This window comes from Nyctereutes procyonoides, unplaced genomic scaffold, assembly GCF_905146905.1.
Source record: "Nyctereutes procyonoides isolate TBG_1078 unplaced genomic scaffold, NYPRO_anot_genome, whole genome shotgun sequence".
In the NCBI taxonomy this organism is placed as follows: Eukaryota; Metazoa; Chordata; class Mammalia; order Carnivora; family Canidae; genus Nyctereutes; species Nyctereutes procyonoides.
The window spans coordinates 80,218,142-80,330,824 of NW_026575146.1; the positions used below are offsets into that span (position 1 = coordinate 80,218,142).

Consider the following 112,683-nt stretch of genomic DNA (forward strand, 5'->3'; position numbering starts at 1 on the left):
AACAGCTGCTTTGGAAGGCAATCTGACAGTTCTTCAAGAAGTTAAACACAGAATTACCAGATGACCTGGCAATTTCATTCCTACATATATACCAAGGGGCCTTGAGAGCACGTATATGGGCGCCTGGGTGGCTCAGTCGGTTAAGCATCTGCCTTCGGCTCAGGTCACGATCCCGGGGTCCTGGGATCGAGCCCTGCATCAGGGTCCCTGCTCAGTGGGAAGCCTGCTTCTCCCTCTGCCTCTGCCTTCCATTCCACCTGCATGTGCGCTCTGTCTTTGTCAAATAAACAAAATAAAAATAAAATCTTTAAAACAAGAGAAAGAAAACGTGTTGGAACAAAAACTTACACATGAATGTTCAGAGCAGCATTATTCCTAACAGCCAACTAGAAGTAACCTAAATGTGTATCAACTGATGAATGGATAAACAAAATGAAAGACATCTGTACAATGGAATATTATTCAGCCAGCAAAAGGATCGGAGGTGGGGAGGAACGGGATACTGAGCCACACTACAACATGAGCGCACCCTGAAAAGCTTATGCTCAGTGAAAGAAAGCAATATATGATATGATTCCATTTCTATGAACTGCCCAGAATAGGCAAATCCACAGGGATGGACAACAGACTAGTGGTTGCCAGGGGATGAGTAGAGGGGGCGAGGGAAGGTGGCTACTTAGCGGCAGTTTCTCTATGGAAAGATGATATGTTCTGGAACTACATGGTGAAGATGGTTGTACAACACTGTGGATGTACTTAAAGCCACTGAGGTGCACATTTTTTTTAAAGATTATTTATTTATTTATTTATTTATTTATTTATTTATTTATTTATTTATTAGAGAGGATGAACATGAACAGGGGTGTGGAGCAGAGGGAGAGGGAGAAGCAGATTCCCCGCTGAGCAGGGAGCCCACAGGACTTGATCCCAGGACCCTGAGATCATGACCCGAGCCGAAGGTAGATGCTCAACCAAGTCACCCAGGCGCCCCTTGAATTGCATATTTTTAAATGGCTAACGTGGAATAAAGTATATCGTGTGGATTTTATCTCAATTTTTTTAAAGTAGTTTTTTTTGGGGGGTGGGGGGGAGGATGTAAGGTTATGATTACCAAATGAGCCACACTGATTTTGGAGCAAAAACTGGAAAACCACAAACTTGGCACCTGGGGAGGCCCCAGAATCAGGGGAGAGACTTTAGTGATCTGAATCTTCCAGAACTTCTCCCAGAAGCCAAGCACTGCTGTCCTCCCCAGCAGGAAAAATCAGAGGAATGTCTGCGGCTGCCTTTCTAAGCTGTTGGACTGCTTCGAATTCAAACTCTGATCTTAGATGTCCATGTGTCCCCTGGTCACAGCTGACAGAGCCAAGGAGGCGACAGCAGGAGGTGGCCCCGGCCCTGAAATCGTCCACCTGCCATCCGTGCCCATGAGGTGGACGAACTGGTGCCCGGAAGAGTCAAGTGTTTGGAATCGCCTGCTTCGGGGATCCCCTCTGGGAGCAGGGCCAGAACCGAACCATCTGGACTGGCCTGGCAAGCCTGGGGTGGCAAGGCCCACGGCGGAGGCCACACGGGGGCCCCTGTAAACCTGTCCTGCCTGACCAGGGCAGGGGTGTCCTCATTCCTATAAAGTCTTTGCTTCTAGGGGTCCCACCTGGGCCCTCTGGGACTGATCTTGTACATGTTATGCCCCGATACCACCTCAGCCCGGGACGTCCTTCCAGTCATCTTCAACCTGGTGATCAGAATATGCTGGGTGCCTGGGTGGCTCAGTGGTTCAGTGCCTGCCTTCGGGCCAGGGCATGATCCTGGGGTCCCAGGATCAAGTCCCACATCGGGCTCCCTGCATGAAGCCTGCTTCTCCCTCTCCCTGTGTCTCTGCCTCTCTGTGTGTGTCTCTCATAAATAAATAATAATAAATAAATAAATAAATAAATAAATAAATAAATAAATAAATCTTTAAAAAAAAAAAAGTCTAGGCTGGCCCTAAGCTGATGTCTCAGGCCAGACACAAAGATTCCTCCAGAAACTTGGCTTTCTAGGACAGATCTTTGTGGTTGCTCTAATTGGCGGGGTCCAGGACCCTGGGGTCATAACCGAGGCCAGTGCTGCAGTTTGGTCTTACCAGGGTCCTCCTGCTAATAATTTGGCTCCAAGGTTGCCTTGGCCAGAGGTTGATGGCATGGACTGCGGAGAAGAGTAAGCCCAGCAGGCCCGAGATAGCTATCTTTAGAAAGACCTGCTCACAAGGTTGGCCGTTGGCTGGCACCTGGGAGTTTGGCACCCAGGGTGCTCCCATCATTCCCTGAGTGAGGAGGGTTGTTCCCTGAGCTGGGACCATGCAAATGCGTGGTTTACGCCAAGCACTTGCCTTCCTTCTTGGAGGTGGGAATGTTGGTACATGCCAAGCAGAGGCTGCCTATGCGACTGGCCCCAGTGAACACCTCGGATGCTGAAATTCTAGTGTGCGTCCTCGGGCAAAAACATCACACGTATGTTGTTACATTTTTGTCGTGCTCTGGGACCCCTCTTGGGAGGGAAGGCGCAGAAGGAAGCTCCCCTGTGCCTTTGCCCCATGTGACCTGGCTGGGTATCCTTAGTACATTGCTATAGTAAGTCTTAGCTGAGTACAACCGTACGCCGAATCCCATGAACCCTTCTAGAAAATCTCCAAACACAGTGGCCAGACTCAGGGACTCCCAACACCATTCTTGGAATTGTTAGATTCCATTCAAGTTTGCCGAATGCCCTGATAGTTTTTTGCAGCAAAAGGATCTAGGTCAAGATCATATGCAATGGGGGGGCGGGGGGTGTGCACCTGAAGGGCTCAGTTGGTTGAGTGTCTGACTCTTGATTTCGGCTCAGGTCATGTTCTCAGGGTCGCAGATCGAGCCCTGCAACAAGCTCTGTGCGTAGTGGGGAATCTGCTTGAGGATTCTCTCTCCCTCTCCTTCTGTCTCTCTCTGTCTCTCTGTCTCTCTGTCTCTCTCTAATTATTTTTTAAAGGTTTTATTTTATTTTTTAAGATTTTATTTATTTATTCATAGACACAGAGAGAGAGAGGCAGAGACACAGGCAGAGGGAGAAGCAGGCTCCATGCAGGGAGCCCGATGTGGGACTCGATCCCGGGCCTCCAGGATCACACCCCAGGCTGCAGGCGGCGCCAAACCACTGCGCCACCAGGGCTGCCCCCCCCCCCTCTCTCTCTCTAATTAAAAAAAAAAAAGTCACACGCAACAGCTCCTAGCTGCACGGCCCTATAGATTCCTCCCATCTGGAACTGTCCCTCTATCTCTTTTGTACTTTCATGAGCTTGACAGTTTTGAACCTTATTAAGCCAGTTTTGCTTTATAGAATGTCCCTCAGTTTGGTTTTGTCTGATGTTTCCTTCTAGATTCAGATGAAGCGTCTTTGGCAAGAATATCACAGAAGGGACTTTGTCCCCGTTGCATCCCCTCGGGTGGCGCATGACTTCACCTTGCCCTATCATTGATGAGGCTCGCCTTGAGCACTTGATTGAAGGTGGTGTCTGCCAACCTTCACTGCCAAGCTACTCTTTCCTCTATTTTTTTTTTTTTTTAGGTTTTATTTATTTGAGAGAAAGAGAGAGAGAGAACACAAGCAGAGGGAGCAGCAGAGGCGGGAAGAAGCAGAGGGATCTGAGCCAAAGGCAGACGCTTAACCAACAGAGCCACCCGGGCACCCCCTCTTTTCTCTTTCTAAGCAGTGTGTTGTGGGTAGCACCTTTAAAAGGCCTGTGTGCAAGGCTGGCCCTTGGCTGCTATCTGAAATCTTGGATTTGGGGAGTGAGAAGGCACTGAGAAGGGTGATTCACTGGGCCTGGATTGTGTGAACAATATGGTTTATGTTACTCCTGGAATTTTGCTACGTGCTAGGAATTAGGTACAGGCTACTTCAGCATGAGCCACGTTGTTCACACACTCCGGCCACAGTAAAACACCCTATCCATCAGGGGGTGGTGGGGACACCTCCAAAAGCCAAATTTCCAGATGCCAGTCAAGGGCCAACCTTGCAAGCAGGCCCTTCTAAACACAGAAACCTCGGGGTGCCTAGGGTGGCTCAGTGGGTTAAGCGTTTGACTCTTGGTTTCAGCTCGGGTCATGGTCTCAGGGTCATGAGATCGAGCCCTGCGTCTGGCTCCACGCTCAGCTCAACACGGAGTCTGCTCCAGATCCTTTCCCCTCTCTCTCCCTCCCCCTCTGCCCCACCCTCTGCCCCTGCTTGCACTCTCTCACTCTCTCTCAAATAAACAATATCTATAAAATCTGTAAAAATAAATAGATAAAGACCGAAGCCTCAGGCCGACTATGTTGTTGATGCATTTCTTCAGAGTGCCCCACTCAGGTTCTTTGTGAATGTGGACACATCCCCGAACCTCTTTTAGTTACTGTTCTAAAATATGCAGAACCTCCTTTTTTTTATCGATCTGACTCAACAGCCCAACCCTCTGTCCCCCGCTGAAAGGCTGCAACCTTGATGCCACCTGAATCAGTAATCCGGTGCAAGGCCGACGACTCCCATGTGAGGTTCGCAGTGGGGCAGCCTTCCACTATCTCATGGAGATGTTGTGCAACAGCTTCTGAGAGGCCATCTGAATGGCAGGAGCACGCGGTGTTCGCTTTTTCTAACTCTTCCGGGTGGCCAGTGTCTGGAGTCTAGTTATTTTAGATCACAGGCCGCAGGCAGAGAAGAATCCCTTAGCAGACTTATTTGGGGTGAGGGGTAGGGAGAGCACAGGTAGTGGGAAAGGGCAGAGGGGGAGAGAGAGAGACAGACTTCCTGCTGAGCAGAGAGCCAGACTGGGCTCTGGGCTCGATCCCTGGACTCCAGGATCATGACCTGAGCCGAAATCAGACGCCTAACGGCCTGAGCCACCCAGGCGCCCCATTAAAATTTCCATTTTAACTTTTTCTTTTCTTTAGTAATCTATACACCTAACATGGAGCTCAAACTTAAAACCATAAAATCAAGAGTCATGTGCTCTACTGACTGAGCCAGCCAGGCACCCCTTAACCGTTTATTTTATTTATTTATTTATTTATTTATTTATTTATTTATTTATTTATTTATTTGAGAAACAGAGGGGATCCCTGGGTGGCTCAGTGGTTTCACACCTGCCTTTGGCCCAGTGTGCGATCCTGGAGTCCCAGGATCGAGTCCCACGTCGGGCTCCCTGCATGGAGCCTGCTTCTCCCTCTGCCTGTGTCTCTGCCTCTCTCTCTCTCTATGTCTATCATAAATAAATAAAAATAAATCTTTTTTTTTTTTTTTTTTTTTTTAGGTGAGAAATTCTTTTATCATATTTAGAATCAAAATATCCCTTAAAATATTTACATTTTACAGTAAAAAGGATAGCAAAACACAAGATCATGTACAAGCTTAAGTATTCAAGTTTCCAAAGAGCCAAAAATGAAAAGGAAAAAAATGGCCTACCACAAAGTTGTAGTATATGGTAATAAATGCCTTCAATGAATGCAGATTAAAGCAATAAATGTACTCCTTGGGCATCTGATTCTTGGTCAAAACTGCTGAACTAAATGATTAATATAATCTGATTATGAAGTTGCTTGGCTTTCTGTTGCTCCTCTACAGTTTCTTTAAAAACAGTGCAATTTAAAACAAACTTACAGAGCACACATTACTCTCAAATTAGTCATTATATAAAGGACATTCACTAGAGGCAGTAAATATATTCCATAGTTAACCGTATTTACCAAGTAAGGAATAAAACTAAAATTTCTAAGCCTTTATTGCATATTAATAAAACAAATCTTTGAATATACAGCAATGTAAAACTTTTAAAAATATTAAATTCCTATAACTAGGGACAGTCGGTGTGAAAGGGACAATGAAAATAAATCTTTTTAAAAAATATATTATTTGAGAAAGAGAGAGCGCACAGACAATAAGCAGGGGGAGGGGCAGAGGGAGAAGCAGACCCCCCAGCTGAGCAGGGAGCCCGGCGTGAGTCTCGATCCCAGGACCCCAGGATCACGACCCGAGCTGAAGGCAGAGACACTGACCCGACTGAGCCACCCAGGTGCCCCTTAACCATTTTGAAGCGCACAGTTCAGTGGCACTAAGTACATTCACAATGTTGTAGCGCCACCACTATCCATTTCCAGCACTTTTTCATCATCCTAAACATTTCAATTTAATTAATTATTTCAATGTACCCCTTAAACAAGAACTCCCCCCACCTCTCCCCAGACCCACCCCCACTCTAGCTTCTGTGTCTACAGATTTGCCTGTTCTAGGCTCTTCATATAAGTGGAATCTTGGCAATAGCTGTCCTTTCGCGTCTGCTCTAATTCACTCACCTTAACTACGCTGTGACAGTATCTGTCTCCTTGCTCCGGTCACCTCCATCATCCTTTAATTAAGTCTCATCATTTATTTCAAAAGGAGCTCGGACATCTTTTCTTGGCATTTAGGCTCTGCACCTTACTTTTTTTGTTGTTGTATAAGAGAATGGAATCTTTTCTTACAAATTATACTTCCTAATTGGTGGTTGCTTTCATTATCTGAGCGCTATTGATTTTTTTGCCTGTTGGTCTCACACCCAGCAGACTTGCCAAGATTTCCTCTCGGTGCTTTACAGGGAATTTTCCTAATTAACTTAGGTATTTGTTACAGGCAGGCTCCTTAAATCAGGTGGAAGATTCCCTTTTATCTCTGGTTGGTTTTATTATATAAAAGTTTTATTACAAATGAGTGTTGAATCCCATCCAATGTTTTTTCTTCTGTAATTTGTTAATATGGCGCATTACAGTAATAGATTTTCTTTTTTGTTGTCATTGCCTTTTTGTTTTTAAGATTTTATTTATTTACTTGACAGAGAGAGAGAGCACAAGCTGGGGGCGGGGGAGTGGGAAAGGGAGAAGCAGGCTCCCCACTGAGCAGGGAGCCAATGTGGGGCTCGATCCCGGGACCCGGGGATCATGACCTGAGCTGAAGGCAGATGCTTAACCAACTGGCCACCCAGGTGCCCTAGATTTTCTTTTAAATTTTTATTGTAGAGGAGCACCTGGCTGGCTCAGTCAGTAGAGCACTGACTCTTGATCTCGGAGTTGTAAGTTCAAGCCCCATGTTGGGTGTAGAATTTATGTTTTTTTTTTTTTTTTTAAAAAAAGCTCTTTTAAAATTTTTCTTATGGAATTGTCATAGGGAGAAAAGTAGAGTGGGTGCACTAACATGCCACCCCGATCTCTTCTTCAGGATGGAAGCATTCTCTCCACCGGCTGCCAGGAGTGCTGGTGGCTCATGGCTTACAGCTGAGCCTTTGTCTGGGCAAGACCCTGGATCAAGCTTGCACTTCTCTCCAAGGGGCAGCCCACATTCTCCATCTGGTCAATAAGAGGGACAAAAGCCTGGCTCCGTGCCTCAGAAACAACCCAGAAGGGCCATCCCACTTCACGTTCCCCATAGGATGGACCAGGCCCTTGTGGCGACTATCAGTCTCCCAGCACCCAGCCTGCCGCCTCTCTAACTCACATGTGAGTCCCAGAGAGCGCTCCCCACCAACCATCCCCTCCTGCTGCAGATCCCAGCTCACAATCCGTCTCCCAGGAAACCCTCCCTGTCCACGACTGGACTGCGTGGATGTATGTATGTTGACTTCTAAAGAAAAATAAGGGTTGTCTGGGTGGCTCTGTCATTAAGCATCTGCCTTCGGCTCAGGTCATGATCTCAGGGTCCTGGGATCGAGCCCTACATTAGGCTCCCTGCTCAGTGGGGAGTCTGCTTCTCTCTCTCCCTCTGTCTCTGCTCTCTCTCTCTCAAATAAATAAAATAAAATAAAATAAAATAAAATAAAATAAAATAAAATAAAATAAAAGCTTCTGTGTCCACCAACTAAGTTCTGTAACAGGACATTACTGGTCCCTTAGAAGCCGGCTGTGGGTCTTTCCCTATCCATCCCCTTCCATCCTACTGAGAGAAAATTGCTCTCCTGATTTTTGGTAACTTTTTGTGTTTTTTTCCCCCCAGTGTTTTGCATCCATGTACATATCCATCTACTTCATCTCTATGGCTTTGTCTGCATTTGAAGTTTACATAAACGAAGAATACAACACGCATCCTTCTGTGGCCTGCTTCTTTCATTCAACGTTGATGCGAGATTCACCCATTTAGACAAAGATAGCCCGTGTTGGTTAATTCTGTCCATTACATGGAAAAAAAAAACTATATGTCTGTTCCACTCTTACAACATTTTTTCCCAAAAAATTTATTTATTTATTTGAGAGAGAGAGAGCACAAGCAAGGGAGCAGCAGAGGGAGAGGGAGAAGCAGGCTCCCCACTGAGCAGGGAGCCCAACGCGGGGCTCGATCCCAGGACCCTGAGATCATGAACTGAGCTGAAGGCAGACACCTAACGGCCTGAGCCACCCAGGCGCCCCAGGACCCTGATATTTGTCAGTGCAGCAATGCACCAGCCTCAGGAGAGGAACTAGAGTCCACCAGCCTTGGTGGCTCACCTGTTCTCCTCTGCCCGATGCTTGTTCTCGAAAACTCCTGTGCAGAAAAAGTGGCCACGTGGCCAGTTCTGGGCAAGGGAGCTCTGCTGAGTGGCCTTGCCTTCCTGCTCCGTCCTGCCCCTGTGTCATTACGGTACGTGCAGCTGAGGCTGTCATCCTGGAGGGTAAAGCCAACAAGCTAAAGATGATGGAGGGGAAAGAGAAACAGCCAGGCTCCTGCACGACCCTAATCCAGCTGTGGAACCCCTGGGACTGCGGGGCAGGAGGCAGGTGCTCACTCACACCCGGCACAGGGCAGATCCCAGGGGCCCCAGGGCCGGCTCTCCACCACGTGTCCTTTCTATCCTGTGACAGATCCAGGCCGCTGCAGGAGTGGGGTCGGAGAGATGCCTGCCCGGACCCCCCTGCAGCTTCCTCCTCAGCCCTGCCCAACACTCACGCAGCCTGCTGCCCCGCGGGGCCTGTCCCTGCCACCTCCCACACTGGCTCAGCAGCCCTGCCTTTGAAACCCCCCCTAAGGGCATCATCATGCCTAGAGGGGTCCTTGGGAGCCTCTGCTTCCACCTCCCAGCTCCCCCTGGCCTCCCCCCTCCACTCACTCTGGCCTAGGCTCCCGGCCTTCTCCAGGGTAGTAATAAGCCAAAGCTTCTAGACCTCATTACAGTGTTTGCCAATTTTTTTGGGGGCCCCCCAAAATCATTTGATAAAAATCATTTATCATTTGATAAAATCACAATCAGTACTTTTAAAAAACTAAATACAAAAAAAAAAAACTGATTTGTCAAGATGCCTGGGTGCCTCATGGTTGAGTATCTGCCTTTGGCTCAAGTCATGATCCCGGGGTTCCAGGATCTAGTCCCACATTGGGCTCCCCTCGGGGAGCCTGCTTCTCCCTCTGCCTGTGTCTCTGCCTCTGTGTGTGTGTGTGTCTCATGAATGAATAAGTAAACTCTTAAAAAAAAAAAAAAGAAATTCTGTGTACTCATATAGATACTGATTGTTAAGGAAAATGTATTTCTTGGGCAGCCCGGGGGGGTTGGGGGGGGGTGGGGGGGTGGCTCAGCGGTTTAGCGCCACCTTCAGCCCAGGGCATGATCCTGGAGACCTGGGATGGAGTCCCACGTCGGGCTTCCTGCCTGGAGCTTGCTTCTGCCTCTGCCTGTGTCTCTGCCCCTCTCTCCCTCTCATGAATAAATAAATAAAATCTTAAAAAAATAATAAAATGGATTTCATACTGAGATTATGGTTACCACATTTAGAGAAACGTGCTCCGTGAAGTTCCCAGCACACGCCCAGAAAAAACTGGTGTTGGGCCCCTGCTCTTGCCCCCCTCCCCACCTCTGCCTCACATCCTCTTCAGGAAAAGACCCCTGTGTTCAACCAGCTGCTCGGATCCAAGCCCCTGGCCTGGTGCTGGACTTCTCTGTCTCCCCTTCTCCCACGGCCACGTCCACATTCAATCCAACGGCAAATTTCCCATTTCTTTCTTTCAAGATATACACAGAATCTGGCCCACGTGTGGGGCCACAGGGCTCTGGGCCACAGGGCAGCCTCACCTCTCACCTTGATCAGGACTCATCTAGCTAGCTCCGGGACAGCGGGACCCAGGCAAAGCACCCCGCGTATAGTAGGTGCTGCGCCCAGTAGGTGCTCATCCCCAGACTGACTGCGCTGCCTCCCCAGGCCCCTCTCTGTGTGGGTGAAAGGGGCAGGGCTGGGCTTTGAAGTCACTTGGCCAGCCTCCTTCCACTGTCCTCTTCCAGCACACCCCTCCACCCCCACCCCAGGCAGCCTGTTATCTGATCTCCCCCATGTGGGCCCCTTGCATCCCCTCCTCCAGGCGACAGGGCCTCTGGAGTTTTTAAGAAGTTGAGCCCAGCAGCTCCACGCCCTGCCGCCAACTCCCCCCCTTCCAAGGCTGGTCAATGCCAGGCTGGTGGCACCCTCCCCGCATTCCACGGACAGAGCCGTGAGAGCTGATTCATCCCAGGGACAATCTCCAGATCCCAGATCTCCAGTCCCCAAGGGACCCTCCGGGACCTCTCTGTTCACTTCTGGGGTCACGACCCTCACTTCAGCCTGGCCGGGGCACAGCCAGGCTAAGGGGTGATGAGTGATGCCTTCGACACACTGGAGGTCATTTCACTAGCCTCCAGGGGTTGTGGCCGGGCCAGACAGCAAGCCTCCTCGGGGTTTGGGAAAGAATGCAGCAGGGAGCTGGGCAGCAGACAGACCAGCTGACGCCAATCCAGCTGTGAGCAAGCCGGTAGCAGAGCAGATTTCCTCTGATTTCGCCGAGTGTGAAATTGCACACATATGAGGTCATGGTACGCCCTGACCTGGGATGCAGGCCCGAGGACCCCCACTTTACAGCTCAGGAGCCCCTTTGTTATCGTAACTATTTTAAAAGGGCTCAGCATTCTGGGGCCTTTTTCTGGGGTTTTTTTTTGTTGTTGTTGTTAATTTTTTTTTCATAGCTAGAAAGTTGTAGCTCCAATCCAGTCCCAAACCTCTGGCCAAGAATTAACCTCACCTTGCCAGTAAAATTTTCCTTATAAGTGTCTTTTAATGTCCAATTGTAAGCAAGGCTGAAAATGAAAAAGCAATCTTGGGCGCCTGGCTGGCTCATCAGTAGAGCACGACTCTTGATCTCAAGGTTGTGAGTTCAAGCCCGCGTGGGGAGTGGAGCCTACTTAAAAAAATAAATAAAAGAAGAAAGTCAGTTGAGGCCACAGAATTAATACTCCTGTGTTATGTTTAAGAATCATCCGGGATATTCGGTATTTAAAGTTATTTAAATGCTTAAGTAATGCTTAAGAGAATTTGGCATAAGCAAAAACATGACACATTTATCCTGTAGATGCGAGTCTTCCGACGGAAAGTGCGTAATTGAGCAATCCATTATTATACACTAGTGATTTTTCACTGAAATGTAAAAGAGAATTTTTTTGGTGAGTAAACGGTACTGGAATGTTTAAAAGATCTTGATACTTTTATAATTTATTATAAGAGTTAAGCACCTGGGAAGCTTTTATTTCTTAGGCGATTCTGTTGAGCTTCCAAGAAAATCGAACAGTTTAAAATTGTGAAAGCAGAACGTTTAAGGGAAATTAATTAACTAAGATTCTAAATGGGCTACGAAGCGGTTGAAACTGGCAGGGGTTGAACATTAATCAAAGACCTCCCCCAAAGGTGACTGGTAAAATTTACTAGATTTAAAATAGAATAATATTTGGAAATAGAACTTTGAAGCTTAAGGAAAATAATGTTGTTTTTTTTTTGTTTTGTTTTTTTTTTTTTTTTTACTGGTAGTTCTTTTAGTTTTTGGTGTCTTTTAAGTAGGCTCTGTGCCCAGTAAGGGGCTTGAACTCATGACCCTGATATGGAGAATCACATGAACCAGTCAGGCATCCCCCCCACCATCTTTTTTTTTAAGTATATTGGTAGTTTTAATACATAGAAGATTAACTTAAAACAGTCATCAGGGGCACCTGGGTGGCTCAGTCGGTTAAACATCCAACTCTTGATTTTGGCTCAGGTCATGATCTTAGGGTGGAGAGATCAAGCCCCAAGTAGGGCTCCATGCTCAGCTTATTGGGGTGGGGGGGTGTCTGCTTAAGATTCTCTCTCTCCCTCTGCCCCCACCCCACCTCCCCTAAAATAAATAAGTAGAAAAAAAAACAGTAATGAGTCTTTTCTGTCCACAAATGTCTCCCCTAATGATACCAGAATGCTCGCATGGATGCTCTGTCCTCTGTTGCTGTCTAGAAGCCATTTCCCTCACCAGGATGAGTTACTGACTTTCCTTTAGAGAAATGGGGCTGGACACAGCTGATTAACCCCCAAATCTACCTCCCCTTAGTCCACTGTTGTGGGAGGCACCCGTGAGATGGCCCCCAGTGATCCCGCCTCCGGTGTCCCTGCCCTGCACAGTCCCCTCCTCTGGAGGATGGGCTGGACCTAGTGCCTCGCTTCTAGCAAATAGAACATGGGGAAGTGGCGGGATGTCGCTTCTGAGATTAGGTTGACGGTGGACAGAGGCTCCCAGCTTGCTTGCACTGCTCTCTTGCTTAGTGGGAAGCCATGCTGCGCGCTGCCCTGTGGAGAGGTCCACATGGCAAGGAATTGATGTCTCTGGCCAACAGCCAGCAAGGGCCTGAGGCCTACCAACAAGCATGCCAGTAAAGCACCTCCCGTGGTTGGTTTGCGATGACCATAGCCCTGGCCAGCACCTTACTACTAATTTTGTCTGTTGTTTTAAGTCACTAAGTTGTGTGTGGGGGGGTAGTTTGTTACACAGCAGTAGCTAACTAACACAATAGTAATAGAATCTTGGGGCACCTGGGTGGCTCAGTGGTTGAGGTTGTGATCCCGGGATCCTGGGATCGAATCCTGCATCCTTTCTCCCTCTGCCTATGTCTCTGCCTGTGTCTCTCTCTGTGTCTCTCATGAATAAATAAATTAAATCTTAAAAAAAAAAAGTAATACAATCTTATTAGGCATAAGACACCCTCATCCCAAAAGAAAACTTAAATTTCCCACACTCCCTTGCAGCCGACATGGTCGATGTGGAGTGTGGTAGTCCTGACAAGCCCCATCTGACCATGTAGACAAGACCAACGCCCAGAAGGAACCAAGATCCCTGACTGATTTCATGGAGCAGAGCCATTTTTATCAGCCTAGAAAGAAATAGGGAGAGCAAAATAAACTTCTGACTTGCATCTCTGTTAGAAGAGCTAAATCTGGGCAGCCCGGGTGGCTCAGTGGTGTAGTGCTGCCTTGGGCCTAGGGTGTGATCCTGGAGACCCAAGATCGAGTCCCACGTCGGGCTCCCTGCATGGAGCCTCTTCTCCCTCTGCCCGTGTCTCTGCCTCTCTCTCTCTCTGTGTCTGTCATGAATACATAAATAAAATTAAAAAAAAAAAGAAGAGCTAAATCTCAGCTTTTCCAAAACCCAAAGATACTCTGTATAATCTTTTAATCAACAACCCCCCCTCACTTTTTTGTAAATGAGCCTCATTCTTTTTTTTTTTTTGACCGAACAGGCCAGGGCCCCCCAGCCTCATTCTTATCAATGATAAAATGATAACCAAGATCTCATAGCTTGGTGTACTTAGTACATGCCTTTGGTTCCCCAAAAACATATTATAATTGTTAATAAATAGATATTCCCTCATATAAATCATAGGGCGGGGATCCCTGGGTGGCTCAGAGGTTTAGTACCTGCCTTCGGCCCAGGGCGTATTCCTGGGGTCCCAGGATCGAGTTCCGCATTGGGCTCCCTGCATGGAGCCTGCTCCTCCCTCTGCCTGTGTTTCTGCCTCTCTTTCTCTCTGTGTCTTTCATGAATAAATAAAATCTTAAAAAAAAAATCATAGGGCACCCCGCTGCTAGCACACAGGCCATCAGTCATATAAACATGGCTCTTCTTTCCTTTCCCCAGGGAAGTATTGTTTCTCAAGGCTAGATTCATACATTTCTTTTCAAATCCTCTTCTCACGGGCCAGCAGAACCTCTGGCAACCCACTGGCTCCCAGTACCTCAGCTGGCCAGCTTGATTAAAGCTACTGGCTGCCTTTCTTTCTAAGCCTGAGTCTTCAAAGGAGAGCCAGGTTACAGACACTTGGTATTTGGCCAGTGCTGCCTTAGAGAAAACTTTGCACAGCATTCCCCCGGAAGTATGATTTGCGTGGGCAGGACCCAAGCCCACAGTTTTCAGAGAGGCCCTGTGGTGAGCAAGCACCAACGGGTGACCCCAAGGTCTTAGCTCTCTGATTCAGCGGGGCCTCTCCTGCTGGGGTGGCCAACCTCATAAAGTGATGGCAGGGGGAGTTCACAGACAGCCAACGCCTCAATGGATCCATTTACAAGATTCAACACACACAAAGCCTTAGGAAAGCCTCTGCCGGGGGAAGGGGGCATCTGAGGGTAATAGTGGTTCTTTTGCTTGTAGATGGGTCAGCCCAGGATAGCAGCTGCAGGCTCCCGGGTCGGACCCCTGGCTGCTCCCCTTCTGGAGTTGGCTTGGCCTGTACCTTCAGGATAGCAGTGGAACCTGCATCAGAGGGGTGCTGGGAGCCTTACATGGGACAACACACCTAGGGCCCTTGGCCTCACACTTGACATTCTGATTTCGGAGCCAACAAATAGAGGAATTGCTATGTAATAACTAGGAGGGTGGACACTACTCTGATCATAAAAGAACTATGGTCTGTGGTAAGCTGAATAATGACCCCCATCATCTAGGTCCTAATCCCCAGAACTTGTAAATGTCACCTTATATGGCACAAGGGACTTGAAAGGGTCTGAGAGGGGGAGATGCTCCTCAATCACCCAAGTGGGCCCTCAGTGAAATCATGCACATCCTTATGAAGGGGCCGAGGGAGAGGAGGGGAGCCCAGGCTAGAGCGCTGTGGCCATAAGCCAGGAGTGCCCGCCACCCCTGGAAGAATCTGGAAAAGGTGGCAAACAGATTCTGCTGAAGAGCCTCTTCCAGAAGGAATGCTGCCCCGATACCTTGACTCCAGCCCAGTAAAATCCAATTTGGATTTCTGACCTCCAGAACTATAGGAGAATACATATGTGACATTTTAAACCACTAAATCTGGGGCCTTTTGTTGTAGCAGCAACACTAAGACATGACCGGCCAGCTCTGCTTTTGAGAGTCTTTTTCTCTTCTCAGGGCTCAAGGCCCAGCTGAAGCCCAAGTGCTTTGAAAGGATTGTCCTGGCAATGTGTGGAAAGCAAAAGAAAAATTAAATCTCCTTACTTCCTACAGCCCACTGACAAGCCCTGGAAATAGGCAGAGTGACCTTCCTCTAGGAGCTCAGCTGCCTCGACGTTAATACTTTGCTAAGAGCAAAAGTCAACCTAAGCCTGACCCCCAGGATCTTTTAAGTTTCCTTTAATATATAAAAATTCCTTTGGAAACTTCCTTTATCTCTACCCTCCAAGATACATGTTGACGATCATCTCCCAAGCACATGGCCCACCCATATACATCTGAAGGGTCTCATGACTCATGTTTTTATTGGACAGTAATAAATGACCTTTTCCCAACAATAGCTAGTCCCTCAAGGTCCTGGAAACCTTGCTTCCAAATTAGTTAGAGACTTACATAATCCCTAACCCCCTCCCAACATGAAAGTACAGAATGGGCCACTCCTCATGACCCCAGTGTAGCCCTTTCTCCCCACGGATCCTGTCCCTGTGCTTTCATAAAACCACATTTTTGCACCAAAGACCTCTCAAGAATTCTTTCTTGGCCATCAGCTCCAAACCCCAACATCTTTCCTACATCACCAGGAGCTATCACCACACATGCTCACAGGGCCAGGCCTGCATTTTGACAGGTGATGGGCCCATGCATACCACAGCTCGGGGCGGAGACCGTGATGTGAAAGAGAATGTACCCGATAGATAGAGTGTACCTCCTCCAGCCACTCCCCACCATCTGAGAACCTGGGCCACGCTGCTGGGCCTTTCCACTGCCAAGGGGTGCTGGAAAATTAGACTTTTAGGTGACATCACTCCTGTGGTTTTTCACTGTTTGCAACCAACAGACCTCTTCTTATTTATTTATTTATTTATTTATTTATTTATTTAGAGAGAGATTGAGCCCAAGTGGGGGTGAAGGTGCAGGGGAAGGGCACAGAAAGAGAGAGACATTGAGTGAGAGAATCCCAAGCAGGCCCCACACCCAGCATGGAGCCCAACTCAGGGCGATCCCACAACCCTGAGATCATGACCTGAGCTAACCAAGAGTCAGACAGTTAACCAACTGAGTCACCCAGGAGCCCCCTAATAGACAAGTTTTATTTTCTTTTTTTAATTTTTAAAAAGATGTTATTTATTTATTGGTGAGAGACAGAGAGGGAGAGGCAGAGACACAGGCAGAGGGAGAAGCAGGTTCTCTGCAGGAGCCCGATGTGGGGACTCGATCCCGGGTCCTGGGATCACGCCCTGAGTAAAAGGCAGACGCTCAACCGCTGAGTCACCCAGGCGTCCCACTAATAGACAAGTTTTAAAACATAGCATGTGACCAGTAATCACCGCAAAGTGGGCAAAGGTTAATTCACAGACAAATCATGGGAAAAGAAATGCTAAACATCCTTAAACACAAGAAAAGATGATCAGCCTCCTTATCATGGGAGAAATGCAAAGTAAGACCATAACGAGTTCCCAGTTTTTCACTTCTCAGGCCCAAATTTAGAACGTTTGCTAACACACTGAATCGGCAAACTGGTAGGGGCTTGATATCTCAGGTCCTTATGTGTAAATGATGTTCAGTATTTCATTTTTAAAAATGCTTTTAATTGAAGTACAGTTGACATTCACTTCAGGCGTACAACATAGCGATTGGACAATTGATATCTCACATCTTAATGGTTGGTGGGAAAATAAATTGGGGTTGTTGACAACACTTCACATCTAACAGAAGGGCTATCATAGAACAAAAACGGGGAGGGGCCCAACCGAGTCAGTCAGTTGACCCACCGACTCTTGATTTCAGCTCAGGTCATGATCTCAGGGTCATGGGATCGAGCTCCACATTGGGCTCCGTGCTGGGTGTGGAACCTTCGTAAGATTTTCTCACTCCTTCTGCCCCTCCCACCACTCACACTCGCACATGTGTGCTTTCTCTCTCAGAAAAAAAAATAATAATAATAAAAAGGGGAAACAAGCGTCGGTGAGGATGTGGAGAAATCAGAGCCCTCATTCGTCGCTGATGAAGGTATAAAATAGTGCAGCCGCTGTGGAACACAGTTTGGTTGGTCCTCAAGAAGATAAACATGGAGCTACCATATGACCCAGCCATGTGGTCTAGGTATCTTCCTGGAAAAACTGAATACAGGGCTGAAGCAGGTCCTTGCAGGTGAATGTCCGTACCAGCTTTATGCCTAGTAGCCAAGAGGTGGACAGACACCAGACATCCATCAACTGATGAACGGATTAACACAATATAGCACATCCAGACCATGGAATATTACCCCTCCGTAAGAAGGAAGGAAGCGTGTGATCCACGCGACCACACGGATGAACCTGGGAAGCGTTATGCTAAGCAAAAGAAGCCAGACACAAGAGAACAAATATCCTATGATTCCATTTACATGAAATATCTAGAATAGGCCAATTCAATAGACACAAAAAGTAGCTTAGACGTTGCCAGGGGCTATGGGGAGGAGGGAGTGAGGAATTATTGCTTAATGGGTACAGTGTTATGGTTTGAAGTGATGGAAAATTGGAGAAACAGAATAGGAATGGTTGCCAAGCATTAAGAACACAAGCTAATGCCCCTGCATCGCGCACTTAAAAAGGGCTAAATTGACAAATCTGGTGTTACTTTTTTTTTTTTTTATCACAATAAATATGGTTGGGGTTTTATTAAGCTGCACCAACGAAAGGCCTTGGGTTTACCTGGATAGAAACAGGTCCTGCTCAGGACAAAACACCGCAGAGTCCACCCCGCCAGCCTCAACTATGAGACAAGGTGCTCAGAAGACATGAGACTCTGAGGGGAAAGCCTGACCCGGGCCCTGACCCAAACCCATGTGCTTGTTCAGAGCCAAACCCGCAGACGGTCCCTGAGCAACCATCACGTCAGAGGAGGGCTCCTGGGGTGGGTGCTCCCCGGTCTCATCTCTGATCCTGAATCACTGGTCATCCTGAAACCGGATCCACCTACACCAGAACCTCAGCAGCCCTGAGGCGGTAACCCTGACTCTTCATGGTGGGTGAGTACAAGCAAACTCCCTTGGGAAAGAAGAATACAAATTGGAATGGCAATAATAAAGGAACAAATTTAAAGGGCAGCCCGGGTGGCTCAGCGGTTTAGGGCCGCCTTCAGCCCAGGGCCTGGTCCTGCAGACCCGGGATCGGGTTCCCAGTCGGGCTCCCTGCATGGAGCCTGCTTCTCTCTCTGCCTCTCTCTCTCTCTCTCTGTGTGTGTCTCTCATTAATAAATAAATAAATAAATAATTTTTAAAAAAAGAAACAAATTTGAAGCCACGGTGTCAGCACATTCGTGACATGTGTCAGCACAAGTAATTAGTTTTATAATCATTATTAGATCACACGCCAGCTTTGTCTGCTCGCTGGCTCCTTTACAACATCATTTGCAGGCGTCTGATACTAGAACGGCGAAGAGTTGAAGGGGATCGCATTTGGCAGGGGTGTTCAAGTGGTTAGGGAAATCTGGTTGAGAGGAATAAGTGTTTAATGATTTTTTTTTTTCAGAGCACAGAGATGAGTTAGTATTCCTGCCTGTACACAAGGCCCATGGATGGTAGAGAATCTAGAAGCATGGCAAGATGGCTGCTTGCACGCATTATTGGTGAATAATGGGCAGTTTTGCAGTAGCTAACATAATTACATGCACATACTTTAAGTATCGCTTTTTTATGGAGATAGAATTCACAGAACAATAATATTAATCATTTAAAAGTGTTTGACTCAGTGGTTTCTAGTATACTGACAACATGTGTAGTTATCATCACTAATTCTAGAACATTCTATCACTTCATTCCCGGCAATCCCTGCAGCCCCTGGCAACCACTAATCTAGTTTCTGTTTTTACGAATTGGCCTATTCTGGTCATTCCACATAAAAAGAATCAGTACAACACGTGGTCTTTTGTGTCTGGCTCCTTTAACTTGTCACACGCTTTCAAGGTTCATCCATGTTGTAGCATGGATCAGTACTGCCTCCTTTTTATGGCCAAATAAGCCATTCTGATCATTCTACTGTATTATATTTACTCATTAGTTCATGGACATTTTGGTCTTTCCTTCCTTGGGCTATTATGCATAATCTCGTTATGAACATTTGTGGGCAGCCCTGGTGGCTCAGAGGTTTAGTGGCGCCTTCAGCCCAGGGCCTGATCCTGGAGACCCGGGATCGAGTCCCACGTCGGGCTCCCTACATGGAGCCTGCTTCTCCCTCTGCCTGTGTCTCTGCCTCTCTCTCTCTCTCTCTCTCTCTCTCTCTCTCTCTGTCTCTCATGAATAAATAAATAAAATCTTTAAAAAAACATTTGTGTGCATGTTTTTATGTGGACTTATGCTTTTTCATTTCTCTTCAGTATACCTCAGAGTGGAATTGTGGGTCATGTGGTAGTTCTATGTTCAACTTTTGGAGGAACTGGCAGAATACACCATTTTTACATTTCCACCAGCATTCGTGTATGAGGGTTTCAATTTGTCCACCACCTCAGCAACACCATTATTGTCTTTTTAAATTTATTTATTATTTAATTTTTTTTGTTCTTGTGCCTAAAAATTATGGCCACACACATATCTCTTGACCCAGCAGTTCTATTCTAGAAATGTATACTGTGTGATATAGTCCACATCAGTAATAAATACAGTAGGGGCACCTGGGTGGCTTGGTTGGTTAAGTGTCCGACTCTTGGTTTCAGCTCAGGTCCTATTTCATGGGTTGTGAGATGGACCCCGGGTCTGGCTCCCCACTCAGTGGGAGTCTGTTTGGATATTCTCTCCTTCTCCCCTTTCCCCTGCTCATTCTCACTCTCTTCTCTCTCTCTTAAATAAATTTTTCTCTTTTTTTTCAAATAAATTTTTCAAAAGGGCCTTCTTCCTTTAAAATATTTTTTTAAATAATAAGTATGCTAGATGACTCACATTGTATTTGGTAGCCGTGTTTGTAATAGCAAAATATTGGAAATACCCTACATCTCTGTCAGTAAAGGACAAGAGAAAAATAGGTATGTACACACAATGGAGATCTATGTGGCTGTAGAAGAAAAAAAAAGGAAACTCTCTATGTTGTATTAGGGCAAAAGGATGAAACTATATTTTTTTAAATATTTTATTTATTTATTCATGAGAGACACACAGAGTCAGAGACACAGGCAGAGGGAGAAGCAGGCTCCACGCAGGGAGCCCGATGTGGGACTCGAACCCGGGACCCTGGGATCACGCCCTGGGCTGAAGGCAGACGCTCAACTGCTGAGCCACTCAGGCATCCCTAGGATGAAACTATATTAAATAATAACTCAGAGTGTCAAACAGAGGTTGTATGGTATGTTATTGTTTGTTTAGAGTGTGTATTATGTGAAAATTCTTGTATATGTATAGAAAAGCTCTGCAAGAACATGTCACAATCCAGAGCAAAACTGGGAGCAGCTGAGGGCAGAGGCAGAAGAGAGATCAGCACTGGAAACCTCTTTGATACTTTTCAAATTTTATATAATACATGATATGATCCTGATAAAATAAATACAATGAGAAAGCTTTAAAACACTGGAAACTAGGGGCGCCCGTGTGGCTCAGTCGGTTAAGTATCTGTCTTTGGCTCAGGTCATGATCTCAGGGTCCCAGGATCGAGCCCTGCATTGGGCTCCCGGCTTGGTGGGGAGTCTGCTTCTCCCTCTCCCTCTGTCCCTCCCCTTGCTCATGCTTTCTCTCTCTCTCACACACACACACATAAGTAAATAAAATCTTAAAAAAAAAAAAAAAACATCGGCAGCTAAGTAAAACTTGCATGTAGACCTGATGTAACCCGGAGGCTGCCAGCCTATGACATCTGGCTTGTCCATTCCGACCCTCATTCATAGGGAACTGACAACACAGTGAGACCGCTAGGGGACTTCCTCTGATCACTCAGGAATCATCAGGAGATGCTTCTGCACCCTCACTGGTATAAAGTGAGAGAAGAAAAAGATAAATCAACCGACAATGGCCAAGGGCTTGGGAAGGGAGCTGAATTCATTTCCTGTTGCTGCTGCAACAAATTACCATAGCCTTAGTGGCTTAAAACTACTGAATTTCTTCTGGTACAGTTCTGGAGGTTAGAGCCCCAAGTGACTTTCACTGCGCTAAAGTCAAGGTGTTATCAGGGCTGGTTCCTTCTGGAGACACTGAGTGGAGAGCCCAGTGTCCTCGCATCTCTCGAGCTTCTAGTGGCCACCTTTACTCCTGGGCTTTTTTTTTTTTTATTGGAGTTATTAGATTTGCCAACATATAGTGTAACACCCAGTGCTCATCCCATCAAGTGCCCCCCTCAGTGCCTGTCACCCAGTCACCCCGTCTCCCCACCCACCTCCCCTTCCACTACCCCTTGTTCCTTTCCCAGAGTTAGGAGTCTTTACTCCCAGCCAGATAATCTCCCCCATCTCAAGATCCTTAACTCAATGACATCTGCAAAAGCCCTTTTGCCATGGAAGGTAATATTCCCAAATTTCAAGGTCATTATTCGGCCACCGTGGAGACCATCCACACACCAGAGATTCTGACACATTTCTGGGAGACAGACCAGGTAAAGGCTTGATCCAGAGTGAAGAGGTCATTGCATTCAGGAAAGGGCTGCAGGGAAGAGGGAGCCCGGTATGACCAGAGTTGCAGGGAGTAGATGAGAGTGAGAAAAGACAGCCAAGGGGGGCTCAGATGTTAGTCTGTACCTCAGCCTCCCCTCTTCCCCAGGCCACCCAACATTCACATACAGGAAAATAAGAACCAGAGGGCAGTTCCTTAAAGAGATCCAGCTCTCCGATAGCATCTCAGGGTGGGTGCTGGCTTCTGAAAAAAGCCATTCCTAGGGATCCCTGGGTGGCGCAGCGGTTTGGCGCCTGCCTTTGGCCCAGGGCGCGATCCTGGAGACCTGGGGTCGAATCCCACTTCGGGTTCCTGGTGCATGGAGCCTGCTTCTCCCTCTGCCTATGTCTCTGCCTCTCTCTCTCTCTCTCTCTCTCTCTCTGTGACTATCATAAATTAAAAAAAAAAAAAGCCAGTCCTAGTCTGGCACTGGTGGAGGCGGGGAGGGCAGCGCCAAGCGGGGCTCTTGGCCTCTCACCCACCCACATGTGAGGCCAGCCTGAAGGCAAGCCCCACACCCAGACACAAAGCTGCCATTCATGCTCCAGCTCAGGCCAGAGGCCCGAAGGGAAACAGTCCAGCATTTGTAACAGGAAGCACAGCCCCATCGCCTACAGACACTAGCCTTGTCGTCATCTGAGTTTGGCAAGGAGCAGGCAAGGATCACCACCACACAGGACCCAGTCGAGGTGGGCATGCTGTATTGACATGGACTTTTCTGAAAAGTACTGGCCAGTTACCTGGCATATATCCCCTGATTATTTATATATATACAATTATATATAAGTATATGTTATATATACATTATATAATTATAAATTATATATTATATATGGTAATTATTATATTATATATTTTATATATTATATATATGTATTTTCAATGTCTGATTGTTTCCTGGTAATTAAATGTTAACTTTTTTCCCCCTACAAGAATTCTGCATTCTGCATGGTAATTTTATGTGCTTTCTCTAGTGTCACATCAAGAGATCCTTGACATCATGCTGTCCATCTATTGGGGATATTGTTTGATCATTTGGTTAAGAGGGTGTCACCCTCCTCACTAGGTAGGTACATTTTTCCCGTTAGCAATGAATAAGTCATCAGCTGGATAATAATTCTGGACTGTTCTCCAACATTTTACCAATGGTTTTAGCATCCTTTGATGATCCAATTTTTTTAAAGATTTTATTTATTTATCCATGAGAGACAGAGAGAGAGACAGAGGCAGAGACACAGCCAGAGGGAGAAGCAGGCTCCAAGCAGGGAGCCGGATGTGGGACTCGATCCTGGATCTCCAGGATCATGCCCTGGGCTGAAGGCAGCGCTAAACCACTGAGCCACCCGGGCTGCCCTGATGATCCAATTATTTTACTGGGGACCCTCTGTGAGTTTTCCCCCTAATTTATCTGTAATAAACCGCATTACTTGATGAAATAAATTGTTTAGCGCCTGTAAACTTGCATAAACTATGTAATCCGCACCTGGTCCACAGTAGGTGGTTAATAATGGTATCAGTTTTAAAAATAATCGCCGCGATTTATTACGCACAAACCGACCTGCTTCATTAATTAGGCCCCCAAACTCTCCAAGCAGTAAGACACGACTAAAATGACATCAGGTTATTTATAACTTCTATTCCATTAAGTGTGTAGTCCTCTATATGCGCTTTGAAACAGAAGTACCACGTGGTGGTGGAGTACTGTCTGTACCCTGCTGGGAATACTGCAGAACCCGTATATGGTATAATCGTTCCACAGCCTTCTAAAATTAAAAAAAAAAAATCCGCACTCCAAACCATAGAGTTCTAAGTCTCTCAGGTAAAGGACGGTGTGTGGATCTGTACTAAAAATACGACCAATAATACCAGAGTTTTACAACCCACAGTAGAAAATGCTTCTTAAGGCGGTTGGTATCAAGGAGAGGTCACGTTCATTCGGCGCTGCACGCGCAGGACCTCGCTCCATCCTCACGGTGGCGCTGCGGCGCCTCGCTGGGTCTCCCCGCAGAGGGGACCTGGGGAACCCACGCTCCAAGCCTGGCCTGCCCTGTGACCCCCCCCCCCCCAAACAAGAGACTTGCAATGCGTGCAAAGGCCACGTAACTCCAGGCCTCAGTGTCTCGTGAGCGTCGTCCTCGGGGTCACGCATATACAGCCTTCATTTAGCTCGGGGCCTGCCACGGACTGGGACTGGCCGGGGAGGCCTGGCCTTCAGAGGGGTGGCTCTGGGATGCCCCCAGGTCAGTCCCTGGAGGTCCCCTGGGCGATCGAGGGCAATCGCAAGGAGCTGGGACGGGCCCCCATCCCTTACTGGTAGCTGAACCTCGGGTTAGTTCATAGGCCTACAGTTGAGGGGAGCGGGCGGGTTTCGAAAGCAGGGGCGCAAGGGTTGTGGCTGCCGCAGAGAAGTGTGTGTGCGGCAGGGAGGTTCCACTCAAGAACAGACCCGGGTCCTGAGACTCCACGCTGGGGACACGGCGTGAACGCGCGAGAATCCCTGCGGATGGGCACTTGACCCCGCGCCCCAACCGGGCCCGGGGTCGCAGGCACGGCTAAGCCGTCCCCGGCGCGGGCCCGATGGGGGGAGAGACGTTTGAACGGCGGAGGCGGCTGCAGGCAGGAGGCAGGAGGCCGGCATGAGAAGGGACCAGAACCGGGGGGAGGAGGCAGCTGGAACCGGGCCCACCGGGGAGGCTCTCGGGGAGGTGGCCCTCGCCCCGCGGAGGTGGCTGCGGTGGGCACCGGGTGTCAGGCCGCACGGCGCCCGCAGCAGGTCCCCACGTGGGCCACGTGCGGGCGCTCCAAGGGGCGGGCCCCGGGTCCCCGAGCGCGGGGGCTGCGTCCCCTCCCCGCCGGCCTCCGGCAGCTGCGCCCTCCCCCGGCGCCTGCAGCCTCCCGGATCCCGCCCCTGCCTCGCGCCCGCCCGCCGCAGCCGCCCGCCCGCCCGCCCGCCGATCTCCGAGCCGCCGGCCCCCGCGCCCGCCGCCCGGCGTCCTCCCCCCGCCCCCGCAGAGGGCCGACCGCCCAGACCGCGGGTCCCGGGGCTCCCTGGGCGGGGCCGACCCCAGGGAGCCCCCTGACTGCCTCCCAGAGCCGGGTAGGGAAAGGGATCCTAGCCCGCCGCCGCCTCCGAGCTGGCCGCCAGGTGAGCGCCGGGACAGGTAGGGACGCAGGTCGGGCCCCGTGTCCCGTCCGCACGCCCAGCTGGGGGAGCCCGGGGAAGGACTTCAGCCCCAGACCCGGCCGGCAGGGGCGGGTCCCCGGGAGTCCCGTTCCCCAGCGCCCCCTGCCCGGGCCCCGCCCGGGTCCCCGGCCGCGTCCCCGGCCGCGCCAGCCAACTGCGCCCCAGTGAGTCCAGAGTCAGGTTTCAAAGGCCCCAGGTCGTACGGAAAGGAAAGGGCTTTGCTTTTAAAACGGGTCTCCTGACGCCCCCGCCGTCCACTCCGCTGCTCCCCAGCCGAGGCCACCCTGGGACAACCCTCCCCCCCCCCAAAAAAAAAGTACCGGATCAACACGTGTACGCGGCAGCCCGCGAAAGGCCAGACCACTTTTCTGATTTCTCTCCTCGCTGGCAGCCCCTTCGCCAAATCGGTGAATCAGAAGCCTCCGAGCACCGGTTCTTGATTTAGCAAGTTTGTTTTTAGCTGCGGCCGCGCTTCCCAATTTAAGATTCGTTCTTCTGAGTTAACTTTTGCAGCGTTGAGTAATATTTTGTAGCGCTCCGTATCTTGTTCCTGTCGATCGGGAGCCTCCAGCCTCGGAGAGCATCCAGTAGCCTAACACTTTGGAAAGAGCGCAATATTAGGAACCTACTTGTAAAAGAAATGCTTTCTGAAGGCCCCCAGTAGGACCCGAGAACCAAAGAGCAGTAAGGCCCACAAAGCTCTGCATCGAACCCAGCCCTTTAAACAGCAGCCCCGCAGTCCGCTACAATTGTGTGTAATTAAATAACTTTTTCAGATATGGCAACAGTAACTCGTGATCTGTGGTGTTTCGGCTTAAATTTTTGCTCCTTTTTGTTCCTCTGGTAGTTACTTACAGACCTTTAAAGCAAACCCTGGGATTATTTCTTATTTTGTCAACTTTTAGACAATGTCCAGTAATCCCTTGCTAAAAATAGATGGAGACAGCGTTCCTGGTCTCCGAGTCTCTCTCCTCCCCGTGTAATCCCACATTACTTGTGACTTCTCTATTGGCTGCCTTTGTAACATCAAAAAAGAAGAAAAAAAGTTTTTGTTTTTGTTTTTAACGTGTTTCTTTTTCCATGAAATATTTATAGGATCTGTTGACTCTCCATTTAGTGAGGTCTGGCAGAGGAATCTGCCTTAATATTTTTTTAAATATGTTTTTATATTTATTTAAATAGTATTTTTTTTCATCCAATCAAGTCATATTATGTGGTTTGTAAATCAAATAGAAATGAGTCTACCTTTTTTTCCCCCTATTATAGAAGCACTGTCTCTACGAAAATAGAAGGAGGGGTAGTGTTTTAGACTCAAAGGGATTAGGGGGACATGACCACCCCCAGCTCTGTGTGAGTCCCCAGTATTGTCAGAAATCCCTACAAAAGTCCATGGAAACAATGGGGAAAATCATTCATGGAATGAATATTAGATAGAATGGATGTCTCTTAAGAAATGGTGTTCAGGGATTCCTGGGTGGCGCAGTGGTTTAGCGCCGGTCTTTGGCCCAGGGCGCGATCCTGGAGACCCGGGATCGAATCCCACGTCAGGCTCCCGGTGCATGGAGCCTGCTTCTCCCTCTGCCTGTGTCTCTGCCTCTCTCTCTCTCTCTCTCTCTCTCTGTGACTGTCATAAAAAAAAAAAAAAAAAAAAGAAATGGTGTTCAGTGGTAGTGTAGACCTATAGTGCCCCCTTATTCTGTCTTTTTTTAATCTTTCTTTCTTTCATTTCTTTCTTTCTTTTTAAAGATTTTATTTATTTATTCATGAAAGACACACAGAGAGAGGCAGAGACACAGGCAGAGGGAAAAGCAGGCTCCATACAGGGAGCCTGATGCAGGACTAGATCCCGGGACTCTGGGATCAGGCCCTGAGCCAAAGGCAGACACTCAACCAGTGAGCCACCCAGGCATCCCTCTTTTTTCTTTTTTTTTTTTTAATTCAATTTAAGTAACATATAGTGTATTATTAGTTTCAGGGGTAGAATTTAGTGATTTACCAGTTGCATATAACACCCAGGGCTCATTACCCCTTACTCTCTCTTAGAAGATGCACATCAAAGTGTTTAAGAATTCACAAAAGATAGAAAGCAAATATGGCAAAACATGGGACATAATAGAGATGTGCATTTTACTCTCCATTCAACTTTTCCATGAAACTTTTATGATAAAATTGGGGGGAAATAAAGTAAGACAAAGTAGAAACTAAGGAGATCAAGACATATTTACGTACGGTGGCACAAACTCTGGAGTCCTCCACACCCAGGTTCAAATCCCAGCTCTGCCCCTTGCATGTCAGGTGACCTCCGTCCATGGCTCCACTTCTCCAGCCTGTTTCCCCAGCTCAAAACTGGACCTGTTTGTGAGACATCTGTGAAATTGTGTAAAGCCCTGGCCCCTTGTGAAGAGCAGTTGTTGCAGTTAACTGTAGCTATTAGTTGTGAAGGATTTTTCTTAACTATCATAGTGTGCTATGCTAACATCATAACCACAGTTGGGTCCTTCCTTCTACTCTTTTTTTCTAGAGATAGGTTTTTTTAAAGATTTTATTTATTTATTCATGAGAGACACACAGAGAGAGGCAGAGACACAGGCAGAGGGAGAATCAGGCTCCCTGCAGAGAGCCTGGTGTGGCACTTGATCCCAGGACCCTGGAATCACACCCTGAGCCAAAAGCAGACGCTCAACCATGAAGCCACTTAGGCGCCCCAAGATAGATTTTTTTAAGTAGGCTCCACACCCAACTCTGGACTTGAACTCACAACCCTGAAATCGAGACCTGAGATCAAGAGTCAGCTCGCTACCAGCTGAGCCACCCAGGCACCCTCAGATAGATTTTGAACTTGGCATTTTCTTTTTCTGTTTTAAAATTCACCCAATGGCTCTGATCTTGCCATTGGTCTTTTTTTTTTTTTTTTTTTTTTTTTTTGCCCTGCTGTGTTTGGTCCTGACTTCCTAGGCACTGGTCCCCTGAGCACCCCCTTCCTGTGGTGAGGTTTCAACGACGGCATGATGCTGACACGGAGGTGAGGTGGGTGCTCTAATCCCACCTCACCTCTGTGACATCCAGGGCCAGGCCTGGATCTCACTTAATTTTCCCGTAACCACAAAGAGTTGGGAATTATTAGAAGTTCACAGTGTCTTATCTAAAACTTTGGGGCCCAGATGAGTTGGGGAAGTCAGACTTTCTGAAGGTGAGGCAAGTCATGGGGAACCCATTCTGAACATTACAGAAGACCCATGGGGGTGCCGGGGAGCACCGTGTAATCAAACACACAGGTATGGCTTCGGTGAAATGCGTGTTCATACTCGGTGGGATAATCAAACCTCATATCAGTTTGGCTCATTTTTGCCACCAAATGGGTCTGGGAAAGACTTCCAGTTTTCAGAGCTTTTTTGGATTTGGGGACTGGAGAGAGGATTCTAAGTGTACCTGCATTTCTCATTTTACAGAGAGGAAATTCCACTCAGAGAGGGAAGGTCTGATCTCCCCAAGGTCATGAGCAAGAGTTCGGGGTGGGGCTGAGCAAGGGGTGACTGACCACAGAGAACCTGCCAACATTCACCTCCACCCCAACCCCCTCCTCTGAGGCCTGTCACCAGCAATTCCCCAAAGCAATGTCCTTTGCCTGCCTTGTGATGCCTTCTCGCCCAGAAATATCATTGCTGCCTCCTGGGAATGAGATGATGTGCAGAAAGAATTTTCCGGAGTGCCTTACACAAAGAAAGCACTCGGCAAATGTGAATTATAATTTGTGCTAAGATGCGATGAGACCATTTCCTTCTGGGGTTCGATAATATCAGTGGTGTTTATCGAATAGCATTAGTAGTTTTTAAATTATGAAATATAACATCCACACACGAGAGCTTTCCTGTGTGCATCGGGTTAGCAGCCTTCTCCCTCCCGCAGGGGGACCACCACCCTGACTTTTATGATACTCATTTTCCTAGTTTGCTCTTCTTTATATGATTTTAAGACCTATGTGTTCATCTATAAACAATATTGGATTAGGTTAGCCTGTTTGTGAACTTTCTGAGAGCAGCACCCTTGGTGTGAGTAGACAATTTAGCATCCAAGCCAGGAAATTTTGGAAGCACTAGGGGGTGGCTAATTACCCTAGTTACCCTGGGACTGTAGGTATTGTAGACCAGGACGCCCCAGGCAACTCAGGCTGTCTGGTTGTCCTAGGACTCACACTCTTGGTGCCCTGTGTGTCTGGCTGTCTTTAACCCCAAATTAAGCTTTTGAGGTTCATCCAGGTCGGTGTGGATGCTTGTTAATTCCTATTTATCACTACCCAGCGTACCATTCTGTGACTACCTTAATTTACTTATACATCCTACAGTGGATGGGCATCTGGGTCATTTCCAGACTGGAGCTATTAGAAACAGTCATGTCATGAATATTCTAGTATGTGTTTCCTGGCTCTGGGGTCAAATTGCTGGGTCAGGGGACAGGCATATTTTCAACTTCAGTGAAAAATGCCCATCTAAGGGTGCCTGGGTGGCTCAGTCGGTTAAGCATCTGCCTTTGGCTCAGGTCCTGGGGTCCTGGGATCGAGCCCCGCATCAGGCTCCCTGCTCAGCGGGAAGCCTGCTTCTCCCTCTCCCCCCAACTCACGCCTGCACCCATGTTTGCTCTTTCTCTCAACTAAATAATTTTTAAGAAATTTTAAGAAAAAAAAATGTCCATCTCCTCTCCAAAGTGGTTAGACCAATTTATACTCCCATCAGGACTATATGTGTGTTCTCACTGATAGCATTTTAAGTAAATGATGGTGATGATTTGCACTGCTTGGTTGATTGGTTCGTTGGTTTAAAAAGAAGCATGTTCTTTATTATGTACCACGTTCATTGCACTCAAGTTAAAATACAGCAAAACGAGAAAAAAAAAAATACAGCAAAAAGCCGAAGGAACTTTACCTCCCATGTCACCCACACCGTGGCCCAGAGGGCACGTGGGTCACTGAGGGGGGTAATAATGAAATGACAGAGAAATAGAGAGTGGGATCCAGAATTAGCTGTTACCACATGCATGAGAGACTGTACTTAGCCTGCTGTATGCATTCCCCTGCTCCCCCCCTCCACCAATTTTTAATAACTGTACTTTTTAAAGGTTATGTGCTATTGACCTTTGTAACTTCAGATTTTCTTTTTCTGTTTTAAAACACTTCTTATTTTTCGTTTTGGCAACTTGTGATTCCCATGATGGGAAGTAGCTGAGCCAAGCGTCCTGGTCTCCCCTCCCCCCCGACCTTCGTTTTCCCATCTTTTGTTACTTGTACATTTATTTTCAGTGTCAAGGTTGATAACGTCTACAGTCTGTTCCGTTACCATATTTAAGTCTTAGAGGCTTTCACTGTAGAGTTTCCAGGGTTTTTGTGACAGCTTTAGTGAGATGTAATTTACATACCATAAAAGTCAGCCCTTTAAAGTATACAATTCAGTGATTTTTAGTGAATTGACAGAGTTGTGCAACCATCACCAGTTTTAGAGCGTTTCTGTCACCTCCAAAATATCCCTTGTGCCTATTTGTGGTCACTTCCCTGTTCTCAAGCCCAGCCCCAGGCGACTACTAATCTTTCTGTAACTTTAGATATGTCATTTTTGGACATTTCGTATATATATACATCATACAATATGTGGCTTTTTTTGTGTGTCGGGCTTTTTTCACTCAGCATGCTGTTTGGGGGGTTCATTCATATTGTAGTTTGTACCCATACTTCATTCTTATTGCTGAACAGTGGTCCATTGTATGGATAATCCACATTTTGTTTATCCAATCATCAGTTAATGGACATTTGGGTTATTTCCAAATAGATAATGCTGTGAACACGCTTTTGCCTGGACACATGTTTTTATTTCTCCTGGGTAGACAGTCTAGTGATAGAATTGCTGGGTTTCATGGAATGCTTATGTTTAACTTTTTTTTTTTTTTAATGTTCACCCTTTGAAGAAACTGCGTATTTTCTTTTTTCTTTTTTCTTTTTTTTGAAACTGCGTATTTTCCAAAGTGGCTGTACCACTTTACATTCCCACCAGTCAACACGTGGTGGTTCCAGTTTCTCCAGGTTTCTCCAGGTACTTGCCAATTTTTTGAACAATAGCCATTCTGGTGGGCATGAGATGGTGTGTCCTTGTGATTTTAATCTGCATTTCCTTAATGACTAATGATGTTGAGCATCTTTTCATGCGCTTGTTAGTCATATGTATATCTTCTTTGGCAAAATGTCTCTTCAAGTTTTTTGTCTATTTTTAAATTGGTTTGTTTGTCTCACTGTTGAATTTTAAGTGTTCTTTATATATTCTGGATATGAGTCTTTTATCATATAGATGATTTGTAGGTATATACTGCCAATCTATAGCTTCTCTTTTCATTTTCTCAGTGGTATCTTTTGAAGTGCAAAAGTTCTCAATTTTGATGATGTTGATGATGATTTTGATGATAAAAAAAATCAGGTTTTTTTCCTTATATGAATCACACTTTTGGTGTTACATCTAAGAAGTCTTTACTTAACCCAAGATCATGAGATTTTTCTTCCCATTTTCTTCTAAAAATTTTATGGTTTTAAGTCTTGCATTTTGGAGTGTGGCTTATTTTGAGTTGATATTTGTATATGGTATGAGGTAAAGGCCTAAACTCATCTTTTTGCATGTAGATTTCCCATTACCATATGTTGAGAAGACAATCTTTGTGCTAAGAGACCAGATCTTAAATGTTCTCATCACAAAAAAGAAATGATAATTAAGTGACGTGATTAGAGGTGTTAGCTAATGCTAAAGTGGTAATCATACTGCAATATTTAAATGTATCAAATCAACACATTCACTTTAAATTTATACAAAGTTATATGTCAGGTATATATACATAGATATAACCTTTTTCTTCTGAAAACTGATAAACAGATCTAAGGAGAATGCCACTAGCCTCCAGATCAAATGGATTCCTTTTTCTTGAATTTTGTTAAATGGACATAACATGGATACAGTTAGGGTATATCATAGCTGGACCATGACTTTCCTAAGCTGTTTTTTGTTTTTCCTGCAGTTTGTCATAGCTTTAATTCCCCCCTGCCTTTTTTTAAAAGTTGTTTTTTTTTTTTTTTAAGTAATCTCTATACCTGGGGCTCAAACTTACAACTCCAAGATGAAGAGTCACATGCTCTATGGACTGAGTCGACCAGGCACCCCTTTAATTTTTCCCTTTTGAGAAAATTATTTTTCTGTTTCTAATTTATCCAATCTATTTTTGGGAATTTTTTTTTCTTCTAGAAGACAGTCTTCCTTTTATAATATCTTGTTCTTGCTGTGTTTTGGATATCCTCTCTAATCTACATTACCCAGGGCCAACTACATAATTTTCAGGGCCCAATACAAAATGCATATGCAGGCCTCTTGTTTAAAAATGATTGAAAAAAAAAATGATTGAAAATCTGGGGATCCCTGGGTGGCTTGGCGATTTGGTGCCTGCCTTCAGCCCGGAGTGTGATCCTGGAGTCCCGGGATTGAGTCCCACGTCAGGCTCCCTGCATGGAGCCTGCTTCTCCCTCTGCCTGTGTCTCTGCCTCTCTCTCTCTCTCTGTGTCTCTCATGAATAAATAAAATCTTAAAAAATATATATATATTTTTAAAATGATTGAAAATCTCTGGTTTGTAATAACAGCATTACAACAAGCATGGAGCCCCTGCAGGTCACATCCCCATGAAGCCTAAAGCTAGCCTTGTGTACTAATTTCCTTTTTTTTTTTTTTTAGATTCATTTATTTATTCATGAGGGACACAGAGAAAGAGGCAGAGACATAGGCAGAGGGAGAAGCAGGCTCCATGCAGGGAGCCCAATGTGGGACTTGATCCCGGGACCCCTGGACCACGACCTGAGCCAAAGGCAGATGCTCAACCACTGAGCCACCCCAGCATCCCATTGTGTACTAATTTCCTTATGTGTTCACTTGGCCCTCTGAAGAGTTCTGTTTCCTCTGGGGTCAGTTCACTGTAATTCTGCCTATTTACCTTAATACTCTTCTTTCAGGCTACTAGTTTTCTTCAAGCATCTGGTGATCCTTGCTTGTCCAATCACATTTTCAGACAAACAAGGGGCTGGGTGCCTGGCTGTCTCAGTTAGTAAAGCATGTGACTCTTGATCTTGGGGTCATAAGTTCGAGCAATGTGGATTGCGTGTAGAAATTACTTAACAAAATAAGATTTTTTCAAAAAAGTAACTGGTATGAAATTTGGGGCTATTATAAATACAGTCCTGCTTTCCCACTGGCTTCTTTGTGCAGTCGAAGGGATGACTGAGAACTCTGTGTTTTGAGACAACACTTATTAGTGTCACCATGGAGCAAGCCAGTCTTTGCTGGGAGCTCACTCTCAATTGCCAGAATGGGAAGGGCTACTTTCAGGGACACCAGCAGCCTAGGCACTTCCCTGAGCTTCATGCAGTTCCTTTAGAGAACAGTCATCCCGTATGGTTTTGTTTTTCCTGTGTGTGAATGTTGGGCAGCCTGAGGTCTGTGCAGCAACACATGAGAGGGGTGGAGGGGGAGCAGGGAGCCCATAGCATGGTTTTTTCAAAGATGGGCAACCTCTGTCCTCACTCTGCCCTCTCACTCCTGACTCGCACTCCTACCCCAGCCTGGGCTCCCCCATCTTTGGACTCCTGACTGTAGGTCCCTTACCCCACTTTGAGTTCAGTCCTGGCCCCTACACTTTGTCTGCTTTATGTCTTTCTGAAATCTAGTGACATTTCTTTTTGGTGATGGGCTTCTTTCTGTTCACTTTCCTTTTTCATTCTTTTGCTGTCCCTAGAGAGGATCCCTTTGAGAAGATCAGACTGCCCAGGTTCCAATCCCCACTCCACTTCTGACTGCTCTGTGACCTCATGTGAATCATTTTGCCTTCCTGGGCCTCAGTTTCCTCATGGTGTGAAAATTAGCTGGAATAGTACAGAAGTCACAGAATGGCCACACTCATTCAGCTCCTGGGTCTGCAGATCTGTCCGATCTAGCCCATACTGTGCTTTAATTGTTGTTGTTGTTGTTGTTGTTGTTGTTGTTGTTTTTTAATGCATTGCTAACACTTAAAAATTGGGTGATTTTACATAAAAACTGGGATTTCTAGTTTCTTTTGGAAAGCTGGAAGATGTGGCCAAAGTGGGCCCATCTTCCTACGTGGTAGTAAATTAGCCAGAGCAAGTATTGGCACAGCCTTCAGGCTAGCTGTACCCTCTGGCTTGCCAGTCTCCACTACTCCCTGTCTGCTTCTCCCAGCGGCCTCACTTAGGATACTGCCTGTCTGTTGTAGGCATTTGAACTTGGTATTCCTGGAATACTATTTCCAGGATATACTATATCCATAGATATACTATATCCATAGATACACGATATCTAGCACAGGACCAGGAGGCAACAGTGTGAATAGGGGCTCAAATCCAGCCCTTGTTCTGATTGCTAGGCCACCAACCCCAGGGCTGCATTCACCCAGAAGGGATGCCCTTTAAAAAAAATCTATCCAAGATTTTTACTCAGGGGGCACCTGGGTGGATCAGTCAGTTGAGTGCCTGACTCTTGGTTTCAGCTCAGGTCATGATCTCAGGGTTGTGAGACTGAGCCCCAGACTCTTGGTTTTGGCTCAGGGTTGTGCGATTGAGCCCCAGACTCTTGGTTTCAGCTCAGGTCATGATCTAGGGGTTATGGGATCTAACCCCTCATCCAGCTCCATGCTCAGTGGGGAGTCTGCCACCACTCTCCCTCTCCCTCTGTCCCTCCCGCTGCTTATCCTCCCCCTGCACACTCTCTCCCTCTGAAATGAATAAATTAATTTTTAAAAATCTACCCAAGACTAATAAAAGCTAGTATAGGCCCTGGTTATCAATAGCTCAGTCTGCCTTCTTCAAGAGGAAGCCACACTAAATCTTTGAACATGCAAACAATTCTAAAGAGCAAAGAATTTTGATCTTGTCTTACTGCTGATTCTTATGTAACCCATATGTTGCAGTTAGAAACAACGTCAGCACTATAGTTCAAGAGCAAAGGCTTAAAATTAATAAGGGAAAATGTCAGGTAGAGGAAACTCTCCCGAAGGCATGATAAACAAGCCATTCTGTCGAAAATTAAAAAGACAATTGACAATACCAGGTGCTGGCAACCGCTGCTGTCTTACGTTGTTGATGGGAATGCAAATGGCACAACTGTGCTGAAAGAAATTATTGGGTGTTTTCTGGTAAAGTGAAATAAACACTTACTATATGCTCCAAGGATTTCACTCCTAGGTATTTAGCCACGAAAAATGAAAACGTATGTCCACACAAACCCTTGTACGTGAGTGTTCATTGCAGCCTTATTCAGAATAACCCCAAACTAGGAAACAACCCACTGTCCCTCATGCTGAGTAGGGATAAACAGATTGTGGTTTACCTGTTCAGTGGAATAGTACTCAGCAATAAAAAGGCTCGAACTCCTGATTGATACGTGCAACAATGTGCATGGATCACATAGATGTTACCCTGAAGGAAAGAAGACACGAGGAGCCTATACTGTCTGTATCAGAGTCCAGTCGGGAGACTGAAACCACACAGTAATTAGACGGGAGAATGTTTAATATGCAGAATTATTCATTATGGCATGGAAATAGCTACTAAGAAATCAAGAGAATGCTAAAGAATATAGAAATAAGAGACATAAGGAGCACCCACTGCCTCTATGATCCAAGATAGCTTGAGAAAGGTGACAGTCCCAGACCCTGGTCTCATTCCAGAACTCTTGCAGGAGCCTCACAAAGTGCAAAGGAGTCCCTGTGGTGCTTACGCCTTGAACGTGATGGAAATCCATCCTCTGGAACTTGCCAGAAGTCTGTCCCCCTGGGATGTTGGGGAAGGCACTTCCCAAGGAAGTGCCTCATTCCAGGCACTAGGAAACTGCCTGAGGTGGGTGCCAGGGCAAGGTTGGCTTGCACTCTGTAGTAGGAGGGGCCTGAGAAGAGGCCTGCCCTGGGGGAACCAAGACTGGAAGCTGGAACCAAAAAAAAAAAGCTTCTTTCTGTAATGTTCCTTTGGCTCCCTCTACTGGAGAAACTCAACACGTCAGCCGGCACAGGAGCACAGGAAAAGTATTTTTGTTGGTTTTTTTTTTTTTTTTTTAGGAAAAAAGATTTATTAATTCTTTTAAAAGATTTTATTTATTTATTAATAAGAGACACACAGAGAGAGAGAGAGAGAGAGAGAGGCAGAGACACAGGCAGAGAGAGAAGCAGGCTCCATGCAGGGAGCCTGACGTGGGACTTGATCCCAGGTCTCCAGGATCACATCATGCCCTGGGCCTACAGCAGGTGCTGAACCACCGAGCCACCCAGGGATTCCAGGAAAAAAGATTTAAATTGGTCAAATTCCACAGTCTGGCAACTTGGAGTTGGAAGGCAATTGATAACCAGCACATTATATGATTCCATTTATTCCACATTCCATTTATTCTAGAAAAGAATGGTGACACTGACAGAAAGACTAGCGGCGGCCCTGGGCTGGAAGCGATGGTGGAGGATTGGGTGTGTGATGGAAACGTTCCATATCCCGCTTGCGGGCACGGCTACACGGTCATATACAGTCACAACTGAAATTGTACACTGGAAATGTGTGCACTGCATTGGATGGAAGTTATACATCAGTAAAGATTATTTTTTAAAGAGATCCCTTCTGGGAAACATAGGGCTGGTGCACAAATAGAAATAGACACGCACACGTGTGCAAAAGCAGAGCAGAGATGCACCCCAAGTCCCCCCGCCGAGGTAGCCCAGCTTGCACTGTGCTGCATATCTCTCCGTGAGGAATCATTGGAGGTAGCACCATGGGCATTGGCTTGGTGCCTTGCTCACTTATTCTCTCTGAGGAGTTCACGTCCAATGGGGGTGGCATGGGGAATTGGCAGGCTTTAGAGGGGGCAGTGAGCTTCACATGTGCCACTCATCTTCGGTCCTAACTCTTTCAGGTTATCAAATCCTCATTCTTAGAACAAAACTTCTTAGTTGCTTCATTACCTTTGGGTCTTATTCCTTGAGTCCCAAGCCTGGCTTCGGGATATTATTGCTCATAGCAACCCTGTTGGGAGGTAAAAGCAGTAGTTATCCCCATATCACAGACAAGAAAACTGAGGCTCAGAGGTCAGCAGCCTACCTCCGAGATGCCCAGGAAGAGGCAAAATCAGGATTTGATGCCAGATTACCTGCTTCCGGTGGGAGCTCCTGATTACCACCTGTGCTGCTGGGGGCAGCTGCCCCAGGTCCTGAAAACCCTTGGAGGCCCCTTGCCCTCCACAGATGGCTCCTAACAGGCTTTATGGGTACTGAGTCTTCGACAGTTGGGTCTTTTCTCTCCCCATGACTGTATAATGAAAAATTTCAAGCATACAGGAAAGTTGAAATAATTATACAGGGAATAAACACTGACTCCTAAGGAGAGATAGTGACGATAACCCACATATTGTTTAGCCTGATCCTGAAGTATCACTCCTCCTAGTAATGCTTTGGTCAGTCTTCCATATTCATGAAACAAAACAAGTCAGTGAAATGACATCTCAAGTACAAAAATGGATAAAGGGGCACCTGGGGGTGCTCAGTGGTTGAGCATCTGCCTTTGGCTCAGGCTGTGATCCCCGAGTCCTGAGATTGAGTCCCATGTCAGGCTCCCCACTGGGAACCTGCTTCTCCCTCTGTCTATGTCTCTGCCTCTCTCTGTGTGTCTCTCATGAATAAATAAATAAATAATCTTTTAAAAAATAAGGAAGGAGCTAAATTTTTTAAAATGTGGATAAATATCACAGCAAGAAAAAGTGTTGATAAATGTATAAGGGTTACCCATAATTTATTTTAGTATATTATTAGCTGATAAAATCGCTTTTCTAAATCAACTAAAAACTGCTAAAATTAAGAAAGATAGAAATCCATACAAATTAAGTACTAAGGGATGCCTGGGTGGCTCAGCGGTTGAGCATTTGCCTTTGTCTCAGGGCATGATCCTGGAGTCCTGGGATCGAGTCCCGCCCTGGGCTCCCTGCATGGAGCCTGCTTCTCCCTCTGCCTGTGTCTCTGCCTCTCTCTCTCTCTCTCTCTCTCTCTCTCTCTCTGTGACTATCATAAATAAATTTAAAAATTTAAAAAAATTTAAATAAAATGAAGACCATTTAATGAATCGGAAGCCTTGAAGATGACATTCTACTAGCTGGTCTTTGTCAGAAGTATGCAGTAGCTGGAGAGGCCCCATGGAGAGAGGGAAAAGCCTGTGGGCAGGAGTACCCAGCTCTGCAGCCCCCCAGCTGAGTCTCCCCATCCCAGGCGCTGGGAGCGGGACCCAATATGCCCTGAGATGACCTGGCCCCACCACTGCCTGACGCCAAGGGCACTCAAGCCCCTGAGAACTGCTGACCCATGCCCGGGCATTTCCCAGCTCCAGAAAAGAAAAGAATCTTAAAATAATGGTTATTGTGAGTGTATTCCAGCAAACACACCATGTCAATGGTATCATCACTGAGTCATAGAGATATTTTGGGGCAAAACTTTCCAGTCACTGTAAAAAGGTGTCTGGCCCTACACAATTTGAGGAAGTGCTGAGGAGAGATAAGCTAGCTCACTCATTTCCAGGGGTGCCTTTATTTTGAATATTTACTTGAGAGAGTGGGAGAGGGCACGAGAGGGAGAGGGAGAAGCAGACTCCCCGCTGAGCAGGGAGCCCAACCTGGGACTGGGACCCTGGGATCATGACCTGAGTCAAAGGCAAATGTTTAACCGACTGAGCCACCCAGGCGCCCTGGGCCTGGTTAGAATTTTTAATGCTGCCTGAAATTCTCTTGGCAGAGAATTTTTTTTAAGCTTTTATTTTTAAGTTATCTCTACACCCAACTCGGGGCTTGAACTCACAACCCTGAGATCCAAAGTTGCAAGCTCCACCGACTGGGCCAGCCAGGCTCCTCAACTGGCAGAGAATGTGTTGTTGCTCAGCACATGTAGGCACCAGGACACGAGTCATCGAGTCATTGACCACAATCTCAAGATGCGAAAGATTCCAGAGATTTAAATAAAGCAAAATAAAGGTATTACATCAACAAAAATACCTGTAGTCAGAACAACTAAAACGGGGCAGCCCGGGTGGCTCAGCGGTTTAGCGCCACCTTCAGCCCAGGGTGTGATCCTGGAGACCCGGGATCGAGTCCCACGTCAGGCTCCCTGCATGGAGCCTGCTTCTCCCTATGCCTGTGTCTCTGCCTCTGTGTGTGTGTGTGTCTCTCATAAATAAATAAATATTTAAAAAAAAAAAACAACCAAAACGTGGAAGCAACCCATGTCCATCAGCAGATAAACGGATAAGCAAGATGGAATATTATTTAGCCTCAAAAAGGAAGGGAATTCTGACATAGGCTACAACATGGAAGAAACTTCAGGCCATTATGTTAAGTGAAGAGGCCAATCTGTATGATCATTTCTCTTATGTGAGTTACATAGAATAGTCAAATCCCACAGTCAGACAGTAGGAGAGTCGTTAGCAGGAGGGGTAGGGGTGGGGAGTGACTGTTTTACTAGGTGAAAAGTTTTAGAGATGGTTGGTGGTGATGGTAGCACATGAATATGTTTAATATCACCAAACTGTCACTACTTACAACTGGTCAAGATTGGCATATTGTGGGTGATGTGAATTTTACTACCAAAAAATGGAGAAAAAGAATTAGCCTCATGGAACAGGCAACAAATGAAAATAAAGTAGATTTCTGAATTTTAAAATAATAACAGACCAGCAGTCAGGACTTAAAAACAGCGTGATTTTATTTTTTTAAGATTTTATTTATTCATTTGACAGAGGGAGAGAGAGAAAGCACAAGCAGGAGGGGCTGCAGGCAGAGGGAGAAGGAGAACCAGGCTCCCCACAGAGGGCTCGATCCCAGGACCCTGAGATCATGACCTGAGCCTAAGGCAGATGCTTCACCGACTTAGCCCCCCGACCAGGCACCCCAAAACATGATTTTAAAACAAAAAATCAAAGAAACGGTTTCCTGAATTACATACTACACTCAAAGCAGATACGTATGCTTCATAGGCAGGAAGTGGGCAGTCAGGGTTTGAACCCTGGTCTGTGTCTGCCACCAGCACACCCTGACTGCTTCTCATCGGGGGCTCTTTTGGCATCTGGGGCAGGACAGGTCACGAGCCTCGTCCCCTTTAGCTGGGGCCGCATACCAGTCTACTCACAACGCAGCGGCCTAAAACCTTGATCTTATTATTTCATGGCTCTGGGGATGGGCTGGGCTCGGCTGCACGCATCTCAGGGGCTCCCTTGCAGGGCCGTGGGACAGTGGCAGGGTCTGGGTCATCGGAAGCTTGTCCAGCCCTAGGCCTAGCATCTGGAATGAGACTCCAACAGCTGGGGCTCCCCAGGCCTTTCTCTGCCTTCACGGGGTCTCTTCAGGGCAGCCAGGCCTCAGGGGTGACTCGGGCTGTGGTGGGTGTGGTGTGCGCCTTGCTCTGGCTTGTGAGAGCCGATTGTGGGCCGTTCTGCAAACTGCACAGTCCAGGGACTTCGCGTTGGTAGCTCACGATCTGCCACAGTTGGTGTGTTTTCACAGACATCAGCAGCTGCTACGAACCCAAACTCTTTTCTTCTCCTAGAGAGCTCGTTGGTAAGCACTTAGGAGCACTCCACACCAGACTCGGGGTGCCCACAGCCCGTGTCCCGAGAGAGCCAGGCGGTGGCTGCATCTTCTTTTACGACCCGGCCTTGGAAATCACTTAGCAGTGTCACGTCTGAAAGTTGAAGCAGTCACAAAGGCCTGCTCATGTAAAGGAGAGGGGTGTGGACTCCAGTTATTTCTTTTCTTTTTAAGATTTTATTTATTTATTCATGAAAGAGAGAGAGAAGCAGAGACATAGGCAGAGGGAGAAGCAGGCAGAGAAGGCAGAGACATAGGCAGAGGGAGAAGCAGGCTGTGGGGAGCCCAATGTGGGACTCGATCCCCAGACCCCGGGATCACACCCTGAGCCAAAGGCAGATGTTTAACCACTGAGCCACCCAGGTGTCCCTAAATGCCAGCTGATTATTAGCTATTCTTTTCCCAAGAACCATTTGGGAAAAATCACAACCTCTGTCTTAAAACCTGTCTTATAACCAGTCACTCTGTATCAGGGTGAAGGGGGGTGTTTGGCATTTTGCCATGTCCATGGATCTCAAGCCTGATACAAGCTTCTTTCTTTCTTCCTTCCTTCCTTCCTTTCTTTTTTAAGATTCATTCATTTATTTGAGAGAGAGAGAGAGTGCGCATGCACAACAGCCGGGAGGGGCAGAGGGAGAGAGAGAATCTCAAGCAGAGATTGAGTGCAGTAGACTCACGCTGAGTGCAGAACCCAGCACGGGGCTCGATCTCACGACCCTGAGATCATGACCTGAGCCGAAACCAAGAGTCAGACGCTTAACTGATTGTGCCACCCAGGCACCCCTTAACAAAACCATAATCAGCTTATTTAAAAAATAATAACAACTGTCATGAGTTGAGCACTTACAGACATTAGACAACATGACAAGCATTAGATCATTGAAGCCTCTTAACCCAGGGCAAGCTCCAATGATCGTTTTGCCCATTAAACAAGATGATGGGATTCCGGGAGATGACCCAGCTCCAGTGCTTAGCACAGGGGCTTCATAAAGGCCCAATAACTGTCACCAGTGAAGAAATTGTAGCTAAATGATTGTCATTCTTTCATGATGTGTAATAATAGCAACTAACATAATTTAGTGTTCAATATTAATTGAATCCCAGTCTTATTTCTGAGACACCAGCAATCTTTCTTAAGTGCTTTACAAATATTAACCTGTTTCATCCTACAACAACCCTGTGCAGTATGTTATGCAGGATGTTAACACATCCTCGTTCTCAGAGCACAAAGAGATTCAGGGACATGGCCTTGGTCATGGTCCCTCTAGGCAGGGCCGGAACTGGTCCAACCCGGCTGTTTGGATCCAGGCAGGAGGTGTTCATTGATAGGCTACTCTGCCCTGATGGAGAAGATGAAATGACTTTCTCACCAGGTCTGAGCCTAGTCACTGAGTTCTTTTTTTTTTTTTTTAAGATTTTATTTATTTATTCATGAGACACACAGAGAGAGAGGCAGAGACACAGGCAGAGGGAGAAGTAGGCTCCCTGTGGGGAGCCCAATGTGGGACTCAATCCCAGGACCTCAGGATCACTCCCTGAGCCAAAGGCAGATGCTCAACCTCTGAGCCACCCAGGCATCCCTAGTCACTGAGTTCTTGTTAAATAAAGGTGTTTCACCTTCCTGTGCCTCAGTTTCCTCATCTGTGGAGTGGGTTTCCGACATGATGATTCATTTGTTCGTACACTTAACATCTTTTCATTGCACATTTATTATGTGTCAGGCACTGGTACGGACACCATGGTATCCAGTATGCAAAAGAAGGAACAGATCTGCCCCCATGGTAAAAAAGGTATTAAGTAGGGGGACCTGGCTGGCTCAGTCGTTAGAGCGTTCACCTCTTGATCTTGGGGCTGTAAGCTCGAGCCCAATGTTGGGTGTGGAGAGTACTTAAAATCTTTTTTTTGGGATCCCTGGGTGGCGCAGCGGTTTGGTGCCTGCCTTTGGCCCAGGGTGCGATCCTGGAGATCCGGGATCAAGTCCCATGTCGGGCTCCCGGTGCATGGAGCCTGCTTCTCCCTCTGCCTGTCTCTCTCTCTCTCTCTCTCTCTCTCTCTCTCTCTCTGTGACTATCATAAAAAAATTTTTTTTAAATCTTTTTTTTTAAAGCATTAAGTAAATTACATATATTTAGATGTGTGGTGTGTTAAGAGGTGACAAGAACTTTAGAGAAGTATAAGGGAAGGGGGAGTAGGTGGTGGTCATAAGGCCTTGAAATAAGGTAGCCAAGGATGGTCTCATGGACAAGCTGACATTTGGGCAAAGACTTCATGTGTGGAGACAAGCATAGCAATCCTCTGGATCCAGGTGGAGGGAAGAGCATGTGCAAAGGGCCTGAGGTGTCCAGGCTGGTGTGGCTGGGCAGACTGGGTGAGGGGAAGGTGAGGGTAAGCAGGTGATGGGACAGACTGTGTGGGGCCTCTGAGCCACAGTGAGGATGCTGCCTTTATCCTGAGTGAGGTGGAACCCCAGGGGGTTTCTGAGCAAGGCAGGGACAGGACCTGACTCAGGTGCTCCCCACAGCCGACCTGGCTACTAGTGAGGAACAGACGACTGGGGAAAGAAGCAGAGAGAGACAGTGATGGGCCAGGTGGGAGGTGTGTGAAGAAGCGAGATCCCCAAGGGAGTGAGTCGTGATGGAGACTACAGGAGGGTCTCTGACATTGCCAGATCAGGAGGATGAACAGCCCAAGAGCCTCACTAGGAGCCACCAGGCCAAGGGGAGGAGTCCAGGGGGTGTGGTGGCTTGGAGCCAAGTGAAGGGAGAGTCACCTCAGTGCCAGGTGCTGCTAACAGGTCAAGCAAAGTGAAGACTGAACCTTGACTTTGAGTTAGCACCAAGATGACCTTGACATTTCAGGGCAGGGGGAGCGTTGCAAAGCCTGATTAAAGAAGGTTTAAGAGAGAATAGAAGTAGAAAATTTGGAGGCAGACACTGGAGACACCTTTTTTGAGAAGTTTAACCATAAAGAGGAGCAAAGAAATGGGGCCATAGCTGGAAGGGGAGATGAAGTCAAGAGAGGGTTTGTTTTCAGACGAGAGGGATGACACCGCGTGGGCTGCTGAGAATGATCCAGTGCAGAGGGGTATCCAAGGTGCAGCAGACAGCAAGAACTGTGAGACTGTGGCCTGAAGTGGGCGGGAGGGGTGGGAGGAGGCCACCCAGAGGGCTGACGTTTGTAGGGCAGTCACGGGTGGGGGGCTGGTGGGAGCACAGAGGCCACAGGGCAGGTGGTAGACAGGGTGGCGGGCACCTGGCAAGTTGACTTATCACTTGTAATTTTTTCTGCAAAGTAAGAAGCAAAGGGGAAATGAAGAGGTGGAGGGAGGTGTGATGAGCTAGGGGCTGGGGGAGAATGTGTGAAGAGTTCTCTATAGAGAGGAGGAGCCCGTGGGTGACAAACGTTATTCTGATTGCCAGGCAGCATTCCCAGCTTGAGGGTCAAGTTCACAACCTTGGAGTGAGACCAGCCAGTGGAGTTGTGCGTTCTTCGGCCACCTTAAACTGGATACAGCCATAGGGGGGCAGAGGGCTGGATTGCACCAGGGACATGTGTTGGAGGAGCCAGCGACAAGGATGTGTGCAAAGAATGTTTTTAATGATTAAGCAATTTCAGCGGGATAAGGAAGAAATGAAGCCTCGAGGGGATGAGGGTTAGTGCAAAGGAGGTAAATGCAAAGGATGGGGGATCACAGCGGGCTAGAAGAATCAGGGAGGGGGTGTCTGGGGCGGCTAGAAGGAAAGAGCTGGAGCCTGAAGGGGTTAGGGGTGGAGAGTGAGCTCCCTGAGATTGAAGATCTGAAGACGGTGGTTACTGAGACGAGGTCTAAGTGTGACCATGGAAGGGAGAGGCTGAGGGGAGAGCAGGTCAGGGAACAGAGGCGGGTGGCCCAAGGAAGGATCATCTACCTGGACGTGGAAATCACCAGGAATGTTGAGAAGAGCAGCCTGAGTGGCAGTGAGCCTGGAGCTAAAATCATGAAGTGAGCAGTGATCTGGATCAGCAGATGACGCACACGGCAGGGTAGCGAACCATCTACTCTGATGGGAATCTTGCTGGGCAGTTTGGGGGAAGATGGGAGAATGGTTTGGAGGCAGCACCAGGAGCAAGATTTACCCGCTTGAAAGGGCCACAGCGGAGCTGGGTTTTGGTTAGCGAGGTGACAAGAATGTTCAGGGGAGAGACTGAGGAAATAGGTTTTGCTGAAGGCAGTTCCTGAGTTCCAAGGGCGGGAAGAGCTGGGGCAGGTTGGGGTACGGGGTGGAGACGGTTCCCTCCTCGGTGGTTTTTTCTGTTGCTCATGGTCATACATGAAAACTGCTTAGCCTGACGCAAGTGCCCCGGCCGGATATGGTTAGCGGTCCTGGGGGAGCCCTGCTCACACCAGGGGTCTTCTGCTCGAGGGGGTCAGGGTGAGAAGCCCATCGCCTGAGCCAGTTGGCAGTAACTAGGCGCCCGGTTTGCACGGCCGTGGCAGTCACCCCCACCCTGCAGTCCCGGTCCCCCACGGGAGCTGATGGGGTCATGGTCAAGCCGCAGGGACTTTGTGTCCGGGGAGAGATGTAGGGAGACCGAACGTCCCTGATCTGCTGACCCCTCTCAACCCGCAGGACTCCGGCGGCCGGAGATGGGCGCCCGGCCCTCGCGGCGGCAGCTGCCCGCGGAGCCGCCCATCGCCTTGGACGCGCTGCCCCCGGAGCTGCTCGTGCAGGTGCTGAGCCACGTGCCTCCGCGCGCGCTCGTGACCCGCTGCCGCGCAGTGTGCCGCGCCTGGCGCGACGTGGTGGACGGACCCACCGTGTGGCTGCTGCAGCTGGCCCGCGACCGCAGCGCCGAGGGCCGCGCGCTCTACGCGGTGGCCCAGCGCTGCCCGCCCCACGGCGAGGACGAGGAGTTCCCGCTCTGCGCCTTGGCCCGCTACTGCCTGCGCGCGCCCCTCGGCCGCAACCTCATCTTCAACTCCTGCGGCGAGCGTGCGTGCCGGGGGCGGGGCCAACTGGACGGGGCGGGGCCCGGGCGGGCGCCAGGGGGCGTGGCCGCGGGAAGAGGCGGGGCTGGGAGAGGCACGGGGTGGGAGGGGCCGGGTGCTGCGGACCGCGGAGGGAGACAAACTGGATGGGCGAGAAAGCGCGGGGAGCGGCGCGCGCTAGGACTGTAGACTCGGTGGGCGGGGCCAAGGAGGGAGGAGCCAAGGAGGGGAGAGCCGGGAGAAAGCTGATTGGTGCTGGCGGGGGCGGAGCTTGCGTAGAACTGAGAAGCCTTGACACTGAGCCAGTAGGCGGAGCCGGAAGCCTGCGGTAGGAGGGGGCGGGGCCGGGAGAAGCCGAGTAGACGCGGGGGCTGAAGGGAGACGGGGCTGGGGGCGGGGCGCGCGGCCGGGGAGTCCCCGTCTAAAACCCCGCTGTGTCCCACAGAGGGCTTCAGAGGCTGGGAGGTGGAGCACGGCGGGAATGGCTGGGCCGTGGAAAAGAACCTAACGCTGGTGCCGGGGGCTCCTTCCCAGACCTGCTTCGTGACTTCTTTCCAGTGAGTGGCCCGTGACCCCTGGGGCACGGCCCCGAGGAAGGAGGGGGACCAACCCCTCGGTCCTCATCCTCACTCACCTTCACCCTCTCCTTCCCTCGTTCGCTCATTCAAATACTTGTGGAGGGCCCGCCAGGCACGGTTTTATAAGCCAGAGATACGGGGAACATTCAGAAAGGGGGCGGGGGAGACATTAAACACAGACATAATGACAACAAAATAACAGATCTTTGGAGAATTTGCTCGGTGCCAGATGCTTCACATATTAACCCTTTGAATCCTGACAACCACTCTGTGACATACATAGCATTATCTCCACTTTATAATAGGAAACGGGCGCAAAGGGTCGTCGTCATCTAATACATGGTGGAGCTGGGATTTGAATCCAGGTAATCTGGCTTCCGAGCTTCTGACGGAGATAAATTCTACGAAGACATCAGAACAGCTGACTGGTTGATGCTCTTTATTCTCATGCCCCAGACCCATCGTCCTCGCTGCCTCCCCCCATATTCATTCTCTGAAGGCCTTATCCAACCGTCTAGTAGCTGCCAGTATATAGGGGTTAAGTGATGTCTTGATGTTTTAATTTGCATGTTTTGATTTACTAACAATTCATCTCTTCACGTGCTTGTCAGTTTTTTGGATTCCCTCTTTTGGAAATTGCCTATTCACATTTTCTCTTAGGGTTGATGTCTTATTCCTGTTGATATACAAGAACTCCTTGCGGGCAGCCCGGGTGGCTCAGTGGTTTAGGGCCGCCTTCAGCCCATGGCCTGATCCTGGAGACCTGGGATCAAGTCCCCCGTCAGTCTCCCCGCATGGAGCCTGCTTCTCCCTCTGCCAGTGTCTCTGCCTCTATCTCTCTCTCTCTCTCTCTCTCTCTCTCTCGGTCATGAATAAACAAATAAAAAATCTTAAAAAAAAAAAACAAAACAAAACAAGAACTCCTTGCATCTTTTAAATGTTAGCCCCTTGTCCATCCTGGACGTTGTGGGAATCTCTCACTCTACCATTGCTATTAACTGTATCTGTTCATGGTGTTCTGTTATTTTCATATAATCAAATTCATCTCTCCTTTGCTTTAGAATCTTTTTGAAATTTTGTGTAAAAAATCCCTCCCTACCCCTAGATCCTAACAGTATTCTCTCATAATCTCTTCCAGTGACTTCAGTTTTATACTTCATATTTATTATTTTTTATTTTTTTAAAGGTTTTATTTTATTTTTTAAGATTTTATTTATTCATAGACAGAGAGAGAGAGAGGCAGAGACACAGGCAGAGGGAGAAGCAGGCTCCATGCAGGGAGCCCGATGTGGGACTTGATCCCAGGTCTCCAGGATCACACCCCAGGCTGCAGGCGGCGCCAAACCACTGCATCACCAGGGCTGCCCCATTTATTTTTTTTTTTTAAGATTTTATTTATTTAATCATGGGAGACACAGAGAGAGGCAGAGACACAGGCAGAGGGAGAAGCAGGCTCCATGCAGGGAGCCCGATGTGGGACTCGATCCCAGGTACCCAGGATCACGCCCTGGGCCGAAGGCAGGCGCTAAACTGCCAAGCCACCCAGGGATCCCCTATCCTTCACATTTAGATCTTTAATCCACCTTTGAATGTGGTGTGCTGCGTCTATCACTTACAGTTTCCGTATATACCTAGGTCTGTCCCTGAGCCCTCTGTTCTCTTCCACTGGTCAGCTTATCAGCTCTTCCACCAGGACTACACTATTTCTATGACGATGGCATATTCAAATTAGGGGAGATGGACTGTTTACAAAGGTGTAGGCAGACACAAGGGATAGGACATGAACCCCGGGCTGGTAACAGGGAAAGGGTCATTACCAGCCCTAAGCCTGACAAGGGTAAGGGGAGGAAGCAGTTCCTGAGCCGTAAGAGAGGGAAGGCTGTGAGGAGAGGGCCCTGTGGAGCTGTGCCCTTCCATGGAGAGACACAGCAGTCCCTCAGTGATCCCTTTGGAGGGAGCCAGGAGGCTAAATAACCTGATTTTACTCTCTTCTCCTCCTTCCCTCTCCTGCTAGAGCTTCCCATTGGCTGACCCAGCAGAAAGGGGAGGGTAAGGGAGGCCTATCCATATAGGCAGTGCAACCTCAGACCCTAGGGCTCTGCACTTTAAGAGGCTCCAGAATTCCCTGCTCAATGTGGGCCTCCATGTGTCCTCATGTTCTAGTCCCCACAGTTCTAGGGACATACAGGGACATACAGGTCAGCCTCCTGGAGCCCAGAGCATGGTGGAGCATGGTGGAGGGGATGTGGGAATGCCCAGCCCATCATACATCTTGTCTAGTAGAGCGAACCCCACGGGCCTGCTTCACACAGGGGTGTTGGGAGGCTTCTTGGAGGAGGTCATTTCTGGGCTGTGACTTTCTGCCTCACCCCTACACCATCTCCCCTTCCCAGATGGTGCTTCAAGAGGCAGCTGGTAGACTTGGTGATGGAGGGAGTGTGGCAGGAGCTGCTGGACAGTGCCCAGATCGAGATCTGTGTGGCCGACTGGTGAGTAAAAAATGGCAACCTGCTCTGAGCACCCTCAGGGCTGGCAGCAGTTCTGCTGAAAGGGTTCCCTGTGCACCTATCAGCCCCCTGGCCTGGCCATGCTACTGTGCGCCCTTCATAGTGAGGGTGAGAGGGGAAAGGATGCTCTCATGTTTCAGAGGCGGCGGTGGGGGGGGGGGGGGCAGAGTCCTGAGGAGCCCAAAGCCCCCACCCCCTGCATGCTTCCCTGTCCCTCTTCAGGGGGCCCCAGGTTGACAAGGGGGCCACTGACTGGCTTGGCCTAAAATAAACGCCCCATCTCACCCACTCCACCCTCATTGCCCACACTCAGCACAAACCCTAAGGGCCTGTGGATACCCAAGGCCTCAGAAAGGTTCAGAGCACTGTGTCCTGAGAACTGAGACTTAGAGGGGCAAAGTTGGCAGGGGGCACTGGTTCCAGAGCACCCCGGTTCCTTCACAAAGCACTCAGGCTCTTCCTTCAAGCTCTTGCTCCTCCACAAAGTCTAGTTTCTTCCCCCTGGCTCTGGCTCCTCCCCAGAAATACCCAGGCTCCTCCTCCCCTCCTTGGGGTCAGGGAGCCAAGGGGTTGTGGTTCCATCCCAGACATCATACTCCTTCCCCCTACACACACACACACACACACACACACAGGGGCATGCACACATCCAACGCAAAGCCTCTAGAATCCACCCCAAGAGCACCCAGGATCCTCCCAGCAAATTCCCAGGCCCTGACTTCTCTGTATGTGGTGTGGGTATGTGCGCCCCTCACTGGGGTGCAGGGAGGCTTAACCTTCAGCCTCCCTCTCCCCATCCTGGAGACCAGGTGGGTGGCGGGGGCATCAAGGCTCACCACCACCTGGCAGGTGGGGTGCAAGAGAGAACTGTGGCTGCATCTACCGGCTCCGGGTCCGCCTCCTGGACACGTACGAAAACGAAGTGGTCAAGTTCTCGGCCTCACCCAACCCAGTTCTTCAGTGGACTGAGAGAGGCTGCCGACAGGTGGGTCCAGACTGCCTTCCACACCACCCTGGCCTGCGCAAAGACACACCCCACCGCCTGCCTGCTCAGCTTCCCTTCTCAGCCCTCACCACGACCGAATGTCTCTCACAATAACCACGAACAATCACCGAGCCCTTACTTCATCCTGGACGCTCTTCCAAGAGTTTTGCCAACCGATTCATTTTATTAGCAGAGCACCTGCGGTGTGCTGGGCACTGCTCTAGATGCTTGGGATGCGGGGGTGGGGGGGGCGCGCAAATCAAAGTCCTTCCTCTATCCCCATTCTAGAGCATGGAAAGTTAAGTGACTGGCCCCGAGTCACACTAAAGCATGCAGGGCTCCATGCACACCCAGGCAGACTCCCAAACTTGTTCATGGAGTCATCACATCTGTTACCAAAGTAACTTTTATGGGGCGCCTGTGGGGCCCAGTCGGTTAAGCATCTGACTCTTGATTTCAACTTGGGTCGTGATGTCAGGGTCGTGAGACTGAGCGCTGTGTCGGAGCCTGCTTATGATTCTCTCTCTCTTTCTGCCCCTCCGCCCCCCACCCCCAGCTTGGGCATGCTCTCTCTGAAAAAAAAAAAAAATCAAAGTAACTTTTGAGGTGGCCTTGTTTCCTCTCCTGATCTCCTCCTCCCCACCCAACACAGATCCAGAAAGAGCCCATTTAAAAGTGAGTCAGATCACAAGTCTTTCCTCTGAGGGCTGCATCTCAGAGGAAAAGCCCAAGTTTTATCATGCAGCTATAAAAGGGGATGAAGTGTGGATCCATGCTACAGCATGGATGAACCCTGGCAGTGGGATGCTAGGGGGATGCTAGGGAGAGGCCAGGCACAGAAGGCCGCATATTGTAGGATTGCATTTATACAAAATGTCCAGAGGCAGCAAAGCTCATAGAAAGAGAAAGCAGATAGGTTGGCTAGGAGGAGGAATTGGAAGTGACAGCTAATGGATATGAGGCTTTTTTCTGGGGTGATGGAAATGTTCCAGAATTAGATAGTGGTCATAGTTGCAGAACATTGTGAATATACTAAAAACCATGAAATTGTAGTTTTAAATGGAGCATTTTGTTAAGTGAATATTACCTCAACAAAAAAAATCTTCACAAGATAAGAAAAGCCAGAAGCCAAAGTCCTGCCATGGCCCACAAGGTCCCTCATGATCAGCCCGTTACCCCCAACGCCACCTCCTGTTCTCCTCTCACTCTGCTCCAGACACAATTCTACCTCAGGGCCTTTGCGCTGACCGTTCCTCTGTTTGGAACACTCTTTGTCCTGATCCCCACATGGCTCCTTCCCCGCTTCAGGTCTCTGCTAAATACTGCCTTAGTGGTGCCTCGGCTCACTCACTTAACCTCACGCCCCTGCCCCTTACCTGCAGCTGTCTTCAGGGTCTGACTCTCCCTCTAGATTGTCAGCTTTGGGCAGTCCCAGTGGCTCAGCGGTTTAGCGCCACCTTTGGCCAGAGGCGTGATCCTGGAGACCCAAGATCGAGTCCCACGTCAGGCTCCCTGCATGGAGCCTGCTTCTCCCTCTGCCTGTGCCTGCCTCTTGCTCCTTCTGTGTCTCTCATGAATGAATGAATGAATGAATGAATGAATGAATGAATAAATAATCTTAAAAAAAAAAAAAAGATTGTCAGCTTTACCAGGGAAGGGCCTTTTTGTTTTCTTCACTGCAATATCCCCAGCACCTAGAGCAGGGCCTGGTACCTCACCAGTCCTTGGGGAGTGCCTGTTGAGGAGGTGGAGGAAGAGAAGGCCCCACAGGTCCTCACTTTCTCGCTCTCCTTCCCCATGCAGGTGTCTCATGTCTTCACCAACTTCGGCAAGGGCATCCGCTACGTGTCTTTTGAGCAGTATGGGAGAGACACGCGTTCCTGGGTCGGGCACTATGGTGCCCTGGTGACCCACTCCAGCGTGAGGGTTAGGATCCGCCTGTCCTAGCCAACCAGGGTGACCCAGCCTTCCAGAATGTGTACTGCCATCTGCCGGACATCATCATTGGTCAAGAGCAGCTTTGCAGCCGGGAGCCAGAAGCCTGTAGACAGTGGGGGTCCCATGTGGCCCATTCCCGGCAGACCTCCAGTGAACCCCACTTGCTACTGCTTCAGCATGGTGGCCCACATGCTGTGCAAGAAACTGGAATCCAACCAGGCTGCTCACACTGCCCCAGCTTCCTGGGGTGGGGGAAGTCACTCAAAGTGACTCAGAGATGTTTACTTTGCTTGCAAATTGTTTTCTTACATGCGTGGATGTCGGTCAGTAGACTCAGTCAACACACAAAGGCCAAACCAGGATTTGGAATAGTAGGGGAAAGCTGCTGACAACCTGGGACAATGACTGGGAGGGATCCCAGCTGCTAGCAGGGAGCAGAGGTTAGGCGGGGGTCTATCCTTGAGGTCACTAACAGGAGCATCAAAGGGGACCCTCTCTGCAGTCTTGGGGAGTCTCTGGGATTCGGATGTGGAGCCTGTGCAACCTCCTCCAGCACCACCTATCAGCACCTGCCCATTGGGCCTGGCTGGTGCAGTTTCTTTCAGAATTCTGGAGTCCCTGCTGATCCCCAAACCATGTCCCCCACCCTACCTCCTGCCCCTACCTCAGGACAGCTCCCCTCCTACTGGGCAACAGACTGCTTTTCTCTACTCTCTGGTGTACAGACTCCAGGAGCAAGGCATGCCACAAGGGAAAGAGCGCCTGCCTGCCTCCCTGGTGTCTCCTGCTATCTCCCCAGCTGGGCCCAGCCAACAAACTAGCTCAATAAAATTGGTGCTAAATGTGAAATGACAGGGGACTTTTGTCTATAATCAATGCACTGTCCACCCCCAGCCCTGATCCTAAAAGGCCTTGTGGGATGTTTCCAACCATGAGAACTTTAGGTGTACAAAGCTCCATGCAGTAAATGGAAGGCAGGCGCTGTTATTTGGTCCAGGAGGAAACAGGCTCAGAGTTTAAATGGCCTGCCCAAGGTCACCCGGTAGGTAAGCAGGGGAAGCAGGACCTGCACCAAGCCCAATGATAGGACAGCTCCCAAATGGTAAAATCTAACATGGCCAAGCACGTGGTCAGGTGAGGTCAGTATTACTCTTGGTGCCACTTCTTAAGGGAGGAACAAACATATCCAAAGTCACAGAACAAAGAGGGAGAGCCAGGATTCAGACCCAGGTGCGTGTGAGTCTGAAAATAACCCAGAACAGCTCCCAGGCAGGCAGCAGTGCATCCCATCCAATCCTTTCAATACCCCTTCCACAGATAGGAAGCTGAAGGACCTGTCGTCTGTCCTTGCCCAGATCCTGGGCCTGCAGGAAAGGGAAATGGACCTTGGTGCTGCCTACCTGACTCCAAAACTCCCAAGAGAGTAGCCACCTGCATGTCATGTACTCAGAGCAACAAATTTAATCTTCACCAAACCCAACAAGGAGGATACTATGGGTAGAGCTATTTTCTGGAGAAAACTGAAGCCCATAAGGGACGTCAGTGGCTAATACCACGCAGCGGGCAAATATTGTGCAAAAGGGTTCACATTACAACCATGGGGGTGTGTATGTCTGTATTTATTGCAACCCCTTCCCAGAGACGGCAGTACAGGGCCTTCCTTATCTCAGCAGAAGAGGTCCCGAGTCAATGCACTACACAAGGAAGGCAAGGGTGTAGACAGAGGGGTGCTTTTCCTAACTCACATCCAGAACCCCTATGGGCAAGCAGTGTTCCAGATGGAAGAGGCGAAGCCAGGACTTGAACCCAGGACCAGGTGCTTCCAGAACTGGAATAGCTTCCCAAGAATACTGCAGGCCTCCAGAGAGGAAGATCCTGTTCTGGGTGAACCCCAGCCTGCTGCGGCCTGGACAGTCACTTCTTCTTCTGCACATGGCCACAGTCATACTTGCCACGCACAACAGTGAGCTTCACACCAGGCAGGTCCTGGGTGCGGCCACCCTGCACGAGCACGACGTGGTGCTCCTGCAGGCTGTGACCCTCTCCGGGGATGAAGCATACAGCCTCTCGGCCTGTGCTGAGCCGCACACGGCAGCACTTGCGGTTGGCCGAGTTGGGTTTCTTGGGCTTTCGGATGAATGTGCGCAAAACCACTCCCTTCAGCTGCGGCCGGCCAGCCGTGGGGCCCAAAGGTGGAGGCGGCCACTTCGGAAGCCCCCGGCGATGCATCTGGTTCAGGGTGGCCATGGTGCGGGTGGTCCACAGCTGGGAGGCCAGGGCTTGGCCTGGAGACACACAACCGGGGACAATAGGGGGTGGTTATTATCCCAGTAAAGGGGTAAGAGTTCTGGGCACTGTTCCAAGCACTTTACAAGGATGTGTTTACGTCTAGGGGCGGTCACAAATAGGAGTAGTGTCAGGTTCTGTTTTAAACATTTAATGTGGATTAACTCATTTTATGCTGCAAGGAAGGTACTGACTTTAATCCTGCTTAAAAATAATAATAAAAGCGAACAGATTGACACCATGTCAGGGACTATTCTGTGCACTGTACCCACCTTGACTCACGCCATCTCCAGAGCAACCCAACGGGATATTTTGGGGAGGGGTCCCTCCTCCTCCCTGTCATACTCACTTCCAGCCCCCATAAGTAGATGATGTCAGCTGAACTTTCATATAGACCCCTTCCTCTCTCCACTGCATCGCCTCTGGGCCTGTCCAGGCTCGTCTCTTGATCCCTACTCCTCCCTCCTCCTACACTCTAGTCCCCACATGCAGCTGGAGGGACCCTGTGGACACCTGGGCCATGTCCCTCCCCTGCTCAGAGCCCTCTGACTTAGGGAAGAGCCAAAGTCCTTCCCATGGCCCATGAGGCCCCAGTTGATCTGCCCCCATTACTTCCCTGACCTTCATCTCTCCTACTAGCCCCCTTGCTCATCCTGCTCCAGCCAGTGTCCCTAGACACACCAACAGAAAGACCAGTCGGGCAGCCTGGGTGGCTCAGCGGTTTAGCACCACCTTCGGTCCGGGTTGTGATCCCAGGGTCCCAGGATCGAGTCCCACATTGGGGTCCCCACAGGGAGCCTGCTTCTCCCTCTGCCTGTGTCTGTCTCTCTGTCTCTCATGAATAAATAAATAAAATCTTAAAAAAAAAAAAAAAAAGGAAGAAAGACCAGTGTGGCTGCAGCCTACTAAGAAGACTGAGGGTGGGGGGAGCAGAGCTATATATTTCCAAGGCAGACTGATGGGACTTGCTTATGGATAGGATGTAGGATGTAGGATGTCAGAAGATACGACCATAACTGCATCCTCTTCAGCATTCATTGAGCACCCTGTCTTGGCCCCAATCCTGGAGGCACTGTGGTGACAGAGACAGCCCTTGGCACACCCTCTTGGGGCTCCCAGTTCAGGGCTTTAGGTTATCCTTTTCCTGTAACTAGCATGGATGCCTTTTGGCACCCAAACTTTACAGTCCCTCCATATCCAGGGCCAGTCCTGGCCCTATGTCTATTTCCATGTCTCCTTACGTGTCAAATTACAGCAAAATCCTTAAAAGGGATGAGACATTCCCCTTCTTCCTCTTGGTGATAGCCTCTTCCAAGTGGTATGCCTTAAGCAAGACTCTGCCCCTCCATGTCCTCACTGTGTCACAGGCACCATAATCACACCTACCCCCCGCCCCCCGAGTACATGTATGAGGGGCTACCCTGAGAGACACATGTCAAGCCAGCCCAGAGTTGGGACACCTGGATGGCTCAGTGGTTGAGCACCTGCCTTTAGCTCAGCTTGTGATCCTGAGATCGAATCCCGCATCAGGCTCCCCGCAGGGAGCCTGCTTCTCCCTCTACCTGCGTCTCTACCCCTCTGTAGGTCTCTCATGGGTAAATAAAATCTTAAAAAAATAAAAATTAAAAAAAATCTACCCTAGTTCCCTGGCAGGGTGTGGCAACCAGAAAGTGCTTAATAAATATCTGCAAAGAGTGAATAAGTGACTGAAATACCTCGTAAAGGGCATGGCCAGGAGAAGGATGTGATGTCCCTAGAGCCAGTAAGGACGTAAATTAAGCATCCCCCTCCGTACCTGGCACACACTAGGATCTTGAAAAATACCAGCTGGACGAATGAGTTAAACGCTTTGCTTGGATGTCTCACCCACCCGGGGGGGGGGGGGTGGTATTTAATAAGTATTTGCTGAAGAAATCAATAATTGACCCAACCGACCCGACGACGCCCCCAATGCAACGACTTCCCCCGTCACCCCTGCAGCGCGAGCTCTGCTAACACCCACCACGCATCCCTAGTTTTAAACCGCGATTCCCCGGGGGCTGCGGCAGAGGCACCCAAGTCCCAGCGCGGAAAACCCTCGTCCGGCTGCGTCTCTGCAGCTCGAGATCCCAACTTACCATAACTTAGGGACGCGCGGAGGCCACGGAGAAGGCCGGACCAGGACATCCCGCCGTCTGCAGGTTCCCTGCGATGGAGGATAAGAGAATCAGGAAGGAAAAGTGGACTGGCCGTAGCCCGGGCAGGGCCCAAATCCTCCCCATCCCGTCCTCAGAGCCTTCGGATTTAAATCCGAGGAATTTCCTGACAGTCTAACCCCTCACGCTGCTGACACAAATTCCCTCCGTCAATTTTTCTTTCGCTCTGAGTAGACTCCGGGCACCCAGCAACCTCTCCCCACCCCCCACCCCCCGCACACAGAAGGGAAACTGAGGAGAGACCCGGGAGGTCCTGAGAAGCAGGGGCTCCATCACCCACCCTAGCAAGGTCCGCAGGCGCGAGGAAGCGACCTCTAGCCCCGCCCGGAGGCCACCCTGCCAGGGATTGGCTGGATCTGCCTGTCGTGTACGCTGAGGGGGCGGGGCGTAGACCACGATTGGTCAGCGAGAGAGTCAATCTCGGTCAGTTTTTTCTGCCGACCTGCGTCGCAGACGGGAGCGGCGCTCACCGCCTTCCCGGGTCGCAGCTGCTTTGCAATTGGTCTAAACGCGGAGTGGGCGGGGCAAAGGGTGCGCGACTCCTTGTCCCCTGTCCAAGATGGCTGCGTCCATGGCGCGCCGCTTGTGGCCTTTGGTGGCTGGTCGGGGTCTTCGGCCCCGGAGAGGCTGCGTCCGCAGCCATAGCCCGAGGAGAATTTTCGCCACGGAGAGACGAGACCGGAACCTCCTGTACGAGCACGCGCGCGAGGGCTACAGCGCGCTCCCTGAGCTGGACATGGAGCGCCTGTGCGCATGCCCGGAAGAGGCCGCGCGCGCCCTGCAGCTCCGCAAGGGGGAGCTGCGGCCGGAAGACCTGCCCGCGATCGTGAGTGCGCTTGCGCCGGCCGTCAGCCGCGGGGCCGCGCTGGGCTTGCAGGAGACCCTCCGGCAGGGGGCGAACCTATCGCAGGAATGTTAGTTCTTTCCCAGGTTTAGCCAACACGTGCTTGGCACCCACGTCTGTGCCAGTTATGCACGGAGTGCCAGGGTCCTCGTGTCTACACGCCCATGATGCGTCTGTTTCGTAAAGCGTGCTGAATACCTGCTTTGCGCTTAGGAACTTCCCACATGCCAGGCTTAAGACCACAAAAAAATGGGGGAAAGGGGCAAAAAATGAAGGGGTGGGGTGTAAATCAGAAGGTGGAGGGATCTGCCTTTGGAGAGTAAGAGGTAGAGTCCTGCCCCTGCCCCACAGGTAGCAGGCAGCCAAATATTTAATGAATGAATCGTTCTACCTGCAGCTATTTCAGCAGCATCTACTATGTCCCAGCATCTACTATGTGTTGAGGATAAGGGGGTAAATAATATAATACTACCTGCCACGGAACGAGAAGCAGAGTCACCATATTGCTAGACCTTGCTGGGGTGCTAAGGATGGTCCTGTTCTAAGGGCTCTGTACATTTTTGCCTCATTTCAGTTTCACAACCACCCTATGGTGCCATGATGGCCCTCATTAGAGGAGAAACTAAGGCCCAGAAAAATTACTTAAAAAGTGTGGCTGTTCCTCAAGAAATTAAACATGGAATTACCATATTATCCAGCAATCCCACTTCCGGGTATATTCCCCAAAGAAGTCAAAGCAGGCACTTGAACAGGTATTTGCGTACCCATGTTCATAGCAGGATTATTTACAGGAGCCGAAAGATGGAAGCGACCCAAGTGCCCATGGATGGCTGAATAGATACACAAAATGTGGTACATGCGTTACAGTGGGATATGATTCAGTAAAAAGGGAAGGACATTGTGACACGTGCTACAACATGAAAGAACCTTGAGGACGTTATGCTAAGTGAAATAAGGCTATCACAAAAAGACAAAACTGTATGATTCCATTCATACATGGTACCTAGAGTAGTCAAATTCACAGAGACGGAAAATAGAGTGGTGGTTGCCAGGGGCTGGGGAGAGCGGGGAATGGGAAGTTGGTGTAGAGTTTCAGCTTGGGAAGATAAAGTTCCAGAGGTGGCTGGTGGAGAGGGCTGCTTAGCGTTGCAAATGTAGTTAATGCCACTGAACTATACACTTAAAAATGGTTAAAATGGCAAATTTTATGTATATTTTACTTACCATAGCCATTTCTTTATTTATTTAAAGATCTTTTTAAAAAATTTATTCGTAAAAAAAAAAATTTATTCGTGAAAGACATACACAGATAGAGGCAGAGACATAGGCAGAAGGAGAAGCAGGCTTCCTGCACGGAGCCCAGTGCAGGACTCAATCCCAGGACGCCGGGATCACGTCCTGAGCCGAAGGCAGATGCTCAACCACTGAGACACCCTGGCATCCCTATTTTTTTTTTTAAGATTTTATTTATTTATGAGAGAGAGAGAGAGTGAGTGCATGAACGTAGCAGGGGAGCAGAGGGAGAGGTAGAAGCAATCTGCCTGTTGAGTGCAGAGCCTGACACAGGGCTGGATCTAGGACCCTGCAATCATGACCTGAGCCAAAGTTAGACACTTGACCAACTGAGCCACCTAGGCACCCCTACCATAGCCTTCTAAAGTGCTGGTTTAGAGATCCTAAATTATTCATAACCTACTAATGGATCACATCCTAAAGCTTGCAAAACTTCTTTAGGGCATGAAGTTTGAAGAAAAATATGGCATGTGGCTTTATGGGCAATAAGAAGGCATGTGAATTGTTCCTAGGAACCCTGGGGAGCTATGGGTGCTTTCAGGCAGGAGAGGGATTGTGTAGGAACTCTGGCTGGAGGAGGTGAGCCTGCAGGCTGAGAGGCTGGCACAGGGGTCCTCATGGGAGAGGACAGGATCTAGATTGGGGCAGGAGTTAAGGGATGGGAGGAGGACAGACCTGATGGATGTTCCTGAGGCAGAAAGGTCAGGACATGGTACCTGGCCACAGAGCTGGGGTGGCATCCAGCAGGAGGCTCAGGGCTCTGGGGTGGGGGATGGGAGTTTGTGGGCCAGATCTGGGGGAGAGATGCTTTTCCTCAAGGCACTCTTACACGTAGTGAGTGGTGAAGTGTTCAGGGGACATCCGGGGGAGCCACCCAATGGGTAGCCAACCACTTTGTGGCCTGCTCTCCCCTTCTGGCTTCCAGCCCCAGAGGGTAGGGCTGTGCTGTTTGCCCCATTTTGTCAAAGGGAGAACTGCAGCCAGAGAGGTCAATGGGGTTTGCCCAGGGATGTGGGCTCACAGAAGGACCTCACAGCAGACAGCAGTAGGGGTGCCCATGAACGAGAGCTGAGCCTGCATGTGGAGGGGACAGGTTTAGCACACACCGTAGGACAGAGGCTGCTTCGCATCTGTGAGACTCAGAGGTGAGTGCTGGCAGGGCCTCAGCTCATGCCCTTCAGCATGGAGGGTCCTTTCATCTTCTTGCTCCGCATCCCTTAGGATGCTACCCGGTTTGACCCTCCTCAGAGTCCATCATCCAGTCCAAGGGAGTGAGAGACAGAAAGTCCAGCATGGGGACTTATCTTTAAGGAGGTGACCCAAGACTCACATGCCCACTCATGTCCATTGGTTGGTCTTGGACCCAGGAGCACACGCAGCTGCAAGGGAGGCTGGGAAATGTATCTAAATTCTGGGCAGCCACATGCCTTACACCAGGGAGCTCTAGCATGGGAGGGCAGGAGGGGAGATGGGCCACTGGGGTCCAGGTGGCCAGAGGGCCAGGCTCCAGCGAGAAGGGGCAGGAGACAGAGACCACTTCACACCTTTCCCTCTGTGTCCACCCCCAGATCTCAACATGGCAGGAGCTGAGGCAGCTGCAGGAGCAGATCCGGAGTCTGGAGGAAGAGAAGGGGACTGTGGCTGAGGCAGTACGGGCCCTGCTGGTGAGCATGGGGGTCCTAGGTGGGGGGGGCTTCACTGTGCTGATTCGACCTCAGTTTCCCCTCTCGCAGTCCACGATGGCTGGCGTAGTACCGCGGTACCGCGTCTCTTTGCATGACTTTGCCAAAGGCAGAAAGCAGGACTTCGGTGGCTCACATGTCCTTTTTCAAGAGCAGGGAGGCCTTTCCTGAAGCATCCAGCAGGGTCCCTTCATGCCTCATGGGCCCAGACACCCGACACCCACACCTGTCATCAGTAGGAGGGATGGAGTTACTACAGTGGCCTTAGGACTCCTTGAGAGGCAGCCCCTGGCTTAGCCCATGTTCCCTGAACTACAGGGTGCCCAGGGAGGGTAAACTGAGTCAGGTGTCTGTGGGATTGGAGAAGGAAGGGCAGATAGTCTTGGGTTAGATGGCCAATAACGTCTGCCATGGGGGCAGAAAAGTAATCCTAAAATTAACAGCAGACATTTATATAGCAATCACTGCGTGCCAGGCACTGTTCTGGGTGCGACCCTCACGAGTCTGTGACACAGGAACAGCACAGACCCAATTTACAACTGACACAGCCGGGGCCCCAGGATGTTAAAATGTGCCTCAGTGTCACAGCCAGAAAGAAGTGGCAGAGGCAGGGTTCGCACCCAAGCATTCGGGCTGCTTTCCACCCACCCCTCCCCTCGAAGGCCAATTGCAAGACTCATTACATCTCCCTGTGACACTGGGACCTGCGCACCAGGCCCCGGGCTACATGCGTCACAGGCCGGCAGCCAGTGCAGACAACAAAAGTGACCACAGTTAAATGTTCAGTGAGTGCTAACTCATCTCACGGAAGCCATGCAGCAGCCCTGCTGGGGACGTCCGATTAGCCCATTTCACAGATGGGAATCCCGAGGCTCGGAGGAGGGACGAGATTTGCCCGAGGACACGCATCCGGGAGACACCTCACGTTCAGACCCAGGTCTGCCTGATTCCGTCTGCTGCTCGGGGTCGTAGGAAGTCGCACGTTCACAGACTTTACGTCTCCAAGTCTCGGTTTTGTCATTTACCGATGCCCACATCATGGAGTAGGTTATGGAGAGACAGGACCACATGAGAGGCCTCTGCAGAGACAGGTGTGACATGGCTCTCAGTCAACGGAGCGGCAGGTGTGATTACTGTCAGTTGTCTTGCCTCCTCCCAGCTTTCCTGATAGAGAAACTGAGGCACAGAGCAGAGGAAGGTCTGTCCGGCCAGGCTCCTGCAGAGCAAGGAATTCAGAACCCCTTCCACACACCTACCCCTGACCCCCTGCCCCTGTTTGACCTTACACCCCTTGTTTTTTTCCCCTTCTTCCGGGCCCACGAACCTAATCACCGCCTCCGCCTCTCTTCTACCAGGTAAACCAGGACAACAGTCAAGTGCAGCAGGTACTACAGGGGGCTGATGTCCCATCCCTGGGGGGAGCGGGCAGGTGCCAAGTGAGTCCCGATTCCTACATTGTAACAGAAGACAACAGGATTGTCCATCCAGGTGAATCTGTTCGTTCATGAAACAAGAGGCTGGCTCCAGGGCCTGGCTCCATACTTGGTTCTACTTCCCTCTCGTTCCCAGACCAACTTTCTCCCCTCAGAGGAAAGGGGAGGCTGGCTGGGGCGCCAAGGGGACCACTTCCCCCCCATAGCCGCACCCATAGTCCTGGCGCTTGGGTCACGTGCCTGTCTTTGAGCCAATCACTGTGGCCAAGGCAGTGGAATGTTCTGGTAGGCCGGGCCTGAGTCCATGACCCACTGGATATACCACGTGGTGGTGAAGTGAGGTGAGGGAATTTCCCAGAAGGAAATTCAGGACGTTGGGCCAAAGAGACAATGGGTGTCCACCACAGAGGCTCTCCCAGCAAGGTCGAGGCTCTGCTCGAGGTCAGAGTGGTTGAGGGACCCTGCCCCTTCCTGAGCTGACGCCGCCTGCCCCGCCCCCAGGACCCCCAGTATCAGAGTCTGCGGGCACATGGCCGGGAGATCCGCAAGCAGCTCACGGTCCTGTACCCCAAGGAGACCCAGCTCAAGGAGCAGTTCTACCTACAGGCGCTGAAGCTGCCCAACCGGACCCACCCGGATGTGGTGAGCGGAGATGGGCCGTGGGGGAGCCCCGGGGCCCGCCTGGGACCACCTTCCTCAGGACCCCCCGCTGTCTCTCTGCAGCCCACCGGGGACGAGAGCCAGGCCCGAGTGCTCCACGTGGTCGGAGACAAGCCAGGTGGGGGGCCCCGGGGTCGGATGCGGCTGGAGCCTGTAGAGTCCCGGTGCTCCCCTCCTCTGCCCTGTCTCCTCTGGGTGTCCCGTCTCACTCGGGCCCCTGATTCCCTTGGGTTTTCCTGCCTGACTCCCCTCTGGCTCTGGCTTTGGCTCTGGCTCTCTTTCGACCTCCCTCTTTCTTCTTCCTAATGTTCTCTCCCCCTTACCCTCTCGCCCCTTTTCTCTCTCTGCTTTGTGTCTCTCTCCATCGCTCTCTATGCTTGCCAGTCCCGTCTCTGCCACCATCTCCCCTCCCTTCCTCTCCTCTCTCCCCGTGTCTCTCTCTCTCGCTGCCGCTCCTCCCCACCGTCTCTCTAATCCAGCTTTTCATCCCGATCCAGCTTTCTCCTTCCAACCCCGGGGCCACCTGGAAATCGCAGAGAAACTCGACATCCTCCGGCAGAAGTGAGCCCGCCCGCTCGCGGCCCTCCCCGCCCCCCCCCCCCCCCCCCCGCCCCAGCAGCTGGCTCAGCACCAGGTGTGCAGCCACCAGGGCCTCACCCCGCATGAATGTTTGATGCCTGGTCCCCCGCCTGGCAGCTGGCCTCTGCCCTGGGGTGCAGAAGAGCCGCCCTTGCCCCCCACCAGCCCCAGCCCACACGCACCCGCCTGTCCGCCCATCTGTCTCCCAGGCGCCTGTCCCATGTGTCCGGCCACCGCTCCTATTACCTGCGTGGGGCTGGTGCCCTCCTGCAGCACGGCCTGGTCAACTTCACACTCAACAAGCTCATCCACCGGGTATGGGCCAGGATGGGCGGGCTGCCTGGAGGGGGTGACACTGACACAGACTCAAAGGCTCAAGGTGGGGAGGTGGGGGGTAACCTCTGCTCCAGTCACTGGTTACAGAGCTTTAGGTGTATTCTTTTTTTAAGGTTTTATTTATTGATTGATGAGAGACACAGAGAGGCAGAGGGAGAAGCAGGCTCCATGTAGGGAACCTGATGCGGGACTCGATCCCAGGACCCCAGGTCACGACCTAAGCCGAAGGCAGATGCTCATCCACTGAGCCACCCAGGCTCCCACTTTAGGCGTGTTAAGACGTTTAATTCTTAAAGCAAGGTTAGGTGTAGGTGCTATTATTACCTCCACTTCAGAGATGGAGAAATTAAGGCCTCCAGGGGGCGCAACTAGTCCAGGATCTGATGGCCGCTGCCTGGAGCTGGCCCCAGATCTGTGTGACCTCAGTGCCTGCCCGCAGCATAGAGGGGGTGTCGGTGTCGGGAAACGTGCTGCTGAAACAGGAGCTGGAGGCGTGGGGTGTAGGCGGCGGCAAGGGACTCGGGCATTTCCGGAGGGCACTGGGGAGCCACAGAAAGCTTTCGCCACCTCTCACTACCCTGGGCGGGATGAACTGAGCGAGGAAACCATGAAGCGCCAGCAGAGAGGGGGCCCAGGGACGGCTCCAAGCCCCCCCACTCGGGCCTTCCTCGGTTTCCTCTGAGGCGGGACGGGTTTTAGAAGGACAGGTGGGAGCTATGGACCTGCTCTGCAGTGTCGCTTCTTCAGGTCTGAGCTTGGGGCCTGGTGAGGGTCCAGGCCGTGCGCCTCAGCCAGCCCCTTCCTCTTCACAGGGCTTCACCCCCATGACGGTGCCAGACCTCCTCCGAGGAGCTGTGTTTGTGAGTGCTCCCCACGCCCGGCTGTGTGCCAGGCCCTGTTCTGGGGACCCCGCTCATAAAGAACAGCCTGTCTCCCCGGCAGAGGCCACCCTGGGACTGGGTTGAGGGTCCAGGGCAATTCTAGAAGCTTCCGGGGAAGGACCAGGGGTTGTGACTGCAACATGGAGGCCGAGGTCATCTGTCCCCTGACCTCAATGGCTTGGCCTCCCCAGGAAGGCTGTGGGATGACGCCAAATGCCAACCCATCCCAGATTTACAACATCGACCCCTCCCGCTTTGAAGACCTCAACCTGGCTGGGACAGCAGAGGTGGGGCTTGCAGGTAAGCACCTGCCTGGAGGCAACAGCAGGGGTGAGGATGTCTCCAGAGATTGCAGGGGGACAACCAGGGCCATCCTAGGGGTGATGACCACCTGCCTAGGACGTCTCAGTGACCCCAGGGCCAACACGTACAGTTGTGTAGGTCGTTTACTGCACAACAGCGCAGTAAGGATCCAGCCACATACCAGAGGGGACACCTTTTCTAATTCTCCCAGAGGTTTCCTGAGTGGGTGGTGCCCTGGCTGACCCATCCTGTCCCCCTCTCTCCCTAGGCTACTTCATGGACCACTCCGTGGCCTTCAGGGATCTGCCGATCAGGTGATGCCTGGTTCCTGTAGAACATGTCCCCACCTGTGACGTTCCTTCTCCCCTCCCTGACTCCACCTCCCTGGCTCCCCCAGGATGGTTTGTTCTAGTACCTGCTACCGGGCCGAGACAGACACAGGGAAGGAGCCACGGGGACTGTATCGAGTACACCACTTCACCAAGGTTGGTGTAGCCGGGACCGGGGAGGAGGGCCTCCGCAATGACCCAGGGCCTCCTGACCCGTGTGCCCACTGCACTGCCCCAGGTGGAGATGTTTGGGGTGACAGGCCCTGGTCTGGAGCAGAGCTCACAGCTGCTGGATGAGTTCCTGTCCCTGCAGATGGAGATCTTGACAGAGCTGGGCCTGCACTTCCGGTGCGGAGAAGGGCAGGGGTGAGGGAGGAGGGACGGGCTGGCTAGTGCTCCCTCACCGTGAACACCCTCACACCCCCTCCCTCCGGCCCCTTTTCCCATAGTAGGAATATATACAGGGTGTGTGTCAGTCTAAAATCCCGTGTAGGCCACAGGACGGAGACGGCAGCCAAGGCAGCGCGGGGCGCTCCGGGGTGGAGACCCGGGCCCCTTCCATCTCATGGCTCCCATCCCTAGGTGCTGCCCCATCTGCGCTGCACCCCAGGGGCTCCTCACTGCCCCTTCCCTTTTGGGCAGGACCTGGCAGGCAGCCCCGCGCCCTCCTGCCTCATCTGTCAGGCTTCCAGAGAGGCTGGGGGATGTGGGCTTTCTCCTTGGTTACCTGTTACAAACCCAGGGTGCTAAGAGTGGCACCTTTCGCTCCATCTGCTCCACTCCTGCCCCCTGACACCGTGCCGCCTCCTACCACCTCCTCCACCACCCGTGCCTCCCCTCCTTATCCTCTGACCTTCACCACAACTGTCTCTTGGGCTGCAGCGTCCTGGACATGCCCACCCAGGAACTGGGCCTTCCCGCCTACCGCAAGTTTGATATCGAGGCCTGGATGCCAGGCCGCGGCCGCTTTGGCGAGGTGAGCCCCCACTATGGTGGGGACACGCAGTGGGGACAGGGAACGGGATCCCCCACAGCTGACCCTCTTGGCCCACCCCCTTACCCAGGTCACCAGCGCCTCCAACTGCACGGACTTCCAGAGCCGCCGGCTGCACATCATGTTCCAGAAGGAGGCCGGGGAACTGCAGTTCGCCCACACGGTGAGCACCCGCACCCCCCTGCCCACCGTCCCCACAGCCTCCCTTCTTAGGCCTCAGCCTCTCCCGGGCTGGTAGAGGTCATCACATGGACGTGAGCATAACTCTCTCCCAGGTGAACGCCACGGCCTGTGCTGTCCCTCGCCTCCTCATCGCCCTCCTGGAGAGCAACCAGCAAGAGGTGAGGGGTGGAAGGATCGCCCTCAGGGAGGCAGAGGGGGGGAGGCCTGGGGCACTGGCAGCGTCCTGAGGCCTGCTCTGTCCCCAGGATGGCTCCGTCCTCGTGCCCCCTGCCCTCCAGCCCTACCTTGGCACCGATCGGATCACCGTCCCCACTCACGTGCCTCTCCAGTACATCGGCCCCAACCAGCCCCAGAAGTCCAGGCTCCCTGGCCAGCCTGTTCCGAGCTGAGAGCTCACTCTCATCAGTCAGCAGGGCTGTCGCTGCTTCCTGGAGCCCAGGGGACTCTGGAAACCCAGGACCTATTTTCCTGAGCCTGTCCTGACATCTGCATTCCTCGTGTCAGCTCCGTGCCTGGGCCCCTTCCCTTCTTCCCTGATTTCCTCAGAACCAGCCAGTGACCCTGTCATCAGGTCAGCCCAACCCTGCACCAGAAAGCAGGACATCTGGGGACTTGACGGTTGTAAGGACAGGGAAGGAGAGGAAGAGTCCCCAGCCCTCCTTCCTTCCCTCCCTCAGGATGTAGCAGAAAGTCCCCAATAAATGGTCAGAACCAAGGCCTTTGTGGATCTGTGGGCAAAGGACCCTGGCCGACTAGCTGGGGATGCTGGGCAGCTGGGCAGAGGTGCCAGACCGCCCCAGGGTCTGTGGCTGCGGGGACCGTGGCCAGGAACCCCCAGCAACCCCCAGAGCACAGGGAGGGCAACTTAGAGGCCACCGCCAGAACTGAGAGGCCAAGTCCTCTCCCCTGACTCTAGGACAGGAGGCACCTTGCACTGACCCCAGTTTCAGCCTCACCCCTCCATTCCCAGTGGCAGGGAAGGGTCCAGTAGGCAACACAGACTCAGTGAAGCTGGAACTCGCCCTGGCCCGGGACCAGCTCCCCTCACGCCGATGTCAGTCCTTCCTTCAGCAGACCCTGGCAGCTCCTTCTTCACAATATTTCCAGAAACCACCCTTCCTCTCTCCTTCCTGGTCCCTCCCTGGGCCCGTCCGCTGTGACTCAGAGGCACAGCAGCCACTTCACTGCCCTGCTCCCTGGGCCCCACACAAAGCCAGAGCAGACCCTGTGGGACCCCTGTGTTGGGTCACGCCCCTCCCCTGCCCAGAGCCCTCATGTTGCTCCATCTCACTCAGGGGAAAGGACACTTGTCCCCGTGATCCACAAAGCCCCACCTGATCTGCCCCCTGCCTTCCACTTCAGCCCACTTCTTGTTGTGCTCTGGTCTGGCCTTTCTAACTCTGCAGAATTGTTCCTGACTCAGACCCGTGCACTTGGCAGTGCCTCCGCTGGCTACTCTTTCCCTCAATCTTGTGCGAATGCCTCCATTTGATCACTCAGGCCTTGGCCCAAATATCCTCCTCAAAGAGGACTTCCCTGACCAGCCAAAGTAAATCCCCTAGCACTCGTGATGCAGGAGTCTGCGGCCATTTCCTCCTTCCTTAGGCTGTTTGAGTGTTGTGTCTGCTCCACAAGCACAGGGAGCTTGGCCAGTTTGTTCACTGCTGGAGCCCCCAGCTTTGGAAGAGGGCTGGGCATATAGTAGGTGCTCAATAAAAAGCACTGACCTGAAGGTGCTGGGCGCTGTCTAAATTACCTTACGCACTCCTCACCTCCTGCCAAGCCTCACCTGGAGGAGGGGGGTCACCAGGCCAATTTCACAAAGGATGCAACCAATCCTAGAGAGGTTGGGCGGTTCTCCCAGGGCCACGCAGCTGGTAGTCGTGGAGCAGGGATTCAGGCAGAGTCCAGCCACCACCTCAGAGGAAGTAGGTTTACAAGGCCCAGGTTTGCAGATGAGGAAGCGGCCAAAGAAGAGGAATTGCCTGAGTCTACCTGTTAAGCGGCGCCGCTGGATTCGAACCCAAGTCAGCCTCCCAGTGCAGCCTTAAGCCCATCAGACCGTGTCTGCCTGGTGGACACACCCTCCCTCCCTGCTGGCACTAAGGGGCCATTATCTGGAGCGGAGCGGGTGCAGGACGTGGGTCCCCATGAATAATTGAGGGTCTTGTGCAGGTGGCCGCCCTGCAGCTGTCACCCTGCCACAGGCAGGGAAGGGGCAGTGGTGACGTCACTTCCTCCCCTGCGGGGCCACAGGCCTGGGTTATAAGCAGCTGCCCTACCGTCCAGCACAGCACCGAGCACCGAGGTCCGGACGCCCCACCATGCAACGCCGCGGGCCCACCTCCGTGCTGCTCCCGCTGCCACTGCCCCTGCTGCTGGCGCTGCTGCTGGGGGCAGGTAAGTGCCAGAAACTGGAGAGGGCACTTCTGAGACCTGTCAAGGACGAGGGACTCAGGGAACCGGTGGGGGGGGGGACGGGGCACCCATTGGGGTCGGACCAGAGACTTCATGGGCTGAGCTTCCAGGTGGGGAGGGAACACCTGGCAGGTAGGCTACAGGGGAGTAATAGGATGCATCTTGGAGCTGAGATCAGCACCGAGGACAGCGCCCGGGGGTCCCAGCCCAGCACCCATCTCCTTCCTCCACAGCCACCGCTGCTCCATTGGCGCCAAGACCCTCCAAGGAAGAGGTGAGTGCAGACCCCTTGCCCTGCCTCATCTCCCCCACACCCTGGCCCACCCTGACCAACTTCCATGATCATCTCCCCTCCAAACCTCCTGCTGCTCTCATTACCCCCATCTGCCCTGCCCTCAACCTCCCCTTTGACCCTTCACCCCCAGCTGACCCGCTGTCTGGCAGAGGTGGTCACAGAAGTGCTGACACTGGGCCAGGCCCAGAGAAGCCCCTGCACAGCTCTCCTCCACAAAGGTAAGGGGGGCCCAGGCCCCAGTTCCTCTTGGGAAGTCCCCACCCCACCCAGGGTTTGGGCCAGAGCTTCCTGGAGGAAGGGGTGTCTCATCCCAGAGTCCGCTTGCCTGGACTGGCATAGCACTGCGCAGTGTCCAGCCTGGCCTCCAGACCCACCCTCGGGGATCCCTGCAGTGGTGCAGGATGGGGGCAGAGAGTGTGGCCCAGACCTGACCCTCCTCTCCCAGTTTTGGGCAGCCCCACTGTGGGACTTTGGGCAGACCCCAGAACCCCTCCAGGTCTCAGTTCCCCCAATTTGCTGCACAGAGAGCACCCTCTCTTCCACCAGAGATGTGTGAGACAGAGCCCTATGGCTGTGTGTCCAGCAAAGAGAAAGCACTACTGGTTGAGGATTTCAAGAAGCAAGAGGCTGGGAAGACGAGGTCCAGCCAGGAGATGAGGGATGAGGAAGAGGAGGCCGCAGAAAGGGCCCACAAGTCCGAGGTGCGGGAACAGACCATCCATGAGCAGCTTCAGAGCCGGCTCCGCCAGGAAGAGGACAACGAGGAAGAGGAAGAGGAGGAGGAGGAGGAGAAAAGGAAGAAGAGGGGGCACACGGAATCCTTTGAAGGCCTGTGGAAGCAGCGCCTAGAGGGCAGAGGGGGCCCCCAAAAGCGAGTGGCAGAGCAGGCCAGTGACGAGGAGACAGCCCAGTTTGAGGCAGAAGAGAAGGGCCTGCAGGTGCTAGGCGGGGGCCGCAGTCTGTGGCAGGGGGCTGAGGCGGGTGGAGAGATGCACGAGGACTCGCCGCACCACCACCACCTCCACCAGCCGGAAGCTGAGCCCAAGCAGGAGAAGGAAGAGGCTTCGGAAAAGGAGGTGAGTGGAGGCGGCGATGGGCAAGTGGGGTGGACCCAACAGCCAGTGGATTGCTACCAACCCCGTACCAGTGTTGGGCCATGACCACTACCCACCACAAATGGATTGTAGTGACCAGGACTGACACCAGGACTAGGCAGCAAGAGCCGAGCGAGGCCTCTGCTTGACCGAGATGGCTTCCATGCTGACATCACTTCCCAGATGGCCACCATTGCTGGGTCACGGAAAATAGGATGTCCCCATGATTGGTGGCAGTAGCCCAAATGGCCAGCACCTCACAGAAGGGTCACGGCATCCAAGTTTACTTGTCCTATCCGTTGCCGTTGGCTAGACAGTCCACACGCACACGAACCGCGCTGCTGGGCACGTTGGCCAACGTAACTCTTCCGCCAAGGTCCCCATCGTGGTCCACAGTGACCAGGATGATCACTGTTGTGCAAACTGACATGGCTCACATTCAGGGGTGACTACTGAGGTGGCCCGCCCTTGGAGGTGGGTGCTGATCAATCCATTTCTGATCCCACCAGGAGCATGACATGGAGCGGCTGGAGCATGTGAGAGACGAGCTCAAGAAGGCAACTGAGATTCTGGGGGAGGAGATCAGGAGGGAGGGATGACCCCCGACTTCATGGCCTCCTTCCTGGCCCACCCTATGGCCTAGGACTATGGACCCCCAAAGTTCACCTACCAGCCCACTCCATGCCCATGGGGAGAAGGGTGTGCCATGCAAGTGGGCTCAAGGGGCCGAGTCTAAGCTGGGGAGAGCGGCTGGCCTCATGCTGACTCAGGACATACCCGGCCACCCATGTAACCCACTCCAACCCTTCTGTGTGGATAAAGCACAAAGAAAACCACTGAGGCTTGTGTGGCACTTGATTTTGGAGGGACGGGGACCCGGGAATAAACCGGAGGACCGCGACGGCGACAGTCAGTCTAGTCTCGGGTTGTCAGAACTGGGATTTTATTAAACTGGAGATTCTATTAACAATTAGGTCAGACGGGGTCATCGGGGAGAGGTTTTGAGGCTGGGGTGGGAGGGAGCCGGCTTTGGCTCCGGCCACTGTGAACCACGATGTCGTCGTATTCATCCTGGGGGCAGAGGGGGCAGGCACAGGGGCTCAGGCGGCTGTCACCACACCGGCTGTCCAGCTTCTTCCACCCGCCCCGACAACTGGGTCTTCTGGTGACACCCAAGTTCCCCCACGCAAATTCCCCACTCCTGGTTTTCCAACCGCCACATTCAAGGTCATCTGCTTTCTCCCACCACCTGCCACTGCTTGGGCTCCTGCTTGGGCTCCGGCCCTGCTGCTTCGTGGCGTCTTCGGCAGCCACAGCCACTGGGGTCTCCTTCCTCTGCCCCCTCCATCTGCTTCTACCCAGATTCCTCACCCTCCTCACCCCCCCCCCACTACCCAGCCTCATCCCCTGCCCAACACAGCATCTCTGCCGCCTGGCTTCCCCCACACAGCCTCCTCCCTGCTGGCGAAGGTCCTTCCCCACTGCTGCCAGCGTCGGAACCACTGCTGCCCGAGGTCACCTTCCCACAGCCTCAGTCCTCCATCTCTTGCTCCGGGAAGTCACTCCCAACACTCTCAGCCACCGCTGCTGCTCACTGCCATCACGGGTCCCTCGGACCGTGGTCTCATTCTCTAACTCTGCCTGCCTGAGTTCTCCCTCCGCCGTTGCTCAAGCCATGGCTCCCCACATTCTCCCCACCACCCCGTCCAGGTCACCCCGGACTTCTGCCTGCATTCTCTGATCACAGCGGCCCAAGGTCGGTCTCAGTACACTGCCTAACTTCTCTTTTCACCCCTGCCCACCCACTTGTTTACCCTGACCCCCCTGCTGAGCCACCCGGTCTTTCCTCCTGACTCACGCCCTCGTCCCCGCTGTCACTGTCGCTACTGCTGCTGCTGCTGCTGCTGCAGGGGCCAGGCCTGTCGTCCTCGTCCTCAGGCTCAGGGGCTCCATGTGCACGGAGAAGACGGGCGAGGATGGGGTTGGGCCGGAGCGTGGCACTGCCCAGTGGGGTGCGGCCACCGTACATGCGGGCAGCAGGGTCGGCACCGGCCCTCAGGAGAAGCTCCAGCACATCGGCTGCTTGGGCCTCCACTGCCAAGTGCAGGGGGCTCCGGCCACACGTGGGCTCCTGCAAGGGGCAGCGGAGAGGTCAAGGGGGCCCTGCCCCACTCCGGAGCACAACCCTCCCAGCCACACCCTCTCCCTAGGGCTGCTCACCGGTTTATTGAGGTCCGCTCCAGCCTCCCGGAGCAGCCGCACCATCTCTGCATCTTTGTGGATGACGGCCACGTGAAGTGGGGTATGGCCTGTGGACGGAGTGGTATCACGTGATGTGGGTCAGGGGCCTGGGCCCCAAATGCCAAGCTCCCAGAGGAGAACACCATGGCCTGAGGGGACTGAGTCTGGGGTCCAGCCCCTGAATTCCTGGGTATGTCAAAGAGGCAAATGCACCCCAATGCCTAAGTCTTGGTGTTCTGGAACCTGCTGGCAGTGTAAAGCCTGGCTTGTGGAAAGTCTGGGGCTTATGGGTGAAGAACCTAGGGGCTTTGGACAGGAAGCCTGGATCTTGGGACCAGGAGACTGAGTCTCTGATCTTTATCTCACAAAAGATCTAGACCCCAAATTCCTGGGTCCTGAGTAGTTCAAGGGCCTGTGTGTGACTTTAGAGGAAGGAGTAGGCCTTGAACACTGGGTCCTGGGTGATCTCAGGAAGGGACCTGGTGCAGGTAGTTGGGCCTAGAGGTGGGGGAGCTAAGATTCAGATGCCAAGGCCCCAGGTAGATGGGCCGAGGGCTGTCCCTGAACCTAGTGTCAATCTCTGGGAATCTGAGCCTTAAGATCCCTCATCCTGGGTAGGCTAGGACCTGTGGTTGGTGGGAGGGGGCGAGATCCAGAGTGAGCTGTGCCTTCCAGCTGGGGAACCTGAACCCAACAACTAGATCTTAGTAGTTCTAGGCCTGCAGGTGACAGGACTGGGTCCCAAGTGATCTGGGGCCTGAGTCCCATGTGACTGATTCTCAGTAATCTGGGGCCTCAGAGGGGACGTGTTCTCCAGTGCCTGGGTCCCTGGAGCCTCAGTATTATTTCCCAAGGGCCTGGGTCTTGACTCAGGAGAATTGAGCCTAGAGCCCAGTGCTCTCTCTCTGCCCGGGCATCCAAGCCCTGCCCAGTGACCAGAAGCCCTCACCCTCGTAGTTTTCAGCCTCTAACTGTAGCTTCCAATCCTCCTCACTCTCTTCATCTTCCTTCTCCGAGTCAGGTTCAGGGTACGAGGCAACAGGCGGGTGGTCGGTGTCAGAGGTACGGTCAGGGCCCTGAGCGAGGTAGGTGTTGGGGGTTCCCCTGGAGCACCGGGGACGGGGCTGGAGTAGCACACGAGCACAGGCATGTGCCCTCATGCGGCAGGCCAGGTGCAGCGCTGTGTGGCCCCCACGCTCCGCTATGTGCAACCCGGCACCCGCCGCATACAACTTTTCCACTGCGGAGGCCTCCCCCAGGATGGCTGCCAGGTGAAGGGCTGTCTGCAGGAGCAGAGGGCAGGGATTAGGGGTTGCACTGAGAACCTAGTCCCAAGCCCTGTACTGTCCCCAGGTGGCTCACCTGGCCCAGGTCATTCTGCAGGTCCAGGTACTCAGTGCCAGCCGCGAAGCCTAGGAGGAAATCCAGGAAGGGCTCATGCTGATGAATCACTGCTAAGTGCAGTGCCCTGAAGACAAAGACAGGAGCAGAGGTCAGAGGTCAAGTACTCCTGGAATGCCTAGGTGGTTCAGTGGGTTAAGCATCTGACTCTTAGTTTCGGCTCAGGTCATGATCTCAGGGTCATTGCGATCAAGCCCCACGTCAAGCTCTGTGCTCAACACAGTGTCTGCTTGAGATTCTCTCTCACTCTTCCTCTGCCCCTCCCACTCATGGCGCGCTCCCTCTCCATAAAATAAATCAATAAATCTTTTAAAAAGAAAAAAAAAGTAGTCATCAAGTACTCCTATATTCCTTCATTCAACAAACTTGGAGCACCTCCTGTGTGCTAAGCCCTATGACCACAATCCTGCAACCAACTGTCAAGAATCTAGGAGGGTCAGGTCGGAATTAATTCAGCACATTTGATTAATTGGTGTTTATTAAGTGGGACTTCTACTTCCTCCCAAGATGAAATAGCAGGGACCAGATTTCCCTCCCCTCTGAATCAATAACAACAACAACAAAAAAACAGACAAACTGCTGTGTAGGAAGCAACAGTTTTCCAGACACTGGTCCTCATGCAATGAATGACAGTGATCCTTAAGACACAGGACACAAAGTGAGGTGAGACCTGTGACAGATTGCCACATTTCTTATCTTGAGAGAAGACATGGCATAGAGAGGGCAAACCCAGGCAGGGTTCTGGCCATCTGCATATGAATGAGATGGAGCTGGGTCTGGGGACAGCAAGGCAGGGGGAGTCAAACGACAGAGAACCTAAGAGGAGAGACCTGAACAGGGAAAGACGCTGGAGATTTGCAGAGGGACCTCTAGAGGATTTAGGAGAAGACTGATCAGTGCACCGATATGGAGAAACTACCCCTGTCTGGGGAAGAAACCATATAAACAAATTAGGGAAATGTGCCCATTGCTCACAGGGGTTCAGGAATAGTGCCTGTTGCCACCAGTGAGACTAGGAAAAACCCCTAAAATACAGGACATTGGGTAGAAGGCTCTAGAAGGTCTTACCTCAGTAGTGGGTAGTAATAAACCCTAGATAGAGCACTGCTCAGACCCACCTAACAAATCACAAGAGCAAAACCCAGAAGGATCAAACTACTTAAAAGTAGTTTAACTGCATCCCAAAGCAACATTCAAGAATATTTATAGGAACATAGGGGCACCTGGGTGGCTCAGTGATTCAGCATCTGCCTTCGACTCAGGTTGTGATCCCAGGTCCTGGGATCGAGTCCCGCATCACAGTCCCCGCAGGGAGCCTGCTTCTCCCTCTGCCTATGTCTCTGCCTCTCTCTGTGTCTCTCATGAATAAATAAAATCTGAAAGAAAGAAAGAAAGAAAGAAAGAAAGAAAGAAAGAAAGAAAGAAAGAAAGAAAGAAAGATAGATACACAACTGGCCAGACTAACAAGGTAAAGTTCACAATGTTTGGCATCTATTCAAAGATTACAAGGTAGGAAAAGAAGCAGAAAAACATGATCCACAATGAGAATAATCAATCAGTTGAAACTGACCCAGAAATGACCCAGGTGTTTGAATCCGCAAACAAGACCATTAAAAGAGTTCATTGTAAGTGACTCTCATACATTCCAAAAGTTAAGTAGAGACATGGGTGATAGGAGCCAAAGACTCAAATCAAACTCCTAGAGATGAAAACTAGAGCATCTGAAACGAAAAATACACTGGACAGGATTAGCAGATATTAAACAATGCAGAAGAGGGAAGGCCTAGGTGGCGCTGTGGTTGATCAGGTGGTGATCCTGGGGTCACAAGATTGAATCCCACAACAGGCTCCCCACAGGGAGCTTGCTTCTGTCTCTGCCTATGTCTCTGTGTCTCTCATGAATAAATAAAAAAATATAAAAAAATAAATAATATAGGGATCCCTGGGTGGCGCAGCGGTTTAGCGCCTGCCTTTGGCCCAGGGCGCGATCCTGGAGACCTGGGATCGAATCCCACATCGGGCTCCCGGTGCATGGAGCCTGCTTCTCCCTCAGCCTGTGTCTCCGCCCCTCTCTCTCTCTCTGTGTGTGACTATCATAAATAAATAAAAATTTTTATAAATAAATAAATAAATAAATAAATAAATAAATAAATAAAATAGAAGAAAAAATTACCGAATGACTTTGTGATAGGAACTATCTAAAATGAAACACAAAGAGAATTTTTTAAATTTCTTTTTTATGTTTAAGTCATCTCTACACTCAACATGGGGCTTGAACTCACGACCCCAAGATCAAGAGTCTCACACTCCAATGACTGAGCCAGCTGGGCACCCTCAAAAGAGACTATTTTAAAATGAAAGGAACATCAGTGAGCTATGGAACAACTTCAAGCAGCCTAACAATATTTGAAACTTTTTTCCTTTTAAGATTTTATTTCTTTATTCTTTAGAGAACAGAGAGAGGCAGAGACACAGGCAGAGGGAGAAGCAGGCTCCCTACAGGGACCCTGATTCGGAACTTGATCCCGGGACTCCAGGATCACGCCCTGAGCTGAAGGGAGACACTCAACCACTCAACCCTGAGCCACACAGGAGTCCCTAATATTTGAAACTAAGTCCCTAAATGATGTGGGGGATAGAAAAAATATTTGAAGAAATAATGTCTAGAAAATTTTCCAAACTTATGAAACTATAAACTCACAGATCCAAGAAGCTCAATGACTCCCAAGAACAAGAAATATTAGGAAAACTATACCAAAGCCCAACATAAAAATCTGGTTCAAAACCCCAACGGTAAAGATAAAAATCTCAGTGGTGCCGGGGTGGCTCAGTTGGTTAAGGGTCCAACTCTTGGTTTCACCTTAGGTTATGAGATCAAGCCCCACTTGGGCCCCACAATCAGCATGGAGTCTGCTTGGGATTCTCTGCCTCTCTCTTTGCCCCTCCCTCGCACTTATGTACTCACTTGCTCTTTCTCTAAAATAAATAAATCTTTTTAAATAATTTTTTTTAATATAAAAATATCAAAAGCAGCTGGAGAGAAAAAGATACTTTATAGAAAAATAAAAATAAGGATGACAGTGGATGTCATATAGGAAATTAGACAGGGGAACAGATTGAGGCAATACCTTTCAAGTATTCAAAGACACTCAACCTAGGATTTGTTTTTTGTTTTTTGTTTTTTTTAAGTAGGCTCCATGCTGGGCATGGAGCCCAACACAGGGCTTACACTCAATCCTGAGATCAAGACCTGAGCTGAGATCAAGAGTCAGATGCTTCACTGCCTGAGCCACCCAGACATCCCTCAACCTAGATTTTTTTTAAAGATTTTACTTGAGAGAAAGAGAGAGAGAGAGTGAGTGAGTGAGAGAGTAGGAAGAGGGTTAGAAGGAGGAGAAGCAAACTCCTCCATGCTGAGCAGGGAGCCTGATCTGGGGCTCAATCCCAGGGTCCTGAACAGGAGGCAGATGCTTAACCAAGGGAGCCACCCAAGTGCCCCCAACCTAGAAGTCCTTAACCCAGCAAAAATATCTTTCAAAAACAAAGACAAAATAATGATGTTTTCAGATATACAAAAGCCGAAGGAACTTATCGCCAGCAGACGATAAGTTGTCGCCAAAGAAAGGTTAAAGGAAACCTGCAAGCAAAATGAAAATGACATCCCACAGCAATATGGGCCTATACACATAAATAGCAAACATTGAAAATAACAACTATGTGGGTAAATCTGGAAGATTTTTTCTCGTTATGTCTCTTTTTTTTTTATACAAGTCTCTTTAGAAGGTAATTTGAAAAAAAATAGTTGAGTGTTTGTTTAAACAAAACTACTAACAATGTATGGTGGAGTTTATAACACACGTGAAACTAAACTGTATGACAACAATAACATAAAGGCCAGGAGGGAACAAATGGAAATATATTATTCTAAGGTTCTTTTATCTTTTACCCTATGCGAAATGACACCCATCATAAGTTGAAGCTGTACAGTATAAGCTATAAAGCAGAGGTCAGCAAACTTTTTCTGTAAATGGCCAGATAAAGATTTTACGCTTTGTGGATTCTAGTGTCTCTTTTACCTACTCAGCTCTCCTGTTATGGTTGATATAAAAGCAGCCACCAGCTATATGTAAATGAATGAGCAAAGCAGTATTCCAGCAGAACTTCATCTGTGGGGTCTGAAATGTGACTCTCATAATAATTTTCACTTGCCACAAAATAGTCTTTTGATTTTTTTCGACCGTTTAAAAATGTAAATACCATTCATAGCTTACAGCCATACAAAAGCAGATGGCTGGCTAGATTTTTCCTGGAGGCCAGTTTGCCAACCACTTAATCAACAGAAGTGTTAAAGCTAATAAACCAGGGACTTTTGGCTGGCTCAGTCAGTAGAGCGTGCGACTCTTGATCTTTGGGTTATGAGCTCGAGCCCCATGTTAGGTGCAGAGATTACTTAAAAACACCTTAAGGGGCGCCTGGGTAGCTTAGTTAAGTGTCTGACTCTTGATTTTGGATCAGGTCATGATCTCAGGGTTGTGAGATCATGCCCTGCATGGGATTCCATACTGGGAGTCGGCTTGAGATTCTCTCTCCCTTTCCCACTGACCCTCCCCCACAAAATAAAAAAATTTAAAAATAAAATCTTTAAATACATAAAGCTAATGAACCAACAAAATAATACAATGGGGGATCCCTGGGTGGTTCAGTGGTTTAGTGCCTGCCTTCAGCCCAGGGCGTGATCCTGGAGTCCCCGGATCGAGTCCCACGTCGGGCTCCCTGCATGGAGCCAGCTTCTCCCTCTGCCTATGTCTCTGCCTCTCTCTCTCTCTCTCTCTCTCTCTCTCTCTCTCTCTCTCCGTGTCTCTCATGAATAAATAAATAAAATCTTTAAAAAAAAAAGAATACAACGGGACAAAGTTTACAGGTTCCAAAAGAAGGCAGAAAAAGAAGAAAAGGTAAACAAAGGAGACATGTTAAGTAGAAAATTAGCAAAAGGATGATAAACATAACTGTATCAATAACTAAATGTAAATGGTCTAAACATTCCAGTTAAAAGGCAGAAATTGTCAGACTGAACAAAAAAGTAAAACCCAACTATATATGCTCCCTACAAGTAATACCCTTTAAATATAAGTATTAAAAGATAGGTTAAAATAAAAGGGTGGAAAAAGATATACCGTGCTAACACCAGTCAGTCAAAAGAAAGCAGGAGTGAGTTGTGTTTTTTTAAGATTTTATTTATTTATTCATGACAGACTCACAGAGAGAGAGAGAGAGAGGCAGAGACACAGGCAGAGGGAGACGCACACTCCATGCAGGGAACCTGATGTGGGACTCGATCCCGGATCTCCAGGATCATGCCCTGGCTGAAGGCAGTGCTAAACCGCTGGGCCACCGGGGCTGCCCAGGAGTATATTAATATCATACTAGACTTTAGAGCAAGAAATATTACCAAGTATCGAGAAGGTTATTTTGTAATGATTAAGAGGTCAACTAAGCAAAAGAACATAATAATTCTACATATCCGTGCCCTAATAACAGAGCATCAAATTACACAAAGCAAAACCTGATAGAACAAGAGACAAATGACTCTTGGACAAATGACCACAATGACTGCTGGAGATTTCAATGCCCCCTCCTCAATAATTGATAGAACAAGGAGACAGAAACCATTAGTAAGGATATATAAAACGATAAACCAATAGGACCGCTAATTGACTTTTAGAGAACCCTACACCCAACAACAGCAGAATATTCACTCTTTCCAAGTGCACGCATAATGTGTGGCACCATAAAACAATTCTCAATAAATTTACGAGGATCCAAGTCATACAAAGTATGTTCTCAGTCTACAAGGGAATTAAATTAAAAATCAATAAAAGAGAGACATTTGGAAAACTTTCCAAATATCTGGAAACTAAATAACATATTTCTTTTCTTTAAAAGATTTATTTAGGGGCATCAGGGTGGCACAGTGGGTTGGATGACCAACTCTTGGTTTCAGCTCAGGCCCTGATCTCACACCCTGCATTAGGCTCCCAACAGAGCCTGCTTGGGTTTCTCTCTCCCTCTCCCTCTGCCCCCTACCCCTGCATTAGGCTCCCAACAGAGCCTGCTTGGGTTTCTCTCTCCCTCTCCCTCTGCCCCCTACCCCTGCATTAGGCTCCCAACAGAGCCTGCTTGGGTTTCTCTCTCCCTCTCCCTCTGCCCCCTACCCCTTTTTAAAAGATTTATTTATTTATTTTAGAGAGAGTATAAGCAGGAAGGGCAGAGGGAGAGGGAGAGAGAATTCCAAGCAGATGCCACACTGAGCACAGAGCCCAACGGGGAGGCTCATCCCAGGATCCTGAGAACACAACCTGAGCTCAACCAACTGAGCCACCCAGGCGCCCCTAAATAACATATTTTTAAATAATCCACTGGCCAAAGAAGAAATCAAAAGGGAAATTACAAAGTATCTTGAATTAAATGAACATGAAAACACAACATATCAGAATTTGTGAGAGACTGCTAAAGTACTGCTGTGGGAGATTTATAGCATGAAACACCAATATTAGAGAAGAAAGGTCTCAAATGAATGATCTCAGCTGCCGCCTTAAGAAACTTTAAAAAAGAGAGAGAGAAAGAAAGAAAAAAAAATTAGACCCAAAGTAAGCAGAAGAGGGCAATAATGAAAATCAAAACAGAGATCAATGAAATAGAAAGCAAAAAACCAATAAAGAAAACTAATGAGGGATCCCTGGGTGGTGCAGTGGTTTGGCGCCTGCCTTTGGCCCAGGGCGTGATCCTGGAGACCCGGGATCGAATCCCACGTCGGGCTCCCGGTGCATGGAACCTGCTTCTCCCTCTGCCTATGTCTCTGCCTCTCTCTCTCTCTCACTGTGTGCCTATCATAAATAAATAAAAAAAAATTTAAAAAAAAAAAAAGAAAGAAAACTAATGAAACCTCAGCAGGGGCTTTGGAAAGAACAATATTTCCTGCACGCCTCTTATGGGTCAAGCCCTGTTTAGTCACCATGACTGGATGAGTAGACACAAATACACAAAAAAACCCCAGGACAATCCCTCACGGCCCTTTACGACTCTGGTTCCTTCTGCCTGGAGAGTTCTCCCCCAGATACTCTACGGGCCTCGTCTTCCTGCTTTATTTTTCCCCCAAAGAACTTACTACCTTCAGATACACCATTTTTCTGCCTTTCCTTTAAACTGTTTTTCGTTTTTCTTTGTTTCTTCTTTTCCTTTCTCTTCTTTCTCACTTTGCGTCTTAGTTTCTTTTGTTCCTTCTCTCTCCTCTTTCCCTCCCTCCCTTCCTTCCTGTCTTTCTGTCAGCCTGTCTGTCCTTTTGTCTGTCTACATACGCACCTTAGAATGTAAACTCCACAAGAGCGGAAATTTTTGTCTGTTTTCCTCACTGCTTTATCGCAGCACCTAAACCAGTGCCTGGAACGTGGTGGTGTTCAACAAATACTTAACAGGCATCAATCCCTGCTATCATGGAGCTTACGTTTTCCCTTTGGATGTAAGATCTGAAGATCGGTGCTCAGAAGGTAGAATCTTAAGAGTCAAGGTCATGTATTAATTTTGGAAATCTAAGTTCAAGGCGCATCCATCAGGAGGCTAAGGATCAAGGATCCTATTTGGAGGCAGGAGGTGAGGAGGAGCCTGTCTGGACCACAACTCTAACAAAGGTCTCCGGACTTGGGTCCGGAAGATCAAACCCAGTTTGGGGATCAATGGATAGGGATGTGGAGCAATATGAAGCAGAGCTCAAGAAAGGAAAGTCGGAGAAATTAAGGAGTTAGGGTCAAAGTTGGCTAGGAAATTGGTTTTACTAAAGGTTAGGAGTTAGAAATCAGAAAGTCGAGCATCAGAAGTTAGATTTAAGAGTGAAAGGTTAGGGAGCCGGGATAGGAGACTAATAGGGAATCAGAGGTGGGATCCTAGGGCCCCGTTAGGCAGCCTAAGGTTCACTCACGTGTCCCCATCCTCAGTGACGTAGCCAAAGACCAGGGGCGCCCACGACAACCCCGGGCCCAGCTCGGCGCCCAGCCCCGGTCCTCCGGGGGCTGCTGCGTCGGGGCCCAGAGAGCCCAGGCCGCTGTCGCACCATTCGTCGGCCTCCGCAGCTTTCCCCAAGCACGCGACCCCGGCCATGGCCCCCGAAGCCTCAGGGGCCCCAGCGGTCGCCCGCCTGTAGCTGGCTTTGCCTGAAGCCCCTGCGCTTCCGCCCTGCGGGGAATTCCCCAACACTCCCCCTTGGCTCACCCAATCAGAATGACCTAAAGAGCACACGCCCCGCCCCCTTACCACACAGTGACCATTCAGAGTATTCAGACGGACTGCGGCTCTCTACCCATTCCCACAGTTTCCGGCCGCCCTTGACCAACATGGCTGCCTGCGCGGAGCCCTCTGGGACTCGTAGTCCAGCCGTCCGTGTCTTCCTAGCCCGAGAGCGGCAGGCGCCGCTGTACGAAGAGCCGGTATGCATCCTCGATGACTGCTGGGAGTCGTAGTTCTCTGCCCTGTCTCTGCCCCTCCTGTTTCCGGTGCCGTCACGGGACAGAGCAGTCGGTGACAGCCCCGAGGGCCCCCGCCCCGCGCCCATGGCCGAGCCGGACCGTGAGTCGGGGGCCCCGGTGGGAGGGTCGGGTCGCACCGGGGCCTGGCTGAGGGCTGCAGGCCCCGGGGCCCGAGGACCGGCGTGGTGGGGCTGGAGACGGGGGCTGCATGGCGGGCAGTGGGAATCGGGGCGGGGGTGGGGGGTCGTTGCTAAGTGATCCATCTTGCCAGGCTGGTGGGTTTCTGGGTCGCGAGATTGTAAGGGTCCGTTTGCTACGTCCCCCAAGTTACTAATGACCGCGTGTTTCTCGCACCTCGGTTGCTGAGGACCCTCGTTGCTAAGGACTTAGGTTGCCGCGGCCCCGGTTGCTAAGGGTACCTGGTTGTTAGGGGGAACTGTAGGATGCTCGGGGACCCCTGGCGCCCCCTCCTGTCTCGTCCCTCTAGTTCCTGTGCCCCTCCTAAACGTGCTGTCCCCACTGCACCTCCTTTCCTAAACCTGTCTCTGCTAAGAGTATTTTATTTCCTCTCTTCATTTTTTAAACTTCCCTCTGTTTGTAAACCCTAACCCTCCCTGCACACGCACGTGCTCACACACACACTCACTACTGTTTACTTCCTCACTTCTAAGTCTTCCTCCCTGCCTGTATGCTTTACTTTCTCCTCCCTCTCCCTCTCCCAAACCTTCCTGCCCCAGCCTCTGTCTGTCACTAACCACTTCTCCAGACAGCACTGTCTATCCTGGTAAGATCTGCTTTTCCCCATCCCCTCCCTCCCTCTGCTCAGCTTTTACCACCACCTCCCACCCCAGTATAATTAGGTTGGTGGGTCTTCTTGCCCCCTGCCCCTCTGCTTTGAAGCCCTTCATCCCCACTTAACTGTGCCCCCCACTGTAACCACGTCTGCTCCCCCTCCTCCCCCAGCCTCTGACCCTCTGGAGACCCAGGCAGGGAAGGTGCAGGAGGCTCAGGTGAGATTTGGGGAAGGGTGGAGGGAAGGAGAGAAATGGACGTGTTCCCACACCCCACACTCTGGGGGGGTGGAGGTGGCAGAGGGGAGACGGTTACCCCAGGGCCCTCAGGGCATCACCCCAGCCCCTTGCCCCCACTCCTGGTTCGGCCCCCTGGGAATGGTGGATTCCGGGGACTGGCAGAAAAAGCTGTGCACCCTCAACTCCAGACCTGCCCTCCCTGACTTTTCTGTTTCCTTGCTCCCTACCCTTAACCTTTCTGAACCTCATTTATGCTGGGCATGGAAGAGACAGGCATCCAAGCTGGTCCTTGAACACCCAGATCCCACGGACAAGTGACTAGAAATGACCCTCCAGGGTGATTATGAAAGTAGCTCAAGGCAGAGTAAACTTTGTGAGGGTCAACAGTTTCCAGCCGGTCCATTCCCAGGGCAAATCCACAGGCCGGTCCAGGAGCCAGACTGAGGTACAGACACATGACAGTAAGTGAAGAGTGACTTAGAATTTTCTTAGGCACAGTGAGAAATGGTGCTCCACGCAGAGTGTACAGCTTGTACCAGGACTGGGAGGGGGGCACGAAGGGTGTGATGTGGTCAGTGGTCTGGTAGCTGTGGGTGGTTAGCTAATTATATTTGAGGTTAGCATTTATTGAGCCGGGTACTCCACCCAGTGCTCTGTGTACATCATAGCATTTCACCTTCCCAGAATCCCTGGGGGGGGGGGCAGTGCAAGGCCTACTGGGGCCATTTCACAGATGAGGAATCTGCAGCAGAGCTGTTCTGTAACTTGTCCTCTGGCCCCCCAGCTAGAAGAGCAGGGACTGCTTTGCAACCCACGGCACCCAGCACGTTGCCTTCCAGACGCTTCAGGAAGAGGTAGCCAGGCCACCTCACGAAGACTTGAAGGCCCCAACCAGCACCTCCAGCTCCCCCTTAGGCCCAAGTCGCTCCCACATGCTGGGCAGGGCCCTCGAGTCCTTCCACAGAGACTCACTGTCTGCAGCCTGAAAGAATGCCAACCCCCCACAGACGCGAGCTCGCCGTTCAGATGTAGGGCACACAGAAGCTGTGATGAAGGCACCTGACAGATGCACAGAGGGCCACACTGAGGGTCTGAAAGCTTCCTGTCAGGCCAGGGCTTCTCCCTCGCCTGGCTCCTGGGGCTCAACCGCTGTCACAGAAAGTTTTAATGTTAAAAAGGGATCCTCAGTCCCAGCAAGAGAGATCCGAGGATATAAATTGCAGCATTGTCTGCGATGGGGCAACCCTGGAAACAGCCCAAGTGGCTGTCAGTAGGCGGGTTAAATGAACTATGGCTCATCCCTACAATCCAACACTATGTAGCTTTTTTAAAGAATGAGGTGGATCTATGGTATATTGTTCTGCGGAAGATGCAAGGTGCAGCATTGTACTGTGGCATGACCCATTTCTGGAAAAATAACCAGTTTTATATGCAGAGAAAAAAATCTAGAGTAATTACCACTGTACTGTTAATAGTGGTTATGGTGACTGCGGTGGGAACGGGAGGCGTGTGCCTCAAGTCATACATCGTCTAGTGGTCAAAGCTTTCGCAAAGTTTATAGAAAATTTTAAATACATTTGCAAGGGCGGTTCCTGTTCAAAAAAGACTTGAAAAAAAAAAGGAAAAAAAAAAGGCTTGAAGCCGGAGCGGAGAATGATGGGGGATGGGGTCGGTGGAAGGGTTTTAATCAGGGGAGTGCGTTGGTCAGAATTGTGATTTTGTGAGGTCCGTGGCAGGGCCCAGCCCTGGTGTAGCGCACAGCAAGTATCCATTCGATCAGTGGTGGATAGTTCTGGAGCTCCTGCCAGGGGCCAGACCCCATTCTCGGTGCTGGGCATCCACTGGTGAACATGAAAAATCCCTGCCATCCTGGAGCTGACATCTGGGCGGACTCCATACATGTTGATGATCGGATGGTCAGACTGGAGAAGCCAGCGAGAGGGGTGCTTGGGGCGGAGGGGGTGGGCTGACACAGCCAGGCCATCACCTGGAGGGCAGTAGAGTCAATCAGAGGTAGGGACTGAGGCTGGGAGCTTAGGGAGGAGGCCAAGACCGGGCCCCCAGAGAGAGGACAGGCTGGGCCAGGGAGAGCCTTAGGGAGGGGACCCATGATGGTGGGAGGGCAGGAGAGGGAGACAAAGACTGGGGGACAGAAGCCACACTGAGTTGGGGGCTGGGAGGAGGCACAGGTTTAGGAGAGATGCCAAGGCCAGTCTGAGATGTGGTGGGAGAGAGAGGCCAGGGGTCACTTAGGGGGAGGCATCCAGGGGGCTGTGGGAACCTCGGATCTGGGGACTAAGAGGTGGCATGATCAGTGCCTAGGCCAAGACCTTGGGCACAGATGAGGCAGCTAGCCCTCGAAAGGTGGAGTGAGGACAGAGGGAGGGCCCAGGACCGTCTCAGACCTGCCATCTGGGAGCCTGACTCAGGAGAAGTTAGATAATGACATGGAGGAGATGGCAAGGCGGTGCCCGGGGCTTCCAGCAGGAGGGCTGAGGACCCCAGGGTGAGGACTGAGGCCTTTCCACTGGCATCATTCACAGGAGTGACTTTGGTGAGGAGGGCAGCGGGCCCACGCCACGGGGGACAAGCAGGGAGGCAAGGCGAGGACGTGGACACCGGGCCATGTCTGCACGCACTTCCTGAGCTCTTACCCCACCGGGTGCTGCCCTGAGCGCCTCCGTGGGTTGACTCGGTTCATCTCAGCCCCTCAGGCTGTGCCCTTGCCTCTGAGCTCCATTTCCCAGATGAGGAGCATCAGACTCAGAGCAGCAAAAAACTTACGCTCCTCAGGAGTCGCAGGACCAGGTTTCCAACCCAGGCAGCCCAACCCAGAGCCAACACACACTGGCTCCCCCACCGCCTCTCACTTCCTTGGACCCACTCCCAGCCAGAGCCAAACCCGGGTGCCACCCTCCCTTCTCCTCCTTCCCTAACCCCGCTTCTGGGGCCTGGTCACCCCACCCCCACCTCTTCCAGGACTCAGATTCAGATACTGAGGGAGGAGCCGCTGGCAGAGAAGCAGAGAGTAAGTATCCTCCTTGGGAGAGGGGTTCTGGGGGAGCGGTTTAGGGCAAGGATATAGTTGTTACCTGTCACCTCCACTGTGGTTGATATTCAAAGTATGCAATACTAGGTGCAATGCCAGCGCCTAGAGGTCCCTGGTTGCGGGAGGGTGGGGGATCCCAGGGCTGGGGCAGGGGGCACTCGCGGCCCCTGTGCACCATGACTGAACACCCACCCTGATGTTCTTTCTCTGCTTTTTGGCCAGTGGACTTCCTGCGGAATTTCTTCTCCCAGACACTGGGCCTGGGCACCCAGAAGGAGCGTCTGCTGGACGACCTCACCCTGGAGGGGGTGACCCGCTACATGCAGAGCGAACGCTGTAAGTCACGGCCCTGCTTCGTGCCACTTTCCCCGCTCCTGGCCCCAAGTGGCTTCTCAGCCACCACCACCTGACCCATCACACCTTTTGCTTCCAAGTAACAAGCCCAACTCAAAAATAGCTTATGCCCAAAAAGGAGTATCGATCCTGTAACTGAAATCCAGCATTAAGCATGGCTGGATTCAGAGGCTTCCACATTGTCGAAAATCTTAACCTTGTCTGGCGCTGCTTTCTGTGTTGAGGTGGAGGGGGCTCCTGGCAGTGCCGAATGCCAGTTCCACCAGCCGAGCACCTCCTTCCAGTGGTTCAAGCAAAAGAGCCAAGATTGGTTCCAGTTGGGCCAGGTTGCGTCACACTCCTACCTTAAACCAATCACCGGGTTTCTGCTTGGCCGGACCCGGGTCACACTCCCATTGCTGACTGGCCAGGCCTGCTGGACAGAATGAAGCCAATACCAGTAGTAATCACCCCATGGGACTCTTAGGGGTGCCACCCGTGATTATAAACGTAAATGCCCCAAAAAAGGCCCGGAGCAGAGCAAGAGCCACATGCCCTGCGACGACTATCACAGGAAGCGTGTTTCAGGGGTGGGATGTAGGTGCCTCTCCACTAGGTCACCACGTCATTTCTATTTCTTGCTGCAAGTTGAGGTCATCAGAGTCTGAGAAACCGGGCCTCGGCAGTCCTTAACTAGAACAATCGACCCTTTGAGGGTCCTGAACGGCCTTTTGTTGAGGACGTCTTCTCCCGTTTCCCTGTCCTCCAGCTGCTGCCGGCTCCCTGCTCAGGCGTCCAGGCTTGCTGCCCTGAGCCCCCCTCTCCCGTGCCAGGCCAGGCAGCCATCTGCAGACATCTCCTCCCCTAAGAGGACACAGGCAGTGGCCACAAAGCTCTTGTTCCTTCTGTCCTCCTGCACTTGGGTTTGGGAGCAGTTTGGGGGCAGTTGGTTAACAGGAGTTAACTGAGCCCTCACCATTTGCCAGGCTCCAGGCTAAGCACTGGATAGGCATCCTCTCCTTTGATCTTCACACTGTTCCTTTGAGGTCATTATAGGAATGATCTGGACAGAGGAAGGAGTGGAGGCACAGAGAGGTTGTGAGTTGCTGCTGGGTCACACAGCTGTCAGGATTACACCCCCCCAATCTCCCCTATATCCAGAGCATGCTCCCTCCCACATGGCCCCTGCTAGGTCCAGCTGGGCCTGGTCCGATGGCATCCTTAAGACAAAGCCAAGGCCTTCATCACCCTTGCTGTCCTCTTCACACAGGACACCCCAGAGGCACCCGGTTCAGGGACCCCACACTTGCGCCTGTCCATCAGCTGACGGGCAGATGCCAGCGTACCGCGTGGCAGGCCTGCCCGCCAGCAGCTGACGAGGCAACAGGGCTATTTCTGCACAGCCCCGTGTGTTTGTGAAATGATTCGACTCCTACCACACCTTCCCATCTTTTTTTCTGAAAGCCAGGGGAAAATGGGGGAACGAAATGCTTCTACGCGTACAAACCCTGGGTGTCAAGAAGTACAATTGGCTCAAAGAATAATAGCAGACACACAAATAGTGTGTGCTCAGTGCCAGGTACTGATCTAAGCTTCACGCGAATGAATTCATTCTCTCGACAGCCCCGTGAAGGCGGTACTGTAATTGTGCCCATCTTACAGAGCAGGAAGCTGAAGCCCCGAGGGGAGATCTGAGCTAAGACCCCAGTCCCCCCCATTACCCCCCACTGGTGAGCAGGAGAGCCAGCATCTAAAGCCCCCTTATCTACCTGCTTGCTGTTCATCGGGTGAGGGCCGAGAATGGCAAATCTTTAGTCTTCACCTGGAAATTCTCAGACTCCTGGTGGCTGCTGTGTGTTTGATCATAGAGGAAAGGAATATGCTAAAGGAACATGCTAGAAATAGATGGTCATTCAAGATTGTGTCCAAAAGGGCACCTGGGTGGCTCAGCAGTTAAGCATCTGCCCTTGGCTCAGGGCGTGATCCCGGGGTCCTGGGATCGAGTCCTGCAATGGGCTCCCCAAGGGGAGCCTGCTTCTCCTTCTGCCTGTGTCTCTGCCTCTCTCTGTGTGTCTCTCATGAATAAATAAATGAATTTTTTTTATTTTTTTTAATAAATTAATTTTTTAAAAAAAGATTGTGTCTGAAAGGTGTGGCGAGGCCACAGATTTTTACAATAACCTGTAGCTCTTCCAGGGTTGGGGTACCCCCTCCCCCAGTCCTCTCACCAAGAGCACCAAGTGTTTTTGTCTAGATCTAGTTAGGAGGAGAAACTACTCTCCAAGTGGTCTTTTCTCGAATCTGTCCATGTTGGTATAATTTGAAACGGGGGATTCCTCATCCCCACGCTGGCTCTTCCACCAGTGGATTGTGCCTCTACCTGAGCCTCAGTTTCCTCATCTGTAAAATGACGGTGTTAACACCACCCGCCTCAAGATACTGGGGAAGACCTTTCATGCATCTGAAACGTCGGCCGTGGGGCCTGGCACTGAGTCAGGGGTGTCAGGGGCTGTGATGGGAGGCATTAACTTGGGCCTGAGCGTACGGTCATGTGACGCCTACCCTCCTCTTCTCCAGGTCGCCGGGTCATCTGTTTGGTGGGAGCTGGGATCTCCACGTGTAAGTGCCAGCCCTCCCCCCACCAGATGCCCCCACATTGGGGGGCCCTCTTCCAGGGACTGGAGGGAGCTGTGCCTGGGCCCTTGACAGGGGGTTTGAGGGGCTATCGATGGGGCCAAGGCCGCTGACCCATCGCTCCCCACCTCTGTCCCCTCCCGCCCCCACCAGCTGCCGGCATCCCTGACTTCCGCTCCCCATCCACGGGCCTCTACGCCAACCTAGAGAAGTACCACCTTCCCTACCCAGAGGCCATCTTTGAGATTGGCTACTTCAAGGTACGTGCCCCCCAGGCCCGGATGTCTAATGGTGGGGGCCACAGGTTCACCTGGCTCTGAGTGCCCACCTGCCCTCCGGTTCTCTCTCCCACAGAAACACCCAGAACCTTTCTTTGCTCTCGCCAAGGAACTCTATCCTGGCCAGTTCAAGGTGAGCTCTTTTTTGCCCAGGTGATGGGAAAGCCCTCCTTTCCCATTTTGTGACCTGGCACCTCAGTGTTCCCGTCTGTGAAATGGGGATAGGGATGCTCCCAAGGCCAACAGGATGGTTCTGTGACATAAAACAACAACGTGGCGACATGTGGCAAACGTGCCCCATCATGCTCAGCATTGTCCTGCTTGCTCCCCTCCAGCCAACTGTGTGTCACTACTTCATCCGGCTGCTGAAGGAGAAGGGGCTGCTGCTGCGATGCTACACACAGGTAGGCGGCCGTGGACATCCCCGGGAGGAGCAGGGCTGGCCGCAGGTGTCCTGGCCCCTTGGGGCCCAAGGGCCCGGGCTGCTGATTCCTCACCATGTGACCCACAGTGAGCCCCTTACCCAGCTCAGCCTCAATTTCCCCTTCTGGAAAGCAGAGACCAGAACAGCTTTGCCCTTTGGTACATAGTGACATGGCAGTGAGCTCCTCCCGGGGCCATCCTGTGGAAAGTGAGAAAGGGCCTCACGTTGGAGAGGCCACCGCTGGCGAGGTGGGTTTCATGTTTGGTGAGGGTTTGCAGCAGACAGGCACAGAGTCAGTGGGTCTAACGAAATCAGGACACTGTGACCATGTTCCCACCGGTAGATATGGTCTTAAGGAAGGGGCATCTTTTGATAATTTGCACAAAGGCCTGATATGGGCCATGGGCCATGGCTCATCTATGTCAGGTGCTGAGCCAAGGGCCTTGTCCCGGGCTCTCCGGCAAGAATGGCTCACATTGTTGGCTTCTGGACTAATCAGTAAGATATTTTCGGGGACTCGCACCGAAACTAACTGTAAACAGTGCGCCTCTACCTTTGTTTTATGAATCATGTGTTTTGTGAACAAGCACTGAAATTATATAGTGGGGACGATGACAGCAATGCTGATCCCTCGGGGGTGCCCGGGTGGCTCAGTCGGTGGAGCATCCGACCCTTGATTTCAGCTCAGGTCATGGTCTCGGGGTTGTGGGATAGAGACCCGCATCAGGCTCCACACTCAGCAGAGAGTCTGCTTAAGATTCTCTCTCTCCATCAGCCTCCCCTCTTTGTGCTCATTTTCTCTCAATAAATAAATTAAATAAATAAATAAATAAATAAATAAATAAATAATCTTTTTTAAAAATGATACCTTAGAACCCAAAATTATAAAAGACAGGGAATCCTTGGATATAAATGGGCGTTCTAATATTTTCTTCCTGCACCTGGCAATTTGGAGCCTGCCAGCCTGGGAAGCTGCCACCAGGGGGAGGATGAATTTGTTTTAAGTCCCAGATTTCTCAAACCGGAACAGGAGCTCCTGCCCAGGGCTTGCAGTGGTGGTGGCCTGGGCAGGGACAGCCTCTCCTTCCAGGAGGACCCCCACTCAGGATAAACCTGATCTTTCTCCCCAGAGTCCGTTTTATCCACGTGGCTCAGACATGGTACAAACAGCTCACTCCAAGCCGAGGGCCCCCTGTGCACGATTTCATGACCTCAGCCCCACGGCCCTGTGTTGTCATCTTCCGTCATGAGTGTTTACTGAGCGCAAACCCCATGCCAGGCCCTGCTGGCAGCAACATCCCTGCCCTCCTAGAGCTGATAGTCTAATGAGGGGAGAGAGACAATGGACAAGACGGGGTTGGTAGCACGTCCAGTGTGCCACGATGTCTGTGGAGCACCATTAAGTGGGAAAGGGGAACTGGAAGTGCTGGGGTGGGGTTGGGGGTGCCATTGTCAACAGGTATCAGAGAAGGCCTCACGGAGAAGGGGACATTTAGACAAAGACCTGTAGGAAGGGAAGGAGGGTGACACGGAATCATCTGGCTGGGAGAGTGTGTTCCAAGCAAAGGGAACAGCCAGGGCAAAGGCCCTGAGGTGAGACTATTTGGCGTGTTCGAGAAGCTGGATCCGGGTGAGCAGAGAGGAGAGCAGGAGAGAATAGAGGAGGCGAGCTCAAGGAGGGGGACAGGGGCTGATCTTGTGGGATCCTGGGGCCACAGGAAGGGCTGAGTGAGATAGAGCCACGGGAGGGCTCTATGTGGGGTGGGACAGGGTGACCTGAGCCAGGCATCCCTCTCTGGCTGCAAGTAGGGGGCTGATGGGGAGGGCGGGGTGAGGAAGGGGATGCTGTGATGTCCAAGTAGAAGAGGCTGGAGGCAGGGGCCAATGAGGGGAGAAGTGTGCGGGTCATGAATCTGCTTCAAAGGTGGAGCCATGTGAGGCCGAAGCCTCCGCCCCAGCACAGAAGCACACCGACGGCGGGCTACCTTCTCGTGAAATCCAGCATCAGTGCACTCTGGGGGCCGTGGGAAAGGTGCAGGCGTCTGTCCCCTCCCGGCAATAATTAATGCATGCATTTAGCTACCCATACGTCATCAAAACGTATGTTTTGAGGCCTATTACAGAAAACAGAGGCAAAAGTGGAAAAAAAGTTCCACTCCCATGTTTCAAGAAACCATTTTGTTGTTTTGTTTTGTTTTGTTTTTTCAAACTTGTCACCCTCTCCGTCAACCTCAGCCACTTTTTGAGTCACTGACCCAGTTTTCTGGAACACACTGTCTTCACTTCTTTCCGAATTGTGATGATGTGGCACTTCTGAAGCTATGTACGATAGCTATTTTTATCTCCAGATACAAGTCTCCATTCAAACATGAGAACAGTTGCCCTGTTCGTTCAAGCCCCTGTGATCTCCACAGCAAAGCAGCTTATCGTCCTTTTAAATATCTGCATGGCCTTTACCCGACACATAGGGCTTTCTCTCACTTAACTTCCTGTGTGGAAGACCCTTCCATATCCACACCCACATAGCAGCTTCCTGCTTGCTCTTTTCTTTTCTTTCTTTCTTCCTTTTTTAGGATTTTTTAAAAATATTTTATTCATTTATTAATGAGAGACACACAAAGAGAGAGGCAGAGACACAGACAGAGGGAGAAGCAGGCTCCATGCAGGGAGCCTGATGTGGGCCTCGATCCTGGGTCCCCAGGATCCCACCCCAGGCCAAAGGCAGCGCTAAACCGCTGAGCCACCTGGGCTGCCCAGGATTTTATTTTTAAGTAATCTCTCCACCCAACGTGGGACTTGAACTCACAACTCCAATATCCAAGAATCGCACAGTGAACCAGCCAGGCGCCCCCGACTTCATGCTTTTTCAAAGCTGCCATTGCCTTCGTGTCCATCAGGGGGACACAGTGTTTTAAAACAAAAAGGGAGCCAAGGTTTAAAAAACGAGATTTCAGATGAAAATCCAGACTTCAGGCTCCTCTTGCAGATTGAGAAGAGCTGGCTACACCCCACCCTGCCCCGCCTGAGGTCCTCCAGAGTCAGGGAGCGCTGGGCTGGAGCTGGGGGGCCACTGCCCACTGTCACCATGCCCTGCTTCTTGCCACACACCCCAGCCACATGTCACTTGCCGTTTACCATCATGTGCTCATGACCCTTTGTCCTTTAGGGGGAGGCTTCCTGGGGCCATACTCCCCAGCCCCCAGCCTCTCTCCCCTAGCTGGCTTCTCATATCACGGGCGCCTGAGTGGCTCTGTCTGTTAAGCTCCTGCCTTCAGCTCAGGTCATGTTCCCAGGGTCTTCGGATTGAGTCCCACATGGGGCTCCCTGCTCAGTGGGGAACCTGCTACTCCCTCTGCCTGCTGCTCCCCCTGCTCGTGCACACTCTCTCTCTTTCTCTTTCTCTCTTTCTCTTTCTCTCAAATAAATAAATAAAATCTTTCCAAAAAATATTCTATACATAGGGAAACAAGTACACACGTCCGTGTATAGTTTTCCCACAGCCCTTGTTCTCCTGAGCCTTTTAACCTCTTGGAGGGATCTTCAACATCAGGACACACAGGTCAGCCTTGTTCTTTTCCAATTTGTGGTTTCTTTATCAAAAGTGGCCTCAGACCAACAGAGGCATCTGAGTAGTTCTCGTACATGCTGTACAATTATTTGCACGCACACTGCTTACTCATGTGTGAGGGAGTCAGTAGACTGAGTCAAGTCACAAAGGCAAAAACTAAAGCAGGGGGAGGGGGACGGGGGAGAGCTGCAGGGAGTGTGGGAACAGTGGCTCTTGTCTGCCCGTGGGGGAACAAGCTGATCGCTGGCAGGGAGCAGAGAGAGCAGTGGGGGCCGTCTGCCCTTGAGAGAGAACCCTTTCGGTTGTTCACGGAGTCTCGGGGGAACCGTGCCGGGGCGGCTGGGGGCTGCATGTGACCGGCCATCTCTGGGTGGCATGTGCCCATGTGCCCCGTCAGCACCTGCCTCTGCAGCATTCCTCACGGGCCAGCCAAAGCTGCTCCCGAGGGGCTGCGTGCTTTAAGAAAAATGAGAGCGCTCATATGTCTATATGGAAGAGAAGAACAGCCTGGCTGGTTGAAGGAGGGATATACCTGCGTCTGAAAAGAATGCGATTACTGTGCCATCTCTGAAACAGACCGTAGTAAGAAACCCTACTGCTAATTAGGAAAACAGTGATTAAAACCAAATAAACCCTCCCGATTCACTTATTTCTGTTAATGCTTGGCCAGGCCTGCCGTATCCAGCTGCGCGGGTTGGCTACTGCACAAGGATGCCACACCTGAGGGGGCTCTATCTACAGCAGAGACATTGCAGGGCTTGTTCATGAAGGCCAACAAATTTCTGGCAGGTGGCACTAACGTCGTGTGGTCCTAACAAAACAAATTTTCTGAAAAATGGAAACAAAGTGGCCCGATAATGCGGAAAACCTCCATATGGGCTGATGGTGGCCGTGGGCCTGGGCTCACAGATGTATGAGCGTGGGCCCCGCCGTTAAGCATCTGTGACTTTTACGCTTCGGTGGCACCATGAGAATGAGCGGAGGGCTTTACGGGCACACCCTGCCCCTCGCTTCTCCCTCGCTTCCTTCTCCCTCCGTCCCATTTGCTTCTCTTCGCAGCGCCCTGCTCCTGCCCCTGTGGGGCGCGGCTCGCTGCTGAGCCTTTCCCCCCACCTCTCCCCGCAGAACATAGACACCCTGGAGCGGGTGGCCGGGCTGGAGCCTGAGGACCTGGTGGAGGCCCATGGCACCTTCTACACCTCGCACTGTATCAGCCCCCTGTGCCGACGGGAGTACCCGCTCAGCTGGATGAAAGGTGAGGCCCCGGAGGTCATCCACGAGGGCGGGCCTCCTGCCTCCCGTCGGCTCCCCGGCGCCAAGATCAGGGGCTCCACGCTGTGGGCTCCAGTGGTGTCCTTGCTCTGTGGCTCCCCCGAGATCTGAGGCAGCAGCAGGGTCTGCAGCAGGCTCCCAGCACCACCTCACAGCCGGGTTATTAGGGGAGCAAGATCCAGACCCAATTCAGCCGCACGCAGAGATGTGTGTTGGCAGAGAGGTTGCCGGACAGCCATGTGGTCTGTTCTGTGGGGTCTGAGGCCCCGGCCCTTTGTCCTTTGAGGGGCTCTGATCTTACCATACAAGAGGGGCCCACTGAGGGAGACACAACTGCACTCTAATCCGTACCTGCCCAGTATTGCAGCCGCTGCCACATGTGGCTCTGGAGCGCTCACAGATGTCACTACCGTGACCGGAGGACTGAATGTTTCATTTTCCGTCATTTTTATTAAAAAGTTAAAAGCCACATGTAGCTGGACATGCACCATACTGGATAGGACGGGGCTGGAGGCCCCGGATCCAATGGCCCATTAGTCAGATGCAGGCAAGCATGTTCCGTGGAGCGTGGAGCTGGACGCAGGCCTGGTTAGGGACAAAGGCGGGGGGGGGGGGACTGTCCCGAGGGGTCCAGACAACAGGGCTTGTCAAAGTCAGCGTCCCTGTCCATGGAAGGGCAGAGTGTCCAGAAAAGGGGGGAACTGTTCCTCCGGCCCACATTTCTCGAATGCCATTGAGAGCCTTTGTCTGACATCCATTGTGCTGCCGAGAAGCCACACATTTCACCCATGGAAAGCCATTTCTGACATTCTTTATGCTGGTTTCACAAAGCCTCTGGTGTTCATGTGAGACAGAGACAGCTGCAGCATTTGTGGTGGGGCCTCTGGAGCGGGGCCTTTCTGCCAAAACGCCAGCTGACCGCCGCTGGGGTGAGGCTTCCAGAATAGCTCAAGTGCGCGCAGCTGGGGGTAATGGACAAGGAACACGACCCCATTGTGTGTCACTTACAGCAAGAGTGTGTGCATCCCCCGCAAAATATCATGCTGTCCGTGCTGAAATAGTCTAAAGTGAATCGCAGACATTAAAATGGGGCTCTTTAAATACCTGTGGAAGGAAGGAAGGAAGAAGGAAGGAAGGGGAAGGGGAAGGGGAAGGGAAGGGAAGGGAAGGGAAGGGAAGGGAGGGAAGGGAGGGAGGGAGGGAGGGAGGGAGGGAGGGAGGGAGGGAGGAGGAAGGAACAGTTGAACAAATGAGCTAGGATTCTGTGGGGTGCAAGTGACAGCATGTTTCAAGCTTCCTTCCTTAATAAGCAATCAGGAGCATGATTGTCATAAGGATGGTGGTGTGTGTGGGGGGGTGTCTGTCCCAGAACCCAAGGATGGTGGGCAGCTGGGCCTAAGGATGTGTCCCCATCCCAGGATTGTCTGCAGTTTCTTCCCTCTCTGTCTGGGGCTGGCCTGGGGCTCACCAGGCCTCTCACCCAGGATAAAATAGAACTGCCCCCAAAGACCCCTGGGGGAGCTTTATTGCCCACGTTGGGGGGTTGGGGGTGGGATCCAGTTACCCCTGTAAAGGGCAAGCATCTGCTCATTCATCTGTCCTTGTGTTTATTCATTAAATCAATAGACGTGACCTGGTGCTCGGAGCCCCCCATGCCCTCCACCCCGGAACCCGGGGCAATGGGCAGGGGGGGAGGTAAGGGGCAGCTCTCTAAGGAGGGAGGGCCTTCGTGAGCAGGGCACACCCCCAGGAGGTCCCCCCAGCGACCGAGGTGTGTGCGTGGACTGTGAGGGCTGGCTGCAGCCGCAGACCCTAGCCCAGAGTCGCTTACCTCCTCTCCCTTCCTCTTCCCCACGCCCAGAGAAGATCTTCTCCGAGGTGACTCCCAAGTGTGAGAAATGTCACAGCGTGGTGAAGCCTGGTGAGCCTCGGGGCCAGGGAGCAGCCTGGATGGACTTGGGCTGGGACCCCCGGCCCTCCACGAGCCCCTGACCGGTGCCCCGAATCTGTCCCCGGGAGAATAGGTCCTATAGACCCTCACCTGCGCCCGCTACTCTGTAGCTCCCACCCCAGCCCCTCGGGTCAGCCTTCTGCTGTCACCTGTTCTCTCTCTTATTCTCTCTCTCTCTCTGACCCTGTCTCTGCCTCCCGATTCACCTTCTCTTTCTGTCTCTGTGTCTGTCCGTCTGTCTGCCTAGACATCGTGTTCTTCGGCGAGAACCTCCCAGCAAGGTTCTTCTCCTGCATGCAGTCAGTAAGTGCCCCCCCCAGGTAGGGGAGGGGTAGCGAGCTGCAGGGCAGGGGTGTGGGGAGAGGCAGCCTGGCCCCTGCTGAGCCTCTGGGACCTTCACTGACCACCCCCCCTCCCCAGGACTTCCTGAAGGTGGACCTCCTCATCATCATGGGTACCTCCCTGCAAGTGCAGCCCTTTGCTTCCCTCATCAGCAAGTAGGTTGGGTTGGGATTGGGGGGTGCTGCTGGGGCCAGGGGTGGGGGTGGCCAGGACAGACCCTTACCACTGAGCTCCCCATCCCCCAGGGCGCCCCTCTCTACCCCGCGCCTGCTCATCAACAAGGAGAAGACTGGGCAGGTGAGTTGGCTTTTATGTGAGCCCTCCTCTGTCCTCTCTTCCTCCTCCTCCTCTCGGGGGTCCCACATTCCCTTTCACTGGCTTCCTCAGAAACTGAGACCCCTCAGCTCAGAACTAGGTGCTCTAGAACCTGGAGGGGTCAGATTCCAGGCCACCTGGACTCTGATTCTACAGGCCCCGGGGTCCCTCTGGCCCCTTCTGAGCAAGTGAAGTAACTCAAAGCAGCTTAAGCCAGAACAGGACCGCTGGGCTTTGGGTAAGTGAGGAGTCAGGGTGAGCAGGCCCCAGGGCCCACAGCACAGCGTGAGGAGACGCCCACTCCCACTTTCGGCTCTTTTCCTGAGGTGGCCTCCCTCCCTCATCCCTCATCCCTGGGGAGGGAGGGGTGGTTCCTTGAACAGCCAAACACTTCATGTGCCAGCCACTGTTCTAAGCATTGTCTGGTTTGATTTGTTTTATTTTATTTTGTATTTTTTAATTTTAAGTAGGCCCTATGCCCAACATGGGGCTCAAACTCACGACCCTGAGATGAAGAGTCACATGCTCTGCTGACTGAGCCTGCCAGGCGCCCCGTAAGCGCTTTCTAAGTATTAACCCGCTGACAGGACAATGCCAGGAGTGGCTGGTAATCGCCCCCACTCTACAGATAAGGAAACTGAGGTTTGGAGAGGCCAGGTCACTGAGTGAAGTCACAGAGCAGGGAGCAGCCCCAGGCCACCTGGCTCCAGGCTCTGTGCTCTGAGCTTCCCTCTCCCCCACAGACTGACCCTTTCTTGGGGATGATGATGGGCCTTGGAGGAGGCATGGACTTCGACTCCAAGAAGGCCTACAGGTGAGTCCTGGGCCTGCGAGGGTCACAGCCGAGGTGGGAGGGAGGGCATGAAGGCACGCGGACTGGGAAGAGTGGGCGGGGGCCTGGGACAAGCTGAGAGCTCTGACTCTCCCACCCACAGGGACGTGGCCTGGCTGGGTGACTGTGACCAGGGCTGCCTGGCCCTTGCCGACCTCCTCGGATGGAAGGTAAGGAGTCTAGGCGACCCCGGCCCACCCGGAGCCTGTCCCCAAACCCCTGCCCCACAGGTCCTGTGATCCCATGATGCACAGTGACCTCTGACTTCTATGAACTTTGCCCCCTGCAGAAAGAACTGGAGGACCTTGTCCGGAAGGAGCATGCCCGCATAGACGCCCAGGCAGGGTCAGGGGCCCCCAACCCCAGCACTTCAACTTCAGCTTCTCCCAGCAAGTCTCCACCTCCTGCCAAGGAGGAGGCCAGGACCAAGGAGGGAGAGAAACCCCAATGACAGCTGCCTCTCCCGGGCAGGACGCCCAGTTCCTTTGGGACAGCAGAGCCCCAGCCAGCCCTGGCCCCCTCTAACTTGCAGCTCTTGTCTGGGGAGCTCAGAACATCTCCCCAGTCTCTTAACCACTCCCGCTCAAAACTGGGGCCCCAGCCCCCTGACCCTGGTGAACCTCTAACATCACCCAGGGGCCGAGGCCTGGGCAGCCCATCTGTAACAGCCCACGCGGTCTCTAACCACCCGCGGGGACGGGGTCAACCTCCCCTAATCTCTAACTGCTCCTGAGGCCAGGGCTGCCTCTAAACACCTAACTGTTCTGGACAGGGGCCCCAAGGGCTCCCCAGGGCTCCCCAGAGCCCCCTGGGCTCTCTACTGCTCCTAGGGCAGCCTGTGGCCAAGTAGACCAAGTCTACCCTGGGTGGAGTGTGGACCCTCCAAACGTAACACACTCTGGGGGCAGCTGAGCCTGAAGGCCTCCCAAGTCTGTGCCTCCCACCACCAAAGTGGGTGCTGGGCCACTTCCCTGGGGACCCACTTCCTCCGTGGGGAGGGGGCAGATAACGTTGCTTATTGGATACAAAATAAAAGTGAAAACAACTAACAATCAGTTGTCTGGCGTCCCTGTTCCTTTCCGTGGGCACCCAGGGACGCAGAACACCTCCAGGCTCTCATGGGGAACAGCAGGGGGGTAGACAGGGGGCCCCAGGGGCTGCGAGAAAGCCTCGGGGCTCTTAGCCCTGGACTCCCAGACTACCAGAGTCCCCTCCCTCAGAGCCCCTTCACCTAAGGCCGGAGCCCCGAAAAGGAGAGGAAGGTTGATTTCAGATCCCCCCAGCCCCGCCTCTTCCCCCGCCCGCCGGCTTCCTCTCTCTCTGGTGAGGAACACTTTCACTTCCTGCTACTCCAGGCCTCCCCTCGGAGAACAGGTAGGGGTCCCCCGGGACCTAGCCGCTGGCAGCATCACCCCCCACAGCCTGTCTTTGGTGTCGGGCTTCGGCACCCATCCCGCCCTGCCCAGCACCGCCTGCCGCCCCCTCCACCACCTCCGGTGGGACCCAGGAGAGCATCTGCCTCCCGCCCCACCCTTCCCGCCTGCTCTCCCCTGGACGGGCACCTGCCCTTCCTAAAACCCCGGCTTTCTGCTCAGCGGCCTGATTGCTTTGCTCAGCTGGCTCCTACCCGTCTCCTGTACCAGCCCAAGCAAGAATGGAAGCCCCGTGAGGGCAGGGGCCTGTTCTGGCATCATCGTGTCCCCAGGGCACCCAGTCTGGGCCTGTGCTTATAAAGTATTTGTGCGGCGCACACCTGAATGGCCCCAGGGGTCCCACTCCTGGGACTGCTGCAGAGAAAACACTCAACATTGCCCACCTCGAGCGATCACTCACGCTAGCTAGGGCTGTGTGCCTGCTTACGAGAGTTGAGGTCCGACGGACAGGGGACGGATGTGTTATAGGGCAAAAAATAAAACGCCGACAGTAAGATCTAGGGAGCAGGTGTTATGGATGTTGCCTGTAAAATGCGGGTTTTCTGAATGTTTGAAAGTGTTCATAAATAAGATGTTGGATGGGGGAGTATTTGAGGGCCCCTCTGTGGCCTGGGAAGGGAGGAGGAGGGGCTGCCGTATGGGACATGTCATATTTCCCGAGTGCCTGCTGTGGGCTGAGCGCTGTCTGGGCGCTGGGTTTTGGCGAAGTGGTTTTCCAACTGGCCCACATCTGTATTATGGCAGCACTGGTTGTCGAAATCTGAAATATTTCTGTGCCACTCGGTAAACAGCTGTCAGTTTGGGGCCTCCCTTACACCCCTGCCCTCCCTGCCAAGACACATCGGCCTCCCTCCTGGGATCCCCAGATCTCCCCACTGTCCGGTGACTAAAGAATTAACACCTGGCACGGCCAGGGGCCTTGGGTCGGTTCTGATCGGTCAGGGTTTAGGCTATATTGGTTGTAAATATGTTGAATATTACCCCTGGGTTGGAGCAACCTTGAGCCTTATCTCCCTCCCTGCCAGGGGCCAGACCATGGCTTGCTGGCCTCGCGTATCCTGAAGATGGCTCAGCTGGAGGACGAGGCCCCTGCAGGCCCCATCAATGCGGAGAGGTGAGGGCTGCTGGGGCTGGGGTCTCCCCACTCCTGCCCCTGGATTCAGAAGCCCCTTCCACCCAATGTGCACCCCCCATATAGACCCCGAATCCCGTCTCATCCCTGGGCTACCCCTTCCTGCGCCTTTGACCCCGCCTTACCGTCCAACTGCGAACCTCTAACCCCTGGTCTCCTGGACCCTGCATGTCCCAGACCGATTCTGTCACAGGTGAATGGAGTGGGTGAGACCCCCGTAGGGGTCCTGGGGACCCCAGAGCCACTGCTTCGCCTGTGGAGGACGTCGGGGGTGTGGCAGGTCCCAGAGCTGGACACACAGGGTGCAGAAGCCCTTCTTGAGCTGTGGCCACCAGGGGTGAGTACTCACAGCCAGGGACTTTCTCTGACCTTCCCCATGTGGCCGTGGATCAGCCCGGACTCTGCCAGTTCCCTGTGACCGACAACATAAACCAGGTAAACCAAAAAGGCCACCAACTGAGTCAAATAACTGAAACACCCAGAAGTAAAGGGAATTTCAGGAATGCCTGGATCTTGAGCATGAGGGAACTTGTCCATTTCTCCCCATCCCATTTCTTGGCTTTGCTTCAGCTGTAGGGAAAGCCCAATGTTTGGGGCTTCGAGGAACGGGCAGGCGTTCTACGGTCGCTTAGGCAAACGGGCATTTATCTTTGTAAGACATTCTGAAAGGCAGCCTGGGCTCTAGCTCAGTAGCTCTAGTGACGTCAAGGCCTGCTTCTCTGCCATTCTCTTGGATTCCCTTCACGGTTGCCCGGTGGCTGCCCCAGGTCCAAGCACATGTGTGTGCTCCAGGCAGGAGGAAGAAAAAGAAGCACCAGTTGCACCAGGAAAACCAAAAGCCTTCGCAATCGATTCCATATATATGGATGGGGCCGCGGTGGCAATATTTTTTAAAGCTCACCTGGGATGGGGATCCCTGGGTGGCTCAGTCGTTTAGCGCCTGCCTTCGGCCCAGGGTCTGATCCTGGAGTCCCGGGATCGAGTCCCTCATTGGGCTCCCTGCATGGAGCCTACTTCTCCCTCTGCCTGTGTCTCTGCCTCTCTCTCTCTCTGTGTGTGTCTCTCATGAATAAATAAATAAAATCTTTTAAAAAAATAGTAAAGTTCACCTGGGAGTCATAAAAGCCAGAGGTGAGAAACACCGCCCACCTACATCATCATCCGTCTTCTCCAACTGGGCAGATTATGCTCGGGACAAAGCTACAGTCCTGCAAGGAATAGGGGGTAGACTTGGATAAGGCCACCTGCTAGTGGGTCTACGCAGCTTCCTTCTCCAGGGGGCTTTGTCCTTGTGGTGGCAGAGATGTGTGTTCCCAGCTCACTGCCATATCCCTCAAGCTTAGCAAAGCCAGTATAAATAGAGGCCTCCTTCCAAAGAAAGAGGAACCAAAAATCTTGTGGAAGATTTCCATTGGCTGGGTTTGATTCACATGCCCACCTCTGAACCAATCACAGTGAGAAAGTACTGTCACCCTATTGGCTAAGTCAGGTCATGGGACCAACCCTAGGGCTTGAGGGGAGTTAGTCCCACCCACAGGAACCAAGGGAGGGAGCAGATTTCTTTAAAGGAAGTTTGGGGTGTGGAATCCAAAGTAAGGGAAATGGATGCTGGGCAGGCCAAAGTAACAGAGATTTGTACAGATCCTCTTCAAGATGATCTTTGCTTCAGGGCGCCTGGCTGGCTCAGAGTGGAGGATTCTTGGCCTTGGGGTTGTGAGTTTGGGCCCCATATTGGGTGTAGAGATTACTTAAATAAATAAAACTTAAAAAAAAAAAAAGCTGACCTTTGCTACCCTCGCCACCCCACCCCCTAGAGTTTCCTAGTCACAGGATACGACCCTAGCCAGGTTCTGGTGTTGAGGACAGGAGCTTCGCGAGGAGAAGTCCGCACCTACCAGATCCAGAAGCTTCCTGGAGGTGAGGAGCCTACCCCCAGTTTCCAGCCCACAGCAAATTTAGTCAGCTTTGCTTCCAAAATATCTCCCAAGTGCTATTTGGTGCCATAAGTGGGATGTAGACATAAAGACACTGGAAAAGATGGGGACTCTAAGGGGTAGAAATTTCCCTGTGTTGAAGATCCTTTGGGGGATTGCAGGACCGAGGAAGAGACTCCCACCCCTCACCTTTTCTTCCTCGCCCCTTGTTTCCCTCCACCCCCAGGTGTGTCCCTGAAATACTCTAACCTCTGCATGCCGGACCTGCCCCATCTCCTGGCCTTCCTTTCAGCCAGCAGGTACAGGTCACCCGTCAAAAGGGCTAAGGGGGATCCATCCCTAAGACATCCCACCCACACCACAGCTCACCCTTATCTTTTCTCAGGGATGTTTTGCCCAGAACTCTGCTCTTGCCCCCTCCCACTCTAAGGCCTGGAGACCAACATGCAGGTGAGGGGTGGCTCCCTAAGGGAGGGGGAAGCCACTTTCCGGGTTGCTTGGTCTGGGAGGATGGCACTTCAGGGAGAGAGCTGTGGGAGGCTTGACCCCTGGGCCTGAGTGACAAAGGGCCGGGGACCAAGCCAGTAATGAGGCTGGGAATTAGGTCTCCTGGTGCCCTGAAGGAACCAGGGGCTGGCTCATTGGACGTCTGGGACGCCTCGGTTATGCTGGTCCCCAGGTCCTCTGCAGATTGGTGGTGTCCAACTCAGCATGTCGGAGAGGGTGCTCTCCGTGGTGAACAAGCTATACGTGGAGACCCACAGAGGGTGGAGGACGGAGCAGATGCCGCCAGAGACACCTCCAGAAACTGCAGAAAGACACAGATCAGGTTAGCTGGGTGGGACAGGGCCCTGGGCCCCTGAGGGATGAGGGAGCCACTACCACTGTTCTGTGGGGCCAACTGTCTCCTCACATCCAGCCCCCAGGAACCCTGCCCCTCACAGGGTCTCGTGGGTTGAAGGCCCACTCAGCCCAGAGGTGCACCATGCTGGGCCAGCTCTGGCCAGCCTGGTGGAGGAGACAGAGAAGGAGGACAAGGATGAGAACGAGGACGAAAATGAGGACGACTTCAGAGATGAAGAGAACGAACCGGAGGACGTGCTCACCCATCACATCCAGGCCCTGGCCAGGGCCCGGGGCAGCTACGTGGGCAGGCAGTTCCAGGGCCTGAGGGCGCGTCTCACCTCAAATACCAGAGGCCCCCACAGGCCTGGGGACCCAGCCACAGAGCTGCTTCAGGATGTGCGGCACCTCCTTACTGACCTCCAGGATCACTTATCAAAGGACCCCGACGTCAGGGCTGTTTTTGGGAGCCTGGGGCCTAGGACCCCCCAGAAGGACGACGGTCTTGGTAATAAGGAGGACTGGGAGGGAATTTATGGCCATTCCCTGAACCCACTCGGGTTCTCCTTTGCCATCTCTTGGCGCTACGTGTGTGTCCGCAGCCAACTTCTTTCTCTCGGTCTCTGTGCGCCTGTTGGCTTGTCCACTCGCACACCTTTGCCTCCATATAGGAGATCCTGTTCCGCTCACTCTGCTCATCTCACACGTCCGGGCTCCCCCCCTTCCACACGTGTTCTCACCCACGTCGACACGTGCGGGTGGCCAGAAGCCGGGAGGGGTGGCGGTCGCCCCGGGGAGGGGGTCGGCGGAGGGAGGGGGCGCGCGCAGCAGCCAGCGCCCCTTCGCTCAGCCACCCCAACCCGTCGCAGGCGCCGCGGTGGAGGCGGCCTTGTGCCGGGCGGTGCTGGCGCCGCTGAAGCCCGCCCTGTGGACGCGACTCCGCACGCTGCGGGCCGGGGAGCTGCGGCGCCTGCGGCAGCGACAAGTAGCCCTGCGGGCGGGGGCGGGGCCTCCGGGAGCCCAGGGGGCGGGGCTGGCGGGGCAGGGCCCCGCCCCCGCCCTGCGGAGCCGCATCCACGCGCGCCTGGCGCACCTCCACGCCGCCTGCGCCCCACGCCGCAAGGTGGCGCTGCTGCTGGCCGTGTGCAGTGACGTCTACGCGGGCCTGGCTCAGGGCGAGAACCAAGGTAAAGGGGGCTTCCCTGCGTCCCCCCGGATGCGCGGTAGCTTGAGGGTCGCGGGAGCCGGGTGGGGGGCGCCCGTGTGCACGTCGAGGGGAGAGGGTGGCACGCTCCGGCGGGCGGCGTGTACGCGGGCCCCGGGGATCTGGTAAGGGGCGTTTGCACGCCCCACCGGGTGGAAGGGTAGCCAGCGCCGCGAGGTCCTGGGGATGGGCTGCGGGCGCCTGCACGCCCCCATGCACCTGTCCGTCCGCCAGAGCCGCTGGGGGCCGACGCCTTCCTGCCCGCGCTGACGGAGGAGCTGATCTGGAGTCCGCACATTGGGGAGACGCAGCTGGACGTGGAGTTTCTCATGGAGCTGTTGGATCCCGACGAGCTACGGGGAGAAGGTGGGCCCCCGCCCCGGGACGCCGGGACCCAACCGGGGCGCCCTCGGGCCCGACGGCCTCGCCCGGCGGCAGGGGGTGGAGAGGCGGACTCACTGCGGGGCCGGGCTGCGCCGACCGCCCCTTCCTGTCCCCAGCCGGGTACTACCTGACCACGTGGTTTGGGGCGCTGCACCACATTGCACACTACCAGCCCGACGCGGGCCGCGCCCCCCAGGGGCTCAGCTCCGAGGCTCGCGCCTCCCTGCGCCAGTGGCACAGCCGGCGGACGCTGCACAGACAGGACAGACAGAGCCACGACGGAGCCCAGGTGACCGTCCCTCCGGACTGCGGGGGGCGGGGGGGCGCTGGACCCGTTGCCTTTCTGACCCAGGCTCCTGCCCCTCCGCGCAGGTCAGCCTGTCCTTTGAGGAACCCTGGGTGAGAGACTCTGTGTCCAGAGACCAGTGAGGATCAGGGGTCTCAAACCCTCCTGCTCTCCAGACAAGATTCCAGAAGCACCAGGACGGCACCGACTTCTGGTTGGTTTAGGTGCAGGGGAGTAGCCGGGGTTCCCAGGAACAGACCCACCCCTGGGCCTCTGCATTGGCTGCTCCAGCTTTCTGGAATCCCCTTCCCTGGTATCCGTATTGCTCTTTCCCTCCATTCCTTGGGTCTTTAGGCAGATGTCCCCTCTCAGTGAGGCTCTCCCAAACAGCCTCTGTAAAGGCCCAGCTCCTCTGACTTGACCCTCCCTGGGGTATCCACCTCCTAATCCCCAGAATCTGTGAATATGTTACCTTACATGGACAAAGGGACTTTATGTATGTGGCTAAATTAAGGATCTTGATATGGGGAAATAATTCTGGGTCATCCTGGTGACCCCGTATAATCACAGGAGGATTTAATATATGTATTAAATATATTATTTTATATTATTATGTATCCTTATATAGTAATATATGTTTTTATATAAGGATATAAGAGGGAGAGGCACTTGGGTGGTTCCGCAGTTGAAAGTCTGCCTCTGGCTCAGGTCGTGATCCCGGGATCCTGGGATCAAGTCCCACATCAGGCTCCCCACAGGGAGCCTGCTTCTCCCTCTGCCCATGTTTCTGTGTCTCTATGAATAAATAAAATCTTAAAAAAAAAAAGATATAAGAGGGAGGTAGTAGGGTCAGAGAAAGAGATGTGATTTTGCAAGGAGAGGTCAGAGTGATGTGGTTGGAAGCCAAAGTAGGCACCCTCTAGAAGCTGAAAAAGACAAGAATTGGATTTTCCCCTGGAATCTCCAGAAGACTCAGCCTTTGATTTTAGGCCCTAAGAGTACTATTTTGAACTTCTGACCTTTAGAACTGCAAGCTAATAAATTTGTGGGTGTTGACCTGCTAAATTTGTGGTAATTTGTTACAGGAGCAACAGGAAAGCAAATATACTCTCTTACCCTGACCTTTATTTTTTTCTTCCATAGAAATTATCACTTCCTAACAGACCATAAAATGTATTTATTTATTGTGTTAGTTGTCCGTAGTCTCCTTCCCCTTAGGATGTCCAACAGAAATACAATGCAAGCTGTCTATGTAATTCTATATATTATTCTAGTAGCTACAGAACAAAAAATTTTAAAAACACAAGAAATTAATTTTAATAACTTATCTGATTGAACCAAATCTATCCCAGAAGTTACCACTTCAGCGTGTAACCAACATCCAAAAATTAGGGGCGCCTGGCTGGCTCAGTCGGTGGAGCATGCGACTCCTGATCTTAGGGTTGTGAGCTTGAGCCCCATGTTGGGTGTAGAGATTACATAAAAATTAAAAAAAAAATCCTTAACAAAATTCAAAAATTATTGCTCTATTTAATATTCTTTTTGTGTCCGTGCAAAATATTCAAAATCCAGTGCATGTTTTACATTTCAGCCCATCTCAGTTGGGACTAGTCACATTTCAAGTGCTCAAGAGCCACACAGGCTTGGAGCTACCATTCTGGACGGTGCCACCTTAAAATGTCAGCTCCAGGAGCCCAGGGATCTCTCTTTTGTGCATGGCTATATTCTCAGTGTCTAAACAAAGGCCTGGCACACAGTAGGTGTTCAGTAAGTACTTGCTGAATGATTCAATGACAAAGTTTCTGCGGCAGGCTGAGGATGCCTGCCCAAAATATATCCCTGTCCTAATTTCTGGAATCCAGGAACCGTTACCTTATTTGGAAAAGGGTCTTTGCAAATGTTATTAATTTAAGGATTTTACAATGGGGAGACTCTTCTAGATTATCTGGGGGAGGGCTCTAAATGCAATCACAGGTGTTCTTATAGAAGGAAGGCCAGAGGGGATCCCTGGGTGGCGCAGCGATTTAACGCCTGCCTTTGGCCCAGGGCGCGATCCTGGAGACCCGGGATCGAATCCCATGTCGGGCTCCTGGTGCATGGAGCCTGCTTCTCCCTCTGCCTGTGTCTCTGCCTCTCTCTCTCTCTCTCTGTGTGTGTGTGTGTGTGACTATCATAAATAAATAAAAATTAAAAAAAAAAAAGAAGGAAGGCCAGAGGGAGTGCAGGCCGGATGCTCTCCTAGCTCCTCCAGAAGGAGTGGAGCCCTGTCCACACCCTAACTTCACCCCAGTGATACCGATTGCAGACTTCTGGCCTCCAGAGCTGTAGAAGAAATTTCTGCTGTCTTAAGCCAGAGTCTATAGTCATTTGTCACAGCAACCACAGGAAACTTAATAATTAGTTATTCATCACTTAATATAAAAAAAAGAGAAAAATGGAGTAGAATTCATATCCAACCCAGGCTCACTCTAACAACGAGGGACATGCATCTAACTGATACAGGAATTAACTAGAAAACTAGGAAAACCCCTTGAGTCCATTTCCCAAAGAGATGTCCTACCACTAAAATTTTATATTTTGATTCATAATGATTGAAATTCTGTAATATTAGATATCAAAAAAGGTACCAGAAAAAAAAAAGGTACCAGAAGAGAGTTTTTTGCAATTGTTTTTCAAAACCAAAAAAGCCTAAAATGGTTGCGCCAGGCAGCAAAGCAGGAAGCAGGGACCGGGGAACTGCAGGATGTGGCCTCTGATCTTCTGTTCAGACAGAACTGAGTGGGCTCGCTGGATCCTAGGAGACATGAGGAGACCATCGCCTTCTTCAAGAACCTTCAGGGCAAGCAGGGCACCAAGAATTTCGTTGTGTCTTTCTATTATGCATTTATATATCATTTTTTATAATTGTAAAAATCAAATAATACCAAATTTACCCTCTTAACTATTTTTAGCTACATCTCTCTTTTACGTGGAATCATACAGTCTCTTGGTGAACTGGCATATTTCACTAAGCATTATGTCCTCAAGGTTCATCCATGTTGTAGCACGTTATAGGATTTCTGTCTTTTTAAAGACTGAATAATGGGCAGCCTGGGTGGCTTAACGGTTTAGAGCCGCCTTTGGCCCAGGGTGTAATCCTGGAGACCTGGGATCGAGTCCCACGTTGGGCTCCCTGCATGGAGCCTGCTTCTCCCTCTGCCTGTGTCTCTGCCTCTGTGTGTGTGTGTGTGTTTGTGTGTGTGTCACGTGAATAAATAAAATATTTTAAAATAAATAAATAAAAGACCGAATAATAGTCCATTGTATGTATATACTACATTTTGTTCATCCAATCATCTTTCTATGGAGAGTTGGGTTGCTTTCACCTCTTGGTTATTGTGAATAACACCCCGATGAACGCCCCGATGCAAACATTTTTTCAAGATCCTTCTCTCATTTCTATTAGATACATACCCAGAAGTAGAATGGCCAGATCATGTAGTAATTTTGTGTCTAATTTTTTGAGGAATCTTAGACTGTTTTCCATTGGAACTGTCCCATTTACATGCCCACCAATGAACCACAGAGTTCTGATTTCTCCACGTCCTTGGGAACACTTTTTTTTTTTTTAATGGTAGCCATCCTAAGGAGCATGAGATGGTATCTCATTGTAGTTTTGATTTGCATTGGTGAGGTGAACATCCTTTCATGCACTCATTGGCCATTCATATATCTTCTTTGGAGAAATATCTATTCAAGCCCTTTGCCTATTTTTAAATTGGGTTATTTTGGGCTTTTGTTGTTGAGTTGTAGACGTTCTTTATGTTCTGGATGTGTATGTCTTGTGGGCAGTCCCGGTTTCTGGATTTCCTCATTAGATTCCAGTCCTGTAGTTAAGGGAAGTATACCCTGAAGGTAGACACTGTGTCCTTCTCCGCACATCCCATTAGGGGCCCTATGACCAGCGATGTGAACTGTGCCCATGGAGTTAAAGGCTGTATTAGTTTGACCAAGGTGCCATAGAAGAAAACCACAGAGTGGGTAGTTAAAGAACAGAAATTTGGTTTCTCACAGTTCTGGAGGCCACAAGTCCAAGATCAGGACCTCGGCAGGTTTGGTTTCCTCTGAGGCTTCTCTCCTTGGCTTGTAAATGGCCATTCTCTCCTTTTGTCTTCACATGGCCTTTCCTTGTGCCTCTCTGCATCCTACTCTCTTCTTTCAAAAAGTTTTAAGCATTTATTTATTTATTTATTTATTTATTTATTTATTTATTTATTTATTAAATTGAAGTACAGTTGACACCCAGTGTTGTTAGTTCCCAATCTCTTCCTGTAAGGACACCCTTCGTAGTGCACAAGGGCCACCCATGTGATTTCATTTTAACTTAATCACTTCTTTATTTTTTTCTTTTTAAGATTGTGTTTATTTGAGTGAGGGAGAGCCAGAGAGAAGTTGGGGAGAGGACAGGAGGGGCAGGGAGACTGCCTGCTGAGTGGGGAGCCCCACATGGGGCTCCATCCCAGAACCCTGAGATCATGACCTGAGCTGAAGGCAGATATTTAACCAACTGTGCCACCCAGGTGCCCCTAACTTAGTCACCCTTTTAAAGGCCCTTGCTCCAGACATAGTCATATTCTAAGAAACTGAGGGTTAGTTAGGACTTCAACCTATGAATTTGGAGGGGAGGGTCACAATTCTCTCCATGACTGGAGGTGACTGTCAGATTCCCCCCCACCTTTTTTTTTTAAGATTTGATTTATTTACTCATGAGAGGCACAGACACAGGCAGAGGAAGAAAGCAGGCTCCATGCAGGGAGCCCGACATGGGACTCGATCCCAGATCTCCAGGAGCACATCCCAGGCCAAAGGCGGTGCTAAACCACTGAGCCACCGGGGCTGCCAGGATCTCCTCCTTTTGAATTATGATGTCATCTGTGGGTGGTGCCCTGAGACCCTGTGAAGAACCTGTCCCTGACTACCTTTCACCCAATGCTCTTGGTACCTTTTCTTGGTTTTTGCTGAGTCATTGGGTTTATTCATACTACGTGTTCTATTTATGGCAAGTGATAGTGGTTTTCCACCTCCTAGTGTGAAGTGATATTTCCTGGGTTTTCTTTTTAAGATTATTTATTTATTTATTTATTTGAGAGTGAGCATAAGTGGGGAGGGGCAGAGGGAAAGGGAGAAGCAGACTCCTTCCTGAGCAGGGAGCCCAACGTGGGTCTCGATCCCAGGACCCTGGGACCATGACCCAAGCTGAAGGCAGATGCTTAACCAACAGAGCCACCCAGACGCCCCCCTGACATTTCTTACTTAAATAAACGTGTTGAGTGTAAAAAAAAAAAATCTGAGCTGATTTCAAGAAAAGTATCCAGTAGCTAAGTATACGAGTGATGTGTGGATATGTGACAAAGTATGGGAAAGTGAAACGCAAAAGGTGGGTGTTTGGGATATTGCTGGCTGAGGACTATGGGGTCACACCCAGCATCTTGTTCACTCTGGAGCTCTGGGTTTTGTGCTGGATGCCTCCTCTTGTGGTCCCATTCCCATGGTGTCCCAAACTGGCCAGAGCATCTCCCCCAATCCTGCTCCTCCTTCTAGTACCCATTACAGGGGGCCCTCATGATCTCCCCAGTCCCTAGGCTAGAGCCCTGAGCCCTGGACACCTGCCTCCCCCATTCTCATGCTCTCCCATTCTCCCCTTCCATGGCCTCATCCTTGTCCAGCCCAACCTCCACTGCCTCCTGGTTCCCAGTCCAGGGGATCCCCTCCAATCCCCCACTCACATGGCAGCAGAAGGAAATTTTATTTTATTTTATGTAAAGAGTTTACTTTTAAGTGATCTCTATACCCAACATGGGGCTCAGACTCACAACCCCGAGGATCAAGAATCTCACACTCCACCTCCTGAGCCAGCCAGGTGCCCTGCAGTTCTAATTTTGGTGGAGTCCAATTTAGTGTTCTTTTGCTGCCTGTTCTTTTGGTGCCACATCCAAGAAATCATTGCCAAATCCTATGTCATGAAGCTTTCCCCTATTTTTTCTTCTAAGGGTCTTATAGTTTGACTTCTGACATTTAGGTCTTTGGTTCATTTTAGGTTCATTTTTGTATGTGGTGTTGGATAAGGGTCTTGACTCTTTTGCATGCGGATATCCATTGAATTTTCCCAGCACCATCATTTAAAAGACTGCCTTCCTCCCGTTGAATGAGCTGGGCACGCTTGTCAAAAATCATCCAATCTTAGGGGTGCCTGGGTGGCACAGTCAGTTAAGTGAGCTGCTCCTGGTTTTGACTGGGCTCATGATCTCAGGGTCTTGAGATCAAGCCCTGCTTGGGGCTTCATGCTCAGCATGGAGTCGGCTTGGGATTCTCTCTCCCTCTACCTCTCACCCTCTCACTCGTGCTCTCTCTCTCTCTCTTTCTCAAATAAATGAATAAACCTTTATTTAAAAAAAATCATTTCACCTTATACGCAAAGGTTTATTTTTGGAATTTGTGTTTTTAACAAGTTGCTGCTGAGAACCATTGATATATATATAGCAGATTAAAAATAAAACAGGAAGGGAGGCTATACTTTTTGAGAAGTCACAGAGAGGGTGACACCTGAACAAAACTTTGCCAAAAGCATGAGTCACAGGCATGAGAGTCAGGGGCATGCAAGTCAGAGGCACACATTAGGGGAAGATGTTCCAGGCAGAGAAAAGCCAGGCAAAAGCCCTGCAGTGGGTGCGTGCCTGGCAGGTGGGGGAACAGTGAGGAGGCAAGAATTCTTGAGACGTCCTTGGTGCAAAAAGGTGGTTTTATAAAAGCACAGGGACAGGACCTGTGGGCAGGAAGAGCTGCACTGGGGTCGTGAGGAGTGGCCCCTTATATACTTTCAAGTTGGGAGGGGGTTAGGGAGAGCACAAACCTCCAAGGTATTTTGGAAGCAAGGTTTCCAGGACCCTGAGGGGGCTGGCTATTGTTAGGAAAAGATCATTTATTACTGTTTGGTAAAAACTCAATCGCGAGACCCTTCAGATCTCTATCAGTGGGTCATATGCTTGGAGGATGGTTGCCAACATGTATCTTCAGGGGTAGAGATAAAGGAAGTGTCCAGCGGAATTTGTATACGTTAAAGGAGACTTATAGGATCCTGGGGGGTTGGGATAATGCGAAGCTAAGCTTGCCTTTATTTTAATTTTTATTTATTTATGATAGTCACAGAGAGAGGCAGAGACACAGGCAGAGGGAGAAGCAGGCTCCATGCACCGGGAGCCCGACGTGGGATTCGATCCCGGGCCTCCAGGATCGTGCCCTGGGCCGAAGGCAGGCGCCAAACCACTGCGCCACCCAGGGATCCCTGCCTTTTGCCCTTAGCAGAGGATTCACATCAAGGCAGCAGAGTTCCTAGAAGAATGTCACTCTGCCTGTTTCAAGGACTTGTCAGGGGACGGGAAATAATAAGGAAATTTAATTTTTTTCATTGACTTGGTCTCCCACATCAAAAATGAGGCACTGCATGACACCCATTGAGGAACACTGTGTGTTTTCCCTACACATTCTCTGGCCACCCCAACGTGATAATGCCTAATGCCTCAGGGCTTGCGTGCCTGTTTTAGGACATCATCCAGAGGATGTGACCGCCGGTTGACCCATGAGCTGGACTCAGGCCATCAGAGGCTCCTCCCTCCCTCCCCTGACCATGGAATGTCTTTCTGCCCACTGTTCCCACACCCGGGGCTGCTCCAAGGACATAGCCCCGCCCGAGGAAGGTGTTGTTGAGACCATCTGGCTCTATATAAACTTTAAAATTCTGGTGGGTGTGTGGGGAGACCCATTCATCTT

The 112,683-nt window shown here is 51.4% G+C and overlaps 7 protein-coding genes across 10 annotated transcripts; 5 read left to right on the forward strand and 2 right to left on the reverse strand.

Moving 5' to 3' along the window:
• Positions 1 to 24,768: 24,768 nt before the first annotated feature.
• FBXO17 (F-box protein 17) lies at positions 24,769 to 52,521 on the forward strand. Of its 2 annotated transcripts, none has more exons than XM_055310326.1 (6): positions 24,769 to 24,974; positions 45,303 to 45,665; positions 46,107 to 46,218; positions 48,633 to 48,728; positions 49,596 to 49,731; positions 51,535 to 52,521. In XM_055310326.1, exons 2-6 carry the CDS (start codon positions 45,320 to 45,322, stop codon positions 51,676 to 51,678), a joined length of 834 nt encoding a protein of 277 aa, XP_055166301.1. In that variant the 5' UTR covers positions 24,769 to 24,974; positions 45,303 to 45,319; the 3' UTR covers positions 51,679 to 52,521. The 2 variants fall into 2 exon arrangements, with proteins under 2 accessions (XP_055166301.1, XP_055166300.1); XM_055310325.1 differs by having other exon boundaries at positions 24,942 to 24,990.
• Positions 52,522 to 53,269: 748 nt separating this feature from the next.
• MRPS12 (mitochondrial ribosomal protein S12) lies at positions 53,270 to 56,481 on the reverse strand. Of its 2 annotated transcripts, none has more exons than XM_055310329.1 (3): positions 56,431 to 56,481; positions 56,073 to 56,140; positions 53,270 to 53,954 (listed from the first exon to the last, which is right to left on the reverse strand). In XM_055310329.1, the coding sequence occupies exons 2-3, from the start codon at positions 56,119 to 56,121 to the stop codon at positions 53,584 to 53,586; spliced, it is 420 nt and encodes a 139-aa protein (XP_055166304.1). In that variant the 5' UTR covers positions 56,122 to 56,140; positions 56,431 to 56,481; the 3' UTR covers positions 53,270 to 53,583. The 2 variants fall into 2 exon arrangements, with proteins under 2 accessions (XP_055166304.1, XP_055166305.1); XM_055310330.1 differs by lacking the exon at positions 56,431 to 56,481 and adding an exon at positions 56,394 to 56,416.
• A 96-nt stretch (positions 56,482 to 56,577) lies between these two features.
• SARS2 (seryl-tRNA synthetase 2, mitochondrial) lies at positions 56,578 to 66,382 on the forward strand. The gene is made up of 16 exons (XM_055310324.1): positions 56,578 to 56,976; positions 59,856 to 59,951; positions 61,325 to 61,354; positions 61,904 to 62,044; positions 62,126 to 62,180; positions 62,560 to 62,623; positions 62,851 to 62,956; positions 63,790 to 63,837; positions 64,050 to 64,158; positions 64,430 to 64,475; positions 64,559 to 64,646; positions 64,729 to 64,838; positions 65,373 to 65,466; positions 65,555 to 65,647; positions 65,760 to 65,825; positions 65,913 to 66,382. The coding sequence occupies exons 1-16, from the start codon at positions 56,710 to 56,712 to the stop codon at positions 66,054 to 66,056; spliced, it is 1,557 nt and encodes a 518-aa protein (XP_055166299.1). The 5' UTR covers positions 56,578 to 56,709; the 3' UTR covers positions 66,057 to 66,382.
• Positions 66,383 to 66,468: 86 nt separating this feature from the next.
• Positions 66,469 to 70,310, forward strand: CCER2 (coiled-coil glutamate rich protein 2). Its single transcript, XM_055310327.1, has 5 exons — positions 66,469 to 68,067; positions 68,319 to 68,359; positions 68,511 to 68,598; positions 68,927 to 69,456; positions 69,984 to 70,310. The coding sequence occupies exons 1-5, from the start codon at positions 67,992 to 67,994 to the stop codon at positions 70,071 to 70,073; spliced, it is 825 nt and encodes a 274-aa protein (XP_055166302.1). The 5' UTR covers positions 66,469 to 67,991; the 3' UTR covers positions 70,074 to 70,310.
• Positions 70,311 to 70,400: 90 nt separating this feature from the next.
• Positions 70,401 to 81,334, reverse strand: NFKBIB (NFKB inhibitor beta). The gene is made up of 6 exons (XM_055309451.1): positions 81,089 to 81,334; positions 73,078 to 73,183; positions 72,665 to 72,998; positions 71,695 to 71,783; positions 71,333 to 71,605; positions 70,401 to 70,545 (listed from the first exon to the last, which is right to left on the reverse strand). Exons 1-6 carry the CDS (start codon positions 81,265 to 81,267, stop codon positions 70,450 to 70,452), a joined length of 1,077 nt encoding a protein of 358 aa, XP_055165426.1. The 5' UTR covers positions 81,268 to 81,334; the 3' UTR covers positions 70,401 to 70,449.
• A 245-nt stretch (positions 81,335 to 81,579) lies between these two features.
• Positions 81,580 to 98,713, forward strand: SIRT2 (sirtuin 2). 2 transcript variants are annotated; one of them, XM_055310616.1, is made up of 16 exons: positions 81,636 to 81,732; positions 82,596 to 82,642; positions 85,643 to 85,691; positions 85,935 to 86,048; positions 88,623 to 88,664; positions 88,833 to 88,939; positions 89,034 to 89,090; positions 89,293 to 89,361; positions 94,075 to 94,204; positions 96,083 to 96,142; positions 96,420 to 96,475; positions 96,593 to 96,669; positions 96,760 to 96,811; positions 97,573 to 97,643; positions 97,765 to 97,831; positions 97,951 to 98,713. In XM_055310616.1, exons 1-16 carry the CDS (start codon positions 81,717 to 81,719, stop codon positions 98,110 to 98,112), a joined length of 1,176 nt encoding a protein of 391 aa, XP_055166591.1. In that variant the 5' UTR covers positions 81,636 to 81,716; the 3' UTR covers positions 98,113 to 98,713. The 2 variants fall into 2 exon arrangements, with proteins under 2 accessions (XP_055166590.1, XP_055166591.1); XM_055310615.1 differs by lacking the exon at positions 82,596 to 82,642 and having other exon boundaries at positions 81,580 to 81,732.
• Positions 98,714 to 98,995: 282 nt separating this feature from the next.
• On the forward strand, positions 98,996 to 106,020 carry RINL (Ras and Rab interactor like). Its single transcript, XM_055310618.1, has 12 exons — positions 98,996 to 99,035; positions 100,120 to 100,208; positions 100,404 to 100,563; positions 102,041 to 102,143; positions 102,387 to 102,459; positions 102,546 to 102,610; positions 102,840 to 102,989; positions 103,080 to 103,511; positions 103,873 to 104,190; positions 104,442 to 104,573; positions 104,708 to 104,880; positions 104,964 to 106,020. The coding sequence occupies exons 2-12, from the start codon at positions 100,159 to 100,161 to the stop codon at positions 105,018 to 105,020; spliced, it is 1,713 nt and encodes a 570-aa protein (XP_055166593.1). The 5' UTR covers positions 98,996 to 99,035; positions 100,120 to 100,158; the 3' UTR covers positions 105,021 to 106,020.
• The last annotated feature ends 6,663 nt before the right edge of the window (positions 106,021 to 112,683 follow it).

Coding starts and splice junctions, on each gene's coding strand:
- FBXO17 (XM_055310326.1), top strand. CDS start 45,320: ATGGGCGCCCGGCCCTCGCGGCGGCAGCTGCCCGCGGAGCCGCCCATC. Junction 46,219..48,632: donor TGCTTCGTGACTTCTTTCCA/GTGAGTGGCCCG, acceptor TCCCCTTCCCAG/ATGGTGCTTCAAGAGGCAGC. Junction 48,729..49,595: donor GAGATCTGTGTGGCCGACTG/GTGAGTAAAAAA, acceptor ACCACCTGGCAG/GTGGGGTGCAAGAGAGAACT.
- MRPS12 (XM_055310329.1), bottom strand. CDS start 56,121: ATGTCCTGGTCCGGCCTTCTCCGTGGCCTCCGCGCGTCCCTAAGTTAT. Junction 53,955..56,072: donor CCGCGCGTCCCTAAGTTATG/GTAAGTTGGGAT, acceptor GTGTGTCTCCAG/GCCAAGCCCTGGCCTCCCAG.
- SARS2 (XM_055310324.1), top strand. CDS start 56,710: ATGGCTGCGTCCATGGCGCGCCGCTTGTGGCCTTTGGTGGCTGGTCGG. Junction 62,624..62,850: donor CTCGACATCCTCCGGCAGAA/GTGAGCCCGCCC, acceptor TCTGTCTCCCAG/GCGCCTGTCCCATGTGTCCG. Junction 63,838..64,049: donor TCCTCCGAGGAGCTGTGTTT/GTGAGTGCTCCC, acceptor TGGCCTCCCCAG/GAAGGCTGTGGGATGACGCC.
- CCER2 (XM_055310327.1), top strand. CDS start 67,992: ATGCAACGCCGCGGGCCCACCTCCGTGCTGCTCCCGCTGCCACTGCCC. Junction 68,068..68,318: donor GGCGCTGCTGCTGGGGGCAG/GTAAGTGCCAGA, acceptor CTTCCTCCACAG/CCACCGCTGCTCCATTGGCG. Junction 69,457..69,983: donor AAGAGGCTTCGGAAAAGGAG/GTGAGTGGAGGC, acceptor TGATCCCACCAG/GAGCATGACATGGAGCGGCT.
- NFKBIB (XM_055309451.1), bottom strand. CDS start 81,267: ATGGCCGGGGTCGCGTGCTTGGGGAAAGCTGCGGAGGCCGACGAATGG. Junction 72,999..73,077: donor TGCAGAATGACCTGGGCCAG/GTGAGCCACCTG, acceptor CTGCTCCTGCAG/ACAGCCCTTCACCTGGCAGC. Junction 70,546..71,332: donor GTGACAGCGGGGACGAGGGC/GTGAGTCAGGAG, acceptor CTCTGCCCCCAG/GATGAATACGACGACATCGT.
- SIRT2 (XM_055310615.1), top strand. CDS start 81,607: ATGACTGCTGGGAGTCGTAGTTCTCTGCCCTGTCTCTGCCCCTCCTGT. Junction 85,692..85,934: donor CGCTGGCAGAGAAGCAGAGA/GTAAGTATCCTC, acceptor CTTTTTGGCCAG/TGGACTTCCTGCGGAATTTC. Junction 96,812..97,572: donor ACAAGGAGAAGACTGGGCAG/GTGAGTTGGCTT, acceptor TCTCCCCCACAG/ACTGACCCTTTCTTGGGGAT.
- RINL (XM_055310618.1), top strand. CDS start 100,159: ATGGCTCAGCTGGAGGACGAGGCCCCTGCAGGCCCCATCAATGCGGAG. Junction 103,512..103,872: donor CCAGAAGGACGACGGTCTTG/GTAATAAGGAGG, acceptor AACCCGTCGCAG/GCGCCGCGGTGGAGGCGGCC. Junction 104,191..104,441: donor GGCTCAGGGCGAGAACCAAG/GTAAAGGGGGCT, acceptor TCCGTCCGCCAG/AGCCGCTGGGGGCCGACGCC.